The sequence below is a fragment of the Chionomys nivalis genome, chromosome X, assembly GCF_950005125.1.
Source record: "Chionomys nivalis chromosome X, mChiNiv1.1, whole genome shotgun sequence".
Lineage (NCBI taxonomy): Eukaryota > Metazoa > Chordata > Mammalia > Rodentia > Cricetidae > Chionomys > Chionomys nivalis.
Window position 1 is genome coordinate 99,002,244 of NC_080112.1, and position 144,179 is coordinate 99,146,422.

A 144,179-nucleotide genomic window follows, 5' to 3' on the forward strand; every position below is an offset into this window, starting at 1 on the left:
TATCTACCACTCATTTTCCAATCATAGTGGACCTGTCTGTGCTATGCATTCTAGAGACACAGAATCCAACAGTTGTGTAGCCTTTTGTGTCTGGCTTTCTCCCTTAACATAATACTGACAAGACCAGGTGGTTGTGATGCATGCTTTTAATTCCAGCACTCAGGAGGCAGAGGCAGGCAGATCTCTGTGAGTTCAAGGCCAGCCTGGTCTACAAGAGCTAGTTCCAGGACAACTAGAACTGTTACACAGATACACTTTGTCTTGAAAAACAAACAAAAATACTGACAAAGTTTATCCATGGTAGAATCTTGTAACAGATTACAAGTAACGGATTGTAGAGCTGTGACATGCTTTATTTACTGGTTTTTGAGTTAAATGATGTTTGGGTGATTAATGTTTTTTGGTTATTATAAGAAATGGTAGGACGATTGGGCAGAAATTTTGCTTGAACACATGTTTTTAGTTCTCTTTTTATCTTCAGTTCATAGGGTAGCTGGGTGGTGGTGGTGCATGCCTTTAATCTCAGCACTCGGGAGGCAGAGGCAGGTGGATCTCTGTGAGTTAGTTTTGAGGCCAGTCTGGTCTACAAAGCAAGTTCCAGCACTGGCTCCATGGCTACTGAGAAACCCTGTTTCAAAAAACCAAAAAAAAAAAAAAAGTATTCATAGAGTACTGTGTTTTTGGAAGGGCCTTCTATAGCAACTATACGATCACACGTTCTCACCAGCAAAGTATGATGGTTGCCCAACTCCACGTTCTCATTCACAGTTATTAGTGCTTGTTGTAGTTTTATTTAATTTTGAGCCTCTGGTTTACCACGTAGTTCAGGAAGGCCTCCTCCATCTCACAGACAGTTCTGCTCTGTCTCCTGGAAACTGTGGTTACAGGCTTGCATCTTGGCAGCACACTTGCCTAATTACTCTTTGCTTGTTTGACTTTTCCAAAGCTATTGCTCATCTTGTTTGATTGCACCAAACTCTGTCATTCACTTGGAAATGGTTAGGTCAATGCTCCAGGGTGCTTCATGTTTCATATTGTTAATCAAACGAAAAGAGGTATCCTCAGTAATTGTGTCCCCATGCTTTTCAAATGCAATTCCTAGCTCCTGATAATCTTCTCACACTTCCCTTGGTAACGGAGCTGAGCAAGCCATTCTCATGAAGCCATACTCATCTAATAATGATTATTATGGGAACTTTTTAAAAAGAGGAAAAAAATGTATGAAAACCTCATAGAGATTTCAGGGGCCATTCTTTGACCTTGAGTACTGTAAAAACAAGACGTTTACCTTTGAGTTTTATATATACAAAACACTATTTGGAGAGTATATGAATGATTATGTCAAATTAGGTTCGAACTACCTAATGAATTCCAACAATGTATTAGGCTACAATGCTAAACTGGAAACATCAAAAATTAGTAACAGCCTTTAATCCCAGCACTTGAGAGGAACAAACAGGTGGATCTTTATGAGTCTGTGTGAGCTCCAGTGCAGCCAGAGCTACATAGTGAGACCCTGTCCAAAAAAGAAAGAAATGCTATATATTTTTATCACTGATCTGTACTTCAAAACAATCCCAGAAAAATTTTTGTAAATTCCTAACTATAAAATTTATATGAAAATTTAAGAAACCTAAAGTTCCAAGAAATTTTAATACCAAAGAACAAAGTAACAAGCTCTTTCCTACCCAATCTTCAGTGTGACGGTAAGGCTACAACAATTAAGATAGGAAATATAGAGAGAGGTCTCCACACATAAACACTGGGCTTTAGACAACTGTGTGCACTCAGTGAAAACAGACAAGTCTTTTCAACAAACAGTGCCCTATCAATTGGATAGTCACATGTCACAAAATGAATAACAGACTTTACAACAGGTCATACGCAAAAACAAACTTGAAATAGCTCATACACCGAAATGACGCCTAAGAGTATAAAATAATTAGAAGAACATAATTATAGAGGAAAAAAAGAAACCAGACGAAAAGAGTTTTGTAAATGTTCTTTTAAGTACTGAACAAACCACATTTTGAATCCAAACACTGATTCTTTTTTTTTTCTTCCAAAATCTCTGCACTCATCCCTGTCCTTTTCACCACCCTAATGAAGGGGCTTCTGTTTTCCTTCCCTGATGTAATCATGTTCTGATTAGTCCCACATTCCTAACTTTAAAAAAAGAACAGGTTAAGTGGGGGTGATACAGGATTGCTGATTGGTGAGACAGGCTCAAGTGCTGGTTTTCAAAAGCACTAAAGGAACATTAACGAACTTCAATCTGCAAGCCTTTGTTAATTGCCCATAGCTTATCACTGTGCATTTTCTGGCCAGGCTATCATCTCTTTCCTCTAGGCAAATGAGAGCTCCAAAACGATGTAGGCAGGGAGGTAAACATGTTTTGAGTCATAAAGTAGCAAGTTTGATGACTAAATAGTATGAACAACAAGCACTGATTGTGTACAAGTGTGCATGATCATTCATTCACACCTATTGACAATCAGCAAATGCTGTAAAAACTTTTCAAAAATTGCTCTTGTGTAGCCACTGGAGTGAGAAGACAAGCAAAGCCCCCTTGCTTGGGAATTGGTAAGACGAAGGCTGTGGACACAGCTCTTCCACAAACTGGCTGTGCGGCCATAGGTAATTCGTATTCCTGTCTAGTTTCCTTATCTGTGACATCAAAGTTTGAACTAATTAAACGTCTTTGAAAGACCTAAAGCACAGAGAAACCACTTGAAGATTCCAGGCAAAGGCTCTCTAAAGAGGACATCAACAATTTAGTAATACGAATGGGACTGCATTGAATTAGTTTCTGTGCTGTAAAAGAAACAACAGAGGCCAGAGAAAACCAAGTAGCAAGTATAATTAGTGTCCAGAACATACAAAGAGCTAAACACAAAAGTTGCTGGACTTGGCAGCAGAGTCCTGTAACACCCAGTACTTCTGAGGCTGAAGTAGGAGGATCCTAAGTTCAAGCCTTATTTGGGCTACAGAGTGAATTCAATGCCACCCTGGGAAGCTTAGTGATAACCTGTCTCAAAATTAAAAATAGAATGAGGTCTGGAGATCTAGTTCGCCAGTAAAGCACTTGAACAGCATGCACAAGACCCTAGGCTCCGTTTTCTTTGTGTCTCTCTCTTTCTCCTCTCCCCTCTCTCACGCTAACAATAAAAAAGAAACAAGAAAGTAGAAGGGTTATTTGGGATGAAGAAAGGAACAGTATGAAGTGGGAAGGGATGAGAGATAAGTATGTGTGATATACATGTATGAAACCCATTACTTGTAAAATAAATATACACTAATAAAAATAAACCCTTCTGTGCTCTAGTTTGAATTCTTTGAAGTGCTGGGGAGTGAAGTCAAGGACTCATGCATGCTAGAAAGTGCTATACTACTAAGCTATATTCTCAGCCCTTAGAAATACACTTTAAGGGGCTGGGAAAAATGGGTCAGTAGTTAAAGAGTACTTGCAGCTTTTGCAGAAGACCTGGGTTCAATTCCCAGCACCCACATGTGGCCCACAACCATTCGAAACTTCAGTACCCTCACAAGCACCAGGCACATACCCAGTGCACATCCGTATGTGCAGGCAAGAAACTCACACATATATTTAAGAAAACTTCTAAAAATTTCAAAAGAGCCAGGCGGTGGTGGCACGTGCCTTTAATTCCAGCACTTGAGAAGCAAAGGCAGGCGGATCTTTGTGAGCTCGAGGCCAGCCTGGTCTACCAGGTGGACTTAGCCTGGGACATTTGTATGGCACCCTCTCGTTGAGACACATATTTTTTTTTTTAGTTTTTTGAGACAGGGTTTCTCTGTAGTTTTGGAGCCTGTCCTGGAACTAGCTCTTGTAGACCAGGCTGGCCTCAAACTCAGAGATTCCAGTGAGTGTTCCAAGACAGGATCCAAAGCTAGAGAAACCTTCTCTCCAAAATAAATAAATTAAAAGAAACACATTTCAAGGGTCTTTTTCTGTAGAAAAAACTGTTCGTCCAAACAATTATTTACACTAATGGGAGATAGTCTTCAGTTTTTGATGTTGGAAGGTAACCCCAGCCAGGGCTTTACACACCAGGTAGGAGTGCTCTACAACTAAATAAAACTTCAAACATCCAGACTCCGATTTTAACGGCTACCCCACCCCCAGACAGGGTTCCTCTGTGTAGCCTTGGCTGTCCTGGAACTGACTCTGTAGACAAGGCTGGCCACCACCACCTGGCTTTAACTGCTTTTTTATGATGTATAAACTTTTTTCATGAGCCAAAATGGGTGGTAATTCTTATTTTAAATAGTAATAGACTGAAGGGCCTAAGATTTTATTAAAAACTTTAAAATATTAGAGTATCTCCCTCCTTCCTGCCTTCTCTCCAACCCTTCCACCCAGACCACTCCTTCCCAAATTGATAGCCTCTTTTTTGATTATTATAGTAATAAATTTTATGTCCCAGTGTTCTACTAAAGTGTTTGTTGGAGATATCAGAGATACGTAGCTTCAGCTTTAATTCTTTGAATTTCCTCAGCTTGTGTCAATTACAAATTAAATATTCTGCATCTCAGGTGGGCAATGGTGGTGCACACCTTTAATCCCAGCACTCAGGAGGCAGAGGCAGGCATGGATCTCTGTGAGTTCAAGGCCAGCCTGGTCTACAAGAGCTAGTTCCAGGACAGTCTCCAAAGCTACAGAGAAACCCTGTCTCAAAAAACTAAAAAACTTAAAAAAAAAAAATTATGTGTCTCAAAGAGAGGGTGCCATACAAATGTCCCAGCTAAGTCCACCTGGTAAGATCCACAACATAGGGGCAGCTTGAGGAGCCGGCTTCTTGCAGCTCCATGGCTATCATGTATAAACAGGATTATCCGACTGTACAGGTTGTAGTAAGGAGAAAAGTGAGGTCTGAGATGTTGTAAAGTGGTGATAGGGTGAAGAACTAGAGGTCACTCAAGATGGAGATTTTCTTTAGCCATACTTGGGCTCACAGTGACCACCCCAGTTTGTCATAATCTCTACTGGGTTTTTTTTTTTTCAAGACAGGGTTTCTCTGTAGCTTTGGAGCCTGTCCTTGAACTCACAGAGATCTCCCAGCGTCTGTCTCCTGAGTGTTGGGATTAAAGGCATGTGCCACTACTGCCCAGCAAAAACAACCAGCCAAAAAACAAAACAAAACAAAAACCAAAAATAAAACAAAACGAACCCTCTTCCCAAGGTATTTCCATAATGATACTAGGCACACACTCTTTGAAAACAACAAATACATTGCTGGAGGTACGGCTTTTCCTTACTGGTTAATTGGAAACATGATAAAAAATAATAATAAAAAGAAAAGAATTGCCAGTGACAATAGATTTAAGTCCAAGTAGCTGGCAGAGTTAAGACACTATGAAGGAGCCGGGCGGTGGTGGTGCACGCCTTTAATCCCAGCACTCGGGAGGCAGAGGCAGGCGGATCTCTGTGAGTTCGAGGCCAGCCTGGTCTACAAGAGCTACTTCCAGGACAGGCCCCAAAAGCTACGGAGAAACCCTGTCTCAAAAAAATCCAAAAAAAAAAAAAAAAAGACACTGTGAAGGAAATTTAATGACCAGGGTAAAAGAATACGACTCAGCATACACTGCCTTTTAAATTGCTTTATTAGTTTCAATTCATGAAAAAAGATTTCCTTTTAAACCGCATTAAATTGTCATGCTGATAGGAATGTTTAGAATTAGATGCAACAATAAAGCATGTTTACGTAGATAGAAACAGTTGGGTGGAAACAGCGAAAGTTTACAGAAAAAGTACCTCACTAAATACCAGCTTGTAAAACAGAGGCCAATTTAATAGCTCGGTGAAAAACTGCGATTTTAAGGTATGAGGCAAAAGTCATAGTGATTGTCAGGTTCCGGTGTTTGGAAACGCCCGTAAGGCCTCATCTGTTGCTCCCTAGTCTTTTTCTTGATTTCCATCACCTGTCCTACAAACTTTCCAGCATCCTCTCCCCCTTCATTGTGCTCAACACGTCTATTTGGTATGGCCCATCGAAAATTAGGCACAAGTCGCCTGACTAGTCCCATTCTGACATTTCCCCCGGACTTCTTGTTTTTAACCTCTTCCAAGAGCTGCAATTCTTCTTCTTCACGTTGCTTGGAGGCCTTCCTTCCTGCGTGGTCTCTTTCATCGTTCTGCACAGCGAGATCTTTTAAGACCTGTTGCTCTTTGGACGCCATGATTCCTAGGAAACAAGACATAGATAGGACTGCTTTCTCCGCAGACTGATCAGCTCATAGAACACAGGCTCAGGCGTGGGTCTGAACCCCCCACCCCCACCCCAGAAGTCCATCATTTCCCCTGCGAACCCATTTCCAAGGCTCTGGCACTTACAAAAATAGAGGACGGGAATGAAAGAAGAGGATAAAAAGTAGAGGGAAAAGTTGGGCTCTGGGATGTGGGACTCAGCTTTGCCCAGGTCCCCTTTCCCCGCTCTCAGGCCTCCAGGCCTGTCCCAGCACCCACCTGGGCCTATCTTTGCCTTCTCCTGGGGGGCGATGCTCACCACCAGGTGCGCTGCGAAGCTGGACTCCTGGGACCTGCGAACAAACCAGGCAGGAGGGGGGTCGGTGATGGGATGGGGGAACGGAGGGAGGGGAGAAGGAAGGACCCGCGGCGCCTCCCTGGGTACCCCCGCCCCAGCCCAGGTTCTGCCCGCCGCCACGGCCGCCCCCGCCCCGCCCCGCCCCGCCCCGCCGACCAGCCCTGGGCACCGGAGCTGCAGGGGAGCCGGCCAGGGGGGCTGGGGAAGCTGTCGCGGGGCGCAGGCTCCAGCTCCCCGAGGTCTCGGCCCGGGCCCGTCCCCGTCAGACCAGCCGCGCCGCTGCGCGCACAGGAACGGCCACCTGCTGCCTTGGCCTGAGCTGCGACAGCGGGGCCGGGGGTCGCCGCGCCCCGACGACGGGCTCCGCAGGCCCGGGCCGCCGCCTCCCTCACCTGCTCCTCCTGCTCCTGCTGTCCGCGCTGTCCGGACCCGCGCTCTGCGCCAGCAGCTGCGAGACCGGGAACAGGTGCCTGGCCGGGATGGCGGGCTGGAGGGAGTGAGCAGGGGCAGGTCCAGAGACCCGGAGAGGGGCGTGAGCCTGCGTGGGCCGGTCACGTGATCCGCGTCACAGGCCAAGCTCCGCCCCGCCCCCGCCCCTCCGCCTGCCCCGAGGGTCTTGCCAGGCAAAGTCCTGGCCCATTCCTCACCTGCTGGTCACTCTGACCTCTTCAGCCTGGACCCCATCACTCTGAGCCCTGGGGCATTTCTTTGTCTGATAGAGATAGGCAGTGTGTGCTCCAAGGGCTGTTAGCCATTCCCAGGTCTCTGGGGGATTGATTTTCCCTCTTGTCTGTTTTCAGGATGCCCCTCTGGGGTGCCCTCTCTGTTCCCAAACCTGGATTCTTGTCTCAGAATTCAAATGAAGGTAAGGGCTGGTGAGATCGCTCAGTGGTTAAAGTGCATATTGGGCAAGCGTGAGCATCCCCAGAACTCGAGTAAATACAAAACACGTGTAAACGTCTTCTGGAAAGCTGGTAATTCCAACTTCAGAAGGTGGAGAGGGATCCCGAGAGCAAGCTTGCTAGCTAGAGTTTTGGGAGCTCTGGCTTTGACAGAAACACCCTACCTCAATGAATAATGTTGAAGAGCAATGGGAAAAGATTTTCACAGGTGCATGGCAAACACACCATACACATGAAAAGTGGAGGAAAAAATAATTTAAATGGAGGAAAAACAATAGTAAAAATTCATGCAATATTCAAAAGAAAAATAAAATTGTCACGAAAGTATTTATGATGCGCAAGATGTCAAAAACTTAAACACATACAACATCTGCTCCGCCTACTCCACTTCAAATTGTAGTTTCTGCATTCGCAGAAATGCTGGAAACAATGAGAAAATGAAATAAGGGTGGATTTTTCCTTAATTTTTCCTCTTTTTTTTTCTTTCTTTCTTTTTTCCCAAGCCCTAATTTTTCTTAATACTTTATGTGTCTTGCTCGTTTTCTGAAATGAAGTTTACTTAGGTTTTTGTGTTGGTTTTTGTTTTTTGAGATAGGGTTTCTCTGTGTAGCAGCCCTAGCTGTCCTAGGAACTCAACTCAATAGACCAGGCTGGCCTCAAACTCACCGAAATCCACTTGCCTCTGCTTCCCAAGTGCTGGGATCAAAAGCGTGTGCCATCACCACTGCACAATAAAGTTTATTTTTACATTAACTTTATCTTGATTTACTACTATGGCAAATTTCCAACTTATTAAAATTACAGAATAATACTATAGAAAGAAGTACTTAACTCCTAGGTTCCAGTGTCTTCTTTATTCCTAGCTACTTCATGGACTTAGACATACTTCAAAGTCAGGGGCATATTTCTAAGATAAAGACTCTCCACCTGTAGTCACTGTTCCTTTAAACACACACATGCTCATGCACAGACACATTTATTTATAAATATATCAAATTCCTAGTTGTTTTATGTTTTTAAGGCTTTGGTTTAGAAGCTAAATAAGACCTGCATATTTTAGCCGGGGAGTTTGATTAATTGCTCTATGTCCTAATTTTTAAAAAATCTATATATTCATACATTTCAATTTCATCTTCAATTCAACCTTCAATGAGACAGTCATTTGTAGGACATATCTTCACAACCTGTGTCTTGCAGTTACCATCACAACATTTTGTTTGTTCGTTTTACTATCAAATGAAAGCTTATTGGAGAACAGATTACATTTATGTCTACTTTCTACTCAGGTTCTTTCAGGGGAGCATCTTTGACTCTCCATTTGTTGTTTGACAAAATAAATATCATTTATTACTTTTTTCTGTTTTCCCCTTATGATTTTAGCTGGAGTACTGGTATAGAGATTTCCTGTTTGAGGGTTGTCTCCCTACAGAGAGAGCCTTGTGAATCGAGTTTATCAAGATGACATTCACGTGTCAAAGTGGAAAGGAAAAAGAACGGCGAGAAAAGGGGCAGCCTTAGAGTTTTTCACAGCTAAGATCCATGGGTGGGCCAGGCTTCATGAGTGTGTAACACAGTGCTCTGATCAGAAGTCTTTCTACTTGCCTTAATGATCTGGTGCCGTGTTAAAATTCTTAAGGGCTTTTACTTCTTTTTATTTTTTTTATATTTTGAGGTTTTTTTGAGACATGGTTTCTTTGTGTAGCCTTGGGTGTACTAACTCTATAGACCAGGCTGGCCTTGAACTCACAGAGATCCTTTTGCTTCTGCCTCCCGAGTGCTGGGATTAAGGGTGTGCAGTTCTGTCTGTCTGTCTGTCTGTCTGTCTGTCTCTCTCTCTCTCTCTCTCTCTCTCTCTCTCTCTCTCTCTGTCTCCTTCCCTCCCTCCCTCCCTCCCTCCCTCCCTCCCTCCCTCCCTCTTTTCCTCTCTCCCTCCCTCCCTCCTTTCCTTCCTTTTTTTGAATATTCCTCTAATGCTGCTTGGGCCCCAATATCAAACCGACTATTTTTATTTATTTATTTATTTTGGTTTTTCAAGACAGGGTTTCTCTATGTAACAACCCTTGCTGTCCTAGAACTCCCTCTGTAGACCAGACTGGCCTCAAACTCACAGATTCACCTGCCTGTCTCCCCAGTGCTGGGATTAAAGACATGCACCACCACTGCCCGGCTGGGTTGAGGATTTAATAGTGATTTATAATTACCAGACTCCTTCCCGGTTGAGGAATATAATTTGACTCCTAATCTGGAGAAGCGCTGAAATTCTTGCTTGAACCATATTTAGATAGACTAGAGAGGAATAATTAGCTCCAGCTGGCACATGCCTCCTCAACACCTGCTAAGGCAAGGATTTCCTGAAACACTACAAGTTCTCTTTTTCAAAAATTTTTAAGTGGGGTGGGGGTAGAGCAGAGGCTGGGTCTTTCATAGGCTAGGCTGACCAAAACTCACTTTACGACCAAGACTGATCTTGAACTGCTGCTCCTTCAGCCTCTATCCCTTAAGGGCTGGATTTTCAGGTAGTCACCACCATGCCTGGCTCATGAATTCTCAAATTTTGGTGAAAGACTCATTAGTCTTGATTTTTTTTAACATGCTACAAAACATTTGGAGAAGTTATGACTTAAAATTCCAATGTAAAAGATTTTGTCCATAATCCAATGACCAATATAAATTTGTTTTTTCAGGTTTTATAGAAATAAAGCCATATATATATATATATATATGGCTTTATGTATATATAAATATATATAAGCTTATATATACATATAGTATAACTTTATTATTTATTTTTCCATGATATTAATTGAGCTCTCCATTTTCCTCTGCTCCCCTCCCTGCCTCTCCCCTCCCCCTTTAACCCTCTCCCAAGGTCCCCATGCTCCCAATTTACTCAGGAGATCTTGTCTTTTTCTACTTTCTACTTCCCATGTAGATTAGATCTATGTAAGTCTCTCTTAGTGTCCTCATTGTTATCTAAGTTCTCTGGAATTGTGGTTTGTAGGCTGGCTTTCTTTGCTTTATGTTTAAAAACCACTTATGAGTGAATACATGTGATAATTGTCTTTCTGTGTCTGGGTTACCTCACTCAAAATAATGCTTTCTAGCTCCATCCATTTTCCTGCAGATTTCAAGCTGTCGTTATGTTTTTCTGCTGTGTAGTACTCCATTGTGTAAATGTACCACATTTTTTTTTTTTTTTTATCCATTCTTCCATCGAGGGGCATTTAGGTTGTTTCCAGGTTCTGGCTATGACACACAATGTTGCTATGAACATAGTTGAGCACATGTCCTTGTGGCATGATTGAGCATCCTTTGGATGTATACCCCAAAGTGATATTACTGGGTCTTGAGGAAGGTTGTTTCCTAATTTTCTGAGAAATCACCACACTGACATCCAAAGGGGTTGTACCAGCTTGCATTCCCACCGGCAATGCAGAAGTGTTCCCTTTTTCCCACAACCTCTCCAGCATAAGTTGTCATCAGTATTTTTGATCTTGGCCATTCTTACAGGTGTAAAATGGAATCTCAGAGTTGTTTTTATTTGCACTTCTCTGATGACTAAGGATGTTGAACATTTCCTTATGTGTCTATCAGCCATTTTAGATTCCTCTGTTGAGAGTTCTCTTTTTAGGTCTGTACTCCATTTTTTATTGGATTATGTGATCTTTTGATGACCAATTTCTCGAGTTCTTTGTATATTTTGGAGATCAGACCTCTGTCTGATGTGGGGTAGGTGAAGATCTTTTCCCATTCAGTAGGCTGTCGTTTTGTCTTGTTGATCATGTCCTTTGCTTTACAGAAGCTTTTCATTTCAGGATGTCCTATGTATTAATTGTTTCTCTCAGTGTCTGTGCTGCTGGGGTTCTATTTAGGAAGTGGTTCCCTGTGCCAACGCGTTCAAATGTACTTCCCATTTTCTCTTCTATAAGGTTCAGGGTGGCTGGATTTATGTTGAGGTCTTTGATCCATTTGGGCTGGAGTTTTGTGCATGGTGATAGATATGGGTCTATTTTCATTTTTCTACATGTTGATATCCAGTTATGCCAGCACCACTTGTTAAATATGCTTTCTTTTTTCCATTTGATATTTTTTGCTTCTTTATCAAATATCAGGTGTTCGAAGATGTCTGGATTGATATCTGGGTCTTCTATTCGGTTCCATTGGTCCTCCTGTCTGTTCTTATGCCAGTACCAGGCTGTTTTCAGTACTGTAGCTCTGTAGTAGAGTTTGAAGTCAGGGATTGTGATGCCTCCAGAAATTTTTATTACCTTTTTTGGTTTTTTGAGACAGGGTTTTTCTGTAGCTTTGGAGCCTGTTCTGGAACTAGCTTTTGTAGAACAGGCTGATCTCGAACTCACAGAGATCCACTTGTCTTTGCCTCCCAAGTGCTGGAATTAAAGGTGTGTGCCACCTCCACACAGTGACAATTCCAGTTTAATACATACCAAATTTTCATTATCAATTCATCTGTTGGTGGACAACTAAGTTTGCTATCATGAATGAATCAGCAATAAACATTGGGGTGCAACTAACTATTTCTGTGTTAGGGTGTGTAGTTCTTTGGATATATGCCCAGCAGTAAAGTAACTGGGCCATATGGTAGTTTTACTTTTAGCTTTTTTGACAAGTCTCCAAAGTGATTTCCACTGTATTAATTTACACCCCCACCAACAGTGAATGAAAGTTCATTTCTCTCACATCTGCTCCAACATTTGCTATCAGATTTGTTGATGATAGCCATTCAGCCTGGGGTTTGGTAGTATGTCAAAGTAGTTTTCATTGGCATTTCCCTGATATCTAAAACATGGGACACCTAAAAAATAGTCATCAGGCATTTGTGTTTCTTTTCTTTTCTTTTCTTTTCTTTTCTTTTCTTTTGAAAATTACCAGTTCAGTTCATTTACCCACTTGAAGTTTTATCCTGTTGGTATTTACTTTCTGCAATTCTTTTTAAATTCTGGATATTGGGTCCCTGTCTGCAGTGTTGCTTCACTCCTGATGTTCTGCCGTCTACATAATCTATTCTGACAAAGAAACTGTCTTCTGAGCTTCCCATTTGACTTATTGAACTTTTTAATTCCCAGTATTATTTCAGTTTGACTTTTCTTAAGTATTTCTATTTTCTTTTCTTTTCTTTCCTTCCTTCCTTCCTTCCTTCCTTCCTTCCTTCCTTCCTTCCTTCCTTCCTTCCTTCCTTCCTTTCTTTTGGTTTTTCGAGACAGGGTTTCTCTGTAGCTTTGGAGCCTGTCCTGGAACTAGCTCCTGTAGACCAGGCTGGCCTCGAACTCACAGAGATCCACCTGCCTCTGCCTCCCGAGTGCTGGGATTAAAGGCATGCGCCACCATCACCAGGCTTCCTGTGAGATATTTATCTTGAATTACATCTAAGGTGGTGTCATAATGTATTGTTATTCTGAGACTGGTAATTTTTGGAGGACACATAGTGTCTTGGGTTTTCAAGTCATTTATGATTTGTGTTAGAACTTACACATCTAGAAAAGTTTGTTGACTGGGTTTTTAAAAATTCTTTCTTCAGCAAATGTGTCTGTAATACTTAAGGACTAAGTTGTAGTACAGTTGTGGTTTCCTTTTCCAATAGACTGAAATAAAGCATAAATCTAATTAATCTGTCTCCTTTCTGCCTCCAAAAACATTGAGATCCTGTCTACATCCCCCTGTATTACTTCCTATCTCCACCTCCCAAGTGCTGGGATTAAAGGCATGAGCCACCATTGCCCAGTTTCTATGGCTAACTGGTGCCTAACTCCTCCCCCTGATCTCCAGGCAAACTTTTTTTTTGTCAGAACACAAACAAAATATCACACAACACGGATGCATCAGTGACTCTTCTATTGCTGTTATAGAATGCCATGACAAAGGCAATTTATAGACGGAAGGATTTAGGTCGGGCAATGGTGGCACACACCTTTAACCCCAGCACTTGGGAGGGGAGGCAGAGGCAGGTGAATCTCTGTGAGTTCGAGGTCAGCCTGGTCTACAGAGTGAGTTCCAGGACAGCCAAGGCCACACTGAGAAATCCTGTCTCAACACACACAAAAGAAGGGAAGGATTTATTTGGAATTATGGCTCCTAATCCCAAAGTGGAAAGAGTCCATTACTATTATGGCAGCAGGCAGGCATCTTTTCATGAACAGCAAACTGAGAGCAGCCGCAAGAGAAATGTACCTACTATACCACCTTAACCAAGTGAGGAAGATTAAAGTTATATGTGATATTTTGTACTCCCAGATTTGGTGTGTTGAGTATAATACGTCACATCTCAGATATTGCCTCTCAAAACCCCATGACCCAGGTCTAATAAGAAGATAAACAACAATGCCCATGCTCCTCAAGGTTGCTGGGGATATGAAATATGTGGACACATACCTGTAACATGGCATTCTGGGATACCAACTCAGAAGGATTGGCAATTAGTATGTATTTGAACTCATTCTGCTCCAACATTTGCTATCAGATTTGTTGATGATAGCCATTCAGCCTGGGCTTTGGTAGTATGTCAAAGTAGTTTTCTTTTTTTTTTTTAATTAAAATTTCCACCTGCTCCAAAGTAGTTTTCATTTGCATTTCCCTGATAGCTAAAACATGAGACACCTAAAAAATAGTCATCAGACACTTTTCTGGGAGACCAACGCAGAAGGATTGGCAAGTCTAGTTTGCATAGTATGACTCAAGAAGGAAGAGAAAAAGAAAGGGGGAGGAAGAGGAGGAGCACTATTGGCAGTTAGGATCTTAGTCTTGCATGTCTTGAAACAATTTAGCAGGGAGTGCCCACAACTCTCCCCAATTATACTATGTAGAGATCTGTCCTAGCTTGCTTTCTGGTGCTGTATGAAAATATTCTCACCAAAATGCCTTTGGGGAAAGAAGGGTTAATTTCAGTTTGCATTTCCAGGTAATGATCCTTTACTGAGGGGAGTCAGGGAAGGAACTCAAAGCAGGGATCTGGAGAAGAAACCATGAAGGAAAACTGCTTACTGGCTTGCCACCTGGCTCATGTCTATCGATGGTGCCACCCACAGTGTGCTTGGTCATAGCAATCAGTTAAGACAATCTCCCAAAATCTTGGCCTCAGGCCAAAACTGATATGGGCAATTCTTTACTTGGGGTATCCTCTTCCAGGATTACATGAATTGGCAGTAAAAAAACAACTGGGACAATACCCAAAATAAACAAAAAGATGCATCCATGTAAAAAATTGTGCACATATATCTGTTCCTTCATCATTCATAACACTAGAAACAACCCATGTGTTTACCATTGAATGCATGACTAAATAAGACAAATACTTTTCACAACTTATGGGATGAAGTACTGAGTTTTTTTTTTTTCAAGACAGAGTTTCTCTGTGGCTTTGGAGCCTGGCCTGGAACTAGTTCTTATAGACCAGGCTGGCCTCCAACTCACAGAGATTGTCTTCCTGCATCTGCTTCCCGAGTGCTGGGATTAAAGACATGCACATTTTAAACTAATTTTCCAAAAAGTCAATGAAATGATTCCTAATGATATTCTACTATACTTATAGATCGGTGCCTAGTCCATTTGTTGTACAGATCTGTCCCAGCTTACTTTCTTTTTTTTTTTTTTTTTTTTTTTCCGGGAATCTGATGTCCTCTTGTGGCCTCTGTGGGCCCCACACAAGCAAGCAGTACACAGACATATATGAAAACAAAACACGCATACACATAAAATGCTCCTTTAATTTTTTAAATAGGCACAAAATTTGAACAGACATTACCCCCAATGAAGATACCGGCAGTTACAAGCATAAAATATCCATTGACTGGACAGAAATGTAAAACAAAATTACAATAGAATCCATTTCACACCGACTATAATTCCTATGGACAAAAAGATGGATCATTGCCACCCAGCGTCAGAGTCCGAGCTGATAAAATGAAACACTGCAGAATAAGTAGCCCAGGAGCAATTCCATCTCCTTCTGTCGCCTCGCATGGCAGAAGGGGCCATGGGATCTCTTTTACAAGATGGGAAATCCAACCGTGAGGGGTTTTCCCTCCTGACGTAATTTTGAAGAAACCCACCTCTTAACACCACCACCCATATCAAACACTGACGCTGTGTGACCAGCAGTGCCGTCCCCAGGTGTATACCCAAAAGAATCGAAAACAAAAAACTCACGTCTATACAAGAATGTGCACATGTGTTTTTATGTTTTTTTATCTTAAATTAATTTATTTAATTATTAAAGATTTCTGCCTCTTCCCCGCCACCACCTCCCATTCCCTCCCCCTCCCCCAATCAAGTCTTCCTTCCTCCTCAGCCCAAAGAGCAAGCAGGTTTCTCTGCCCTGTGGGAGGTCCAAGGACCACCCACCTCCATCCAGGTCTATTAAGGTGAGCATCCAAACTACCTGGGCTCCCACAAAGCCATTACCTGCAATAGGATCAAGAACCCATTGCCATTGTTCTTCAGTTCTCAGTAGTCCTCATTGTCCATTATGTTCAGCGAGACCGGTTTTGTCCCATGCTTTTTCAGTCCCCGGCCAGCTGGCCTTGGTGAGTTCCCGATAGAACATCCCCATTGCCTCAGTGTGTGGGTGCACCCCTCGCAGTCCTGAGTTCCTTGCTCGTGCTCACTCTCTTTCTGCTCCTTCTTTGGATTGTGAGACTTCAGTCCAGTGCTCCAATGTTGGTCTCTGTCTCTGTCTTCTTTCATCGCCTGATGAAGGTTAATATTCAGGGGGATGCTTATATGTTTTTCTTTGGGTTCACCTTCTTATTTAGCTTCTCTAGAATCACGAATTATAGTCTCAATGTCCTTTATTTATGGCTAGAAACCAAATATGAGTGAGTACATCCCATGTTCTTCTTTTTGGGTCTGGCTTACCTCACTCAGGATAGTGTTTTCTATTTCCGTCCATTTGTATGCAAAATTCAAGAAGTCATTGTTTTTTACTGCTGAGTAGTACTCTAATATGTATATATTCCATACTTTCTTCATCCATTCTTCCATTGAAGGACATCTAGGTTGTTTCCAGGTTCTGGCTATTACAAACAATGCTGCTATGAACATAGTTGAACATATACTTTTGTTGTATGTTTGGGCATCTCTTGGGTATATTCCCAATAGTGGTATTGCTGGGTCGAGAGGTAGGTTGAACCCGACTTTCCTGAGAAACCGCCACACTGCTTTCCAAAGTGGTTGCACAAGTTTGCATTCCCACCAGCAATGGATGAGAGTGCCCCTTTCTCCACAACCTCTCCAGCAGAGGCTATCATTGGTGTTTTTGATTTTAGCCATTCTGACCGGTGTAAGATGGTATCTTAATGTTGTCTTGATTTGCATTTCCCTGATTGCTAAGGAAGTTGAACACGATCTTAAGTGTCTTTTGGCCATTTGAACTTCTTCTGTTGAAAAGTCTCTGTTCAGCTCAGTGCCCCATTTTATAATTGGATTGATTAACCTTTTACGGTCTAATTTCTTGAGTTCTTTGTATATTTTGGATATCAGACCTTTGTCAGTTGCGGGGTTGGTGAAGATCTCCTCCCAGTCAGTGGGTTGCCTTTCTGTCTTAGTGACAGTGTTCTTTGCTTTACAGAAGCTTCTCAGTCTCAGGAGGTCCCATTTATTCAATGATGTCCTTAGTGTTTGTGCTGCTGGGGTTATACGTAGGAAGTGTTCTCCTGTGCCCATGTGTTGTAGAGTACTTCCCACTTTCTCTTCTATCAGGTTCAGTGTGTTTGGACTGATATTGAGGTCTTTAATCCATTTGGACTTGAGTTTTGTGCATGGTGATATATATGGATCTATTTTCATTCTTCTACAGATTGACTTCCAGTTTTGCCAGCACAATTTGTTGAAGATGCTCTCTTTTTTCCATTGTATACTTTTAGCTCCTTTATCGAAAATCAGGTGTTCATAGGTTTGTGGGCTAAAGTCAGGGTCTTCTATTCGATTCCATTGGTCGACTTCTCTGTTTTTATGCCAGTACCAAGCCGTTTTCAGTACTGTAGCTCTGTAATAGAGTTTGAAGTCAGGGATGGTAATGCCTCCAGACAATCCTTTATTGTATAAGATTGTTTTGGCTATCCTGGGTTTTTTGTTTTTCCATATAAAGTTGATTATTGTCTTCTCCAGATCTGTGAAGAATTTTGATGGGATTTTGATGGGGATTGCGTTGAATCTATAGATTGCTTTTGGTAGAATTGCCATTTTTACTATGTTGATCCTCCCAATCCAAGAGCAAGGGAGGTCCTTCCATTTTCTGGTGTCCTCTTCAATTTCTTTCTTCAAAGACTTAAAGTTCTTGCCAAATAGATCTTTCACTTCCTTGGTCAGAGTTACCCCAAGGTATTTTATGCTATTTGTGGCTATCGTGAAAGGTGATGCTTCTCTGATTTCCCTCTCTGCTTCCTTACCCTTAGTGTATAGGAAGGCAACTGATTTTTTGGAGTTGATTTTGTATCCTGCCACATTACCAAAGGTGTTTATCAGCTGTAGGAGTTCTTTGGTAGAGTTTTTGGGGTCGCTTATGTATACTATCATATCATCTGCAAATAATGAAAGCTTAACTTCTTCCTTTCCAATACGGATCCCCTTGATCCCTTTATGTTGTCTTATTGCTATTGCTAGAACTTCAAGCACTATATTGAAGAGGTATGGAGAGAGTGGACATCCTTGTCGTGTTCCTGATTTTAGTGGGATGGCTTTGAGTTTTTCTCCATTTAATTTAATGTTAGCTGTCGGCTTGCTGTAAATAGCTTTTATTATATTTAGGTATGCCCCTTGTATCCCTAATCTCTCCAAGACCTTTATCATAAAGGAGTGTTGAATTTTGTCGAATGCTTTTTCAGCATCTAATGAAATGATCATATGGTTTTTTTCTTTCAGTTTATTTATATGGTTGATTACATTGATAGATTTGCGTATGTTGAACCAGCCCTGCATCTCTGGAATGAAGCCTACTTGATCATAATGGATAACTTTTCTAATGTGTTCTTGGATTCGGTTTGCCAGTATTTTATTGAGAATTTTTGCGTCGATGTTCATGAGTGAGATAGGCCTGTAATTCTCTTTCTTGGTTGGGTCTTTGTGTGGTTTTGGTATCAGGGTAACTGTAGCTTCATAAAAGGAATTTGGCAATGACTCTTCTGTTTCTATATTGTGAAATACATTAAGAAGTATAGGTATTAGCTCTTCTTGGAAGTTCTGGTAGAATTCTGCATTGAAACCATCTGGCCCTGGGCTTTTTTTGGAAGGGAGATTTTTGATAACTGTTTCTAATTCTTCGCGACTAACAGGTCTATTTAGATCGTTCACCTGGTCTTGGTTTAGGTTTGGTATATGGTACTTATCTAAAAAAGTGTCCATTTCTTTTGCATTTTCCAGTTTTGTGGCATACAGGCTTTTGTAGTAAGATCTAATGATTCTCTGAATTTCTTCTGTGTCTGTGGTTATGTCCCCCTTTTCATTTCTGATCTTATTTATTTGCGTGTTCTCTCTCTGTCGTTTAATTAGTTTGGATAGGGGTTTGTCAATCTTGTTGATTTTCTCCAAGAACCAACTTTTTGTTTCATTGATTCTTTGGACTGTTTTCTGTGTTTCTATTTTGTTGATTTCTGCCCTCAGTTTGATTATTTCCAGTCTTCTACTCCTCCTGGGCGTGTCTGCTTCTTTTTTTTTCTAGAGCTTTCAGGTGTGCTGTTAAGTCCCCAATGTATGCTTTCTCCGTTTTCTTTAAGTGGGCACTTAGTGCTATGAACTTTCCTCTTAGCACTGCTTTCATCGTGTCCCATAGGTTTGAGTATGTTGTCTCTTTGTTTTCATTAAATTCAAGGAAGACTTTAATTTCTTTCTTAATTTCTTCCTTGACCCAGGAGTGGTTCAGTAGTTGACTATTCAGTTTCCATGAGTTTGTCAGCTTTCTGGGGGTAGCATTGTTGGTGGCTTCTAACTTTAATCCGTGGTGATCTGATAAGACACAGGTGGACACTGATATTTTTTTGTATCTGTGGAGGTTTCCTTTGTTTCCAAGTATGTGGTCAATTTTCGAGAAGGTTCCATGAGCTGCAGAGAAGAAGGTGTATTCTTTCCTATTTGGGTGGAGTGTTCTATAGATGTCTGTTAAGTCCATTTGATTCATTACCTCCAACAATTCTCTTAATTCTCTATTAGTTTTCTGTCTGATTGACCTGTCCATTGGTGAGAGAGGTGTGTTGAAGTCTCCTACTACTAGTGTGTGTGATTTGATGTCTGCCTTGAGTTTTAGCAATATTTCTTTTACATAAGTGGGTGCTTTTATATTAGGGGCATAGATATTCAGGATTGAGACTTCATCCTGCTGAATTGTTCCTGTTATGAGTATAAAGTGTCCCTGTCGATCTCTTCTGATTGATTTTAGTTTGAAGTCAGTTTTGTTAGAAATTAGTATGGCCACACCTGCTTTTTTCTTAGGACCATTTGCTTGAAAAACCTTTTCCCAACCCTTTACTCTGAGTAGATGCCTGTCTTTGTGGTTGAGATGAGTTTCTTGCAAACAGCAGACTGTTGGATCCTGTTTTCGTATCCAATCTCTTAGCCTGTGCCTTTTTATTGGTGAATTGAGACCATTAATATTAAGTGATATTAATGACCAGTGGTTGTTAACTCCAGTTATTCTTACTGCTTTTGGTAGAAGAGTTTGTGTGTCTCCCTTCTTTGAGTTGTGCTGTTGAAGGGTCGCTAGATGCCTGGGTTATTGTAGGCAGTGTTGGCAATGTTGGATTCCTTGGGTTGTGATTTTCCTTCTATTACTTTCTGTAGGGCTGGATTTGTGGCAACGTATTGTTTAAATTTGTTCTTATCCTGGAATGTCTTGTTTTCTCCATTGATAGTGAACGATAGCTTGGCTGGGTATAGTAGTTTGGGTTTGCATCCATGGTCTCTTAGTTTCTGTAGTACCTCTATCCAGGACCTTCTGGCTTTCATGGTTTCCATAGAGAAGTCAGGTGTAAGTCTGATCGGTTTACCTTTATAAGTTACTTGGCCTTTTTCCTTTGCAGCTCTTAATATTCTTTCTTTAATCTGTATATTTTGTGTTTTGATTATTATATGGCGAGGGGACGTTTTTTTTTTTGATCCAGTCTGTTTGGTGTTCTGTATGCTTCTTGAATATTCAAAGGAATATCTTTCTTTATGTTGGGGAAGTTTTCTTCCATAATTTTGTTAAAAATGTTTTCTGGACCTTTGAGCTGTGCCTCTTCTCCTTCTTCTATCCCTATTATTCTTAGGTTTGGTCTTTTTATTGTGTCCCATATTTCCTGAATGTTTTGTGATGAGAATTTGTTGGTTTTGGTGTTTTCTTTGATCAGTCTGTTTATTTTCTCTATGTTGTCTTCAGAATCTGAGATTCTTTCTTCTATCTCTTGTATTCTATTGATTATGCTTGTTTCTGTAGTCTCTGCTCGTTGACCTATATTTGCCATATCCAGCTGGTCCTCAGTTTGTGTTTTCTTCCTTGCTTCCATTTCAGTTTTCAATTGTTGGACTGTTTCCATTACCTGTTTGATCGTTTTTTCTTGGCTTCCCAGGGTATCATTTACGTATTTACTCATTTCTTCAAACTTTTTGTTATACTTCTCATCCATTTCTACGAGGGCGTTTTTTACATGTTGTTTAAGGGACTCTATTGCTTTCAAAAAGTCAGTTTTTTCCTCTTCTCCTGTGTTAGGGTGTTCAAGTCCTTGTGTTGTAAGATCATTGGGTTCTGGTGTTTTCATGTTGTTTTTCAGATTGTTGGGTGAATTCTTGCCTTGGCGTCTGCCCATCTCCTCTTACCGATGCTATCTATTGGGTTTGATTTAATTGTAGCGGGGCAATCTGCTCTCAGTGCAGGCTTCACTGTTTCTTGCCCGCACTATCCTGCATCCAGTGCCTCCGCCGCCCGGGCCTGCCTGCCGGTGCCTCCGCCGCCCGGAACTGACTGTGCGCCGGTGCTTCCGCCGCCTAGGCCTGCCTGCCGGGCCTGACTGCCGGTGCCTCCGCCACCCGGGCTTGCCTGCAAGCCGGTGCCTCTGCCGCCCGGACTTGCCTGCGTGCTGGTGCCTCCGCCGCCCGGGCCTGCCTGCGCGCCGGTGCTTCCGCCGCCCAGGCCTGCCTGCCGGTGCCTCCGCCACCTGGGCGTGTCTGCGCGCCGGTGCTTCCGCCGCCTAGGCCTGCCTGCCGGGCCTGACTGCCGGTGCCTCCGCCACCCGGGCTTGCCTGCAAGCCGGTGCCTCTGCCGCCCGGACTTGCCTGCGTGCTGGTGCCTCTGCCGCCCGGGCCTGCCTGCGCGCCGGTGCTTCTGCCGCCTAGGCCTGCCTGCCGGTCCCCAGCTTACTTTCTCGTCTGTAGTGAGATCTGGTGCCCTCTTCTGGTCTGCAGACATACATTCAGACAGAACACTGTATATATAATAAATAAATCTTTAAAAAAAAGAAAAGAAACCCACAACAACCCCCCGAAAGTGTGGTAGTGGTGCACACCTTTAATCTCAGCACCCATGAGGCAGAGGCAGGTAATGTTGGACCCTAGAGTCCAATCACTAAGGAGGAGTCTCCCCAAGAGACCATCTCTCACACCACAGCTGATGTAAAAGCATGAGTATTTTATTAATTCTGTCATGATAGAGTCTTTCAGCATTAGAGAGGCCAGAAATACCCCGAATAACTGGTACTAGGCTACTTTTAAAGGAAAAAGCCACAGTAGCAAGAGGGGTGCTGGGGGTTGTTCTTTAACTATTATGATTGGCTTTTTCAAAAGGGCTATTACCAATAATTGGCTGGAGAGTGGTTGCCAGATCAGATGAGGTAAGAGGTCACTTTGACCCCTGTGACAACGTAAATGAATGCAGACAGATAATAAAAATATATACAGCTTTAATGGGGAAATAGACTTACAGGACCACAGGTTCCCGCAGAGAACAGGAAAAGCAGAGAAAAAGGGCTGCTGGGATCACGCCCGGCAGATTTATCACTAAACATTAGCCCGAGGCGAACACGCCCCCAATGGGTGGGGCTATATCCCTACATCTCCCCCTTTTGTCTAAATAAGATAGAACTAAACCAAATACAACTATATACAATAATAACAAATAATAAATATAACAAACAATATTGAGAACAAAAGTTTTGCTAAACATTCTATCTCAAGGAGTCTAAATAACATAGAGAGTAACTACAATTATATAATCTTCAACTTCGTCAAAGATCTGAGAAGGGAATAAATATTACTTAACAAACGAGAGATATCCAAAATGTGCAACAATTGACAGAGACAACTGACTACCTGGGCAATCACCCAAAGTCTCGTTTGCAATGTTGAGTCAACCAACTTTGGCTAAGGCCTAACATAACTGACATACCATTTTTAGAACTATCCTACCCTGTCTTGGCAAGATAAGATAATCCTGTTTCATCCACTTAGAGATATTCTGTATCTTTGTCAGAAGTCGAGGTATGGGCTTTTCTTAACCCAAAGGCCAGTTCTGCCAAGAAGACAAGCTCCCAGTGGAGTGTCTTTGGTGCTCAACGTTCTCTCGGGAGTAGAGTGGCGTTGCCAAGAGTAATTGTGTCTCGTTGGCACAGAAATTTTAGGTTAGATTAAAGGCCATTTTCTACAGCTCTTCGAAGAGGCTGAAGATCATACTATCTATAATAAATATAATCTCTATGTAACTAAAAGACCTGATTAACCTAAAAATAAATATGACAAACATATAATTCTCAATACCTATCTAACTTGAAGACTAAAAGAATAAACAACTGTGCAATATATGAAGACAATGATCTTCAACTGTAAACAATGTCATAGTATCAGAGGTAGAAATGTACAATGTAATATGGTAGATGTATCAATACAATATAGACAAAGTTATAAGCATACTCATACAAAAATAGAGGTAGGAACACTCACATTCAATATTCAATATATCAATATACAAGAAACAGTACCAATACAATTTTCTATAAACAGTAATTCACAAATACCAATCATCCCATAAAACCAGTTAATCCCCCTTCTTCTTCTTCTTTTTTTTTTTAAAAATACCCCTAAGTCCATAAAAATATCACCCCATCCCTCGTTCCCCACGTTGGGCGCGAAATGTGACGATGTAAATGAATGCAGACAGATAATAAAAATATATACAGCTTTAATGGGGAAATAGACTTACAGGACCACAGGTTCCCACGGAGAACAGGAAAAGCAGAGAAAAAGGGCTGCTGGGATCACGCCCAGCAGATTTATCAGTAAACATTAGCCCGAGGTGAACACGCCCCCAATGGGTGGGGCTTATCCCTACAGACCCCTTTTCTCACCAGCTGAATCAAAACATAAGTGTGTGGGTAATTGTTCAGGAACTGAGTCAACATATGAAAGGTTATCTTGCCCCAGTTTGTGGAGAACATTCACAAAGACTTAGGGAAAAGGAAAGTTCCCAACATTTCAGTAGTGTGTGGGTAATTGTTAATTCCTGGTTCCCAGGGGGAGGGAGGGCACTACTGCTGAGAGGCCTCAGAGTTGTCAGAAATGGCTTTAGAGTTATTTTAGAGTTCTACAGCGGATCTCTGTGAGTTCCAAGGCCAGCCTGGTCTACAAGAGCTACTTCCAGGATAGCTTCCAAAGCTACAAAGAAACCTTGTCTTAAAAAACAACAACAACAACAAAAACCCAAAACAACCATAACATATATGCAGAGGACCTAGCTCAGACACATACAGGGTCAGTTTCTGTGAGTCCCTATGAGCCCTGCTTAGTTGGTACTGTGGGCCATGTTCTTATGGTGTCCTCTAGCCCTCTGGCTTCTATAATTCCTACAATTCTTCCTTCCCCTCTCCTGTGGGGTTTCCTGGCTCCACCTAATGTTTGGTGTCTCTGTGTCTGCCTGTTCTGATGGCAACTAGACTAGGCACCGATCTATAAGTATAGTAGAATGTCATTAGGAATCATTTCATTGACTTTTTGGAAAATTAATTTAAAATGTTATAGAAAGTATTGCTCTAGACAGGTACAGTGGTGTGTCCATGTAAATTCCAGGGTTCAGGAGACACTGAGACAGGGGATTCAGTGCAACTTACACTGCAAAATAATTCCAAACCAATGTAGGCTGTGCAGGAAGACTCTGCCAGGAAAGGGAAGGGGAAGGGAGAAAAGCAGATAGGAGGAGGAAGAAGGGAGGGGTGGAATTGAAAGAGAGAGGGGCAGGGTGGGAGGAGAATGTGGAATTGAGAAATCAGAAAGAGAAAGGAGAGGCAAGGGAAAACAGCAAGACAGTATTTATCCAGAAATTTCGTATTTCAATAAACTTTCTCTTCATGATTGCTTCTCTGCTCCAATCCACTATGGGAGTTTCCCAGCAGAGATGTCGGTTGCTTCTCTGCTCCACTGTGGTTAAAGAAGGTCTCACCCAAACCTCATTCAAGAGATTTGTTGGGAGGGAAGAATTCAGGAGGGTGGCTGCCTCTGCCAGGGTGGAAAAAGGCAGCAGTCAACTGAACAGGCACAGGGCTTATATAGGGCTTCGTAGGGTCACAATTTTCCCATGTTGGAGATTTTCAGGGTGGGAAATGGTCAGATGTTAATCTCTGAGCTTGGACAAACTCAGAGATTGGCTAGTTTCAGGCTCAGGGACTGACTGGTTGGTTTTTGTACTGAGTTGCTTAGGGGCAGATTGTGTTTCATTGACTCTGGTTTCAGGACCAAAGTGTCTCTCTCTCTCTCTCTCTCTCTCTCTCTCTCTCTCTCTCTCTCTCTCTCTCTCTTTCTCTCTCTTTCTCTCTCGTTTTTTAAGACAGGGTTTCTCTGTAGCTTTAGAGCCTGTCCTGGAACTAGCTCTTGTAGACCAGGCTGCTGGCCTCAAACTCAGAGAGATCCGCCTGCCTCTGCCTCCCGAGTGCTGGGATTAAAGGCAGGCGCCACCACCGCCCGGCTCAAGCTCAAGTGTGGTTCTTTCACTGGCCCTTTTTTAACCCTTTGACTCTGGTTTCAGTGCCAGGGTATGCTTCTTTCACTGACTCTGGTTTCAGGATCAGGGTGTTTCTTTGTCTGGCCCTTTTGCCCTACAATCCAATCTTTCTCTCTCTCTCTCTCTCTCTCTCTCTCTCTCTCTCTCTCTCTCTCTCTCTCTCTCTCTCTCTCTCTCTCTTTCTCTCTCTCGTTTACTTCTGTTTTTTTTGTTTTGTTTTGTCATGACAGCGTTTCTCCGTGTAGCCTTGGCTATCCTGTGAAACTAGACAGGGTTTCTCAGTGTAACCTTGGCTGCCCTAGAACTCTGTAGACCAGGCTGGCCTTGAACGCACAGAGATCCGTCACCTGCCTTTTCCTCCCTAGTGCTGTGATTAAACGTGTGTGCCACCAGTGCCAGGCCAGCTACTCCTTTCTACATTCCTGCTCAGAGGTGTTCAAGCTGCAGGTCAGAATTCTATCACAAGATGGCGCAAGCTCACCCCCATGACCAAAGGAATCTTACAAGGAAGCTTTCATATTGAGTTGGAGAATAGTTCTCCCTATCTTTAAAACTAGCTTATACGAAATGATTCTAATTCTGTCTGAAATATACAAGCTGAGTGATGGTGGTGCAAGCACTCAGGAGGCAAAGGCAGGCGGATCTCTGTGAGTTCGAGGCAAGCTTCGTCTTCAGAGTGAGTTCCAGGACAAGCGCCAACAGTTACAGAGAAAGCCTGTCTCGAAAAACAAAAAAACAACAACAATAACAACAAAAAAAAAGCTGCGAAACACACACACACACTACACGAAACACCAGCTAGCTCTTATGCAACTTAACAACCAGTCATAAGCAGACACAGGGCAGCTCAGTAATCCTGACTGACAGAGTGGGGTCTGGATTGCTGTTTCATAGCATCCTGAAGAGGAGGTGGCATATGACAGGGTGGGGAAAAGTCTAGAAAATCCTGCACAAGGGTGTAGCAATGGAAGATGAACACCCTGTTCTTTAGAGTATGCTCATCTTAATTTACACAGAATACAGAAGAGATGGATCAGAGATTGCCAGGTAGATTTGAGGTCGATAGTAAACGGAGTAGTTTTAACACGCATATGACATTTCCAAATAAGGCTATATTAGCACAATAAACCCTGTCACGGCATCTATTTCTTGTCAAAATATCCACCCTTTCAATTAAAATGTATAGCTGGTACCGCTTGGTGCCATCTCCTGGTCAAAGTGAGGACTGCAGTTGTATTTGGTCACCCAGCCACCACTGCAGGGCAAGAGAGGAACTTAATCTACTGAGGTTAATAGGATCAAACCTTTTGGGCGTTGGAACTTTTACACTTTTGTTTCTGCCATTTTCTGGGATATAAGCGATCACATTTTATGACATTTCTAAGTGTGAGATTGGAAGTTAGTTGGGGTCTGAACCGAAGATAGAGTTGCAACTGGGAGCTATTTTTGAGGTGCTGGAGGCTAGGCACAGTGGCTCAAAGCATGTAATAGTAGTACTTACGAGACTAAGACCTGCTTGATTCAAGTTTAAGGCCTATGTAGGCTACATATTGAGTTCCAAGACAGTCTGGACTAGAGAGTAAGACCCTACCTCAAAAACAAACTAGCAAGGAACAAAAACTGGGTTGGTGGAATTAGTAATATACAGGCTCACATACACACAGAGTCCATTCTATTTTTCCATTTCCTTTATTTCCCCCCCCCCCATGAAACCGAATAAATATAATAGTTTAAGTTCATGGAAGACACATAATCTTTTGTCAGTTTTGGCAGACAAATTTCCAGTTTTATATTTTTTATAACTTATTTAACTTATATTATGTACATTGGTGTGAGGGTATCAGATCTCCAGAAACTGGAGTCGCAGACAGGTGTTAGCTGTCATGTGGGTGCTGAGAATTGAACCCGGGTCCTCTGGAAGAACAGCTGGTGCTCTTAACCACTGAGCCATCTCTCCAGCCCCCTGTTTTATATTTTACAAATGTGTTTTTATCCCGATACAAATTCCAACATATTTATTATTTGAACTAAAAATGCATTTCTTGAGCACGGTGTCTGTGCCTGTAGGTGAGCTATGCACACCTCCAAACAAACCTCCAAAAAGCCGAGTCACAGTAAGCTTTGTAACATGCACCTTGCATTTCCTCGTTCTCAGAAAATGGGAACGAAACAAGTAAATTTGCAATCATTAATTCCTATGACTGGCGAATTTCAGCACCACAGTCAACGGTTATATGGTTAGACTGGCCATTGTGAAGCTATGCGTCTTTACTTAGTGTTCATATTTTCACTATTAATTATAAATTTGTGATTACTATTTTTTGTTGTTTTTTTTTTGTTTTTTGTTTTTTTTTGGTTTTTCAAGACAGAGTTTCACCGTGTAGTGTAGCCCTGGCTGTCCCAGATTTCACTCTGTAGACCAGGCTGGCCTTGAATTCACAGAGTTTTCCTGCCTCTGCCTTCTGAGTGCTGGGGTTAAAGGTGTGCACCATCACTGCCCGGCTATGATTACACGTTTACTATGACAGAGTTAAACTATAAAAAATTTAGCTTTGTATCTTCTCATAACTCATGTGTCCTTTTGTCTGCATTCTGTCATTCCTTGTCACTTAATATTTCCCTCGTTTTGTCTCTTTCCTAAACGTTATACTATAACCACATTTATACCGTTTACATATATACCTGTATAGATTATAAGTCATTCTGCATAGGAGGGAGAAAATGATTTTTTTCTTTCTTAGAGTGACTCATAAGGCTTAATATTATACTTTACAACTCCACTCATTTCCTGTAAATTTCATTTCTCTTTACAGCTGAATAATAGTCCATCTTGTATGTTGTCTGTTCATCTCTCGATGGACATACAGGATGTTTCCATTGCCTTGCTCTTGTAAGTAGAGCAGTGATATAAATATGGTTGTGCAAATATCTCTGTGTGGGGTATGAAGTTCTTTGGGTATATATATATATATTCATCCAGGGGTGGGATAAATGGATCATATGATAGGTAAATTTTTGAGGAACTTTCAAACTGCTTCCAATACGGCTGCATTAATTTGCACGACCACCATAAGCGAATAAGGGTTTTTCATTCCAAATCCTCTGCGAGTTTTATTTTCAGATTTTTTTCTTTTGGTTTTTCGAGACAGGGTTTCTCTGTAGCTTTGGAGCTTATCCTGGAAATAGCTCTTTTTTTTAAAAAATTATTTATTTATTTATTTATTAAAGATTTCTGCCTTCTCCCCGCCACCACCTCCCATTTCCCTCCCCCTCCCCCATCAAGTTCCCCTCCCTCATCATCCCTAAGAGTAATCCGGGTTCCCTGCCCTGTGGGAAGTCCAAGGACCACCCACCTCCATCCAGGACTAGTAAGGTGAGCATCCAAACTGCCTAGGCTCCCACAAAGCCAGTACGTGCAGTAGGATCAAAAACCCATTGCCATTGTTCTTGAGTTCTCAGTAATCCTCATTGTCTGCTATGTTCAGCAAGTCCAGTTTTGTCCCATGCTTTTTCAGACCCAGGCCAGCTGGCGTTGGTGAGTTCCTGATAGAACATCCCCATTGTCTCAGTGTGTGGGTGCACCCCTCGCGGTCCTGAGTTCCTTGCTCATGCTCTGTCTCCTGCTCTTGATTTGGACCTTGAGATTTCAGTCCGGTGCTCCAATGTGGGTCTTTGTCTCTGTCTCCTTTCCACTTGTGCAACCACTTTGGAAAACAGTATGGCAGTTTCTCAGGAGTTTCGGGATCCACCTACCCCTGGACCCAGCAATACCACTCTTGGGAATATACCCAAGAAATGCCCTATCATACAACAAAAGTATATGCGCAACTATGTTCATAGCAGCATTGTTTGTAATAGCCAGAACCTGGAAACAACCTAGATGCCCTTCAATGGAGGAATGGATGAAGAAAGTATGGAATATATACATATTAGAGTATTACTCAGCAGTAAAAAATGATGACTTCCTGAATTTTGCAGGCAAATGGACAGAAATAGAAAACACTATACTGAGTGAGGTGAGCCAGACCCAAAAAGAGGAACATGGGATGTACTCACTCATATTTGGTTTCTAGCCATGAATAGGGGACATTGAGCCTATTATGCGTGATCCTAGAGAAGCTAATTAAGAAGGTGAACCCTAAGAAAACATTTAGGCGATGAATGGAACTAGCTCTTGTAGACCAGGCTGGCCTTGAATTCACAGAGATCCACTTCCGCCTGCCTCTGCCTCCCGAGTGCTGGGATTAAAGGCGTGCACCACCACCACCTGGCTGTTTTCAGACTTCTTGATGATGGCTGTTCTGACAGGGGTGAGGTGGGATCTCAAAGGTTTTGTTGTTGTTGTTGCTGTTGTTTTGTATGTTTGTGTGTGTGTGTGTGTGTGTGTGTGTGTGTATGTTTTCGAGACAGAGTTTCTCTGTGTAACCTTGACTGTCCTGGAACTTGCTCTGTAAACCAGGCTGGCCTTGAACTCAGAGCTCCTCTTGCTTCTGTCTCCCAAGTGCTAGGATTAAAGGTGTGTACCACCACTTTACCGCTTAAAGCATTTTTTTTTTATTGTCTTTATTTTTTGAGACAGGGACTTACTTTGTAGCTCTGGTTGGCTTAGAAATCACTATGTAGACTAGCCTAACATCAAAGTCATAGAAATCTCCTGCTTTTGCCTTTGGAGTGCTGGAAATAAAGGTATGCACCACCATGCCTGATGCAAAGTAGTTTTAATTTGCATTGTTCTGATGACTAGAGATGTCAAACTAGCCATTTATGTTTAAAATACTTAACAGTCATTTATATTTCTTCTTTCGAAAAGTGGCTGTTCATCCTGTTAGCCCAGTTGTCTTTTGGCAGCTTTATTTATTTGGTGTTTAACTTCTGTAGTTCTTTGTTGAATTCTGGATGTTAGCCCCCATTAGAAAGACAGCTGGTGAAGATATTCTCATTTTGTGGACTGCCTGTTTGCTGCGCTGATAATTTCCTTTGTTGCACAGAAACTGTTTCAATTCATGTATTTCCCATCTCGCGGTACTTGGGATGAGTTCTGTTTAGAAATTTTTTGCCCATCCCAGCATCTTGACAAAGTAGTCTCTGTTTTCCTCTAAAATTTTCAACATTTCAGGTTTTAAATTAATGTTTTTGATCAATTTCAGACTAGTTTTTGTACAAGGCGAAGGATAAGGGAATGCTATTTTTCTGTTCATGGGTTTCCAGTTTCTTCCCCAATGCATGTTTTGCCGAAGCTGTAGGTTCGTTGGTTTATTTTCAGGTCTTTTATTATATCCCATTGGTTGAACCTGTTTTTTTATGCCATAACAAAGCTGTCTTTATCACTAAAGCTCTATTGTATAAGTTCAGGTCAGATATTGTGATATCTTTAACTGTGTTCTTAGATTTCCTTTGGTTATTTGTGATATTTTGTTGTTCCATATTATTTTGTATTGCTTTTCTACATTGATGGAATATGACATTGGGGTTTGTGGGTATTTCCTTGAATTTGTAGATTAATTTTGGCAGTAGAGTCATTTTTACAATATTCTATCAATCTAGAAGCCTAGGGGTCTTTTCATTGTCCAGTATCTTCTCTGATTCCCTTTTAAAATGTCTCTAACTTTTAATTTTAAAGATCTTTCTCTTCTTATGTTAGGTATATTCCTAGATACTTTATTTTTCAAAGTTATTATGAGTAAGAGTTTATTCTATTTTCTTTCTCTAAGACTTATATGAAAGTACTTTGAGAATAAACACTCTAAAGCCAGACAGTGGTGGTGCACACCTTCAATCCCAGCACTTGGGAGGCAGAGACAGGCAGATCTCTGAGTTTAAGAACAGCCTGGTCTACAGAGCAAGTTCCAGGGAAGCCAGAACTATACAGAGAAACCCTGTCTAACTCCTCCCAAATCCCCAACCCTCCAAACAAATAAAACCAAAAAAAAAAAAAAACCCAAAAAGGTTGGAAAGGCTAGAAGAAATTGGTGAATTTCTAATCAAAAGTAAAGCTAGAGAGACTTAAACTAATTCATCTCAGGCAGCAAGTAAAAAATGTAACCTAAAGTCTCCCTGAAAAGAAAGCTCAGCACAGGATGGACTTACTGTTGACTTTTACCAAACTTTCAAGCAAGATTTCCTGTTAATTCTTTGGCATTTGTTCCACAACATAGAAAACCAAAGGAACACTACTAAATTCATTCTACTAAGCCAGGATCATCTTGACACTAAAATCTAGTGAAGACAAAACAAAACAAAAAAATCTCAGATGAACACAAATACAAACAATATGGCAGAAAAGCTCTTGCAAACTGAATTCCAGAACACATAGGAAGGGTCATACATCAGGACCAGTGGGCTTCATCCCAGAGATGGATGGTTGATTCAACACGCATAGATCAATAATATAACACACCATAGAAATAAACCCAAGAAGAGAGGCCACATAATCATCTCAATTGATGCCAAAAAGGCATTTGACAAACTTAAAGGGCCTTGATGACAAAGGACCTGGAGATGTTTGGAGTATTAATCATACCTCAAAGTCATTAAGGTTATATATAATAAACTTAAAGGTATTGTACTAAATGAAAACAAACAGATAATTTCTTGTAAAATCAGGAATGAGACAAGGATGTCCATTATCCCCTCTGTTATTCAGTATAGTACTCAAAGTATTAATGATGGCAATTAGACAAGAGCTGCTGCTTGAGTTCACTCACCACTCAGGGTTCAAACCCTGCATGTGGCCTGATGCACAGGTATTTTGCATAAAGGAAAAATTTCTGTCCTCTTCCAACCTCATTGAGAAAGTCTGTTGCTAAGGACATAAGCAATAGCAGAAGACTAGAGAATGTCTAGGTCTTTGAGTCCTAGAAGCCCATTTTCCAGAGTGGAGGCTGCTGAGTGTTCTTTATGGAGAGTTAAGGATGGGACATTGCATTGCTGAGTTAACCAACACTTATTCTAAAGTCACTTGTTAAATACTGGCCACTATTCGGGTGTTTGCTGAGGGATGGGTCACCGTCATTGAGAATTTGCAGAAAGGGGCTGACACATGGTGATCACTTGGCTGCAGAAGAGCACACAGATATGTAAGTTATTCTTCAATTATATATTTAAATTCCCCATTTTCACTGGACTCACGCTGGTTATGAGAAATACCTTGTGACAGAAGGAAACCTGTTGTACTTTTCCCCGAGGGAATTTTATATTTTTGATTAGCCATAACCTTAACTAATCCATAAAACAGCCATTTAGGTTTTAGGGTTGAAATCTGGGCACCTTCTTCCTAATTTAGCTCTGCCTTTGCAATGTAGTTCCCCCAATATTAGGGCAGCTTCCATATGTCCTAATTAAGTAGCCAAAGCTTAGCTTTTGTGGATTGATTATATAATACAGACAGTAATGGCTCATAATGACTTAGAGAAAACTGTCTAGAGAATCTTGCCAAATCTAAAATTGCCTTTCATTTTTTAATATCCCCAACTGTTCTTGCACTGTTGGTGATAGTCAATGTACTTGAACTTGGGTCGAACCTTATATGCAACCCTGCTGAAAAGGTGATATATGTGTATCTGATTTTATAAGCCTCATGTAGATGCAGCCAAAACACACATGCTCCAGGTCCTTCTATTTGTACTCTTGCCATTTCCTTAGAATTTGTCAATAAGGAACCAGTAAACGCTTTTGCTGCTCCCTTTGTATTTAAGAGAAGAATTCATTACCCAGCCTTTTGCCTCTTTGGACTACGATTTATGCTATTAGGCTTAAAGCCACCTTGCCAGCAGGGACTACAGAAGGGGCACATGACCAAAATTCTATTTACTAGTCCTGCCAGTTGATGTTGCTAAGCTAAAGCAAATGCTCTGATAGGAAATTGAAATATTTTCCCATTCTGGCCAATTGTAGAATTTGCATTCAAGTTGGTAGCGTTATTGAACCCGAAGTTTCCTGAATGTTAGGCATGTTCTATACCACCGAGTTATTTCTCTGGCCCAAGACATTTCTCCAAGGAGGATGTACAAATGGCTAACAAGCATATAAAAATGTGCAACACCGTTAAGCATTAGGTAAATTAAAATAAAACCCATATACCACCTTATATCTGCTATGATAGTTATTATCAAGTAATAGGGTTGGAGAGTGGTTAAGAGCACTGCCTGCCCTTCCGAAGGTCCTGAGTTCAGTTCCCAGCAACCACATGGTGGCTCACAACCATCTGTAATGAGATCTGGTGTCCTCTTCTGGCCAGCAGGCATGCATGTAGACAGAATACCGATAATACTGTATATATAATAAATAAATAGATTTAAAAAAAGATATAAAAGAGGTTGGGCCGGAGAGATGGCTTAGTGGCTAAGAACACTGACTTGCTCTTCCAGAGGATCCAGGTTCAATTTCCAGCACCCACATGGCAGCTTACAACTGTCTGTAACTCCAGTTCCAGGGGACTGGATACATACGGCAAAACACCAATGCACATAATTTTTTTTTTTTTGAGACAGGGTTTCTCTGTGGTTTTGGAGCCTGTCCTGGAACTAGCTCTTGTAGACCAGGCTGGCCTCAGATTCACAGAGATCCACCTGTCTCTGCCTCCCAAGTACTGGGATTAAAGACATGCACCACCACTGCCTGGCTACATAATTTTTTTTAAAAAAAAGATATTAGGTTTTTGCAAGGATGTGGGAAAAACAGAACCCTATATACTGTTGGTGGAAATAGAGATTGATACAGACATTATAAAGGACAGTATAATAGTTCCTCAAATATTTAAATAGAACTATCTTGTGACCCAGCAATCCAGTTCTTCTTTTGGACACAAACTAAAAGGATATAACTACAGCAATGTTTATCAAAACACTATTCATGAGCCAGGTGTGGTAGTGCAGGCTTTAATCCCAGTACTTAGGAGACAGAGGCAGGCAGATCTCCGTGAGTTCAAGGCGAGCCTGGTATACAGAGCAAGTTCCAGGACAGTCAGGGCTGTTACATAGAGAAACTGTCTTGAAAACAAAACAATAACAAAACTCAGAACAAACAGACAGTTTCCCCCACTATTTACAACAGCTAATATGTGAACAATCTAATGTCCGGCGGCATACAAATGGATGGATTATTGGCTATTTTCAATGAAATATTCAAACACAAAGGAAATTTTACTATTTGTGATAACATGGATGAACCTGGAGGACATTGTGATGAGATAAGGCACATAAAGTCAAATAATTTATGTTTTTATGTATATGTGAACTTAAATTCAGAAGTAAATTTGTACAAAATATATTTCAGTTAGAAAGAAAAAAAGGTAAGATGTTCATCAAAGAGTACAAAATTTCAGCTATCAAAGATAAATCAACATAGAGTTATAATGTATATAGCATGTCTATAGCTAATAATGCAATATTCATTGGAAATTTGGTCAAGTGCCTTCACAGAATTTCAGATTTATTTAAGGATATCAATTTCTTACTTTGTTTCAATAAGCATTCTTGCCCATCCTTATGTGTGTGTGTGTGTGTGTGTGTGTGTGTGTGTGTGTGTGTGTGTGTACTTAGGAGACTAAAGGAGTAGGTTCACAAGTTTGAGGCCAGTCTTTGCTACAGCGTGAGACTTTGTCTGAAAACAAAAACAAACCAAGATTCATGTATACATAGATTGACAAAAGATGCTACATACCCTTGCTATTTTGCAATATGTACAAATCATATTTTTCATGGGGGATGTAGTGAGAAGGCCACCTGGTCATTCCCAGCTGCTTAGCCCCGAAATAATCACACAGAAACTGTATTAATTAAAACACTGCTTGACCCATTAGATCTAGCTTCTTATTGGCTAACTGGCCAATTATTAATTTAATCAATTTATATTAATCTGTGTATCACCATGTGGCTGTGACTTACCGGCTAAAGTTCCTGTATCTGTTTCCAGCAGGGCTACATGGCTTCTCTCTGACTCTGGGTTCCTTCTACCTTGCTATAGGCCCAGTCCGTTTCTTTATTCATTAACCAATAAAAGGAGCACATAGTCAGAAGGACCTCCCACACCAGGTGGAAATAAGTAGAATAAATGTTTAAGGCTAGGGGTATAAGTCAGTGGTGGAACACTTTGTTTCACCATCCAATCACAGAGAAATAACAACTGTTTAGACACAGAAGATATATGTGTCTTTATATATGTGTATGTATCACTATGGCTAAAACATAATATTGAATGTATCATGGTTTCTACATCTCAAATGTTATCACTCTATATACAAATACGTAAGAATTTCAGTTTATCTACATCTTAGGAGTTGGGCTTACTGTCTTTGCATTTCAAGATCCCCAAAAGGATGTATATACAAAGATTGCTGCTAGTGAGTAGAAAATTCCAGAAACTACCATTGAAAATATTAAGCCACATTGGCTATCTCCTTTCACCACCTGAAACTTATCCAGGTGTGATTATCATATTTCTTCTCCTTTCCTAACAATTAAGCTTCCAGCCTGGGCAGTGGTGGTGGTAGCACATTCCTTTAATCCCAGCATTCAGGAGGCAGAGGCTGGCAGATCTCTGTGAGTTCAAGGTCAGACTGGTCAATAGAGTGACTTCCAGGATGACAGGGCTGTGAGAGAGAAACCTTGTCTTGAAAAACAAAAGCAAAGCAAAACAAGCAAACGAAAAGCTTAATTGTTTTTCCCCCCCAAGACCGAGTTTTTCTGTGTAGCCCTGACTGTACTGGGACTCGCTCTGTAGACCAGGCTGGCCTCAAACTCAGAGATCCACCTGCCTAAAAGCACCACAGTCACTCCACTAAGGTTCTTATTTGTTAAATGAGGAAGTGTGTAATAATTCTTTTTAGAGCAATTCATAAAATAGTATGAACAATAGAGCCAATCTTGGCTTAAAATATTCTTTGCACATTAAAAAAGTAAACATAAGATTCATCTGGTGCCGGGCAGTGGTGGCACACGCCTTTAATCCCAGCACTCGAGAGACAGAGGCAGGCGAAACTCTGTGAGTTCAAGGACAGCCTGGTCTACAGAGCTAGTTCCAGGAAAGACTCCAAAGCTACAAAGAAACTCTGTCTTGAAAAACTAAAACAAAACAAAACAAAAGATTCATTTGGTATTGACATCATGTATTGTGTTCATTGGCCATTTGCTTTCCCTGCTCGGTTCCCTTCTTCACACTATTACATGATATGATTCCACCGCAGACATGAGCTCTCATAGAAAGCGTTCCACAATCCCCACCCCTACCTGTCAAGCCTGAGCACATTTCCCTGCTCCTGTATCCCACCAAGCAACCCCCACTGCTGCTGCAGGACACAGCTGCACAGGTCATTTCCCCTGACTCATGCTTTGAACTCAGAAGCAAACTGTTTCATAGCAACAGAAGCTGAGAACCAAAAATCATTCGTGGAAGGAAAAGTGGACCCAGGTAATGCCAAGGCTATTGGAAAAGTGGATGAAATCTCCAAACCACCATCTCCTCTTTCTGCTAAGGTCCTCCGTCCTGTGCACTTAACCCTATGTGCTCAGCACTATCGTGGATAAACTTGACAACTCGCTGATTCCTCCATTTTGTGAGCAACCCAAGATCTCATTCACAGAAAGGGCTTGCTTTCGCAAAGTGTCTGTGAGCCACACAGAATGCGTTTCATCTTCAGGATCACCCTGGAAAACAATGGATAACAATGGATTCTATCCGACTTTCCTCACTGAACAAGAAACGTATTCCAAGATGGTGAGAAGCAAGCCTACCTTTCTGGCAGGTATAGGTGCAGTAATTCAGAAGGGCACAGAGATGAGATTCCACAGGCCTGGGTTCTAGTTCCAGCTTCTGAAAATACCCAAAAGTGTTCCCAGTCCAGTATCTCAGCCAGTGAGTTGACTGTCCAGGTATTCATTTATCACGGTGTGGCTCTTGTTTTAAAAGCTGTCTGCTTCCCTCCTTTCTGTCTCCCCTCTCCTCCTCTAAGCTTTAGGAGACTGTTCTGTTGTCTGTCAGGGGAGTCTTAAAAATAGACCACATGTAGCATTCAAAGGCGTCAACTCTCCCCCATCACCACCCCCAACTTGCCTGTGTGAGGAAAGCAGCCTTGCTGTCCATGTTCACAATATCAGGAACCAGGATCCTAAGCACACAGACATAACTGTACCACCCTGATTGGGATTGCAGATAGCTCTGATGAGGGAAAACAGCTCATTTTTATTGCTGGTCACCTCTGTTATAATTGCCTCATCTGGGTTTGAACCACAGTGTTCACTTATTGTTTACATCAAAGTCCTTTTCATCTCAGAGTTTTCCCATAAGCCAAGAGTCTCCTAGTACCCCTGCTGACAGCTAATTCTCAGAAAGCACACACATTCGGAATCACACATTTGCAAATCTGTTTTCAAAGTTTCTTTGCATCTGAAAGAATAAACATAAGTTTCATTTGGCATTGACATCATATACTTTATTCATTCACCTGCTCTGTTCCCTCCCTTACAGAGTTAGATAATATGACCACACTGCAGACATGAGCTCTTCCACAATGTATTCCATAAAGACACCAAGACCTCCCTCTATTTCCCTCCTCTACAGCCATGCCCTCAGAGAAAAGCCCTGAGCAGAGGTTGGCATTGATATAAGAAAGAAATGAACACCGTGATTCTACGTCAGATGAGGCAGTTATATAAATTGTGAGCAGGGACAGCATTGTAGCTATCCGCATGTGGGACGGTTGAGGGTGCTCATGGGAAAGGATTGGGTACGTTCTCGTTTTTGTTTTTGTTTTTGTTTTTTGGAGGGGAGGGTTTTGAGACAGGGTTTCTCTGTAGCTTTGGAGCCTGTCCTGGAATTCACTCTGTAGGCAAGGATGGCCTCAGACTCACGTAGATCTGCCTGCCTCTGTCTCTCCCCAGTGCTGGGACTAAAGGCGTGCACCTCACCCACTGGGCACGATTGAGCCCTTTCAAAATCACAGCTGGTCTCTTTTTAAGAATCCACTGACAGAGGACAGAGTGGTCTTCTATAGCTGAGGAGAGAAAAGCTAAGTGAGTGACAGCTTGCTTTTAAAACAAGAAAAATGAAATTGGTGAACAAGGACCCAGACCATCAACTCACTTGGTGAAACACTGGCCTGGGACATTTAGAGCCCTTTACATGTCGTTGCAGAACACATATTAGTCCACAAAATCAGTGCTAGGAGCCACTGTGTGAGGAAAGCAGTCTTGCTGTCCATGTTCACAATATCAGGAACCAGGATCCTAAGCACACAGACATGACTGTACCACCCTGATTGGGATTGCAGATCCCAATGTGCAAAAGTTGGAGCCCCAACTGGATCCAGTGGATAGTGTCCTGTTAAAAACTGGGCATCCCTGGTGTGGTAGCGCAGCTCTGTATTCCCACAGCTCAGGAACCACGGGGAACAGGATCAATACCAGCCTTCAGCAAAAAAAAATCAACTAAAATAAAATAACAGAAAATATGCCAACACCAGTTATAACAACGCACATCTGTGATCCTACTGACAAGGGAGAGTGAGGCAATATGACCACAAATTTGAGGTCAGCCTGGGAAACTAATAAAATTCTGTCTTGGGCCAGGCAGTGGTGGTGCACGCATTTAATCCCAGCACTCGGGAGGTAGAGGCAGGTGGATCTCTGTGAGCCTGAGGTCAGCCTGGTCTATGAGAGCTAGTTCCAGGACAGGCTCCAAAGCTAAAGAGAAACCTTGTCTCAAAATAAAATAAAATAAAATTCTGTCTCAAAATATACAAGAGGAGGCATGGGGGAATCATAGCCCAGTGGTAGAACACTTACCTAGCAAGTGCAAGGCCCGAGTTCAATTCCCAGTATCACATTAAAAAAGACACCTTCCTAGACCTGGATGGAGGGGGGAGAACCTTGGACTTTCCACAGGGCAGGGAACCCTGACTGCTCTTGGGACTGGAGAGGGAGGAGAAGAGGAGTGGGGGGAGGGGGAGAGGGGCGGGAGGAGGGGGAGGGAAATGGGAGGCGGGGAGGAGGCAGAAAATTTTTTTTCAATAAAAAAAAGAATCAGTTATTTTTGCCATTCATAAAACTTGGTGGCAGAAATAAATACTAGGAGCCTAATTCCATTCACTAAGATATTTTGTATCCTTTTTTTTTTAAATAAAACCTTTATGTTAGCTATGCTGTGGCAGGAGAATAGAGATTTGAAGAAAGCTGCCTCAAGATTAGCACACAAAGAAAGCCTTTTGAAAGAGAAAGCCCTTCTTCTGAGCTTCATTTAACAAACGGATCATATCTGAAAAGGTCAGTGTCAGATAAGAGAGGAGGATGCAATGTAAGTATGCCACACAGGGTCACATGGCCTCATGGTCCAGCGCTTTGGGGGCTTTGCCTGAAGCTTACTAGCTCATCCTCATTCTTGTGTTTTCCTTAATAGATAATCTCCATTTCTACTTCTAACTTTATGTCCCTTGTCAAATTCATCACCCTCGGAACAAGAACCTGTGTTTCAGCAGGTGCCCCTGGACTCAGATCCACTACTATTACAACAGAAATCTGTTTTCCTTTTGAGTTCTTAAAATATAACAGAGGAATCAGACTTGTAGATCTGCAAGGCTAATGACCATCAGAGAGAACACTTTCAATGTGGCAGCTGAGGGAAAATGTTATTGAGAGAAATGAGGGGTTAAAAACAAGACCTTATTGTTCCTCTGTCAGTCGTTATTATAATCTATTTTTTATTGGCCATACTCTCTTAGGTGAGAACACAAGGCTGTCAATTCCAAAAAAAATGTAATTCTTACTAAAAATGCACTGCTTTGTGCTATATAATGTTTCTTTTCACTAGCACACTTGCAGTAGGTACTGTTAATATGCCCATTCTTCAGGAGCAGAAGCCAGGGAATCATAATCTTACTTATTTACTTATTTATATACAAAATACATGGTCAGAACAAGGGTGAGTGGAGATTCCAACCCAGAAATTACGTCTTCATAAATTACTTGTGTGTCAAGCATGAGTTAGGCAGAAAATACGGAACAGAAAGAGTTACAAACTCAAGGCAAATGCAACAGAAATGACACACTGAGGGCGGGAATTAGTCCAGTAGCTTAAATGGGTAACGAAAAACTATTCACACAAGAAAGTGAATTCCCACTTCAGAGATTGATAACCTTGTGAGTCAACCTCAAACAAACGAGAAAGGGCAGATCAGGCATTTTATGTGTTTTAGCATAATAGAAGCCGGACTTCAAGAATGAATCGGCCCATGGGGCTGGAGAGATGGCTCAGAGGTTAAGAGCACTGGCTGCTCTTCCAGAGGTCCTGAGTTCAGTTTCCAGCAACCACGTGGTGGCCTACAACCATCTGTAATGAGATCTGGCGCCCTCTTCTGGCATGTGGGCATACATGCATGGAGGCAGAACGTTGTATACATAATAAATAAACAAACTCTTAAAAAAAAAAGCTAGGGCTTAGGATTACTAAATTCTCTCAAAATCACACATCAAGAGGGCAAACCTTTACTGTAGGATTTTTTTTTTTTTTTAAAAAAAAAGAATGAATCGGCCCGCCAATGCCTTACGACTCCTAGGTCAAACCCTGGTGGGAGGTTGGAGCCAGCTAGGGATGCGTGCGGTATGCTACTGTGTCCGGTGTAGTCCCGGAAAGATGCTGCGAGATTCTCTGTTGTTGGGACCGTCGCAGAGGCGTACGGGACTGAACTGATGAAGCTATTGCCATCGCCGCCGTTCCCGGAGGCCGGAGAGGAGAGGGTTAGCGGGGAAATCACAGTGCGTTTTCCCGGTTCAAAACAAGAAAAAAAAAAGTGGGGGGGTGGAAAGCTACTAATAGCACGGAGAAAGAACTGCAATGAGTCGGAGGGAGTAAGAATAGGCCTGAACTGCGGGCGACCACTGGTGACGTTCAGGGGCAGGGGCTTGTCCCTGTTTCCGGTGTGCTGAGAGTACTGGATTGGTGGTCTTTTGTTTATTTGTGGTGGGCGAAGCACGGGATTAAGGAGAGGGAAAGATGCCAGCAAAAAAAAAAGTGTTGCCACGCCGCCCCCCCCCCCAACATGCGTGTGCGTGTCTCTGGATTTTCTTAGTTCCTAGTTTCAGATTTGGTTCCTGGGGCGATGACTTGTTGGCATTGAAGATAACTACCACTCCTGCTGTGTTCTAGAGATTTCATTAGAGGTACACAAGTAGGAAATGAATTACAGTTTATAAATTGTACCCTTTACATCCCTCCTGTTGCCATCAATCCCGCAAACAGAGGTTTCGACAGCACAAGGGCAGAGTGCTACTACCCCGAAAAAGAGTCAGCGACCAGCGTTCCCTGCCTGATGTGTGAGATTCTAACAAAAAATTTAATTTAATTGACAGAAAATATTAAATTTTGGGAACATGTCCCTGTAGGTAGAGCTATGGAATCACATTAACCCAACTGGGAAGAAGCTTTTCCAGTGTCAGGTTCTGTTGGGGTGATCCATTTTCATTCCTGACATGACATTTCCCGAAGGAATTCTAATTCCCAGGACTCTTTACTAAATTAGGAAATTGGTAAGGAAGTCTAGGACCACTCACAAATGCATTCTCTTTACATATGATACAGATAACATTTTATTCAGTTTTATCTGTATTTTTCTTGTGTATTGACAAATTGTCTATGATTATAGGCTACAATGATATTATATGTACAAATGTCATGTGGAAGAATTAAGTCAAACTAATTAGCATATGGATCACCCCTAGTGAGAAGCTTGCCTTTGCCCAGCTCGCAGTGTTGTCCTTTTAATACATGTTACAGTTGTCCTTGTCTCTGCTAGGTCACTAAGAATTTCTGCCTCTCTGGCCTGAGTAGAAATGGTTTAGGATCATTTAGTGCTCACCAGGGGTGATGGGAGGAAAACATTCAGGGCAAATTACCTGGAAGTGTTCTGGCTGGGGCTGTGCCTCAGCAGCCAGAGTGGAAAAGTTGAGTCATAGAGTCTCATCAAGGCGTCCCAAACTGCCAGCTGCTAGCATAAGGCTAAGCAGGGTGGTTGTTTTGATCAATTGTCTTTCAGCTCAGGCACGGCAGCAAGGAAGAGTCCAGCAGCTGCCAGTTAGGGAATCAAGTTGCTTCATGTGCAAAGGACTTCATGGAGGTAGAGGAAAATGAAGATCAGAGTGCAGGGACCCCGGGCGTCTGCTTACAGTCCCAGCATCCAAGAGACTGAAACATCCTGGGAAGTGCAAGTCCACAGTTCTCCCTCCCTCCCTACCCTGAGATCTTCCCGCCACCTGAAAATGGCCAGGACACATCTTTAGAAGTTTTAAAATTATTTACACTCCTGTCATGTTGCTTCCAAATTATCTCCCCAGGAAAGTCACACAACAAAACAAATGAAACCCTAGACCAAATAAACAGACACATTTCCCAGAGCAACAAGGATAACCTACATGCGTATGCATCTTCCCAGAGGGCCAGCAAGATACTAGACTACTGACAATTTCCCAGGAATAAAGAACCTGACAGGAAACACCAGGCTAGCAGGGAAGAGTCCGCCCAAAAGAGCCTCTGTGCACAGTTGTTGGGAACAGAGGGTCAGATGGGACAATGCACATTTAAATGACATGAAACAGACAAGAATATCAGACACGGGTCAGCTAAAATATGATGTTATGCGACAGAGCACAAAATGGCTGGCACCAGATGTCTGGGAACCCCCCAAAGTAAACAGTGATTAATGAAGGGAAATCAGGGCAGGCAGTCAATGCAGGATCCTGGAAGCAGGAACTAAAGCAGAACCATGGAGATATATTGTTTACTGGCTTCCTTTCCGTGGCTCCCTTAGCATGCTTTCTTATACAAACCAGGACCAGCTTCCCAGCAATGTTACCAACCACAGTGGCCTGGGTCCTCCCACATGGATCATGAATCAATAAAATGTTTTACACACTTGCCTACAGGCAATCTGGAGAAGGCATTTTCTCAGCCGAGTATTTCTCTTCCCAAAAGACTCTAGCTTATACCCATCTGACATCCCTTAACAGCCCCTCCAAAACCCCAGAGGAGTAAGAGTTCACCACAATTATGACAGAGAGGCTTAGCAGCAAGTGGCAGACATGGTGGCTGGGGCAGAAAAACTGAGAGCTCACATCTTGAGAAGCAATATAAAGCACACACACACACACAGAGAAAGAGAGAGAGAGAGAGAGAGAGAGAGAGAGAGAGAGCGAGCAAGGGAGAATATGAGAATATTAGTAATTATGCAAAGAAACCTTAAAGGCCACCCAAAATATAGTTCCTCCAAAAAGGCCACATCTAGTATTCTCGAAAAAAAAAAAAAAAACCTGCCATCAATTGTTAAAATACATAAGCCTATAGGGGACATTCTCACTAAACCACCACATTTCACTCGCTGCCCCCCCCCATAGCCTTATGGGAGTATCACAATGCAAAATTCACTTAGTACAGCTTCAAAGTCTCCATATTCTTTCTCAGTCTTAATAGTCCCAAGTTCACAAAGTATCTCCTGAGACTCAAGGCCCCGTCTTAAATGTATAAATAATAATAATAATGATAGCATATTGCATATTTCTAACATATCATGGCATAGAATATAGATTACCATTCTGAAAGGGAGGGATACCTACAGGGAGGAATTCTGGAGCAAGGCAGACCACAACCCAGCAGGGCAAACACCAAATTCTCTAGCCCTATGTTCTGTGCAAAAGGGCTTAGATGGCTCCCCACAGCATACATCTATCTTGCTCTTGAACGGTTCCCCAACATGTTTGTAACTCTTGTTAGCAGATGTTTTATGGTTCTGGCATCTCCAACATCTTATGTTCTCCAAGGTAACCCAGACTTCAAGTAATGGCCTCTCCGAGGTTTTGTTGTTGTTGTTGTTGCCATTTTTTTGTTGATTTTATTGAGCTCTACATTTTTCTCTGCTCCCTCCCTGCCTCTCCCCTCCCCCTTCCATCCTCCCCCAAGGTCCCCATGCTCCCAATTTACTCAGGAGATCTTGTCTTTTTCTACTTCCTATGTAGATTATATCTATGTAAGCCTCTCTTTTAGTGTCCGCATTGTTTTCCATTTCAGGGCCTTCATGCAGGGACTCCTCTGCCGTATGCTGCCTGGTCTCGGTGACTCTTTGAAACCTTAAAGGAAGAATCCATGACACTACACTTTCACAGCTTGCATGCTTTTAAAGCCAGGGCAAAGCCAGGTTTGGCAGTCATCTTGAGATGAACCTTGCCCCCTTGAATCACATTATCGGAAGAGCTTTTGTTAAGTTGCTTTGTGGTAGTTGAATATGCCTTACCCTCTTTTTCACAAGTTGGAAGCTTGACTGGGTGAGGTCTTGCCAAGAAGTCTTGCCTTCCATTTATTCCAGTATCCAGCAGGAGGCCTCTCCTTAATGGCACCAATCTCCTCTCTTTCAGCACAAATCTTAATGACAACATTAAGTTTCCTAATTGCTTTTTTATTGTCTTCAAACTTTGTAGTTTTTATTTCTTTCTGACCAGTTCACTTGCTTTTTCTCACTGTAGACCTGCATTGTCAATATCTTTGAGCACTGAACTGTGAAGACTGTGAAGGACTATGTAGGCTTTTGAAGTTGGACTAAATTCATTTTGCATTATGATATTATAATCATATTAGTAAGGCAGCTTATATTAGTAATGCAATCATTAATAATAACCATGCCATAGATCCAATGTTATGTTGCCTTGAAATTGCCTCCACCAATGAAATTAGTCCATTACTTTTCTACTTTGGTGCCTACAAAGCAACTGAACAAAAGTTCTGCGCTAATGTGATTCAAGGGGGTCAGGCTCCATCTCAAGTTCTTAGAACAAGGGCATAAAACAGATTAATTTCCAGAATCTCATACGAATGGCCCCTAGCCCGTTCTCTGTTAATGGTTCCCTTTGAAACCTCAGGGTATTCTGATCTTTAGGGGACTCAACTTCCCAGATACATCAGTAGTTTTCTTTTTATCCAATTCCTTTTTGATACCGCTCAAGGTTTCTTGATTGCTCTCATATATGAGACTTTTGCCTAGGGTTATTATAATGTGTTATGTAGCATTTGATTGGTATCCCTGGGAGACCTCTTTCTGAAGGAGGACTGAGGAGGAGGGCATCTAGGGGAAGAAGGGAGGGGTCTGGGCACATGGGAAAACTGTTGTCCAGATATAATGTATGAAAGAAGAAATAATAATAATAAAAACATTGTATCGGGCTTAGAAACACTGATATTTAAAATTCAGACTTGATTGTGAAAGCTGGAGCCAGGATTTTACAATAACTTGTCAGGCTGTAGAACATGAAGAAGGATTTTATACCATATAGGACCTCTTCTCTCAGTTCCATTGTTCATGTCTGCCTTTTAGTTACCAATAGCAGTTTATTCTTACAAAAAGTCCAACAACTCAAAGATCTTGCCACAGTGGAGTCAGTAGAAGAAACTGTGGCACAACCATCCACATACATAATGGAACAGTATTCGTAAGTGAGTGAACCAGGGTCAGAGTAAGTAAGTGTTTAAGTATGCACCAATGACATACAGCAAAGAAGAATAAACATAAAGACACAGCTGTGCGGTGGTGGCGCACGCCTTTAATCCCAGCACTTGGGAGGCAGAGGCAGGAGGATCTCAGTGAATTTGGGGCCAGCCTGCTCTACAGAGTAAGTTCCAAGACAGCCAAGAATGTTACACAGAGAAACTCTGTCTTGAATATATACACATATATTACATATATATTGAACACATATTCATATATGCACATATAATATATACATATATTGAATATATAAAAATAACATATGCATACATAATATACATATATATACATAAATGAAAGAAGCTAAATAAAAAACCGAAAATGAACCAAAAAAAGTCACCCCACCCCAATAATCCTGCTTATATTTCTGGAAAATGAATTCTGTAATAACAGAAGCTTTATACTTGTCTAAAGACAGGGCATTGAGAGAGTCATGACGATGGGCACTACAGAACTGGAAATGTTATGTCCTGGGAAATAATAACATTGAAGCTTTTTTGGTTTTAGGGGAACATTGCTGGGCTTCACTGTCATAGAGAAAAATTATATGAAAATAGCTTTGAGATGAGCAAATTTTGTACCTGACATTTTTAGATACTACTTGGTAAATCCCGGACTTTGCCTCAAATAATTGTTACCAAATGAATAGAAAGTGACAACACAGAGCAAGGGCAATGCATATTAGAACATCATGTTTTTAGAAAGAACAGCTAATCAACTGTTTGCTTAATTTTTTTTTTCTGAGATAAATGCCAGGTGGTGGTGGCTTCAACCCCAGCACTTGGGAGGCAGTGGCAGGCAGAGTTCTGTGAGTTCAAGGCCAGCCTGGTCTACAGAGCGACTGCCCATACAGCTGGGGCTACACAGAAAAACCTTGCTTCGAAAAAAAAAAAATCTGAGCTATAGATGGAAATCAGTGAGGACTGTTAAGTAGGAGATATCACTGAAGGTTTTGGAGATCCCATGGGTGAGCACTTTCATCCCCACTTCACAGAGGACTAGCTGAACTTAGAAAGAGCCATTCCCTGTCATCATCCCATGGACACCCAGTTTATACAAAGAGACTAGGTTCAGAATCCTTTGGAGCAGGATAGCACATAGTCCCAAGAGATACCTCGGGATCTATCTTGGCCTAAAGCAGGGATCAACTGACTTGGCTCTAGAATCTCCAAATGTCTTTACTCCCTAGGAGGGTTCAGCTCCCACCACTGAACATCCTCATCCTCAAATGAGCCCAAACTGTTGTATGAACGGTGGGGCTGCGTCCCGACACCAGGCTAATTTTACCAGAAATAATTACACGGAAACTGTATCTTTTAATCACTGCCTGGCCCATTAATTTTAGCCTCTTATTGGCTAATTTTCACATCTTGATTAGCCCATTTTTAATAATCTGTGTAGCACCACGAGCTGGTGGCTTACCAGGGAGATTCTTAACCTGCGTCTGTCTGGAGTGGGAGAATCATGGCGACTCACTGACTTGGCTTCTTTCTCCCAGCATTCTGTTCTGTCTACTCCACCTACCTAATTTTCTGTCCTATTAAAGGGCCAAGGCAGTCTCTTTATTTAACCAATGAAATTAACACAAAACAGAAGGCTCTCTCCCATTACCAAACACTTGAATACAGGACTTCGTTTTTCTCACTAGCTTACAATATCCTCCTTCCAAATGTCGTCATGAAAGCTATTATGAAATCAGTTTCTACGAGAACCAGGATGCACAGACTGTTTTCCAAACCTGAAATATCTCCACACAACCCTTGCCTTTTCCCAAAAGCAGAACAAATTCAACCTTCAGGCCCTGCGAGAAAGCATACTTACTAGGGAAACCTGTCTGGGATGCAGGCAATCGATAGACTTTTGCTCAGCCCATGGGAACAGAGCACATTTGTGTTGTTAGCAATGTTGCTTTCTATAAATGTGACTTTAGGGGAGTATTATTTACACGGATAGTCATGAGTGTCTCCCAGGACTCTATGAACTAAGCTAGTCCTTTGAGGGGGAGACATAGGAGACAATACACACTCTCCTATGGAGTTAGTCGTTTGTGGAAGAAAACTAAGATTGTCCTCAATCACAAAGGGTACAAAAATGCCCTTTTGAGGAATCTCACAGTTATTTCATGGATGTAGGCCTAGAATAATATGATCTTGTAGAAGGCAGACTACTGCTTGACTCAAACATACATGATTTATCCTCAGAAATGTGTACATAGAGATAGGCATACTACATACAGCCTCAGTCAAGCTCGCTTCACTTACTCATTTCAGAAGGAAAAACAGAAGTGACAAAGTTCAGACTCTTTTTCCCATCAAAACTTGGCGACAAGCCACCTTTTAGGGATGCTGTATTTTTCTTTACTCCACAGAGAAGGATCTTAGAATGGGTCCATTCATCGTATGTGTGTGCGTGCCCGCACATGTGCACACACACACCTGCTTTTATAACTTCAATCCTCTCGGCTTTTACTTCACTATGTTTAGGACTTTGAAGGCACCCGAAGGTGCCCTCTTGTTTCTAATATAATAGAAATTGTATACTAACTGAAACTGTGAGTAAATAATAAAAGTGCTATGCTGACATTATTCCTTATAAACACGACTGAAGAGTATAAATTGAAATTCCAGCCAAGTGGGATTCTTGGAAATAGTTCCCAGAACCGGACAGACTTATCCACATCAGTGGGGTGGGTACAAGATCTTAGGCTTCAGTATATATATATATATATGGTGTATATTTTCTGTATGTGCCATAGAAAGTGATTTTTTTTTTGTTTTTTTTTTTTGTTTTTTTTTTTTTTGGTTTTTCGAGACAGGGTTTCTCTGTAGCTTTGGAGCCTGTCCTGGAACTAGCTCTTGTAGACCAGGCTGGCCTCGAACTCATAGACATCCGCCTGCCTCTGCATCCCAAGTGCTGGGTGTGTGCCATCACCCCCCAGTGACTTTTTGTTTTTCAGTCTGGGCCAATGAGCAAGTTTCAAGGCAAGTTCTTTGAGAAACATTTGTCAAAGTGAATAAATATTACCCATTTCTGATTGTGCAATCACAAGACAACTTAGGAAAGACCTTTTGTTGCTTGGGAAAGCAGTTTGTAATGGTCTCTCACTGCCTTAGGTCCAGCAATTGCAATGAAGGTGTCCCTTTAGAGGACATTGGAAATTGTTAAAATTTTAAGAGTTTGTGAATGACACCATCTGAAGAAGCCGTGTTTACAGAGAGTGATTGACTGGTTAAGAGTTCAGTTCTGTAGAGAGATTGAAGTGGTGCAGGTCCAGAGGCTACTTGTTTTATCTCTGGCTAGTTCTAGCCGCAACACCCATTCTCTGTCCTCCTTAGTGTCAGAACTAACATCCTGTGACTAATAGGTAGAAACTGTTCAGGATCTATTAGCTAACCAGACTACTAGCTTCCAGACCCAAGAGCTAACCAGGACTGTCATCAGATAGCATCTTGGGCCCATAGGAATGCTTCCCCCATTTTTCTGTAATTATGTCTCTGATGGACCCACCAACATCTTTTAAAACTTGCCTTGATTTCTGACTTTCTATGTTCTATAAAACTATAAAGTTTCATGAAACTTCTTCCACTTTGGAACATGGAATTTGGGGTAAACTAAATCTGCATTCCCTGATCATGGCCACTCAAAATGACTCCAGAATCAACTATCTTTTTCCTTTTAAGGTGAGAATTATATATGAATGTGTTTCTGAACTCGACCTCAATTTCTTAGGAGATTTTCCATACATAAGTCAAATACACATTACTGATAACATGTGTGATTCCTGATTAGGCTTATTTGAAGGTTCATTGAGGTCATTCTGACCTGCACCATGGTTAAGGAGCAGGACAGAGGGCCATAGTCATAACCCTCCAGGAAGGAAAGAAGGCAGCCCCTTTTTTTGGAGCATATTGCTTAAGAGGATCCCAGCTCCAGGTTCTTCAGTGTCTGCATTTGATCTTTTTTTTCCTTTTTTCTTTCTTTTTTTTTTTAATGGTTTTTCGAGACAGGGTTTCTCTGTAGCTTTGGAGCCTGTCCTGGAACTAGCTCTTGTAGACCAGGCTGGCCTCGAATTCACAGATCTGCCTGCCTCTGCCTCCCAAGTGCTGGGTTTAAAGGTGTGTTCCACCATCGCCCGCTGTCTGCATTTGATCTTATCACACCCTTCAAAATGAGGCACTGATCTCCTCTCATCATAGACATGTATGACTGCAAAGAACCTACCTTCTCTTAGGCATAGATCTGGATGGTGAATAAGATGCTCCTGTCAGGGGTTGGGAGATTGCCTGAGAGTCTGGGTACCTGGAATGGCTGGTGGGAGGGTTATGTCGCAAATGTGCACACAGACACATCCTGCTGTCAGGGTTGGTCTCTGCTCTCCGTATGTTTATCTCAAGTTTTTAGGGAGCAAGGCTTGGGGCCACTTTCACTTGTACCAGAGGGGGTTTATATTAGGTCTGGAGGTAGAAACTCTAGGGAGTCTAGTTTTTTCTATACTTTATGAACATTTAAATTTGTGGAGGCTGTTAGGTTGTGTGTGCTTAGCAAATAGGGCTTGACCCTGAGGACAGAGAAGGAAAATATCTAGGCAGAAACGCGGGAAAAAGATGTTTACACGTGCCTCTAGGAACAGAGGCCTGAGCAGTGCTCCGTTTCACTGCCAGCAGGGGCTCCTCCATGTCAGCTGGGCCTGGGTGCCTAGTGGCCAGGCAGACTCTCTGAAGCTGGGCCCAGGGTCTTGAAGACCCAAGGTCTGCTCTGGCCAGCACCAACCCAACCTTAAGCAATTAGGACATAATGACCAATGAATAAAGGGTCTCCCCTGGGGTTATAGCATAAATTCCTACAGGGGAGTCTTTGAAAAAAAGTATTTTTGAACATTTATAACATTTCCTATCCAGTTATAATCTTTTTAGTAGTATTTATCCCTGTCAACTCTAAGGTGAGGTCACCTGTTTCTTCAAATATGTGCAATAATGTGTTTTCTTAATGTTATCAAATAACAGCGAAGGACAGACTTTTGCCTACAAGTTTTGTAACAATTTCTTTGGTTTCCAGGGTGAATAAAATCAGATATTTTTATACAGTAAATGTAAAACCATAAATGAACAATTTCAATGTTATATTAATATAAAATATTACATTATTCAAGTGTTTCAGAAATTTAGAGAATTAATAAAGGAATGCGAATATATCTGCTTATATATAAATAGGATCTTACATAAACTACTCCTTATTATATAAACTATGGTCAGGGAATTAGATGTTCACCAATGCAGTGCTATTCATACAGCGAAACACCTAGACTACACAAAAATGAAGATTTGGTATAAATTTTGTATATTTGCTACATGTAAACCAGGCCACAAAGGTGAAGATTCCGTATTTGCTAATGTAAGTCTCTATTTATTCAGAAATCTAAAAATGTTTTTTAAAATGTTGAAATATTGTTCTCACATAAACATTTTAAAGCATAGAAACAGGCTGACAATTGTGTAATAATACCTAGTGCACCCTGATGCCCTCTTATACCCTTTGTTTTCTAGAAAGTTCTTTTTTTTAAAAAGATTTTTTTAAGATTTATTTATTTATTATATATACAGTATTCTCAGTATTCTGTCAGCATGTATGTCTGCAGGTCAGAAGAGGGCACCAGGTCTCATTCTAGATGGTTGTGAGCCACCATGTGGTTGCTGGGAATTGAACTCAGGACCTTTGGAAGAGCAGGCAGTACTCTTAACCACTGAGCCATCTCTCCAGACCTAGAAAGTTCTTTAAGGTGGAATTTAACCACACCTCCTACCGCTTTATGGACTGCTGTGTTCAAGCTGCAGTTCAGAATTCTGACACGAGGCGGCGACAACGCATCTCGATCACAAACTCCATAACCAAGCTACAAGGTCTATAAGGAGAAAAACAGACAAATCAATAGTGTCTTAAAACACTTAAAACAAACAAAAGGCATCTAAAAAAGATGACTGTAAAATAATATTACCATGGTAGCAGTGGCAGGGCAGTAGTGGGTTTCTGAGGATGGGAACTGTGGAGCAGAACATCCCCAAACCCAAACTAAGGCCTGTGCAACATCTACAGACTGGAACTAACACAAGGACAGGAAAGAAAAAAAGGAACATAGTTTCTCAGCATCAAAGCTCACAGTGATTGTCGATCGTCTTCTAAAACGTATGGTTGAGCACATGCTTTATTGATAACAATTTATTGACATTCCCTCAGGCTCTGCTTCATACTAATCCTCAGGGTCCCGTTCCCCAAATCTGAAAAACTCATTTTGGCCCACAGGTATTCATCTACAACGTGGGGACTAACAGCAGGCTCTCCCTTATGAAGGTTTGTGAGTAGACATCACACAATGAGTTGAAAAATCATGTGATACTTAAGGAATTGTGGTCAGCTTTTGAGTTACGCATGCAGATTGGCTCATGCCTGGAGTTTCAGCTGCTAAGGAGGAGAAATCAGGAGTATCATAGCTTTGAGGCCAGCCTGGGGCCACAGGCAAAACTCCTGACTCAGATAAACTTTAAAGGAACCTGGGTGTGTTAGCTGATGTTTGCAATCCCAGCATGCAGGAGGCTGAAACTTGATGGTTGCTGTGAATTTAAATGCAGCCTGGGTTACGGAGTGAATTAAAGTATGACCCTGGACTATGTTATAAGACCTCTTGTTGATGACCCAAGGCTTAGGGATATAGATCAGTGGTACAGTAACTCCATAGTCTGAACAAGGACCTAGGTTTCATCTCTAGACCTGCAAAGATAAGTCTGGGGGTGTAGTTCAATGGGAGAGAGAAAAAAGCGGGGTTAAGACTTTGGGAGGAGTAGAGTAGGGGAGGAGGAGGAAGAAAGGAAGGAAGAAGGAAAAGGAGGAGGAGAAGGAGAAAGAGAAGGAGGAGAAGGAGAAGGAGGAGAAGGAGAAGGAGAAGAAGAAGAAAAGAAGAAGAAGAAGAAGAAGAAGAAGAAGAAGAAGAAGAAGAAGAAGAAGAAGAAGAAGAAGAAGAAGAAGAAGAAGAAGAAAAGAAAGAGAAACAGAGAGGAGAGCTCAAATATAAGCAGAGCATATTTGAAAGTAATCTAATTTAAGGTATATTTAGTAACTATCAATTTCATACATATTCCCTTTTCATCTGCTATAAAACTATTCTGGTTTGGGCAATGAAAAGGGTAAGAAAACAAAACCTCACTACCATTCCCATTGAAAAATGGCTCAGTGGCAGAATGGAGAGTACCTTGAAAGCAATGGAACTCGGTGAAAAGATGGGGGTGGCTCTGAAGCTGCTTCCAGGCCAGGCGTGGGTGGCTTAGGGAAATCAGTTACCTAGAAGAAGGGCAGCCGCATCTCTAGAATGGACCACACATTTAGCAATTAGAGCCTGTCTCCACTTTCTAGAGTTCAGTAAAGGCCACAGCTGAAAGGAATTTCCTGGCACACTTCTCCCTGCACTCCTAAACAAAGTCTACTGGATGCACAGCAGGCTTCTCTGTTTACTCACATAGTTAACCCAGTCATGAGTTCACATAAGTAAAAATGAGAAGGGACTGTGTAGAAAGACCCCATGTCCCGCTCTATAGCTTCCAGATGGGAGAGACGCTATTACAGCAGGATTCATGGTAAAAAGGAAACAGAAAGCGGAGTCAAGGCCTCATTTAGAACAGCATTTTAAGATCCATCAGCACATAGGAATCAAAACACCTCTGCAGGATTTTCCTTGTGCATCTAAAATTAACAGAGAAAGGAAAATGTGCACATGCCAATTCTGTAGAACTTCAAAAGCAGACCACATTCTAAACAGGCTTTATCTCTTAAACAAGCAAGAGGCTTGGAGAGCAGTTGGGACACAGTGGACAAGTAGCTTCGTCAACCACTGTTTTTTTCTACCAGGATGGTCAAGGTTCTAGATGCATAGAGCAGGCTTAGATGAATATAACGGCTATGAAAGACAGACTGGGACCTGGAGAACTGGGAAGTGTTTCATGTTCAATATGCTAAGATATTGTTTAAGGCTATCTGAATTTGAACTCACCAGGGGTGGTGGCAGTGGTGATTTTTCCAGCATACTAGGTTGTAAGTAGCAAGGATCCATGTAATTTACGGATTAAATAAAAAATAAAATTCCAAGTGAGTGATTAATGATTTGGAAAGTAGATTCTATAGACTCTGCTAGTGGTCTACACAATGGGAAAATCTGGAAGATATAAAAAGGTGGGTTAGAGGCCGGGCGGTGGTGGCGCACGCCTTTAATCCCAGCACTCGGGAAGCAAAGGCAGGCGGATCTCTGTGAGTTCAAGGCCAGCCTGGTCTACAGAGTGAGTTCCAGGACAGGCTCCAAAGCTACAGTGAAACCCTGTCTCAAAAAAAAAAAAAAAAAAAAAAAACAAACCAAACCAAAACCCAAAAAGGTAGGCGAGGAAGTACACGGATAGAACAAACTGTGATGTTGCCGTGTCCTGGAATACTGTACTGCAATAAAAAGAGTGATCTGGGTGGCAGGTACAGGGTAACGACACAGCATGTGCCTAAAGAGATGCAAATGAAATCAAATCAGTAAATGAGATTATATCATTGTTATATGAAATAGATAGATAAATATAAAATATTGTAAATACCATAAAAGAATTTCCATGAAACTACTCAAATAAATTCCTAGTATGTGAATGTTATATAGCAGCAGAAGTGCTGTGCTTATGTAGGTAGAGGTCATCAGGAAGGTCAGGGAGGCTCGAAACTACAGAACAGGAACCCTTATGTACTGGGAGCTAATGACAATAGTGTGGAGGTCTATCTAGCTTTTTAGAGGACATAGTTGACTAATACTGTAACTGACCAATATGAATGGTTTTACTATTTTTAAAACTGCTTAATTTTGTTATCTGACATTTTGGAAACTTTAGCTAATACTTGATAAATCCCATAACTTCATGGCAATCATTACAAAATAATTTTTTTTTTAAATGGGAGGCTGGTGAGGTGGCTCATTCAGTAAATGCCCTTGCTGTCAAGCCTGACTAGTAAGGTCAATCCCAGGTACCTGCTTCCCACACAAATAAATGTAATAAAAATATTTTAAGAGATGGTATCATGAAATAACACACATTACAATCTCAAATATACTAACAACGCCATAGCTCAATAGCCATCTGGGATGCACAAGAGAATCACTGACTGCTGCTCAAGTAGGGGTTGTGACGAATGGTCCAATAGGTGTCCTGCATCCGCTGAGTAAGTGTGCTGATACCCAGCTGGAGATGCTGGGCTGCCAACAGAGCTATTTCCTGTCTCGTCTTCCTGTGTACCACCTACCTGGAAATGGAAAATGGGCCCAGGACAACATGGAGTATGACAGTGAATTATTCGGGGACCCAAGAGGACCCCACTTCTCTCAGGACCAAGTCCCAGAGTGGAAAACGGTTGACTTGGTTCTGAAGTCCTGGGGCCTCAGGACCAAGTCCTCTTTAGGGAGGTTCAGCCACCACCATGGGGCCTTTAGCTGAGCCCAAACATCTGCTTTTCTTACCCCATTACATAGGTCTCAATCAAAATATTGTGTTGGTGGCTATACTGACGTCAGGTTTCTATGACAACGGTGATTCACAGGATGTTCTAGAAACTGTAAGTGCCTCTTTGTAGCCCTCCCTCTGTGGCCCTGTATTTCTCAAAACAAAAGAAAACAAAACAAAATGAAATGAAAGCCACTGCTTCCATTCAGCCCACCTGAAAAAGCAAATTCATTAGAGATGTTGGGATGGGAAGCCGATAATCAGCTGAAGAAGTCTGCCTGGTTGACAAAGTATGTTCCCGTAAGCTGGACCCTGCACTTCCCGTCAAATCACCTTGGTCCCCATTAAATGTTCTGGTTGTCATGGTTTCCTTGCTTTGGCCGTTACTGTGATAACAGCATTCTCACACAACTCTCCCCTCGTCCCTTTCCCGACCCCCGCTCCCCTTTTTGAAAGCAGAATCTCTTTGCTCCGTTGACAACTGTGTGAGAGGCATAATCGGAACATCTAGGCGAAGCAGGCAACTGACAGAATGCCCCTTTTATGAGGAATTTCGTTTGCAATAAAAGTGACCTTAACAAGTCCTATCTGTACACGTTCGCTCAGAAACATTCCCTAGGGCTTTTGGAGATGAGGTAGGCCTTTGGGGGAGTGCAAATAAGGCAATGCAGTCTGAATTGTGCAGTTTGATGTGTGTGACTGAACACTGAGACTGGTTTCAATCTTTGAACCAGAAATATTTTTTTAAATGTGAGATTTATTTCAAACAAGGTTGGGACAATATATTTAATTCATATGAAGATATTTAGTTATTCAAGTGAATCATATTGGATTATCCTGGGAGATTTCTCTGTTCCCCTTATCTTCCCTTTAGCAATACACACACCCTTAAACTGCCAACCAAAGGGTCTATTATAGGCATTTTCAAACATTTCACATCATCTGGAATTGTAAAAACCAAATGATACATCCATGGCAAGGAATTGTGGGAGACAGTGCATGCAATCATACGCGATCAGAATGGCAATTGTTCACATTAATTCTTTTTCTAATTAATTATTTTTTCATTTTTTTTCACATCCCGATTGTAGTCTCCCCTCCTACTCTCCTCTTGCTCTTCCCATCTCTCCTCTGTCCCCCATCCACTCCTCTACTGTTTCTGTTCAGAAGAAAGGGGCAGGCCTCCCATGGGTGTCAACAAAGCAAAGCATATCAAGTTGAAGTAGAACTAAGATCCTCACTTTATATTAAGGCTGGACAAGGCAATCCAATGGGGAATAGGTTCCCCAAAACCAGTTCAAGTGCTAGGGACAGGCTCTAATCCCACTGCCAGGAGTCCCAGGTTATGCAATTGTCACACATATGCAGAGGGCCTAGGTCGGTCTCATGTCAGCTCCCTAGCTGTTGGTCCAGAGTCTGTGAGTCTTATGAGTCCTGGTTAGTTGTTTCTGTGGGTTCCCTTGTGATGGATGACCTTGGCCCTCCTGGCTTGTACAATCCTTCCTTCCTCTCCTCGGCTGGACTCCTGGAGCTCAGCCCAGTGCTTGACTATGGATCTCTGAGTTTGTTCCATGTAACTGGATGAAAGTTCTTTGACGACAATTAGGGTAGTGACCATTCTGATTATAGTAGATGGCCAGTTCAGGCACCCTGCCCACTATTGCTAGGAGTCTTAGCTAGGGTTGTCTTTGTGGATTCCTGGGAGTTTCCCTGGCCCCACATCAAGACATCTCTTTTATTACTCTTTTCTTACATCCTGTCCCCAACCCACCCTACCTCATCTGTCCTGTTCCCACCTCACCCCCTAGTTTATTCCGGAGATGTCTTCGATTTTCCCTTCCCAGTGAAGTCCATGTGTCCCTCTTTGGACCCTCCTTGTTACCTAGCCTCTCTGGGGCTGCGGACTGTAACATGATTATCCTTTATTTTACAGCTAATATCCACTTATGAGTGAGTACATACTATGTTTGTCTTTCTGAGTCTGGGTTACCTCACTCAGGATGATTTTTTCTAGTCCCATCCATTTGCCTGCAAATTTCATGATGTCTTTTTTTAACCACTGAATAATACTTCATTGTGCAAATATACCACTTTTTAAAATCCATTCTTCATTTGAGGGACATCTAGGTTGTTTCCACATTCTGGCTACAGCGAATAATGCTGCTATGAGCAGAGTTGAGGAAATGTTGTTGTGGTATGAGTGTGCATCTTTTGCGTATGCCCAAGAGTGGTATAGCTGGGTCTTGAGGTATATCAATTCCCAATTTTCTGAGAAACCACCATACTGATTTCCAAAATGGCCGTACAGGTTTGCATTCCCACCAGCAATGGAGGGGTGTTCCCCTCACTCTGCATCCTCTCCAACATAAGCTGTCACTGGTGTTTTTCATCTTAGCCATTCTGACAGTTGTAAGATGGTATTGCAGAGGCATTTTGATTTGCCTTTCCCTGATGGGTAAGGATGTTGAACAATTATTTAAGTGTATCTTGGCCATTTGAGATTCTTCTGTTGAGAATTCTGTTTAAATCAGTACCCCATCTTTTACTTGGATTATTTGACACTTGGATGTGTAGTTTCTTGAGTTCTTTATATATTTTGGAGATCAGCCCTCAGTTCACATTATTTCTAATGCATGGAGAAACAGACACTTTCAAATAACATTGTTAGCAGCACCCAGTACTGTTAGTACTCTGGATGTGTTGTACCAATGTATAATAGTATATTTTATGGTTTAAAAGAATGTTTCTGAATAAGTATTGTAAGGCAATTATATTTGTACATATATGGGAGGTTGTGTTAAACTTCAGTTCACAATCTAAGCATGGACAATATTTTTAAGTTTATTTTAGAGCTTTATGCATCTAGGTGTTTTTCGCTTGCACTGAGTATGTGCTTGCATATACATTTTGCTCGCATGTATGAATGTGCAGCACATGTGTACCTGGTATCCTCGGAGGTTCCAAGCATGTGTTGGATTCCTTGTAACTAGAGTGATGGACGGTTGTGAACGGCTATGTGGGTGCAAAGAACAAATCCTGGGTGCTCTTCAAGAGAAATAAGTACTTTGAATCACTGAGTCATCATTCCAGCCCCAGGAACTAAAAACTTATTACGGTGCATTAAAAGAGGAGTAAGAGGAGAGGCAGAGGAGAAGGAGGAAGGGAACTGGGATGCTGACTCATCAATAAAGTGCTTGTAGGGCAAGCATAAGGACCTGAAATCAAATCCATAAAACTGAAAACCTGGGCATGTCAGCAGTGTGTGCCTATAATCCTGGAGCTGGTGAGAAGACGGGTGGATCTCTGATGATCCATGGCAGACTGGTCTAGCCAAATAAGTGAGCTCCAGGTTCAGTGAGAGACCTCGTCTCAAAAGATGTGATGGAGAGTAACAGAAGGATAAAATCAACATCAATCTTTGATGTTCACACACCTAGACACGCAGCATAACACACATGAATACGTACACACACACATACCACATACACAAGCAGAGACTGATACAGAAAGACATGCGATATTAAGTTCTGGTGTCCACATGCCCCTGCACACACATTATTTATACACATACACAGTCTGATAGTCACACAAAAACACAAGAGAAAAAGAAGCTAGGAATGCTAGTAGCTGCTGCAATTTTAGCCCTTTGGATGTGGAGGCAGGAGAATATCAACATCAAAGTTAACTTAGGATATACATAGTGAGACCTTGTTCCAAACCCCAAACAAAACAGAATGAAAAGGAACTATAAAGAACAATAGAAGACCAGAGAGTGGTGACACATACTTTTAATCCCAGCACTTGGGATGCAGAGGCAGGAGGATCTCTGTGAGTTAGAGGCCAGCCTGATTCACAGAGTCAGTTCCAGGACAGTTGGAGCTACACAAACGAACTCTGACACATAAAAACCACCAACAACTGCAAAACAAACAAACAAGAACAGTGGTGATGCACATCACTTGGGGGTCTGGAGGAAGGTTTGCAACTCGGAGTGTCTCCTATCAGGGCACAGAGAAGAAGGAAGGTATAGGCTTAGAGTTTTCTGCAATTGCTGAACTACTGGGAGGAATCCTACTGAAACTATCACAGGAACATCTGAAACCGAGATCGCCTCCTCCGTCTCACACGTCCTGAGTAAGAGAGCGCCGGGATGAGCTCAGGCTCCCCCCGGGGGTTAAGGGATGGACTCCATCCAGCCCTGCCGGACATCTGGAGATGAGCCTGAGCTTGTTCACCTGTGAAAAAGGCCAGGGCAGGCTTTTCCTACAGAGATGGCCCCAGGGTAACTGAGAAAATGTTCCCAGGGTGCATGCACGTCGTCACAGAGTAGGATGTTGATGGCTTTTATCTATTGGGACGCAGCAGCAGGATCCAGCTGAGCTTTAGATCAAAGGCAGGCACCGTAAAAATGATCCATCTGTTCCTTGCCGAACGAGAACACAGACGTCCACAGTAATGAAGAAAGACCTCTCTGGCATCCTTTGTGTCCCCAGCTTTAGAGTCAGGAAGTGCTTTCTCTCCTTGGGTCTTCATAATTTGACAAGAGATGTCTTCACTCACGTCTCCAAGCAAACCCAAATTAGGCCCCGGCCCTGGGAAGACAGGGCTCATCTATGCTCCATCTGAGGTGCTCACTGGTGCTGGGTGGGCCTAGTGGCTGCCCCAGAATTGTAGGCTTGTTAGTTACTAGCTATGTAGGAAATGCTGGACCTGTCCCACTATCACTGGTCTTTGGATCGATCCAGACACTCACACCACTCGAGAATTTCACTCAAGTCCTGACTGTGCTGGGACAAAAATCCAAGACTAACAGCATTTATTTGACATACAATAATCTGTTTTTTTTTCATTTCCCAGCAACTAAGTATTCCTTGAGCACAAGACCTACACTATTCTATTAGAGGTGCTCCATTAATTCTCTGGTGGATACAAGACAAGAGGGATTAATGTGTGGGCTTTCCGTCTGAGATGGGCTCTCTCTCTCTCTCTCTCTCTCTCTCTCTCTCTCTCTCTCTCTCTCCTGCAGTACATATTCTCTCTCCAAGGTCAGAAATTTTCTTTTTAACACTAGGTACTGTCAATTGTTTATATAAATATGTGAACATATTAAATACTACTATTTTAACGGCATTCTGACATATGCTCAATTGTACCGACCATTTCTCTCCCTTAATTGTCTTTGACAGTTCCTTAGGCGCTGGAGTACAATGTTCTGGCTGTAAATGCAAGCTTCCTGCTCTGTAACTCTGCAGCCTTGAGCACCATCCTTATCCTCACTGCCCCTCAGTGTTTCGTCAATTCTGAACAATGAAGATCAGCAATGTTGTCCATCTTGGAAGTGAGCTCTATACAATCTAATGCTCTAAAAGGATGTGGATTTGCAGTGGAGTTAAAATGGAAATATACTAAGCGACCCCAAAAACTCTACCAAAGAACTCCTACAGCTGATAAACAACTTTGGGAATGTGGCAGGGTACAAGATCAACTCCAAAAAATCAGTTGCCTTCCTATACACTAAGGATAAGATGCAGAGAGGGAATTCAGAGAAGCATCACCTTTCACGATAGCCACAAATAGCATAAAATATCTTGGGGTAACTCTGACCAAGGAAGTGAAAGATCTATTTGACAAGAACTTTAAGTCTTTGAAGAAAGAAATTGAAGAGGACACCAGAAAATGGAAGGATCTCCCTTGCTCTTGGATTGGGAGGATCAACATAGTAAAAATGGCAATTCTACCAAAAGCAATCTAAGATTCAATGCAATCCCCATCAATATCCCATCAAAATTCTTCACAGATCTGGAAAAGACAATAACCAACTTTATATGGAAAAACAAAAAACCCAGGATAGTCAAAACAATCTTATACAATAAAGGACTGTCTGGAGACATTACCCTCCCTGACTTCAAACTCTATTACAGAGCTACAGTATTGAAAACAGCTTGGTACTGGCATAAAAACAGAAAAGTCGACCAATGAAGTCAAATAGAAGATCCTGACTTTACCCCACAAACCTATGAACACCTGATTTTTGATAAAGGAGCTAAAAGTATACAATGGAAAAAGAGGAGCATTTTCAACAAATTGTGTTGGCAAAACTGGATATCAATCTGTAGAAGAATGAAAATAGATCCATATCTATCACCATGCACAAAAATCAAGTCCAAATGGATTGAAGACCTCAATATCAGTCCGAACACACTGAGCCTGATCGAAGAGAAAGTGGGAAGTACTCTACAACACATGGGCACAGGAGACCACTTCCTATGTATAACCACAGCAGCACAGACACTAAGGGCGTCATTGAATAAATGGGACCTCCTGAGACTGAGAAGCTTCTGTAAAGCAAAGAACACTGTCAATAAGACAGAAAGGTAACCCACTGACTGGGAGAAGATCTTCACCAACCCCGCAACTGACAAAGGTCTGATCTCCAAAAATATATAAAGAACTCAAGAAACTAGACCGTAAAAGACTAATCAACCCAATTATAAAATGGGGCACTGAGCTGAACAGAAAATTCTCAAAAGAAGAAGTTCAAATGGCCAAAAGACATTATCATCATGTCTCAACTTCCTTAGCGATCACGGAAATGCAAATCAAGACAACTTTAAGATACCATCTTACACCTGTCAGAATGGCTAAAATAAAAAACACCAATGATAGCCTTTGCTGGAGAGGTTGTGGAGAAAGGGGTACACTCATCCATTGCTGGTGGGAATGCAAACTTGTGCAACCACTTTGGAAAGCAGTGTGGCGGTTTCTCAGGAAATTCGGGATCAACCTACCCCAGGACCCAGCAATACCACTCTTGGGAATATACCCAAGAGATGCCCTATCGTACAACAAAAGTATATGCTCAACTATGTTCATAGCAGCATTGTTTGTAATAACCAGAACCTGGAAACAACCTAGATGCCCTTCAATGGAAGAATGGATGAAGAAAGTATGGAGTATATATATATATATATATATATTAGAGTCCTACTCAGCAGTAAAAAACAATGACTTATGAATTTTGCATACAAATGGACGGAAATAGAAAACACTATCCTGAGTGAGGTAAGCCAGACCCAAAAAGAGGATGTACTCACTCATATTTGGTTTCTAGCCATAAATAAAGGACATTGAGCCTTTAATTCATGATCCTAGAGAAGCTAAATAAGAAGGTGGACCAAAGAAAAACATATAAGCATCCTCCTGAATATTAACCTTCATCAGGCGATGAAAGGAGACAGAGACCCACATTGGAGCACCGGACTGAAATCTCAAGGTCCAAATGAGGAACAGAAGGAGAGAGAGCACGAGCAAGGAACTCAGGACCGCGAGGGGTGCACCCACAAACTGAGACAATGGGGATGTTCTATCGGGAACTCACCAAGGCCAGCTGGCCCGGGTCTGAAAAAGCATGGGATAAAACCGGACTCGCTGAACATAGCGGACAATGAGGACTACTGAGAACTCAAGAACAATGGCAATGGTTTTTGATCCTACTGCACGTACTGGCTTTGTGGGAGCCTCTGCAGTTTAGATGCTCACCTTACTAGACCTGGAAGGAGGTGGGTGGTCTTTGGTCTTCGCACAAGGCAAGGAACCCTGATTGATCTTTGGGCTGACGAGGGAGGGGGACTTTATCGGTGGAGGGGGAGGGAAATGGGAGGCAGTGGTGGGGAGGAGGCAGAAATCTTTAATAAATAAATAAATAAATAAATAAATAAAAATGGAAATGTACTTAGTGTCTGCAAAGCCCAGACTTCAATCTCCATTGCTAATTAACAATAATGATATGGTGGATAAGGAATTTTCCAAGTTTTATTTTTCACATTTATTTATTTATTTATATTTATTTATTTATTTGTGTGTGTGTATGTGTGTGTCTGTCTCTATGTGTGCGTGTGTACATGCTGGGTGTACACGTGGAGATCAAAGGCCAGCTTTCCCGGAGTCTGTTCTCTCTTTCCGGTGTGGTTCCCCAGAGTTGAAAGTAGATTTTAGGTGTTCTCATCCACAGACCCACCTCACTAGCCCTTTGCTAGTTTTAAGTTTGTTTTCCATGTGGTGGGTGTTGCTCTCCTTTGTGTAACAATAAACGTGGCTACAGGCTGATATTTGTTCACAGTCAATGTCATCTGAGATGTGTTCTTAGCAGGCCCATTCGTTTCCTTTTCTTTCCTAGCTTTTGGCTTTGTGGCACCATCACTCCAAATTGCCTTCTTAACATGACCTCCTTCTGCGCAATTTGTTACAAGAATGAGAACTTTTGATTTTTTAAAGATTTTATATATATGTATATTTTATGTATATGTATATAGTGTTCCGTCTGCATGTATGTCTGCGGGGCAGAAGAAGGCACCAGACTTCATAACAGAGGGTTGTGAGCCATCATGTGGTTGCTGGGAATTGAACTCAGGACCTCTGGGAGAGCAGTCACTGCTCTTAGCCACTGATCCACCTCTCCAGCCCGAGAACCATTGATTTAAAGCTAACCCTAAATCCACCTTCTCATGTCAAGACCTTAAATCACCCCCAGACTCCATTTTCAGAGAGGTTACATTCACAGATACTGGAGATCCAATGCTCGGCGAGTATTCTGCCATTGAAGGGTCCTCTCAGTCCAAGCTTTAACATTTTTGTCATTATTACCACGTGTTACTTGGCCCTTACCATTTTTGCTACAATTTTATTATTATGTGAACTTTATGGTTAGCATGGATAAACATTAAAGATGTGGTTATTGTCATAAAAAGAAGTTTGTAAGGCTGGAAGTGGAGAATTTGCTCATTTGTACTCCTTTGGTTGAGCTTTCATGTTTCAGACAGGGTCTCATGTAGCACATGCTGGCCTCAAACTCACTATATAGCCAACATTTGCCTTGAAGTCCTGGTCTTCCTGCATTCTGGAATTATAAGAGCAAACCTTCACACCTGACTAATTTCTACTCTTATATAACTATGTTTACAAAGTAAAACATTCTGTCCAAATACCTGCAGGAAGAACCCTGCTCTACTTACCTGGCCATGGCCTTTTAAAAAGTCATTAAAGTCACCACAATGACATCATGTTTCTATGGGAACTGTGATGTCCAGGAAGTCCTACAGACTGGAAAAGTCTCTGTAGACTTCTCCTTTCTATGTCTTTGCTGGTCCCCGAAAGAACACTTCACCGTCCAGGTAACTTTGGAGAAGCTGTGTAGAGAAGCAGATGGTTGGCAGAACTCTGTCCCCCCCCCACCACCCCTTTGATATCACAGTAAGCCCTCGACACAAAAAATTGTGTTGGATTTTACAGCAAAGGAGAATGAGTATTGCCAATATTCAGAAACACAGGGAAATATCCTGGGACTCTTGCACAAATGCTAGCTTACTGACAGCCTGTGCTACCAGTGGTTCCCCTAGGAGTCCACTGTGCTTAGCTAGTTCTTTTCTTGTGTCTTTAAGACACATAGCCAGTTGTGCTGCTGTCTGAAAGCTTGTTCCACCCATTATAAAATTTCCCATGGTGGGGCTGGAGAGATGGCTAAGTGGTTAAGAGCACTGACTGCTCTACCAGAGGTCCTGAGTTCGATTCCTAGAAACCACACGGTGCCTCACGGCTATCTGTGATGGGATCTGGCGCCCTCTTCTGGCATGCGGGCATACATAGAGGCAGAATGTTGTGTATATAATAAATAAATAAATCTAAAGAAAAAAAATTTCCCATGGGCATTTTTCCTAATGATTTCTGTACTCCCTGATGATTTTGCGGCCAGGAGGCGCACCTTTAATCCCAGCACTCGGGAGGCAGAGGCAGGGGGATCTCTGTGAGTTCGAGGCCAGCCTGGTCTACAAGAGCTAGTTCCAGGACAGGCTCCAAAGCTACAGAGAAACCCTGTCTCGAAAAACAACAACAACAAAAAATTGCGTTTTGCTAAGATCCACAAGATTCAACAATTTTGTCTTTGTTGATTAGGTGGAATTCCTATGTAAAAGAAATATTCTTGCTCAATTATTAGATTACATTGGCAATGATTTGAACAGAGGAGTACATGGAATGATTAGCCATTTTTCAGTATTGCCGCTTTTCAGAGTAAAGAGTTCTCTCACTGAAAGAATTTAGCTCCAGAAATTGCACAGTGACTTTCTTTGGCGTTTCTTTGGAATTCCTTTAAGTGCTTACAGATATTTATACACATCATATGTCTTAGTTAAACACGATCATTACGTTAGTTGGTGCTCACATTGTTTTGTTTGGCCACTGGGAGCTGCTTATGCATTGTACATGATTTTGAAGACTTTATTATTTTTCTTTGAAAAATTTGATGGTGATACATAAACATATGGTACATACTAATGGGGTTTCATCATTTTTCACGTTTCCTGCTGTGACAGTTTAGCGTTGACATGTCCCTAACAACTAACTAACCATTTGACATCTTTTTGTCCAAGGAAGTTTTTTTTTTTTTTTAAAGTAGGAAAGGATTTTAGAGGAATAATTCTGTGTATTAGGGTTTAGCATTGCTGTTGGTTTGATAATTGTTTCTTGCCATTAGAATGTACAGAATTGTTACTAACAAACAAGTATTTTACTTTTAATGTAACCTTTTATTAATTCTTCGAGAACTTCTTACAACATACTTGGATCATATTGACTTCCAGTCCTCACCCAACTCCTCTCAGATCACCTTGAACACCCCATCCCTCAATTTTATAACCTCTGTTTGTTTTTAGAAATCAGAGAGTTCAATTTTTGTTGTCCATTTACTTCTGGGTGAGGGACCATCCACTGGAGTATGTTCAAAGAACTAGTAGCCTCATCTTCAAAGAAAACCGACCCTCCTTGCCCCAGATAACTCTCTGTTCTTTCTCAGTCAGGACTGGACGATTTTGACTCTCTACCTCTCCTATGCTGAACTGACTTGCTCGTTTGCAGGTCTTGTTCAGGCAACCCTAGCGGTGGCAAGTTCACAAGTATGTCAGTTTTCCCACGCCCAGAATAACTATCTCTGCTTCTTCGAAATCTTTCAGCCCCATCTTCCATGATTTATTCATAGCCTTGGTGGGGAGCTGAGATCTGGAGACTCCTGTACTCAAGACAGGGATGGGCCTAGATGGTACCAATAAATGTACTAGCATACTTAGTAGTTCAGATATATTTATAGGAAACTTCTTGACCTGAGTTTAATTTTACAGATGACCATGCCCAGGTTCAGAAGAACCTAAATTATCCATCTAGATAAGTGGCAGAATTGGAACAGGTTTTGGCATCTCATTACTAGGGAAAAACAGTCTCCATGCTAGCAGATAGGCTTCCGGGCCCAAGGCATAGTCAGATGGTACTAACCCTACTAATGTGGCTGCAGAAGTCCTCATCTTCATACCCTTTTGGTGACAAGCACGGTACAGGAGAGGAAATCCACCCTTTGTGTCAGAAGGCTTGAATATAGGACCCCAGGAGGTGGCTGATGCTTGGGACAAGTGAGAGGAATGTAAATACTGAATCACTTTGGGTCAATGCACTTTATGTCGCCTGCTTTATTCTTAACATCCATGCAGGTTATGGATTGTGATGAAAATGGTTCATATTCTAGTACTGACTTTAGGTGAGTTTATTTAAGTCAGGTGAAAACTTTGGTGTTTCCTGATCAACAAATAACCTTAGAATTATTAAAAAAGTCTTTCAACTTTGTCTTTGCTTATGCTGTTTGTCATCATTATTTGTTGTTTTGGTTTTTGAGACAGGGTTTCTCTGTAGTTATTGGAGCCTGTCCTGGAACTCAGTTGGTAGACCAGGCTGGCCTTGAACTCACGGAAATCCACCTGTCTCTGCCTCCCGAGTGCTGGGACTAAAGGCATGCACCACCACCACCCAGCTATTATTATTATTTAATATTATGGCATACACAGTTTAGGAGCCACAATATTAATAAATATATTGGAATTGAAAGCAAAAGTACTGGGGGTTTGAGAGATTGATCAGTGGTTAAGAGCATACTGGCTGCTTTTACAGAGGACCTGGGTTCAGTTCACAGCACCCACACTGTTGTAAGGAGGCCACTTCTTCCTTTCCCGGCCACTCAGACTCCAGAAATAATGACACACAAACCACATTATTTAAATCACTGCTTGGCCCATTAGTTCTAGCTTCTTATTTGCTAATGCTTACAACTTAATTTAACCTATCTCCATTAATCTGTGTATCACCACAAGGTCGTGGCCTACCAGCAAAGTTCCAGTGACAGCTCCATGACTTCTCCCAGCATTCAGGTTAGCTTTTCCTGCCTACACCTCTTCCGCTCTGTGCAGGCCCAAGACAGTTTCTTTTTCTTTATTGATTTTTATTGAGCTCTACATTTTTTAATTTATTTATTTATTTATTAAAGATTTCTGCCTCCTCCCCAACACCGCCTCCCATTTCCCTCCCCGTTCCCCAATCAAGTCCCCTTCTCTCATCAGCCCTAAGAGCATTCAGGGTTCCCTGCCCTGTGGGAAGTCCAAGGACCACCCACCTCCATCCAGGTCTAGTAAGGTGAGCATCCAAACTGCCTAGTTTCCCACAAAGTCAGTATGTGCAGTAGGATCAAAAACCCATTGCCATTGTTCTTGAGTTCTCAGTAGTCCTCATTGTCTGCTATGTTCAGTGAGTCTGGTTTTATCCCATGCTTTTTCAGACCCAGGCCAGCTGGCCTTGGTGAGTTCCCAATAGAACATCCCCATTGTCTCAGTGTGTGGGTGCACCCCTCGCGGTCCTGAGTTCCTTGCTCGTGCTCTCTCTCCTTCTGCTCCTGATTTGGACCTTGAGATTTCAGTCTGGTGCTGCAATGTGGGTCTCTGTCTCTGTCTCCTTTCATCGCCTGATGAAGGTTAATATTCAGGAGGATGCCTATATGTTTTTCTTTATGTTTACCTTCTTATTTATGAGCTCTACATTTTTCTCTGCTCCCCTCCCTGCCTCTCCCCTCCCACTTCAATCCTCCCCCAAGGTCCCCATGCTCCCAATTTACTCAGGAGATCTTGTCTTTATTTTCTACTTCCCATGTAGATTAGATCTACGTAAGTCTCTCTTAGTGTCCTCATTGTTGTCTAGGTTCTCTAGGATTGTGCTTTGTAGGCTGGCTTTCTTTGCTTTATGTTTAAAATCCACCTATGAGTGAGTACATGCGATAAGTGTCTTTCTGTGTCTGGGTTACCTCACTCAAAATAATGCTTTCTAGCTCCATCCATTTTCTTGCAAAATTCAAGATGTCATTATTTTGTTCTGCTGTGTAATACTCCATTGTGTAAATGTACCACATTTTCCTTTCTTATCCATTCTTTGATCAAGGGGCATTTAGGTTGTTTTCATGTTCTGGCTATGACAAACAATGCTGCTATGAACATAGTTGAGCACATGAATCTCACTCATGAACATTGATGCAAAAATACTAAATAAATCAAATCCAAGACAGTTTCTTTATTAGCCAATGATATTCACAGCATACAGAGGGGAATCACACATCACCACACAGTGCCTCACAGCTGCCTGTAACTCCTGTTACAGAGGATCTAATTCCTGCTTCTGACCTCCATGGAGATCAGATACACATGTGGCAAGCAGACATTCATGAAGGCAAAACATTCATACAATAAAAAAAAGATATAAAATTAAAAAAGAAAGCAAGAGTACTGACATTGAGAATTGTGTAACAACCAGAGGAAACTATTTTATTTTACTTTTTTAAAGATTTATTTATTATTATAAACACAGCGTTCTGTCTGCATGTGTGCCTGCAGGCCAGAAGAGGCTACCAGATCTTATTACAGATGGTTGTGAGCCACCATGTGGTTGCTAGAAATTGAACTCAGGACCTCTAGAAGAACAGTAGTGCTCTTAACCACTGAGTCATCTCTCCAGCCTAGGGAAAAACATTTTAAAACTGTACCTTATGTATTGAATTATTATTGATTGTTTGTTAACAATAAGCAATTTCTACAGAGAATTAAAATAAAAATATTTTTAAAATTATGAAATTATAATAATTTATGTTAACACATCCAAAGTGTTATGCACACATTTCTTCACATATGTGATAGTGTATGCAGTTGCTAATATGATAAACAATACTGTACAAGTGTTATTATTAAATTTTTTTCTGGACTAAATGTGCTAACAAAACTAAAGAACTGTTAAGTCCCACGCCTATCTGTACAATACAGTGAACTGTAGGCCAACATAGTTACACAGAAAGACCCTTATCTCCAACACGAACAATAGAAAATTCCAAATAAAACAAGACAAAATCCAAAACTCAAATAAATATTCTTCCGTTGTCTTCTAGAATTCACCCTGTGGCTATGAGAAATTAATTTCACAAGCCCTTGTTGTTACTTAGTGTTCTGATATTGTTATTGTCTGTACAGTATGTACAGGGCCTTTTCCAATTCTGTATACAGTTATAAGGTGCAGGTCATGATTAGAGCTAATGTGATTGTAAGAGGAGCTGAGTACATACTCTTTGAGAACACTAAAACCCGGAAAGTTCTAGTATAATGGTAGCAAAACATGCCTTGTATAGATAGGTGTGTGTGTGTGTGTGTGTGACTTCACCGTTTTGTTTTCCATTTGGTCTCCTTCCTAAAGTCAAACTGTTAAAGGAAAGGAAGGAATTCTGAAAATGGAAATCTTTATAATCAGAGCCATGTACACATCATTCAGTATATCCTGAAGATAACTTTGGTGTAGGAAAGCCGTTGGTAAGAAGTACTGTCATAATGAAATCCACAAGCTTTAGATCCCCAAATGGAGTCTGATGAGAAGGTCTGGAGAGTCGTGAAGAGAGTAATGACCCTGAAATCATATTACACAAGGAAGTTTCTGTACCCTCTTGTGGATCCATGCTTGCACCACTCCCATAGTCACAAAAATATGGATATGAACAGAAACATATACAAGTTTGCACATGAGAGAGATCTGAGGTTCCATGTGAGATATGGAAGGAAGCCAGTAGTTTAGAGGAGCACAGACTATACAGTCTTGGTAGAGCCCAAAGAGCAGTCAGGGTTCCCTGCCTTGTGGGAAGTCCAAGGATCTCCCACCTCCTTCCAGGTCTAGTAAAGTGAGCATCCAAACAGCCTAGGCTCCCACAAAGCCAGTACATGCAGTAGCATCAAAACCCAGTGCCATTGTTCTTGACTTCTCAGCAGCCCTCATTGTCCGCTATGTTCAGTGAGTCCGGTTTTATCCCATGCTTTTTTTTCAGACCCAGTCCAGCTGGCCTTGGTGAGTTCCCGATAGAACATCCCCATTGTCTCAGTGTGTGGGTGCACCCCTCGCGGTCCTGAGTTCCTTGCTCGTGCTCTCTCTCCTTCTACTCCTCATTTGGGCCTTGGGATTTCAGTCCGGTGCTCCAGTGTGGGTCTCTGTCTCTGTCTCCTTTCATCCTTTGCTGGAGAGGATGTGGAGTAAGGCGTACACTCATCCATTGCTGGTGGGAATGCAAACTTGTGCAACCACTATGGAAAGCAGTGTGGTGGTTTCTCAGGAAATTTGGGATCAACCTACCCCAGGACCCAGCAATACCACTCTTGGGAATATACCCAAGAGATGCCCTATCATACAACAAAAGTATATGCTCAACTATGTTCATAGCAGCATTGTTTGTAATAGCCAGAACCTGGAAACAACCTAGATGCCCTTCAATGGAAGAATGGATGAAGAAAGTATGGAATATATACATATTAGAGTACTACTCAGCAGTAAAAAACAATGACTTCTTGAATTTTGCATGCAAATGGACAGAAAGAGAAAACACTATCCTGAGTGAGGTAAGCCAGACCCAAAAAGAGGAACATGGGATGTACTCACTCATAATGGGTTTCTAGCCATAAATAAAGGACATTGAACCTATAATTCGTGATCCTAGAGAAGCTAAATAAGAAGGTGAACCCAAAGAAAAACATATAGTTATCCTCCTGGATATTAACCTTCTATAGTTCTTGAAAATAGTTAATCTTGCACTTATACCTGGCTTTGAACAGCTACTGATTTGTTTTTGATCTCTATGACTTACTTGGTCTCAACATTTCATATAAATGGGAGAATGGGGTGTTTCTATCTTGTGACAACTATAAATAATGCTACTACAAACTTTTTATGTACATTTTTTTAAAGTTCTGGGACCTCAACTTAGGTCCTCATGTGTGCTGGGCCCGTGATCTTTTGCATGACACTCTAGCCTTTATGTGCAAGATTTTAAATGAAAAAATATCTTTGGTATTTTTTAGTGTAAAATTAGGATTGGGAATACTGAGTCATGTGGCAATTCAAAGTTCATAATGTCATAATTTCAAATAGTTATCTATATTCTGTACCTGGAAATCACTCGAAGAAAAGAAACAGAATAAACATAGAGATTAGAGAGGTTAGTGAATCGTTGCTATTTTTTTCTATCACAATGCTAGAAATTTACTTTCAAGCTTATCATCAGTGAAGTCAAAGTGTGACAATTACATATGAGGAAATTTTTGTTTATTGGAAAGTACAGTGTTTATAGAATCCTCATGAATCCCCAAGATTCATGAGCCTCAGGCTCCTGAGTCCTAGGATTACAGGCATGTGGTTTGGGGAGTGTGCACTTTCTGGGACTTACTTAGCTATAGGGAGGCATACTAGCAGACTCTTATAGGTATCCTAGCAGATACTTATAGGGAAGTCCTGATAAGAGGTGGCTTTGATATAAGAGATAAAAGAAGAATGTGGTCCTTAACCAGATAAGTCAGTTATGACCTATGATAACCAGTAACGAAGATGGTAATCTCATCTCCTTGGAACCATCTGGAATTCCAGTCAGAGGATGAAACAGCCATGTGTGTGTGCCTTGGAAACTGGTTCTTGACATTGTGTGAAGGGACAGCATTGTTGTTGTCTTCATATGGAGACGTTGAAGGTGGTCATGTGAGGGTTGACCCTTAAAGGGCACAGGAAGGCAGGGCTACTTTCAAGACTCCATTGAGTCAGGAAAAAACCTCTTGTTCCAACTTGGTGGAAAACAGGTGGCTCTTAAACCAATATCTCTCAATTTTAAATAAGAACCTGGACCATCAATCATCTAATTAAGAGGTTGGTCTAGGAGCTACTTTTCCACTTGCTTCTGTAAAGTAGAAACAGAAGGCAGATCTTCAGAATCACAGCCCTGTGCTAGCTTCACTAATTATTCTTGAGGAAAGGCAAACCTGGTTCTTGCCATCATAAAGACACAGTTCGATGATCCATAAAAAAGAATGGGATTAAGACCACTCCTTTACAGAGTGGCACCGAAGGTGGAATACCACTATGCTCATACTGAATACAAATTCTATTCAAATGTAACCCTTTCTGTGAGTGACATTCTGAGGTTTTTGCAAAGTGGAGGGCTCAAAAAAAAATGGTACACGTCACCAAGAACAGAAATTGCTAGGCATACTGCGTTAGGAACATGGAGTGAGGAGCTTTGGTAGGAAGAGGGTGTGGGCTGCTTTTGAGGCTTTGAAGGTATGCTTTGTACACTTTGCTAATAGCACTGATGTTACCTGGGGCCACTTTTCCTTCTAGGGTCTATATTTGACTCTGAGCCTCTGTTGCTATGCAACAGCCTGCCTCTGAGCTCAGAGAATGATGCAGGGAAACTGGTCTGGGCAGCTTTGTCTAGAGTGTCCTGGAGACCGGATATTAAGAGGGGGTGGGGAGAATGAGTGGGTAACATTGACAAGGATGTGATTTTGTATGTTAATGGATTTCTTTCTAGAAGGGACCAACTCTGCAATGTGGCCATATTAGCTAACATTATGAGGAACAGCAGGAAAGCAGAAGGGCAGTGAATAAAACATATGATGCCATTAGCAACAGGAGCTAATATTCAGGCTTTTAATACACATGGGAATTTTAGAAGCAGAACTGGCTGTATATACTCCCCTAAGTATTTTGTGAGTCAGTTTAAGGATTATTGTGAATCCTAATTTCAAAAACCAGGAGTTTTAATTTTTAATAAAGAAAACCAAATATATTATATATACACACACACATATATATATGTGTGTGTGTGTGTGTATAATATGTATTTGACCTTTTGTTGGTCACGTCCAGAGTGTCTCATTTGGACACTCTGTAGGAGTGAGAGGGAAGAGATAAGGACTCTGGTGTGGTTCTATGGAACTTTCCACCCAGGAGAAACAATCCTATTCCCATCATATTTTTACGTCTCTAACCTCCAAGCCTGAGTTCTGACTAAGAGACAGAAAACCACACCCATGAAAGTATGTCTAGGGAGACACAGTTGAGATCCAAGAACGCATGGATCATATATATTTTGCTATATATATTTCAGCCATAGAAGCACACATGTATGTACATACAAGTACTAGATCAAAGACAATTGTTTTAACCTTCTTTACTCAAACTCTGTACTTCGTTATCTATTTAAAAATCAGCAGGTATATATTTGTGACAAAAATTATCTCCCTAACCAAATTTTCACCAGTTCTTCTGAACCTTCTTTTCTTTTACTATATATTATCTTTGTGTCCTATCGTTGGCCTTCCAGAGTAAGTTTCAGCACAGAACTGGGTGTGAGGGGGGCTGTGGACACCCAGACCCTGAATTTCCGGTAAACAACTTGTTTCCAATGTTTGCAGCTGCTCTGAGCAAAACAACTTGTTTTCCTGTGTTTGCAGCTGCTCTGAACAAGAGACCCTCAGGAGTTCCTAATGGCCTGGGAGTGGTTTCTGGTGGGTTTGGCTGGGGCGTGGCTAGCAGTTAAGGATCCCTATATAAGCTGCCCTAGAGCACAATAAAGGGGACATTCTTGGAAATTCAAGGATGACCTGTGTCCCCGTGTCTTTGTCTTTCTCTCTCTGTCTGTCTGTCTATCACTGTCTGTCTCTGTCTGTCTCTGTCTCTGTCTCTATCTGTCTCTGTCTCTCTGTCTCTGTGTGTGTGTGTGTGTGTGTGTGTGTGTGTGTGTGTGTGTGTGTGTGTGTGTGTGTTTCAATCTCCAGTCCCTTGCCTGGGACTCGTGAACTGTTACCTAGTACAGGTGTGTACCATACCATAGCACATAGCGAACAGCGGGAAGAGCAGACGTGGCATTGTGCTTGACACAGAATTTTGCTCATTCCAACTCCCCACAATCTGGTCGTTTTTAATGTATGATTCATTTCATCTATCCTCACCCTTGTTTTTCCATCATATTGTCTCAATTTTATCAGAAACCCCGTTAAGTCAGTTTAACAAGAATCCCTCTACCCTCCAACTCTACTCTTTGTCCAAAATCCATACTTATTCTCACATTTAAAAATTGAGCTTGGCCGGGCGGTGGTGGCGCACGCCTTTAATCCCAGCACGCGGGAGGCAGAGGCAGGTGGATCTCTGTGAGTTCGAGACCAGCCTGGTCTACAAGAGCTAGTTCCAGGACAGGCTCCAAAGCCACAGAGAAACCCTGTCTCGAAAAACCAAAAATAAAATAAAATAAAATAAAATAAAAATTGAGCTTGGTTATGTATTCGTCTGTGTCCTATTACAAGAGTAGCAAGTAAAATGTCCTAGCTGCTTTAAACTAGTGTCTAGCTACTCATGAACGTTTACTTGTGTCAGTCCAATAGTAAGTTCTCTCCAAATTATCTCGATAGTTTCCCAAATACAGTACATTGTAAAGAGTAAGAGGATATTGCAAGAAGCAAACATCTGTTGGTTACTCAAGATACAGAGCTAACAATAGGCCAAAGTAATGACCCATCCATCTTGGAAAATTAACATGTTTTTTGGACGTGTTATATATCTATAGAGCAGGGATAAACATTACTTTAAGGTGTATGGGTGACCCCAGAACAATTCGCACCACCATAAAGGCCTATCCAAATGCAGATGACAACCTCAGGGAAGCTGCATCATGGCATCTGTCCTTTAGTTAACCTTTTGTGTCCTATATACTCGAGCAGATCTTGATCTCTTGCAGCAGGGGGATGGTGGAAGTCGGGAATAGCTGGAATCCCAGGTGAGAGTCCCATGACCCTCCCCTCCTCCTACTACTAGTGTCAATCACCATTGCCACTTGGCAACTTCAAGATGGTGATGGGGTGACTATAATATACACAGGGGGAAAAAGGCCATGCTATAACAAATGACAGGGACACAATGAAAAGGACACTGTGAATTCTATATTATAAAAACACATTTGTATTTGTTCTATAGGAAGGAATCCACACGCACACTGAAAATGGTTTGTTTGCTCTGAGTTAATCTTCAACCTGAATGTCATCCAAACAGCTGGCTCAGGAGGGATGCTCAGTGACTGTGGTGTTTGTGAACCCCCCACTCCCTACCTCCCTCACTTCTACCCCCATTACAGAGAACAGAGGAGGAGGAGAAAAACACCAACACCATGTCCTATTATATCAGAGATCAGACTGACCTTCTGATCAGAGTGGCAAGTCTGAGCTTTGGAATTATTGACTGGCTCTTCTCCTTTCTGTATAGTCTGCTGGCTGAAGATAAGATTGAGGGCAGATCTTTAGGTGGCTTCTCAGATGGCTGACTTTATGAAACAATCCCAAATTAAGGATTTCGTTCCTGGATTTTGCCCATGTCAAGAGTAGCAGGGACTCTTATACATATCTATAAAGTGAAATTATTTTGTATTACTTCCCCTGCTGATGTTCATCTGAAATGTGGCCTCTGAGTAGATTGGTACATAGTACTCAAATCGATTAATTCTTGGGTGGAAATTTAACTTGTATCTGTATGTTTACATATTTATATCCACATACACATATTCAAATTTATAGACACATTATGCATACTCTTATCTTTGTGTTGCCTTTTTGTTTCATATGATTTATCTCAATTATTATTTATACCTCACTACTTCTTGTGCATTTAATATCATTAAGATTTCTTTTTGGTTTGTGCATAACTTTAAGTGAATTCTCTTTTGTCCATCTTTTTGTTAATAAATGTGTTTTATATTTGAAACACATCATCTTACTATTTTAACTGTAATTCCCAAACAACATAGGCAGACTTTTCACACTACTATTGACCTTGCATTTGTTATGAATTGAAGCTATTATCCTTGTGTCTTTTTGTAAACAGAGTCTCATCAAGTAGGCTATGCTGACCTAGAATTTGCCATCTTCTTCCCTTAGCCAACTGTGCGTGGGAATTTCAGAAAATGACACCACACTCAGTTGAGAATGTGTTTTAAACTGCTGTAATCGTTTTATTTAAATATATGGTTCATCATAATGGGAATTGGGCAATACTCCACGGAAATGCCTGGAGACCAGAGCAATATGAGTTGCGGAGCCCTCGGGGCACTGTGGGACAAGTTTTAGAATAATTCCCAATTTAATTACTTGGAAAGCATTTTCAAGGCTGTTATTTTGAGGGCATTTACTTGTAATGTTTAGCTACTGGGTTGAAGATATAAAATATAGCCTAGATTTTATTTATAGTAACTCTAATATTATTTATGAGTTTATGTGTAAGAAAGCAATAACCACACTCTCTGGATTATGCTCAGTGCCTCAGAAGTCAGTTATGCATGTAGTATCCATGTGATGGCCTTTCCGCCCCAAAGGTGGGATTTTGTCTTGGTACTTAGTGAAATTTCAAATATGTTTTTGTATATCTCTTCTTTTTATTGTTTCTAAAATTCATAGATTACTTTAAAGTCATAAAGATCATGTCAGTATTGTTTGTTAAGGCTAAAATGTTACAAAAAAAATCAAAGCTATAGCAAATACTGCAGTAGCTACGAGCATGGATTATGACAAATTATTTCAACCACCACAGAATCCTTAAGTCTACCCTCTTTTCTTTGCCCTTTCCCTTCTTCCAGAAGTAAAAATTCTGCTGGAATTCTTAGTTATGACTTATACTTTGTGTGTATGTGTGTACATATTGGCATACTTGGGGGATGCAAATATTTGTGGGTGGATATGTGCACACATGGGTCTGTGTAGGTGTGCAGGAAAAAGGCGAACCTCAAGTCCCCAGCTGCTGTGTAATTGGAGAACTGCTCCATTCATTGAGTGTCTGAAGATATACTCCATTCTCCATCATTGTATATGATACTCTTGAGTGAATGGATTCTAATAGCTTTTAAAAGGTAATTTACCAGCAATCATCTTCCTGCATATTTAATAAAACAAATAGTGCGGTACTGAATGTTATTTCTGTTTTTTAGACTGAGTACCAATAGTGTAATTGTAGAGCCATTATATTAGCTTCTTTGCCAGATGTTTTCTAGGTGTTGTTACATTGGTCTCCAGAGCAGCTGTACACTCACCAGTGTTACATGTCATTTTTCCTTGCTCCAGTCAGGTTTCGGAAAGGGGAATGTTTTTTCTTGTATCCAAGTCTAGGCCATAGAGTTAAAGAAACAAATATCTGATAATGATAGTCTCTCTTTACTCCTTTGATGTGGTAAAATGAAATCCTAGCTCTACTTCAAGGAGGATTTTTAAGGGTTTATGGTGAGATATTCATAGGCACAAACACAATATTCAGTCCATCATCAAAAATCTGACTTGCTTCCTTCTCAGCTCTACGATTTGACATTTGATAGGGATGATACTTATTTTATTTGTTTGTTTGTTTATTTATTTTTTTTTTTGAGACAGGGTTTCTCTGTGTAGCCCTGGCTGTCCTGAAACTCACTCTGTAGGTCAGACTGTCCTTGAGCCCACAGAGATCCACCTGCCTCTGCCTCCCAAGTCCTGGGATTAAAGGTGTGTGCCATCCCCACCCAGTGAGATATATTGCTTCTTAACTTCAATAACACCACTGTACTTTGGGTGAGTATTTGGAAATGTAAGGATTAACTGACAAACACACCGATCTCTATAAATGAAATTGTGTTATCTCTGCAATATACAGTATAATTGTTTGGGCTGTGGAGAAATCATCACCACTTCCACTTCTTCATTCCTGTGCTTTATTGGAGCCTTTTGTGATCACATCAGGGGTGTATATGATCTGGGTCTTATTGGAGCTCTACAGGAAGGGATAGTTGAGTTTAAGAAGGAGATTTCTCTGAGCCCCAGAGTCTGAACTCCTGCAGGATGAGCTTTTCTGTCTTAAATTGGTTGCCACATAGGTGTTCACTGAGCGTCTTTCCCACTTTGCACCTCCACTAGTCAATGGGGTGAAAAATTGACCAGAGACATCTTGTTTGGTCCCTGAGGAAGTTGTAATAATCTTTGCAAGTCACTTTAATACATAAAAGAAGGAAGGTGATATTGAAATTATCAGGGCTTCTTAAAAGAGGAGCTGGGCTCAGGACTGATGGGCGTGGCTGGGAAGTGGGGATGGGGACAGGCAGTTCAACCCGACTAGAGTGAAGAATTGGGGCCTTGCAAGGAAGTAGTCCTGAAATAACCAAATGATTTTCTTTAATTTGGGCCAAAAATGTAAGTAAATTCTTTTTATTTATTTATTTTTGTTTATTTATTTATTATGTATAAAATATTCTGTCTGTGTGTATGTCTGCAGGCCAAAAGAGGGCACCAGACCTCATTACCAATGGTTGTGAGCCACCATGTGGTTGCCGGAAATTGAACTCAGGACCTTTGGAAGAGCAGGCAATGCTCTTAACCACTGAGCCATCTCTCCAGCCCCAGTAAATTCATTTTATATGTTAATGTCTTTTGTTATTTTCTCTTAAGGTAGGTGAATTTGGATTCATGACCAAGCTTTATATCTCAGAGGCTGTGGTACCAGAGAGATGGATCCTTTCACCATGGCAATTGTTTGCTGTCTTTTCTTAATCATTCCTTTCACCTCACACTCCATACTATATCATAGAGAATCTACCTGAAATTTCATGCAACTTTCTGTAACAGTCTCTGTCACTTAAGGATTTTTGATAAGCATGGGGTCCAGGTCTTGTGAAAGCAAAGAAAAAAATAGACTTAGGAAAGCCTGTGTGGCCACCCAAGGGTGGCCAACCAATTCAGAACAAAGTCTCCAGACACATAATCAAGAACACACCTGCAGTCAAGAAAGTTGAGACCTTACTCATTGTAAGAGGAAAAATGCACACCATAGAGAATAACAGAATGTCTCAGTAGGATGGTATTGGGGTGTCTTAGAGGGCATGGATTTGTGCCAGGTGGTTTTGGGGTGACTTTGAAAAAGGTAGAAAGATTGCATCTGACAGAGGCTGTCAGTAAGTACCGTTCATCCTCTGATTTGCTGCTCTCTTATTAAATTTTTCCTAGGAGAGATGAATGCAGCAAGTCCAAAGCCGTCATTAATAAACAATAAGTCACTTTGAATCTTTAGTGTGTGCAACCTAAAGTAACCATAGAAACCTGAAAAGTACAACAAAATCATGGAGAGGGAGGAGAAGGAGTCCCAGAAAGGGGTTCAGGCACAAACACTATGCAGGGGTAAATAGGAAAATGGGAGAATTTTAACTGGGGAGGAGACTGGAAAGTAATACAGAGTCTGAGGAAGGAAGGAGAAATAAATAACAATAAAAATGTTTGAAAAAGCCACAGGGACACATCACATGCACACATGTGTGTGTGCGTGCATGCATGCGCGCGTATACACGCACACACACACCCAGCACACGTACACCCAACATAACAAACACACACATGTTTGGGACTGTGAACCTCCCCAGGTCCTGAATTTCCTGTGACCCCCTGTCTGCCAGAGTAAACAACTTGTTTTCCTATGCTTGCAGCTGCTCTGAGCAAACAACTTGTTTTGCAGCTGCTCTGAGCATGAGACCTACAGGATTTCTGATGGCAGGGGAGTGGTTTCTAGTGGGCTTGCAGCTGAGAATTAGTGCATGGCCATTAGTCAAGGAGACCCTATATAAGCTGCCCTGGAACACAATAAAGGGGCATTCTTGGAGCATACTTGCTGTTACCCGTGTCTCTGTCTGTGTGCCTGTGTGTGTTTCAATCTCCAGCCTGTTGCCTGACTCGCAAACCATACCTTATATGGTGCATTGGGCAGACGTTGTGCTACACACACACACACACACACACACACACACACAAACATGGTGTTACACCACATGGGTGATAGTGCTTGCCCAAGAACCATAGACTATCTAACAAAAACCCTACTACCAGGCAAGCGAAACCTTCCTTCTAGTTTTTGACCAGAGAAGTCTAAGAGATTCTCCAAACAATGTAGGCCATTGCCATTGCCCTTGGTCTTCTTCAATAACCTGAAGGTGACCCATTGCTGAAGAAACCACACAGTTTAGACACAGGACTTGAAGTAATTGAGCTGGAACTAACCTTTCCGGAAGACTCCTTCCTGAGGACTAGTAGCTCTCAGAGTATCTGAACATGCTTTGCAAGGAAGAAAAGCGATCAATAACCCAGACGTAAAACCTATAAACCACAACGACCAGCCAAGAAACATACTCCTGATGGTTCAATAGTGGCATTACTATACTGGAAATAACCAACAGTTGTCTAATTGGACAGAATGCCTTCACAACAGGAGAGAGTCCATGCATGTTATTGTAAAGCTAGCAAAGAATCCATGGCTGGAACGTTGTAGACCCTAGAGGAGAAGTCACTATTGACACTTTACTAAACTAGAACAATTTCTAACTACATTCTAAATACTTATTTTCATATCCACAAATAAGTATAGTTCCTCATCAAAGAGGCTTCATTTATTTTTGTGGTGGCTAGAGAGACAACTAGAGATTCACCACTGGCCAAAATACAAAGAACAAACAATCATGAGATTCCAGACCCCAATTGATAATATCTATGACACAGTCTCCCATATCTAGGGCTCAGGGGAAAATTGCAGAAAGATTTTGAGAGTGAGAGAACCAGGATGCTCGTTGGTAGATAACATTTTCTAGACATGACAACGATGCAGTATCAATGATGGGATTTTTTTTTAGATTTATTTATTATGTATACAGTGTTTTGTCTCTATGCCAGAAGAGAGCGCCAGATCTTATTACAGATGGTTGTGAGCCACCATGTAATTTCTGGGAATTGAACTCAGTACCTCTGGAAGAGCAGTCAGTGCTCTTAACCACTGAGCCACCTCTCCAGCCATTTGAGCCATCTCTCCAGCTACTGTATCAATAAAATCTCAATAATATTGACTAAACAAGACCTGCATAATGACAACACTAGTTGACATCTCAACCTGGATGGGGGAAATGTCACAAGGCCGCACTAATTAAATTAATTAAATTAAATTAATTAAATTGCTACAGGCAATTTAATGGTTGCTGAGAGGGGAAGAATAGATTTTCTACAGGAATAAGCCCCCTATAGGTTATATAATCCCAAGTAGTCAGCCCTAAGTACATATATATGTGAACAATAGCAAAAAAATTCTGTAAGTTGTGTACATATGTATGTATTATGTATGTATTTGTGTGTGTATGTATGTATTTGTGTGTGTTTGTGTGTAACAATAATAATTAAAAGAGAAGTCAGCCAGATGTGATGGCACATGCACTTGGGAGGCAGAAGCAGGCGGCTCTTGGTTAGTTTAAGGCCATTCTGCTCTACAAAGAGAGTTTCAGGATAGCTAAAATTGTAATACAGAGAAATTTTATCTCAAAAAACAAAACAAAAATAAACAAAAGAGGCCCTGAACTTGAGGAGGAATGGAATGTACAAGTTAAAAGGGGAAGAGGGTGAGGTAGAAATGATGTAAATGCAGTACTCATGTATGTATTTCTTAAAAAATGAAAAATTAATCATTCAGATTACCCAGGATAAGAATGGTTATTTCTGATTTTCATTGTCTTGGCTTCATTTTGTTAATTTCATCACAATTACAGAATTACTGATGTTGATATTGTTTGGGAATGTTTATGTTCAGCAGGACACAAGCTAACTGTCAATGCAGACTATAAGTATTCTCAGTAGACCAGTGATGAAGCCAGGTAAATATGTAGTTAATAAAAATGATGAGATTAATAATATTGATAAAAAATATTGATAAAAGTCTTGCATATTTTTGCTTACCCGAGTGTAATTTTGGACGACTTTCTATTTACTGCTATCATAGAGAGAGAGATCAAATCTTTTTTTTTGTATTGAAAAAATTTCTGCCTCCTCCCCGCCTCCCATTTCCCTCCCCCTACTCCTTTCCCCCTCCCCCCACTCCTTTCCACCTCCGTCTCCAGTCCCAAGAGCAGTCAGGGTTCCCTGCCCTGTGGGAAGTCCAAGGTCTTCCCCCCTCCATCCAGGTCTAGGAAGGTGAGCATCCAAACAGGCTAGGCTCCCACAAAGCCAGTTCATGCAGTAGGATCAAAACCCAGTGCCATTGTCCTTGGCTTCTCATCAGCCCTCTTTGTCCGCCATGTTTAGGTTTTATCCCATGCTTTTTCAATCCCAGTCCAGCTGGCCTTGGTGAACTCCCAATATATCAGCCCCACTGTCTCATTGGGTGGGTGCACCTCGTGGTCCTGACTTCCTTGCTCATGTTCTCCCTCCTTCTGCTCCTCATTTGGACCTTGGGAGCTCAGTCCAGTGCTCCAATGTGGGTCTCTGTCTCTATCTCCATCCATCGCTGATGAAGGTTCTCTCTGGGTGAGTAGCCTTAGTGCAGGAGCAGGAAACTGTTCCTGAGCCAAAGACCTTGCAGACAACTGAGAGATCAAATCTTAATCTACCTTACTGAACATGCTCCTAAACACTGAGATTTGGTGGCATCCTCCTTTACTGGTGAGTCCAGCACAGGGGGAGGTATCCCACTTCATTGCACACAGCTTTTGATGGAAGAAAGTAAAACAACATGAGGATTTTAGATTGTGGCAGCCAGTTAAGGCTGAGGACTTCAAAGGTGGAGTTAGTGAAGTGTGGTTGCCTATGCTCATAAGAATACTGCTGCATACTCCCCATGGGAGGCCTTACCCTTTCTGAAGAGTGCATGGGAGTGGATGGAGGTGGAGGAGCGTGGAAGGAGGGAAGGGAGGAGGAACTGTGGTTGCTATGTAAAATGAATAAAACAGAGATAAAAAAATCAATGAAAATCGCATAAGAAATAACTTCATTCTGCCTAAGATGAGATGCTGCTTTCTCATCTCTAATGAAATATTTTATGAAAATTTTGGGGCTGGAGAGATTATTCAGTAGTTAGGAATGCATACTGTTCTTTCAGAGGACCTGAGTTCAGTTCCCAGTGTTCAGTTTACAACCATCTGTTAATCCTTCTCCAGACTGATCCAGTACCTCTGGCTTCCACAGATCCTCTGCACACATGCATGCACCCAGATATGCACAATTAAAATAAAATAAAGGAAAAATTTAAATATATGTTATAATGTAGACTATAAAATAAACTATTGTGATATTGTATATAAAGTCAGCGATAATTTAAAGAATAGTAATTCCTTGGCTAAGATACAAAACACTGATGATAGCTTATTCTGAAGACGATGTGGAGTAAGGGGAATACACCTCCATTGCTGATGGGAATGCAAACTTGTACAACCACTTTGGAAATAAGTATGGCGGTTTCTCAGAAAATTGGGAATCAATGTACCTCAGGACCCATCAATACCACTCTTGGGAATGTACCCAAAGAATGTTCAATCATACCACAAGGACACTCACTGTTCAACTATATTCATAGCAGCATTATTCGTAGTAGCCAGAACCTGGAAACAACCTAGATGTCCCTCAACCGAAGAAGGGATAAAGAAAAGATGGTACATTTACACAATGGAGTATTTCTCAGTGGCAAAAAGAACAATGACATCTTGAAATTTGCATGCTAATTGATGGAATTAGAAAAAACATCCTGAGTGAGGTAACCCAGACCCAGAAAAAAATATAATATGTACTTACTTGTAAGCAGATATTAGATGTAAAACAAAGGATAACAAGACTATAGTCTACAACACCAGAGATGCTAGGTAACAAGGAAAACCCTAAGACAGACATACATGGATCCCCTTGGGAAGAGGAAATAGACAAGATCTCCTAAGAAAATGGGGACTTGTGGCAGGGGGAGAAGGGAGGACAGAGGGGAGGAAAAGGGGAGAAGGGGACTGGGGAGGAGAGTTTGAGGGAACAGGATGGTAGAGATAGGGGAGGACAGAGAGGGAGAGAAAGGAAAGAGATATCTTGATTGAGGGAGCCATTACAGGGCTAGAGAAAAAACTGGTACTAGGGAAATTCCCAGGAATCCACAAGGATGATCGCAGCCAAGACCCTAAGCTATAGTGGAAAGGATACCTGAACTGCCCTTCCCCTGTAATCAGATTGCTGATTACCTTAACTATCACCATAGAAATTTCATTCAGCAACTGATGGAAGCAGTTGCAGAGATCCACACCTAGCACTGGACTTAGCTCCCAGAGTCCAGTCAAAGAGAGGGAGGAGTGATAATATGAGCAAAATGGTCAAGATCAAGATGGGGAAACCCACAGAAACAGTTGACCTGAGCTAGTGAGAGAGCTCATTGACTCTGAACTGACAGCAGGGAAGATGCATAGGACCAAACTAGGTCCTCTAAATGTGGGTGACAGTTGTGTGGCTGGGGCAGTCTGTTGGGCCACTATCAGTTGGACCAAGCTTTATCCTTAGTGCTTGAACTAGCTTTTTGGAGCCCATTCTCTTTGGAGAGATACCTTGCTCAGCCTAGATATAGGGGAGAGGACCTTGGTCTTGTCTCAAAGTGATGTTCCAGACTTTGTTGACTCCCCATGGGAAGCCTTACCCTCTCTGAGGAGTGGATGGGGCATGGGGTGGGTGGAAGGCAGGGAGTGGGAGGAGGAGAGGGAGAGGAAACTGAGATTGGTAAGTAAAATGAGAAAATATTGTCTTAAAAATAAATAAAAAAGAAAAATAATTCCTAATCAAGGTTAATTCTTCATTGCTTCTTTAATTTGTCCTCTTTTTCAAAAATAAAATTGATACTTCACAGAGATGGCTCAGTGGTAATGACCATACGCTGCTCTTCCAGAAGACCTGAGTTTAGCTCCCTAACCTATGTGTGGTGTCTCATATCCACCTATAAATACAGCTCCAACTCCAGGGAATTCAATATCCTCATCTGATCTCTGAGGGTACCTGTACACACACACACACACACACACACACACACACACACACACAAATGAATAAAATAAATCTTTAGAAAACTTAAATATTTTGGAAATGTGTTTTAGAAGTTATTCCATGAACTAAGCTGTTTGAAACTTTCAAACTTGCATTCTACCTGTAGAGACTTTGTAATACCAAACTGTGTTCACTGTGAAGAAGAGATTTTTCATTTCAATCTCCAAGAATCATTTAAAGCAGAAAGCAATAAAATATTGTGCTACCATATTGAAATATTTGCACAATAGACACAAGGAGTAAAGGGTTCTTTTGGCTCAGAAGTTTGAAGGTGAGCTCCATGATGGGGCAGATTAATTGCTTTGGGCCTCTGGTGTAAGTACTGGATGGCAATGGTAGGAAGTGTAGATGAAAGTTTCTGTCCTGTCTGGTCCTGCAGCTGTTCTGTCCCAAAGAAACACACAGAGGCTTATATTAATTATAAACTGTTTGGCCTATTAGCTCAGGCTTATTATTAACTAGTTCTTACAATTTAAATTAACCCATAATTCTTATCTATGTTTAGCCACATGGTTTTGTACCTTTTCTCAATGAGGCATTCTTATCTTTCTTCCTCTTCATCTGGGTGGCGATTGACTATCTCTGCCTTTCCTCTTCCCAGAATTCTCCTAGTCTGGTCACCCTGCCTGTACTTCCTTCCTGGTTACTGGCCAATCAGCATTTTATTAAACCAAAACAAGTGACAAATCTTTACAGGGTGCAATAGTATGATCCCCAGCAAGGAAGCCTATGTTGGATCAATGTGTTCATCTCATCAGTCAGGAAACAAATGGAGAGAAGATCCTAGAATCCTAAAACCCCTTGGAGAGTTTATTCCCAAGCATGCAAGAACCACTCACTAAGTCCCATTTCCTAAAGGTTGTACCACCTACCAATAGTGTTTTCCTGTATTAAGGAAAACAATAAGGCTTTACCACATGAACCTTTGGGGTTCATTTAATCTTACTTCATTTAGACTATACATTGTAGTATACTATAGTAGACTATACATAGCAATTTGCACCCATTTAGAATACCACAGTAAGTAAACAACTGGGAAATGTTATTGACACTATTTTATAGGTTGTGCAGATTTTGTAGATTAAAGGTGTGGAATAATTTCACTCTTTCTCTTATTTTTTTCTTTTGAAGGAAATACTTGAATATAATAAAATTGACAAAAACTTTACACATTTGATGTAAAGAGAAGGTTTTGATGGGGGATGGTAACTCCACTTATCTGTGGATCTAAGGATAATATTTAGAATGTAGTTAAGAATTATACTAGTCTAGCAAAATGGTGGTGATAGAGTCTCTTCTAAAACATATGATCTCGCTAGCTGTTGAAGTTGACTAGGTGTCTAGTACCAAGCATGATTTTCCTCCCCTTGAGTTGGTCTTAAGTTTAATTAGACACCTGTTGGCTACCACTAAGATATGAATGCCACTTCCTGGACCTTTATGGGTACCCTATCATTCTGGTCATTGTTATGAGTTATAGATTCCATGCTTGATAAGTCTATTAACTGATTTTTTCCCTTGGCAGCTTGCAAAGTATTTTCTGATACCATTGAAGCTGGATCACAGGAAGGAGGCTCTCAGGTTAGATTCAGTTCAAATAATCTGAGTCCTGTTTCATAAATGTATGTATGTTCAGCAATTGGGGCCCACCCTCAACCTCTGAGATGCAGATGAGGGTAGTTGGCATAGTCTGTATTGTTTTGGGGTTCATCATTTCTGATGAATGATTTGAAAGGAGATTTCTTATACCTGGTACTGGAGTTTTTGTTAGTCTATAGTTATTGTGGGGAGCCTTGTCAGCCTTGTGGTTTAACTTCCTTTAGTGTGTGTGTGTGTGTGTGTAAATATGCACTTACATGTATTGTGTATGATTTAGGGGAACATAAAATAATGTTTCCTGAGGCTTTATCCAACAATCTTGGTGTTATTTTCCCCTCCTCCCTCCTTCTCCTGTATTGGCCACCCACTCAGTCCTAAGTTGGAGAGCCTTTCCTATTTTTCTATTTCCTGTTTCATATAATCTATATCCTGGTATTTCCCCATCATGGTCTCTAATGGTCCCTTTATACTTCTTTATTTCTGTGGTTTCTCCATGTTATATACTCACATTTGAAGATACAGAGCTAGGAGCCATAGATGAGAGAGGATATGAGGCGTTTGTGAGTTCATATTTCTTTGTAGCTGAACAGAATTCCTTGTGTATATGTAGTGTGTGTGTGTGTGTGTGTGTGTGTGTGTGTGTTTGTGCCAAGCATGAATCCTTTATTTAAGCCAGTGACTGACAGCAGGCGCCTGCCACAAACAACTCTCTGCTCAAAGAAAGGTAGAGTAAGGTTTTTTAAAATGTGCCAGCACATTTTCATTACCCATTCATCTACTGAAGTACTTTTAGGTTTTGTTTGCATTTCTTAACTCTTGCGAAGAAATGAATTTGGGTGTTGTTCATACTGGATTCTAGAGTGGCTGCACAAATTTGCCTCCCCACCAACAGTGAATGAAGATTGCCCTTTCCCCACAACCTCAATTTTTTTTTGTCAGTTGGTTTGTTGCTCTTAGCCATTCCGGCTGGGTTAAAATGAAATCTCAACTTTTTAAAAAAATTCCATTTCCCCAAATGCTAAGAATGGTGAACATATTTGAGATATTGATTAGCCATTTTTTATTTTCTCTAGTGAACCCTTTGTTTAAATCCCTAGTCCGTTTTTCAATTGGGTCTTTTGTTTCCTTGACTCTTCGAGTTCTGTATATATTTTGAATATTAATTCTCTGAAAGATGTAGAGCTGGCAAAGATTCTTTTCCAATCTGTGGTTTTCTTCTTCACTTAATTGATTGTTTCCATAGGTGTTCAGAAGTTTTTTAGCTTTATGAGGTTCCATTTGTCAATTGCTGACCTTAATTCTGTGACTACTGGAGTACCATTCAGAAAGTCCTTTTCTACACCTATACCTTGTAGGCACTGCCTATGCTTTCTTTTCTAGCAGCATTATGTATGCAATTCAGTGTTTCATATTTCAAGATAAGGTCTTTGGTCCACTTATATCTACTTTTTGTACAAGGTGATAGACATAAGTCTAATTTCATTCTTTTGTATGTGGACAACCTGCTTTCTTAGCAGCATTTGTTGAAGATGCTGTCTTTTCTCCAAGTGTATGTTTTATTGCCTCTGACAAACATCAGATAACACTAGTTATGAGTTTGGGTCTTCTAGTTTCTTCCATTGATCTACATGTCTGTTTTTGTGCCAGGACCATATTAATTTTGTCACTATAATTCTGCAACATCCCTTGAAGTCTGGACTAGTAACCCCTGCAATATGATTTTTGCTGAGGATTGCTTTGGCAATCCAGTTTTTTTTCTGGTTCCATATAAATTTTAGAATGAGACCATGACAGAATACTACAACTGAACACAATGTAGTAGAAATGAGCATATCATGGTGAGCTCAGCCCCATTGGATACATGTACATTACAGCTTCTGCACTTATGACCCAGGAAACACTGATGAAGAGAGGGCTGAAAGTCTGTGTTACAGGTCATGAAAGAAAGCTACAAACCACAATGGATATAAGACCAAGTATGAGTCCTTTATTTAGGCTGGTGACCAAGAGCAGATTCATGCTACAAAGAAGTCTCTGCCCAACGAAAGACAGGGAAGGATTTTTAAAACCTCAAGCCACAACTGTATCTTACCAGAGGCAATGGTGAGGGGTTTCAAAAGCTTCAAAAGTTTCTACTAAGCTTATTAAAACAATTTATTTTAAGTTGCAAAACAGTGGACCTCAGAAAGCTGTAGGTGCTTAGCGGATGTGCTCAACAGGGGACTAGGAACAGTTGGGTGAAGTTAGCCAAATCTAGGGCAAAAAGGAGTTACTTTGGGCAGTTTAATTGTAAGAGCCAGGGTAGAAGGAAGTCTCCTATGAGACTGCCTCTTTTAGAAATGGCTGTGTAAGTAAGATCTGAAGAATGGCATTCTCAATGAGCATACTAATGCAGAAGGGGGCACATCTCATGGACGCACACCCTGGACAGGAAACCGTAGGTGACTGATGGCTGCTAAGAGAAGGAGAGTCATCCTCTCCATGGAGGAGCCCACTAATTGCTTGTCACGCACCAAGTGGTCAGTCCTGAAGCCATGAATACAACAGCAGCAGCCACAGCAGGTTCTATTTATATATTTGTAAACACACACACACAGAGACAGACAGACAGACAGACAGAGACAAAGGCAGGGGATTTGTTCAGTGGCTGGACTTCATTTCTCAGAGCATACAGACCTGGGATGGGCTGTCAAAAAGTTTGAGGCGAAGAGTTTCAAGAAAGTTCTGTAGATGCACTTGAGTCCAGACCCCCTTTCCTTTCCCCTTCTTGTACAGAGGCTTGACATGCTTGGAACGACATTTCTGTCTCTAATCAGTGAGACAATTATCCCCTTTGACTACCGTCACTCCACCCTTGTCGAGATAGTGCATCACAATGATCCAATAAACTTCGCTTGTTCCTTTATCTCCCTCCCCTCTCTCCTCTCTTTGCGCCTATCCCTTCTCCCTTTTTCCTTTGCCCCTCTCTCTGAGTGTGTGTGTTCTACCTCTGGAGTGAGCTGAAGGTAAATTCCAACTACATGATGGTTTTCAGAACATTTTGTTACTTTGTTTTAGCTTAAGGAAATAAACGGTGTCTCATGGAAGGTGCACCCTATGCAGTAGATCTTAGCTCTACTGTTTCCCAACGTAATAGCTGAATGTCTCCAGACAAGACTTGTACCCCATTAAGCCTCCACAACTTCAGAGGCTGGTGATTCTGAGATGAGATAATTTCTTGAGGAGTGGAGGAGGGGAGAGCATATCAGCATATCTGATGTTACAAGTACAGAAGTACCTGTCTGGTTCACAGGGGGCACTCGGAGCTCTCAAAAACTAAAGAACACAGTACAATGTAACCAGTACAGAGCTGGGTATGCCAAGTTCTTTGCATTTGTAGCAACAAGTACCAAAGGCCCAAGCTGTCACACTCTAGTTGGCCTCTGGGTTGTGGTGGCTCAAGTTGAAGCACTCTCAGAGTGTTTGATTGGTCAAACCTTTAGGAGGCAGTAAGAACAGGACATTGGTCTACTCTGCCCAACCCCAGGGACCTCCTCTCTATGCCCTACTGAATAAAACTTCCTGTAAGGACTTCCATCTTGCAGCTGACGTTTGGAGCCTGCTTTTCTCTCTCAGCAGCTTTCCTCAGTTTTTCAGCTCTAGACCACACAGAGTGTCCTGAGAAGAACACAGTGAGGACTTTTGTGACAAGGTACTTCAGGACCTACCATGGGTGAGTTGAACAGCATGGGGTGTTTGCCCAGGTTTTCTTAGGGCAGGGGTGATACTGCACTTTCCTCTTCGCTTATGGCCCTTAGATGACCTCTTTAGGAACAGAGTGGGGGTGGGGTCGAGGGACCCACAAGTTGTTTAGTTTCCACTCTCCAGAAGACAAGGATCAAATGAGTACCGAGGTGATTGTCATGTTTCTTCATAGAAAGCCTCCTGTGGAGGTGAAGTGCAGTCCCCTGCTTACCACTCCCTCACCCCCAAACCCATTGAGAAGAAAAAATCTGAGCTTTGCTTCATCTCCAGTCTAGGATTTGAGAAATAGAAAATATGACCTAGAGAAGGGTTTGGTGGAAATTAATATTCTTCATATTCATACTAGTGTTAATAAAGGAACAAGGAAGCAACCGTGGATTGAATCTACTTCAGTCATTCTGAACATTGCATTATCCTTATAGAAGTTTCTAGATACTTGCTTTATGTTGTGTGAACAGTTCTGAAACGTCTTACATGTGTGTAGGGTTCCATGTCAATTAAGTACATTTGTTATCTATGTATATATAATATATAAAATCATGTTTTACCTTTGTACATAAATGCCATTTCAGGCTGTCCTTGAACTCTTGGGCTAAAGTGATCCTTTTGCTTTTGCTTTTTGCCTACTTTGTTTCTTGAAATTGTTTAAATCTTCCTTATGCACATGAACTATTGTCTGATAGATTTATCTGTTATTAAATGTTGAAAATTTCCCCAAATTTTGTATTTGTCCACTTATTTTTCCCTCCAGTCAATTTTATTTCTTTATATTAAGATATTCATGCAAGTGTAGACTTTAATACCATCTTCTTGTTTTATTTTTAAGACTATTTATTTATTAAGTATACATAAGTATACAGTGTTCCTCCTGCATGTATGCCTTCAAGCCAGAAGAGAGCACCATATCCCATTATAGATGGTTTTAAGCCACCATGTGGTTGCTGGGAATTGAACTCAGGACCTCTGGAAGAGCAGACAGTGTTCTTTTTTTTTTTTTTTTTTTTTGGATTTTTCGAGACAGGGTTTCTCCGTAGCTTTACTAGCTCTTGTAGTCCAGGCTGACCTCGAACTCACAGAGATCCGCCTACCTCTGCCTCCTGAGTGCTGGGATTAAAGGCGTGTGCCACCACCGCCTGGCGAGCAGCCAGTGTTCTTAACCTCTGAGCTATCTCTCCAGCCCCATCTTCTTGTTTGATTGAAACTTTTTAAAATACTTTTTGAAAATTGAAACTTTATCACTATGAAATGTTCTTTCTTACTATTTCATTCCTCCCCCTTTCTCTCATGCTTGATACGGTGTCTCACACAGTCTCCGCTGATCTTGAAGTTTTTATGTAGGCATGGATGACCTTGAACTTCTGACACTTCTGTCTCCTACTCTTGAATGCTACAAGAGAGTGCTGTTACCCTTACCCCTAGTCTATGCCATGTTGGCCAAGGAATCTACAGTCTTATTCATGTGAGGAAGGCAATCTATCAACTGAACTATATCCCTGTCCCATAGAATTTCTCTCTCTCTCTCTCTCTCTCTCTCTCTCTCTTTCTCTCTCTTTGTTTCCTTCCTTCCCTCTCCCTCCCTTCCTCCCTCTTTCTCTCTCTTTCTTTCACTTTTTTCAAGACAGGGTTTCTATATGTAACAGTCCTGGCTGTCCTGGAACTCACTATGCAGACAAGGCTGGCCTCAAACTCACTGAGATCCACCTGCCTCTGCCTCCCAAGTGCTGGGATTAAAGTGTATGCCACTACCACCCAACCCAAATATCATTCTGTAAAATTTACTTTTTCTATTTCCAATATAAACCTGCAGTTGGATAGTACAAAATTATATTTGTTTTGTTATTTTAAAATGTTATATATATATATACATATATGTACATACACACACACAGTAAGACTAAGCACAAACCTTTGTATTAAGACTGAAAGAGGCAACCTAGCAGGAGGAAAGGGGTCCCAAAAGCAGGCAAAAGAGTCAGAAACAGCCCCTGCTCCAACTGTTAAGAGTCCCACAAGAACACCAAGCTACTCAGTTATAACATATGCAGAGGGCCTAGGTAGTTTTGTGTAGACTCCATGATTGTCAGTTAAGTCTCTGTGAGCCCCTAGGAGCCCAGATTAGTTGAGTCTGCACATACACAAACTGGAGAAAAGAATATTAGGACTTATTCCTCCCACTGTAATGGGAATCCCACCTTGTCCACACGAGCTATTCTTCCACAGTTTCTAACCTCTGCTTCTAGGAGTTCCACCTTTTAAGCTTCCACAAATAAGTGAGAATGTTTGCCTTTTTTATTTAAAACTTTTATATAGAATTAAATTTTATGTGTTTGAAAGTACATTTGACAGAATCTTTCCTTTCATTTGTTCTCAGACAGGGTCTCATTATGTAGGCAAGTTTGGCCTTGTACTCCCTAAGTAGCTAAAGCTGGGCTTGCATTCCTGATTCTACTGTCTCTACATTCCAAGTGGTGACTTTCAAACATGTTCCACCATACCTGGCAGATGGAATTCTTTTTTTTACATAGTCAGACTCTGTCTGCCCTTCAATTTGGAATATTTAACTTACTTTTAATTTGGTACAGATATGTTATTTTATACATTTATCTTTATTTACTTTTATTCTTTTATTATTATATGTTGAGTTAGCACCACTAGCCGGCAGACCCTTATTTTTACCTGTCCTCAGACAATACATGATCCTTGCACCATTATGACTCTTTACCCTCACCTGATTTGTCATGTGCTTTCACTATATGTGAGGTAGGAATACAACATCTTCTTTATTATTTTCCCTTTTCTTTTTCTAGTCTTTTTTCATAATAGTTATCTGAGATATGCATATGCATCCCAGAAGAAGTATTGTATTATATACTAAATACTCAGTTTTGCCTACAAATTTATCAATGTCACTGACTTTTCTTTATTGCATGGGAGTCTGTTTGAAGACAAGCTTGACCTTGAACTTATGACAGTCTTCTTTTCTCTGCCTCCTAGGGGCTGGTATTATAAGTGTGTGCTTCCAGACCCCAAAGGGATGTTTCTGATTTTTAAAACATTCATTCATTCATTCATTCATTCATTCAGTGTAGTGCATGGGTACATGTTTGGAGGCCTCAGAACAACAGGAAACTTGAGGAAATCAGTGCTCTTCATGTACAATTTGGGTCTAGGGAACTGAACTCCAGTGCTCAGGCTAGGTGGCAAGCCCTTTACCTGCTGAGCCATCTCACAGACTACTTCTGTTTTAGTTTAACTTTTTAAGGTTTATTTATTTAATGTAAGAGTGTTCTGTTTGCATTTATGCCTGTGCACCATATATGTGCCTGGTACTTGAGGAGATCAGAGGAACACATCAGATTCCCTGGAACTGGAGTTACAGATGGCTGTGAGCCACCATGTGGGTGCTGGGAACTGAACTCCCATTCACCACAAGAACAACAAGTTCTTGAAATTGATGAGATATTTTTTTCTCAGTGTACACAGTCCTTCTATTCTATTGCTGTTTTTATTTGAACTTGAAGTCTCTTTTAATTGAAACTTCTCAACTAATGTGTTAGCTATGCTTGCCATATTTTCTTTAACTTCTTTCCTTCTCTTTTCCTGGTCTTCATGATAATATTTGAGCAAGACACAACCCGGATATTTTGTTCTGCTTTATTTATCATTTGTCTAGCTCTTCTTTCAGGCAGGGAGTTTGTCTGTGATCCTTGAACCATAAAAACCCTTCCAAGATAATTTTTGTTATTCTTCAAACAGAAGAGAGAGTCAAGATTGAGGAATGAAGCATAATTTGTCTCAGATCACTCTGCCCGAGAAGGGCAGGACAGTTAGGAACATCACAGAGCAATTGCTGAGCCCAGACCTTGACCGCTGTGTTTGTTTTCTCTTTAGTTCCCTGCCTCTCATCTCCCAGGAGGTAGAAGCTCAGTGAAGGCTTTCAGTATTTTTTACACTGATTACAGATATTTGGGGGTGGGATATCATAACAGCTAATAACCTTGATTTGCCATTGTATTTCCCCAGTACCTTTTGGGGGGTTATTATACATTAATGTCTTGATTTTAATTTAAGGGCACAGTTCTGAAACTAACTCTTATCAAAGAAGGATGAGATGTCGGGGAATTTTCCGAAGGATATTTCTCAACTCTACTGAACACATCAGTGCTACAGTGCGTACTTCATTCTCTCAACAGCAAGGTGGAGAGCCAGCAATGAGTGATCCTCCCATATATACTAGAAGAAGATAGTAAGTGACCAGTCAGTATGATTGGAATATACCAGGCTAGTGAAATGCATAACACTGTAGTTAAATGTCATTTATATCTCCAAGTGGTTGAGCAATCTTTCTGTAGCCTTGATACAAGTAGGGCAAATGGTCTATTGGAGAATTTCTAAGTATATGTGGACTACTTTTACTTCATTTTCCGACAGCACTCCCTATGGTATTCCACCCCGTCATCAGAGAATCAACTTACATAAACGAAACCAAATGTATATTAACAGGGAGGGATGGCCAATACCTCCAGAGAGAAAAATGGAGGACAAGCAAGATGACACCTCAAAGAACTGGTTCAAGGTCATAGTAAGTACCCCAGAAAATGGATCTAATACTCAAAAGAAGGCAATCAAGAGGAGTTGTGTTGAAATTGAGTAGAGTTATTGGGTGGTTGTTTGGATACAGTGGAGTTGACAGAGGAGTCCACATGCTGAATCAATTAAGGGACAAATCAGACAGGCAATGAACACAGACCAGGGTGACTGTAGGGAAAAGTCAGGGAGTCGTGTGTAAGCAAAGGAAGAAATCCATGTGAGAAGATATAACAGCTCTACACTAGATGCCCCAGTTTTACTAAAATTCTATGTGTGTATTGAAGAGGTGGTTGACAATGTATCTTTGGGGTCCCTATTAAAGAAGAAGGCTAGTTCTGCCATAGGTAAGATCTCTTATTATGGCTTTATAAATGAAATCATATCATAATCTCAAAAATCAGAGAAATAATTAAAAGTAAATTAGCTGTTTAAATTTAAAAAGTTGATTTTCATATCTGGAGTTTTTATTGAAGGAAATCACCTGAATGAAAGGAAAGTAGATTCAGGAAATCCACCGGTGATATAAAGGAAATAATAAAATTTGTACCATCTTTAGAAATTGCCTTAAAGCTTAAAAGCAAACATATTTGAGTCCTTCCATTTTACGGCTTTCTTTAAGTAAAATTAACAAATAATAAATCACATGCATTTAAAGTATATAGCTTAACACTACTTGGCTGCACATCTGTGAAACCATTTTCCCAGTCAACATGTCCATCAAACACATCAAGCATCCTTGCTTCCCTTTATAATTGTTCTCTTCCATTCTTTCCCCATATCATTTTTTTTCAATCAACTCTTGGTTAGTTTTCTACCACAATAGATTTGTCCGTATTTTCTAGATTTTTATGTAAACAAACTCATGTGGTATGTTATGGGCTGAACTCCTTTGTTCGATTAACTCTGACTTTAAATTCCAATATGCCACATACATGTAATCCCAGCTGCTCAGGAGACTAAGGCCAGAGGATTACTCGTTTGAGACCAGCTTGAACAATGCCACAAGACCCTATATTAATGTAAAATAAGGAACAGTGAAATAAAAAAATATAAAAGTTTAGAGCCAAAACCGAATACTTGATGCAAACGGGAGGTTTTATTTTCTTTCTCTTTACAAAGAGCACTTTCCATAGGCCAGAGAATGTAGCAAGGATAAGTATTTAAGTTTATAGATGTTTATCATGAATTAGTTAGATTATTTAAATTCTGGCCAGTCTGTTTTCATCCTTTTCACAGTATTTCCTCCGTACATATATAAAATGAGACTTCTATGCCTGTATCATATTGGTGTCTATAATGTATATTCAGATAATGATATTTTGTTACAGCGTCTTTATTATCTCAAAAGAGTTCTGAAAGTAAGTACTCGAAACATAGAGTTTTAAGACATTAATTATTATACTGAAACACCTGGTAGAAGCATTAGTGTTTAAATCTAGTTTATTTGTTCCAATAACTGTACTTTTGCCACATCAATATGTTTGCTCATTAAAGAGTATATTGTGTAATTACCTTTCATGCATGAAATAAATAAATAAATAAATTTCAATGTGCCAATCTTTTTTCCTATCTTTTTCTTAATGTTTGATTCTAGATTCCCTTTGGCATAAAATATGATAAGAAGTGGCTGTTGAATTTGATTCAGAGCCAGTGCAGTATCCCTTTCACTCCAGTAGAGGTAAGAGGAATCAGGACGAATGATGGGCTCTATGAACCATGACATTTGCCCATATTCTATTTCTCTCACCCTTATTCATGCAGTTTCACTATGAGAAATCGCACGCCCAGTTTTTTGTTGATGATCCCTACATTGCCTTTGAACTAAAAAATATCAGTGACAAGATTTGGGATGAGTCTAATAATAAGGTATGTGTCAAGAGTGTGACTGTGACCAATTGCAAGCCAGGGTCAATATCTTGTATGATTCCGGGGCGTCTCAGTTCTCAGTGTCAACACAAACTCTCATTTGTTCTCCGCAGATAACAATCTTCATCAGCCCCTGTGATGAACTCCACTTGGTGACAGAGCTGAAGTCAGAGAAGATGGACCGAATGAAGGTAATGTAGGATTAAGACATTTTATATACCCACAGCTGGACCTGTGCTTTTCCCCCATCTCTTGTCCCTTATATCACTTCTGCTTCAGAGTCATGGAACTCCATCTGTGATTCTGAAGCTGGCTATGAACCAACAGGGTGCTACTTCTCAGCAATTTCTTAATATGCCGAGACTCCCATTTGTGCAAGGCATGACTGACAGCAGTAAGTCTAGAGGTAATAAGGGAAGAAGGGGCTGGCTGGTGTGGAAATTTAGGAATTGTAAATTAAGAAGAGGTTGGTGCTGGCAACTCCTCTGTATCAGCTCTGTGTCAGCCGACTGCCTCTTCGCCTTCTGATTCTCTGTTCTTGATTCCTGAAGACTTGTTGACCCATCCTACTGACTTGTCACTGAATCTTAGAAGGTGCATGGCTCCATCCCTGGATTTTTATGAAGAGGACACGACGCAGGTAAGACCTTACACTTGATGCTGTTTGGAGAGTAAGTTTGGTAGAGATTAGCTAGTACTTAGTTTGATCTCAAATATTCACTGTTGTTTCATTTCACTATTTTTTTCTATTACCTTAGATGCTGCCCTTGAACCAGAGTTACAGTAAACCGTATCAGATGTTTGGCTTCCCTGATACTAAGGCAGCGGCCCCTACTGTTGACAGCCTGGATGAATCTGGAAATGAGGTGAGACATAATACTGAGATATTATAAGAAAGGAGAAGTGGTCATTGGAGTATTGACAAGAGGCAGGGAAGTGGATTTACAGGTAAGGGATCAAGGGAAAGAGCTGAGGGTTCAAGAATCCTTTGCTTCTCTTCTCTTGATCCATGTATTTATTCCCATAGTTGCAGATGAAGTCTGCAGGGACGGTAGTCAAGGGGCAAGACCTGGATCCAGAAGAGATACGTGCAGACCAAAGCTCTCTGAGTACTACCATCCCGGATAAATCCAGTAACATAAAGTCAGTTGTATCTTCAAGAGGAGCAGCTCTGGTCTTTTGGGAGGACCACAGACCTCACCCTCCACTCTGTCTATATCCTCAGCTGTCCCCACACTACTCCTCCTCCGCTCACGTAATCTGGGGTGTGATTCTTATGTCTGAGCACTTAGTCTCCTCCAGCATGCATTCCGGTGCTTTAGAAAGATGACACTGGGCTCCTCCCCTATCCTAACTGGAGCTCCCTTTTCCTTACTCTTATAAAGTCCCTTCATCTGTTCCAGGCTGCCCTGAAGGCTGTTACTACAGGATGAGGTCAGGGGTTTTGAATGATGATAACATTACCTACTTTGGACCACTGTTGGGATGGCTTAGTCCTCTTGGAAAGAAACATGGGTTCCCTGAACTAAAGATCTAGAAGTGGGCCAATGTCAGAGAGCAGAGGGCTTCCCTGGGTCAAGAGGAACCTGTGGAGAACCAAAGAGGCCTCCATCTCTTCTGTCTTCCTTATCTACCTACCTACCTTGCTCATCATCCTACCTAATATGTTAAAGAGGATCCCTGCATAGCCTGACATAAGCAAGTTGATTCCCTAGGTTAGACCCATACTCAGACACATACAAGTAGAGAGGACCTCCAGGAGAGAACATAGTGACTATAAGAGTCAGCTGCTACTGGGGAATGTCCCTTTCCCACAAAGAGGCTCATTGCTCCCAGAATGAGCCCTGCATAGGAGAAAATACGAGCCTGCATTCAACAGTACCTAATACTGTGAAGTCTTCGCTTTCATTCTTGCTTTGGGTCCCGGGCACAGTCTGGAGAAGATGAGGTAAAGGACTGCTGCAGAGGAGCCCTTTTCCCCTCTATTACCAGTGACCCCTGACCTTTAGTACCAGGCCAAACAGAGCATCCTCCATTCCGTTTGTGTGGCTTCCTTTTTCTCCTTTGCCTCTACTCTCTGTGTCTCCCCCACAACTACCTCACCTACTTTCACTCCCTTTCTGTTACTATCCCCATGCCTTCCTCTTACTGAGTCCTGAGCCATGCCTTCCTCACCTCCCTGCCCCAGACTCCCTAGGGCACGAACAAAGTGACAGAGTCCTGGGATCTCATCCCATGCCTTGCTCCCTGCAGAGCTTCCCATGGAGACTGTGAGGAGGGGAAATGAGTCCTTGGAGCTCTGCTTCTCCAATGTGGCTTCTTGTGAACCTGAAGAAAGGGATTAGAGCAGGGAGTGTAGGAGCTACCCAATAAGAAGAAGAGAGAGGAGAGCAGCAGGGAAAGACAATGTTCTTTCTTCTAGGTCATTGCCACAAGGACTGCCTTTTCACTTTCAATTATTTTTAAATGGTTATATCTGTGTTCCTATATTTATATGTCAGAAGATGGGTGAATACATTACAAGTTAATGTATTAATCAGACATGCTATCTAACACATATTAATGGGATGCCATGCAATGATTGTACATACATGTACAATACATAGTTCTTAACCAGGTTGCATTTTTTTTTGGTAGTTCAGTTCTGGAATTGTTCCCCAAGTTATTAAGCCTGGTAAGTGTATTCCTTGATTATCGATTTCTCTAACTGGGCCTGGCACTGCATCCAAAATGCTCTGAAAGGGACTACTGAGATGTCAAGAACAATGGCGATGGGTTTTTGATCCTACTGCACGTACTGGCTTTGTGGGAGCCTAGGCAGTTTGGATGCTCACCTTACTAGACCTGGATGGAGGTGGGTGGTCCTTGGACTTCCCACAGGGCAGGGAACCCGGATTACTCTTAGGGATGATGAGGGAGGGAGACTTGATGGGGGAGGGGGAGGGGGAGGGAAATGGGAGGTGGTGGCGGGGAGAAGGCAGAAATCTTTAATAAATAAATAAACAATAAAAAGGAAAAAAAGTGAAAAAAAATGCTCTGAAAGCTAATAGGTCTTGCTTAAGTTAAACTTTTTGAACCTGTCCCTTCAAAGCGATATGGAGAAGTGATTTAGATTGATGGGAGAACTTGCCAACGGCAAGTCATGATCCCAGCCTGATGTCTATCAGTGACATTTCCAGGATCCTCTTCACACCTGACTTCCCCATCTGCAAACACATCCCTTTCCCTCACCATCCAGCATCGTCTGCCAGCTCTGCATTGAGTTTTCTTGCCTCCCACAGGAAGGACAGGAATCTCCTAAACCAGCTCTCTGTGGCCTCCAGGACCACAAGAGTTTACCACCTTGCAAGGTGAGGAGAGAGGTTTGAATTTGTGTATAAAATGGGTCAGAACCTACATCCTGTTTGCTTTTATTTCAGGGGATTTTTTTTGGATCTGAGGCTGTAAAGACTCTGGTCCTACAGTTCCTGCAGCAGTAAGTACCTCCGGGAACCTGACAAAAGGGAGTCATGTGGGAAGTGAGGCTACAAAATTATAGCTCTACTTGATAAAACTTGGAACTCTCATTTGAGACCCAAACTGATGTGATTAGCCTATCCTATGACCCCGCCCCCATTAGGTATTACTTCATCTATGACAATGGAGATCGGCAGGAACTCCTTAATGCCTACCATGCTGAGGCTTGCTTCTCTTTGACCGTCCTCTTCAGTTCCATGGACTCATCCTCGTAAGTAACACAATCAGCTCAAGCTATGGCCTAGAGCACTGCACCCCACCCTCCAGCAGATACAGGCAGTCCCTTGGAATCCTTACATTTGCTGGACCACCAGTTTGTTTCCCCCTTTTCTCCTAGGAGCAACTTGTGCGGGTACTTCAAGCACAGCAGAGATATGAAGGTTCTCAAAGATCCTTGTACGTGTGTGACAGGGAAGACTGGACAGCGTAAAGGGGGCTAGAGGGCACAATCACAGATGCCAGAGGCTAAGGTTCCTGTTGTTGTCCTCCCCATTTCTGACACTCTCTCCTGATTCCAAACCAACAGCTGCTTATTCCTAGACCCCTTAGGCCATGACTCTGACTGGGAAATGGCGTGTGAGTGTCCAAAAAGCATGTGCGACTCCAAGGACATTTTTTTCTCTTCTTTTTACAGATATGCAGCAGCAGCTGCTGAAGCATAAAAAATATGAGATTATTTGCTTTCTTCATACATTGCCCAAAACTCGGCATGACCTCACCTCCTTTGTGGTGGACATATGCTTCCAGACAGTAAGCACCCGCTCCTTCCGTGGGCCACAGCCCATACTCAGAAAACTGAGGATGGGTAGAAAGTTATGCAGGACGCTGAGCTCATGCATTTCCCTTCCAGGAGACCATGCTCTGCTTCTCTGTTAGTGGATTGTTCAAAGAAGGCGAGTGTCTGCAGAATCCGCTCTCCAGACCCTATCCCGCTTCCTGCCCTGGATGTGGACCCCTGAGAACTCCCCCAGGTCCCCTCATTGTGTGCCTTTCCTCCCTTGTGCTCTCCTGCCCACAGCACCCTGCCCGTAGACCATCCCCGTCTGCCCCTGACCGAGGGCTGTGCCTGTCTACCCCACAGCTCCTGGGTTAGGGAGGGTACGGGAGCTGTGGGGTTGGTGGCTCTCATTCCAGATCCTTACTCTAACTTTGGGCCAGTTGCTTAACCTCTGCATTTCCATGTTTGCAAATGTTGTTTATTAAACTGCCCCCTCCACTCCCCACCCCCGTAAGGGAGATGCGAAGCAGAGACCAAGTGAACACCGAAAGTGATGTCCACATGGTCCAGCATCTGGTAGGGGTCCCATCAACGGGAGTGGTTCATTTCCATTGCTGCCAGCCCTCTCCATTCTTGTAAGGCATTCCTGACTCCAAGCCAAATATTGAGTGGTTCTTGGCTTCTCTTTGTGTAAGACCCTGACTGGAGAATGCCCTGTGAGGGTCTAAAGCATTGACAACTCTAAAGGCACATTATTCTTTCTTGTCCTTGAAGCAGAGGGCAGCTCTCAGGGTTGTGTTCATGCCTTCACTCGGACCTTCATTGCTACCTATGGCAACAGTTCTGAGTAAGTGCTGTGTTGTGGATCGGCACTCTCACCCGAGCCTCGGGCTGTGCGACAATGTGGTGGTGGAGTCCTCGGGGTATGACCAATATGTGGAAGGGCAATGGGGAGAGTCAAGGAGTAGTCTAGTGTAGTGGCTGAAAGTGTAGACTCTGGGGTCAGACTACCGGGATCATTCTTGCTGTATCACTCATTCTGGTCAGGTCACATTTCCCATTTGTAACTCTGTCTTCTAAAAATGTTGATTATACTGTCCACCTTTTTTTTTTTGCTGATAAAACCATTGTTGGATTAAAGTTGAATCTCCTGTTCTATTGATATAGACAGTCTGCAACAGTGTGGTCCCTCTCTGGGAGTATTGTCGATAAGCAGGGAAGAAAAGCAGGGCAAAGCAGGAATATGGGAACGGCCCGATTGTGGCTCGGTGAGAGCGTGGCAATTGTTGAGAAGTTTATTTTGTCTGTTTTCCCATCCATCTCAGGGAATGTTTTACCTCCAGCCTTTGTATCATCAACGACAAGCTGTTTGTGAGGGATGTCCAAGGGCTTCCCAGTGCCTCCATTCCCGTGGCCACATCTTCTTCCAGCTGTTTGCCTGCCCTCTTTCAGGATCAACAGAAGATGGAGCAGACATTCTCTACACAGGCTGGGATGAATGTTGAGTGCTCTCAGACGTGAGTGTTGGTGTAGACAATGAAGTCGTGTGAGGTAGGGGTAGGATAATGAGTTATGGAAACATACAAGCTTCGCTTCTTTATTTCGTTCACTATCTTACGGATCAGTTTCTTCTCAGTTAAACAGTGGGCTAACTAGCCATTTTAAATAGCTATTTGATAATTCCCTGAAATCCGTGGACCCTGTTCATGAATGAGACACATTTGGATTTTCAGGAATTTGCTTATATTATGACACAAGTGTCATCTTGCCGAATATCTTGAGGTATATGTAGAGGCGTGTTTCTGTCGCATAGATCAGGACATGCCTTTGTGTTGTCAGTGTATCTATTCTGTGTCTTGATGCATACTGTCTGGTCATACTCTATCACAGGTGCCTTGATGATGAGCAGTGGAATCCCAGCAAAGCTAGTCAAAGCCTTGCCTGGCTCCAGGTGAGGTGTGGGAATTCAGGCCAAGAGAGAAAAGGCCAGGTGGCCTGGAAATGATGCTGGTATTCTTGCGTCTGCTGGTCTCCCAATCGCATCCTTCGTTTCCTACAGGTAAAGGATGCGAGCCCCGAGCATACCTTCATGCAGACAGGTCCAGGATTCTAAGAACAACACACCAAGAAGAAGTTCCTAGGTGTCACTATCTTATCTCTTCAAATCTTTGTTGTGATTTTGTTCTAGCATGGTAATTTCCATGTAAATGAATTGGGACATCTGGGATCTAAGGTACCTGGGAGCTAAGGTGGAGCTTGTAAAGCTAACTCTCATGTATCTAAATGACCTGTTGTTTGTGTATTTGCCATGTATTTCCGGATCATTGTTTCTTATTTTTTCTTTCATTATAAATGTTATTAAATTTCTTGAGCATTTCATGTTTCTGTAATATAGTCTGTTTTACTCTCACTTGCATACTGTCCTTTCTCCTTCTTACCCTTCCACCTTTCCTGTAAGTCCTTGTCTCACACTCATGGTTTTTGTCCTCTAGAATCCATCAGTAGCTGATAGTTTGGCAGAGAGGGATAGGCCCCGATTCTGTGACTGACCAATGAGAGGTCTGGTCTTGTATAGGCCCAGTGGAGGCAATCCTAGTTGCTAAAAGATTGTGATAATTGTGTCATACTCAGAAGATACTATTGATGTTGCTAGTTAAATCCCTTCAAGTTCACTGGAGGCAGACCATATTACAAGAATGAGGACCTCGAAGGAAGAACTGTTGTAGAGACTGAAGTCCCAGTCTCCATCTTCGTCTGTACGGTTCTGCTTCTGGAGACGATAGAGCTTCCTCTGTTGAACATACTCTCTAACCCTGTTAAAATTGGGTGCTTGCCGGGCGGTGGTGGCGCACACCTTTAATCCCAGCACTCGGGAGGGAGAGGCAGGCGGATCTCTGGGAGTTCGAGGCCAGCCTGGTCTACAAGAGCTAGCTCTGGGACGGGCACCAAAGCTACAGGGAAACCCTGTCTCGAAAAACCAAAAAAAACCAAAAAACAAAAAAAAACAAACAAAAAAACTGGGTACTGATGTTCTATGTGCCTAAAGTACTAATCAAGTATTTCATGCAGATAACAATATTCTTTTATTAACAATACAAATTTATTCAAAATTAAAAACAACATAATTGGTAGGATATAATATTAAAAGACACATAAAAGCCTGTGAAGAAAAATGATTCCCATACATGTAACTGTCATACTACAAAAATCCTTGGTATAAAAAGAGGTAAGAGTAAGGAAATTATTAGTTTTGTATTTTTATTAAAAACAGTCATATCCAGAAAACCTATAAAAATATATTCAACCACTTAAAGTACAAAAATAGCCACAAACACTGAGATAATTTAGAAAAGGAAAATAAAGATTAATATTTTAAGAAAAAATAATGTCCTTTGTCTACCTGGTCCTAATAGAACCAGGCAGGCCCTTGGTTTCTCTTTCCCTTACAGGACAGGTGACCCCAGGTGGCATGTAGGAAGAGAAACTGCGGGTCTGCCCTGCTCCATTAGGACCAGGCAGGTAAAGGACACCTACCTGCGTGCCTGGGGCTGGTCTACAAGAGCTAGTTCCGGGACGGGCACCAAAGCTACAGAGAAACCCTGTCTCGAAAAACCAAAAAAAAAAAAAACAAAAACAAAAAACAAACAAACAAACAAACAAAAAACTGGGTACTGATGCCTGCCCTGGGCCGGGAAGAGAAACTGCAGTTGACCATAAATATATGGTGGGGTATGGGAGAGACAGAGAGACAGAATGGTTCATGTACTGTGGAGAGAGGCAGATGTGAAGAGGGAAAGATGGTGAAGAATGGGCTGATGTGGGAAGCTTGCTTGTCACTTGTGGCCACGGTGACATCCAGGCTTGTGCTGCTGCCAAGGGCCATGTCTGGGTGTGTGGCCCTGTAGCAGCTGAGATTTGTATTGATGTCTGTGGCACCTGTTGCTCCAAAGGTCATGCATGAGGATGCTCAGGATCTGGGCCGACATCTGAGGTCATGCTGGTATCTGAGGGTCATGCCGCTACGGGGCTGTCCTGATCTAGCTGGCTTGCACTGCCTCCCAGGGCCATGGAGACATCCAGTGAGGGCCATGCTGGGCCCGTGGCTGCACCACAGCAAGGGTGTGTGTTGATGTCTGTGGCTCCTGTTACGACCAAAGGCCATGCAAATGCCTAAAGTCTATTGGTATCCAAGCATCATGCTGCCGCCCGAGGCCATGGTGATGTCAGCACCCATGTCTGGGTCCGTGGTGGGGTTTGTGTTGATGTTCATGGCCCATATTGCTCCCATGTTGCTACCAAAGGCCACATGGATGCCTGGGTTCTAGGTCATGTGGGAATCTAAGAGACATGCCACTGCCAGGACCATGCCTGTTCTACCACTCAGGGTCATGGTGTCATCTGGGCCCTGGTTGTGGCTGAGGGGCCATGTCTGGGTCTGTGGCTCCACGATCTGTGTTAATGTTCATGGCTCCTGTTACCACTGAAGATCATGCCCTTATCTAGGGTTTGGCCAACTAGGGCTATGTTGAAGTCTGGTGATCGTGCTGGACTCATGCCAATCTGAGAGGCCCGTGTTGCCACCCAGAGTCCATGGTGACATCTGGGCCCAAGCTGCTGCTGATAGCCTTGTCTGGGTCCTTGGTCGTATGATAGCTGGGATCTGCATTGATGTCCATTTCCCGTGTTAAGACAGGGACACATGCGAACCTTGTGTTGAACCATGTATTGAAGTACAAAGACCTTGAGGAATTAGCTCCATCCTCACTGGCCCAGTGAGAGTCAAGCCCCCATTACCCAAGAGCTGTCCCCACCCCTCACCACAGGCATGGGAGAGCTTGCTCTGGTCCTAGCCTGAAGCGGGTGGCTCCTTAGGCTGGGACCGACTATCTTGGCTACCACCCAGGCCCACCTCCAGGGCTTTGAATGGGCATTCCCGAACACATACCCCATATATGACCTGCTGGTATACATGAAGAGACTGGTCCCATGAACCACATTGGCAGGATCTCCATGATGTGGGATAACAGCTGGCTATCTGGGAAGAATTTTGGTGAGGGTCCAGTATTGATGGTGTACCAGAGGCCAGAGATCTTGAACCAGACCAACAACACATTACGTAATGAAAATTTGCAAGCAAAGCTGTTTGGACAAAAGGGAATATTGCATGAGACACAGCTCTCAATGGCACTGAGACAAATGAAGAGGTGATGGAGAGGCGGGAAAGATGAAAGAGCAAAGTGGGTTTTGTTGTTAGCTTTTCTGTTTGTTTATATTTGTTTGTTTTAAATTAATATTCTTATTTGGATTATTTATTATTTATTTTTAACTTTCCCTTTGTGGGAGAATTCTACAAGGGTGAAAAACAGATATGGAGGGACTGGGAAATGAATGAAAATGGGGTACACGAAGCCAGGCAGTGGTGGCACATGCCTTTAATCCCAGCACTCGGGAGGCAGAGGCAGGTGGATCTCTGTGAGCTCGAGACCAGCCTGGTCTACAAGAGCTAGTTCCAGGACAGGAACCAAAAAGCTATGGAGAAACCCTGTCTCGAAAAAAGAAAGAAAGAAAGAAAGAAAGAAAGGAAGGAAGGAAGGAAGGAAGGAAGGAAGGAAGGAAGAAAATGGGGTACGCGATGTGAAAGCCCCAAAGGAGCAATAAAAAACTATGCTAAAAAAAGAAAAGGACCATTTGTGTATGTATGTAGGTGTACACACATGTGCACCTTTATTTGGGTGCCTTTAGTTGTCTAAAGCTTTAAAAATATCTACTGCACACTGGGTAGTTAAATTTACAGAAATTCATTTTCTCATAATCTGAAGGACACAAATCCCAAGCTAAAGTGTTAAAAAGACCTTGTAAGATTTTCTTTTTAAATGTCTTAATTACCATAAAGCTATACAGTCTCCTTACAGCAATTTCAAACATGGGGGTTTAGTAGACACTCCTCTCCCTCCTTCTCACTCCCCCACCATCTTGGACCTTTCTACCCCTAGCAATCTCATTTTTGTTTTCACATCACAAGTGTTCTATCATGACCCACCTCTTCCTTAATACCCTTTTCCCCTTTCATGGCCCCATTTCCAGTTTGATGGTACACACACACACACACGAACATCAAAAGGGACAACCCACATATGGAAGAGAACCTATAGCATCAATCTCTTCGAGTGTGTCTTGTTTCACTTAACATATGATTTCCAGTTGCATTCATTTCAGTATAATTGTGAGACTCTTAACTATACAATTATGTTATATATCTGTAGCTTGGGATAATCTGACTTCTTCCTTTCTTTTTTAACCCCTTTATATCTTTCTCTTGCCTTATTCTTCTAGGTAAGATTTCAAGAAATATATTGAATTAAGAGTAGAGAGAGCAGGCACCCTGTATTCTTCCAAATTTTAGAGGAAATGCTCTCTTTTGCCCTATTTAATAAAATGTTGGCTAAAGGTTTACCATAAATAGCCTTTATTGTTTTAATTTGTGTTTTGCCTATTCCAACTTATTTTAGGACATTTTTGTAACTTGAAGCCATTCAGTGTACAGTATTTTACTAGAACAGTTTTAGTAGACTAATACATTACTATAGAAATATAAGACTACACATACACATGTACAAATCATCTTTTTTTCTGAAAATAGCACTCTTTACTTTTCATTTCTAAATTAATATTGTAATATACTCCCATCTTTGTGTTCTCTTTTAAACATTTAGTAGCTCACTAACTCTAATCTGTGTTGGACATATCCTCTCATTATGGAGGCATCACCGGAGTGTGGTTGTCCTACCAGAAATCACACTGTTAAAAAACTGATCATCTCTCCCCCAGAAGCTGTCAACTGTCCATTGTTCCTTAGTTAGGAGTGGGAGCTCATGAACCTTTTCATCAGAATGCATTCAATCCTATTGGTTGAGAAAATTTGTTTCTGTGTTCATCTGGGACATTGGCTTGTAGCTTTCTTTTTCTGTTATGTCTTTATTGAGATTTGATGTCGGTATAATAACTGGCTTCACAGAGTTTGTTTTGATGTGTTCCTTCCATTTCTATTTTGTAGAATAGCTTAAGGAGTGTTGGTAGTAGACCTTCCTTTAATATTTGATAGAATTCAACAGTCAGTCTTTCAAGTTCTGGGATTTGCTTTGTGGAGGGACTTTTAATTACTGCGTCAATTTTGTTGCTTTTTGTGTACCTTTTTAATTTGGTTATATCACCTGGTTTTAATTTCAACAGAGCATAGGAGTTTAGAAATTTATTCATTGTTTTGAGGTTTTTCATCTTTTTAGGCTAAAACTCTTCAAAGTTTCCCATAATCTGGACTTCACTGAATTCTGTTTTACTAACTCCCCTCTCATCTCTGATTTTATTTACTTTAGTTTTCCCTTTCTTTTATTAGTTTGGCTAAGATGTTGTGAGTATTGTTAATCTTGAAGAACCAACCCTTTGGCTGTATGTATTGCTTCTTTAGTTTCTATTTCATTAATTTTTGCCTTAATTTTATTATCTCTAACCATTTTAAGTTTTTTTTTTTTTTTTTTTTTTTTTGGACAGTATCCCACTATATAGCTCCAGCTGGCCTGGAACTTGCTGTGTTTACCAGTCTGGCCTCAGACTCACAGAGATCTTCCTGCTCAGTGGTCTGGTCTGGAAGGGAAGCAGTTATGATAAGGATTCCAGGATCCCACACCTCCAATGCCCCGGAAGAGTTGACAACCAGAGCACAGAGTGGATTCTACCCAAGCTGGGTGCAAACAAAAGCAGCAGTCTTGGGATCACCCTTTCCCCTCACTCAACAGACACTCATGTACTTTAGATGAAGTCTACAATAGTTTAGGATACCTTTGTGGTTTCCAGTATGGGCACAGACCTCTAATCTATGCTAGAAGATAACTCACTGGGGATGGACTTGTGGAAGAGTTGGAGACAAGAATTCAAAGGGGAATTCTCTGTGTGGCTTGGAAATATACAGTGGGAACCTGAACATAGAAAACTGGAGGCTCTGGAACTTGTTGCTAGGGAAACCAACACCCTTCTAGCCTCTTTGCAAAGCAGAGATGATCTACCTTCTATCCCTCAGCCTGCCTTGGTACTCTCACAGCTTCTCCCCTTCGACTAGGTCCCTAAAGCCATCCATAGTAATAGTCATATTTTTCAGTTGCTAGTAAAAACCTTTCTACAGTTAAAAATGATGGTGAATATAGGATAGAACAGAACAGAACTGGTTCCAGAAGGGGAAAAGATGGCTGACATAAAATTGCTATGCTCTAACAACCGGACTTGTTTCTTTTTTATTTATTTATTTATTTATTTATTTATTTATTTATTATGTATTCAGTGTTCTGCCTGCATGTATGCCTGTAGGCCATTACAGATGGTTGTGAGCTACCATGTGGTTGCTGGGAATTGAACTCAGGACCTTTGGAAGAGCAGGCAAAGTTCTTAACCACTGAGCCATCTCTCCAGCCACCTGGACTTGTTTCTTAAGATTCACTTAACTGATTCTAGAAACACAGATTGTGTACAGGGAGATTCACTATTTTTAAATTTTTTTCCAGAGAAAAATTTAAGCAAACTAAAATGTTCTAAAAATAGTTTGTGGCAATCAGAATAAATATATTTTGTGCAGCACAGGTGGACATAATGTTTTGTTTATATTTGTTTGTTTGTTACTGTGTCAGTTTCAAACGTTTGGTTCAAAAATAAAGTTTATTGCTTTTCAAAATAGAGGTATGAACATATCTTGTTTTGAGAAAGGTTCTCATTCTGTGGCCCAAACTGACTTGAAATTCACTATGTAGTCTACAGTGATCTCAACACTGGTCCCAATTCATGTTGAATCTCCTAGTTCAGTGTCCCTAGTGCCAGGATTTCAAGACTGAGGCACCAGTTGTGGCTGATACTCATTAATATTTAAAAAAATAAAGAGTAATTAATAGAAAGGATCTATACAGATGTAAAGTAGGGAGAAAGCAGATTGCCAGATTGTGGGTGTGGTGGAAGGTGCAGACTCTCCCTGGAAACAGGGAAGGGAGAAGTCCAACCTCCAGACGGTGATGCCACTTGTGGGTCCTCAGATTGGCGAGAATCTGGATGAGTGACGGCTGAGGCGTGACTTGCATGCTCACAGAGGGAAGCTGGGCGGAGCCTCCCGTCGCACTGGCTGCCAGGGCTGGGGAGCGAGCTTGGCTGTGACGCGGGGTCCTCACGTGACCCGGGGCTGCAGAAAGACGCAGCCTTGGGTGCAGTCGTCACTCCCGTCTGGCCACCAGCTCCGTGCTTCCCTGCGCACGTCGGGCTGGCATCGGGCCCTGGGCGAGCGGAGCAGGTAAGGGGCCCGCATGCAGTGGCCCTGAGGGCGACAGCCTCCGGATGCAACGGAGCACACCAGAGGACCGTGCAGCGGCACCGCGGCTTTCTGCACCTCAAAGAGAACCGTGGCTGAGCCCGGGAAGGGGCGCCCCTGGGCGGTCGGGTGGGCCTGTGGAGGAGAGCGCTGAACCTAGCCCTAGAGAGTGGAGAAGGAGACTGGCTGATGGTTGCTGAGGGAGGCGGGGTAAAGGGGATGGGCAGTGGGGATGCAAGCGGAGGGGTGCAGAGTGCGGAACTGAGTTCCACGCTGAGTTGCTCCCATCCCACCCTGTCTGCAGGTCTGCTAGCCGAGAGTCGCGGCGGAGCATCTGGCAGCGACAATTGAGAGGAGGTCTACGCGGCAAGGGATAGGCCCAGGTCGGTTCAGGGGCTGTGTGTGTTCTGGGTGGGGAGGGGGGGTGCTGGAGGAGCGTGCGGGAAGCCCTGTCTGGAATGTCAGATACCCCATCTATTCCTTCCCACTTTCCATCCCATCTCCCACATTATATGTCCCATCTCCCCCACCACCCACCACCCCCATCCACTAACTTCATCCTCCATTTTGATGCCTGCAAAAACCTTGGAGATAGATCTACAGGGAAAATGGTGGGTTGTGGAGAGGGAGGGGATGGGACTGGGGGCCCCCTAGAGGGCGTGTTGGGCCTTTCAGGTAGGAAAATAAAATTTGAAAAACAAAGTAAACATATGGACGTTCAAGATAGTGAATGTTGAAAATGGGCCTCTGTCCTCGGTGCTGAACCTTTGAACAAGTCCCTTGTCTTCCAGGAGAAATGGAATCCAAAGAGGAACAAGGAGGAAAAAATCTCAACATGGAAAATGACCATCAGGGAAAGGAGGAAAAGGAAGAAAAGCCACAGGGTGCTAAGAAAAGGGAGCAGCCTGTGGTCCTGCCTCTTGAAGCTGAATACTCTGCGCCACGAGGAAATCGCAGGCGCTTCCGCATTAGGCAGCCCATCGTGCACTATAGATGGGACCTGATGCATAGGGTCGGAGAGCCCCAGGCAAGGATGAGAGAGGAGAACAGGGAAAGGTTTGGGGAGGATGTGAGACAGCTCATGGAGAAGTTGAGGGAAAGGCAGCTGAGCCATACTCAGCGGGCAGTTAGCACTGACCCCCCTCACCATGACCATCATGATGAGTTTTGCCTTATGCCCTGAATCCTGGTTTTCTCTGAAGATAATACGGGGACCCCTGCTTCAAAAACTTAATGTTTGTGATGTACGGTTGTAAAATTTTTGATGTTACTTGTTCCTCATGGGTCTCCACGTACTGCCAGCTTCTAATTGAAACTTGTGTTTTTGATTCAGTCTTAATTTTTTGTTGTTAGCAGAATTTATCTAATGCATGGAAAGAATCTCAGTATATATTGTGGAGCTAATAAAGCAGATTTAAAAGGCAATCTTAGTATTTATTATTTAAAGGTTACTTATATATGCCACACTCAAAGGGAAAGTGGTGGAATTAAATTGTAAAAGGTTTAATACTGGGACTCATTTCAGTGAAAGTGAGGCAGACAAACAGGAGACATTTTAGTACCCTGGGGCCCCCATTTGTTTTTGGTTATACCCAGCTTTCCATGGTCTAACAATACACTTTGCAACCTATTCCTTTCGCCTGTGTGCATACACATATCCCTCTCCACACAATGCAGCCAACAATGGCAGAACCCCTTCAGCCCCTCACCTGCAGCATGTTACACATACTCCCATCCATCTCTCAATAAATAATAGTGTGTTACACCCAGGTAACAATCACACTTTGATTGTTTCCATTCAAGTGACTTCTCAAGGTATCTGGGTGTGGAGAACAGAAGGGCTGATCCTTCTGGCCTAGACTGGTTTGGGATATATGTACTTTAAGGCAAAAGTATATCCTGCAGTAACTTTTTAAGGATAATTCCTTATTTAGCATTGTAGGCCTATGAATAACTGGGCGTGCATATTAAAATCAGATGCACTGTGAGAAGGGACATATGTATTAGGGAAAATGAATGTATGACTTGATCAATCAAAGTAAGAGAATCACCTAAACTATGTCTCATAGTAACCCTCTTTTAAATCCCATGAAAGGAAGCCCTGAACTATAATGGGGACCTTGAGTGTCTTCACTCATGTGGCTTACTGTCAATATTGACAATGTATCCCTCTGTAACCTACACTATTGCTTTGATCAAAATTCACCTTACTTCTTTAGCAAATTTGGGAGCTTCCCCCCCCCACCCAATTATTAGGTTAAGAGACCTGGGACCTGGAAACACTTTGCCCAGATCCTGACCAGTAACAAAAAAGGTTTGATCTTATAATTTTCACCCATGTTATTAAGTACCCGGTATGAACAACTCAAAGGGAGAAAGGATTTATTTTGGTTCCTGGTTGCAAATAGTTTCTCCTATTATTGTGGGGAGGATGTTGTGCAGCAGAGTACCTCACAGCACTGTGGCCGGGAGTGGGAGAAAGGGAGTGAGAGTGAACACCACTGTTTCTGCCTTCATTCCATCCCTGACACATCCCATTAGGATTGTGCTGCCCTCCTTATGGGCAAGTCTTTTTTGTTGTTTTTCTCACCTTCATAGAAACAGATGTTTATCTTAGTAATTCTCTGGGCACTTCTCAATTCAGTCAATTTGTTGTGAGAAATACAGGCTGATATAGCCTGGGTGGTTTATTTTTCTCTGTACTTGGGGGAAGAAATACAATACTTTAAATCACTTTATAAAAAAAGCAAGGCCGAGACCAGCCTGGTCTACAGAGCTAGTTCCAGGACAGGCTCCAAAGCCACAGAGAAACCCTGTCTCGAAAAACCAAAAAAAAAAAAAAAAAAAAAAAGTAAGGCCACTTAATATTCATTTCATTAGCAAAAACTAAGGCTAGTAGCCACACAGATAAGCCAAAGAATATTTTTTACAAATCGAGAATGACATTATTTTCACGCAAGTGAAGCAAGGTCACAAGGGTATGGTTTACCTAGTTTTCAGCCGTCCTCACCTACTAGACAAGAGCCCTACCTGCAAATTCTTCCCTTTAGGTACTAAGCAGGGTCCAAGAGCAGGTGGCAGTAGTCCTGCATACTTTCTATTTTCAGATCAAGGATGTAATCTCTGCTGATCATGCTATGATTTCTGCCTGGCGAGGAGCAGGCATGTTCAAAAGGAGAAAAATAATGATTGAGTCTGGAGCTCTTTTTTGTCTGAGTACAGTTCCTAGCTACAGAAGTAACTCTGAATGTATAACTTCCTTTACTAGAAGAGATTGTTTGCAATTTCTAAAATGACTGGACTTATTTATAAATGACTAAATGTTCCTGACAGTATGCTAATCTATTAGTGGTACAAAAATCACTTGGAGTATATTAAATTATGAGTTTATACATGAATGTAAGTGAACTCCTAGGTTCACTAAATAGGAGTCTAGAACTTTCATTTTTGACAAACATCTTCGGTGATTTTGCTGCTCATTGATGTCTAAAACGTTACTGATAAGTATATGCTTATTATCGCCATTCTTAAAGAGGAACTATATAATTAACTTCAAGTGCTTTTCAGTGCATCATACAGTGGTTAAAAATAATATTCTTATTACAAAACCCTTTGTTTTTGCCTACAAGCCTACTTTTCTTAGCCATTATTGCTCCAGCAATATCTGAATAGATGTTGACACAATCTTTCCACTGTAAATCTGTATTTGTGAAAATACTGCCTTAGGATTTCTACTGCTATAATAGAACACCATGACCAAACATAACTTGGGGGTGGCAGATTTTATTTCAACTTATAATTTATAAGTCCATTCCTGGGGGAAGTCAGAGCAGGAACTCAGGGCAGAAACCTGGAGGCAGAATCTGATGCACAGGCCATGGATGATAGCTGTTTACTGGCTTTTTCCCTATGGTTTACTCATATGGCTCTCTTATATACCCCAGGACCACCTGACTGGAGGTGGAACTTCCCACAGTGAGCTGTAAAATGCTAGGCCCGGTCTACATCTTGATTACAACTTTGTAAAAGACCTTGAGGCAGAGGACTCAGATGAATCACCCTGGGCTCATGACTTCAGATCTTTGGGATCATAAAGTCAGATTGTTTTACAAGCTATGTTTGGAATTAGATACAGAACAAGAAATAAAACATTATGGTTTTCTTTTTATGTATGTGTAAGTGTGGGAGTTGTGCATGTCTATGTGTGTGTGCAGGTGTGTGAAGATGTATGTATGCATGCCTGTGGAAGCCAGAGGACAATCTTAAGTGTTGTTCTTCATATAATGTTCACTTTTTATTTTTAATTTTACTTATTTTATGTGTATGGGTGTTTTGCCTGCAGATATACCTGTTCACTATGTTTGTGCCTGGTATCTGAGGAGGCCAGAAGAGGGCATTGGGTCCCTTGGAACTGTAATTATAGACAGTTGTAAGCTGCTTGTGGGTGCTGGGAATTGAGCTCAAGTCATCCAGAAGAGCAGTCAGTATTCTTAACTTTTTATTTTATTTTTAGGACAGGATCTCTCTGATGTGGGATGTCCCTTCATATGCTGTGTATATGTTTTATTACTATTGGTTAGTAAAGAAGCAGCTTTGACCTATAGCAGGGCAAAATATAGCTAGGGAGAAAAAGCCAAAATGAATATGGGGAGAAAGAAGGCAGAGTCAAGGGAGATGCCAGCAGCCTCCGGAGATTGATCTCTACCTTCCCAGTGCTAGGTTTATAAGCACTTGACGCCATGTCAAACTTCCATATTTTATAAAACATTGGCTCTGAGGATAAAATGCAGGTCCCCATTACTGCAAGGCAATCTCTCCAGCCATAAGAGGATGTTGTTTATTAGAATAAAATAAAACAGATAAAATATTTTTGCATATTAAAATTAACAACGTACAATCTGTACTCAAGTTCTCAGTAGTCTCATAAAATTTAACCCCAAATTATATAAATTGATATAAATTATGGGAGACTAAGGAATATTTTTTGCCTTATCAGGTTGTAAAATGTCAGGAGCAACCTATGTAAATATTTCTACTAATTCATAACTTTTTTTAAAAAGTAACTTAAAAAAGCTGTTTCCAATTTAATATAAACCTGGAGCTATAGGCTCAGAAAGTCTAGCAAATGCTAGAAGAAAAGCCAATCTCTTATATGCAATGAAAATTAATTATATACTGAGGGTCAGTGGGGGCTTTCACATAAATAACAGAATAATAAAAAAAAAAAAACATTCTTTTGACCCAGTATTGGTGGCACATGCCTTTAATCCAAGCACTTGGAAGGCAGAGGTACACAGATCTCTGAGTTTGAAGCCAGTCTGGTCTAGAGTGAGTACCAGGACAGCTAGGGTTACACAGAAACTCTTTCTCTAAAAACCAAAAATCAAACCACACAAACAAAAAATTCATTTATTTTTACAATATCATCTTATTTTGTCAATGTTTGATAAAAACTTACATTTAACAAGATTTCTTAAAATAACCTGTTTATCCCTTAAAGAAGAAAAATGCTAGAAGACACAGAAGGCTGAATTAAGAAATATTCAGGTATCTGTTGTGAGACTACCTGCCACACTTGTGGTAAACATCTGTAATGAAAAGTTATATTTCATTCTATGCTAGAGTGAAACCATAGGATGAAAAAACGAAAGAGCAGGAATTTGAAGCCCTTTAATCATCTGATTTGATTGAGTAAGCAATGGCATCTTAGCAAAAAGACCTTTGGGGTTTTTCTCAAGAAGCTCAGATTTTGGATATTAATATGAATAAATGGAGGCTATAATCTGTGGGTCTAGGGAATCTCTGTTCTTAGAAATGGGAATGCCCTCTTAGGACTATAAATTGGTGAATCTGACAACATACATTATTTTCCATTTCTGCTGATAAATAACTTATCAGTAAAATCTCTGTTAGCTCAAATCTGAAAAATTTGGGAAAATTAAATATTTAATCGATGTCATCTCTATTGCCTTGTAGGCATAGTTATAGAAGGGTTTCAGAGAAAAAAATTGATGACAATGATGATGGCAACAACAGCAGGCTTCTTGTAGCTATTTTAAGTGACTTGAGGTTGAAACAGGTAAAAGCTGAATGGCAAACATTAGATGTTAGTGAGGAAATTGTAAAATGGATGCCAGAAATGTAGAGCAAAAGATAGCAAAGAGAAGAGAAGATGGAAACACAGAGCAGGAAAACAAAACAAATCCTGGTTTTGGACCATAATATCCAGCTAGCCTGAGAAGCAAAACGCATTAAGAAAAAACATTAATTAGTGAATATTCAAGGTACTAAAGTACACGTTTAAATAGAACTAAGAGTTACAGTCAGTGAGAAATTTACAGTAAGATGTTCCAATAGAACTGGAGAATAAAATTGACTTGAGTTTCAGAGGAATAAAATGTACCACACATACTTAGAAGCGTTGTAATTAACTGAAGAAGTCTATGTAAAAGTGTTGGCTACAGTGGCAGTGGGAGGATTGCAGCACTTGGGAGGCAGAGGCGGGAGGCGGGGGAAGTCTGTGAGTTCAAGGCCAGCCTGTTCTACCGAGTGAGTTTCAGGACAGCCAGGAGTACATAGAGAAACCCTGTCTAAAAAAAAAAAGCTTGAATAAAAATGTAATATTTATGCCACCATAAGAACAAGCATATAGGCATACAGAAAGATGTGTTTTTAAATATATTATACCCATCTTTAGTCGTGAAAAAAAATCCAAGAGATGCAAAAGCAGTAAGTAATGATAAAAGTTTAAGGACGGATCTTTGAGCAAACCATTTGTAGTGTTAACTTATCTCCACTATGTAAATACTGTGCCAGCTGACTTCATGCTAGCAATATGGTGTCCTTTAATGTAGAACTGAGAAGAAATGCACACAGTTATCTAGCAGGAATGCACCATCATTTTAGCAGCCTTCCACATAAAGGTGATGAAAACAGGCACAATGCCATGTTAGAAAAATGAAAGAAGAAGGTAAGAAACTGAAACATCATTTGTAAAGGAGATCTAGAATAGGCATAAAAGAGAATCTAAGGGGAAACTAGATCAAGGCAGACTGGAGGACACCAGATGTTTGCTGCAATCATGGAGAAATGACCGCAAGAAACAGCACATGGTACATGAACGAAGTGTGTGTATGGGGCAGGGCAAGGCGGGGGGAGATTACATAGATAGAACAATCCTTTGAAGAAATGTTTGAACAAGCGTAGACTTTGGAGTGAGGAGGCAAACCGTAGCTCAAATATTGAACAAAGTTGCATAACCCTCCTTTCATGGCATTTACTTAGCTGTAAACCAGAGAATGGTCATTGCGATGCATAACATATACCAAGTTCTAGTAAAAGTTAGTTTGTAGTGCTGTAAAACATGCAAAATGAAAACAAAAGTATTTCATTCACTAAAAAGAATGCTTAATGTTTGAAAGTTAAGAAAGTTTATGGGATTTAAAAAGTATTTATTGATCCCAAGTGTAATAATTTGTATCACAGAGTGATGTATATTATTTGAATAATTAATGAACTTCTTAGGAAAATTGAGATTTTTAGGTCTAGGTAATATCAACTGTAATTCCAAAGTAAGGTAACAAATGATTGAGACTGTTTAAGTATTCAAGATATTTACCCCTCAAGTCTACAATGACCATAAGCCACGTGTGACTAGTGAGAATTCAAACTGTGTGTAATGTAATTCAAGATGTGCCAAAAGTGTAAAATGCACACAAAACTTCAAAAGTCACTAATATCTTGTTGATCATTAAATACTTGTTAAATAACATGCCATTTTGAAAATTTTGTCAGAAGTTTTCTTGATTCTTCTCTCATATAGTACATCACAACTGTAGATTCCCTGCCTCCCCTCCTCCCAGTCTCTTCCCCCACCTCTCCTCTTCCCCAGATTTACTGCTCCTCTGTTTCCCTTCAGAAAAGAGCAGGCCTCCTAGGAACATCAACCAAATATGGCATAGCAAAATACAATAAGATTAGGCACAAAACCCTCATATCAAGGCTAGCTAAGACAACCCAGTAGGAGAGGAAACGGTTCCACGAGCAGGCAACAGTCAGAGGCAGCCCCTGCTCCCAGTGTTAGGAGTCCCACAAGCATAACATATGCAGAGGACCTAGCTCAGATGCATACAGGGTCAGTGATTGCCCCTTCAGTCTCTGTGAGCCCCTATGGGTCTTGCTTAGTTAATTCTGTAGGCTGTGCTCTCCTCTCTCCAGGTGTCCTTGACCCCTCTGGTTTCTACAGTCCTACCTCTGCCTTTGGGTTTCCCTGGCTTTGTCTAGTATTGGGCTGTGAGTCTCTGCATCTTCTCCTATCAGTTGCTGGAGGAAGCCTCTCTGATGACGACTGGGCTAGGCACCGGTGGATCTATTAATATAGCAGAATATCATAGGAATCATTTCATTGACATTTTTGGCAGTTGTGTTTGGTTCCAACCTAGGTCTCTAGGCCACCCAGCTTCTGGTTATTATTAAAATTAATTTCATTTGAATACTTATTCCTTTAAAAGACTGTTTATACCACAAAACTAAAAATTGGACATGTGGCTCAAAATATATTTCTATTGAGTAACCACCAGCCTCAATCATTTTTAAATATGTTATATTTCGTATTTAAATTATTTTTAAAATTTGTCACAATATGAGTGATATATATTCATTTTAAAACATAAAACTACATTAAAGATAAAATATTAAAATGTTAGTAGTAAAATCCTAAATTTGCTAAATATACAAGTTTCTTCTGTGGCAAATATAATTTTATTGCTGAATAACTTCTATGTTTTGTTATTTTATTATGTACTTCTTTCTTGAGATTATCTTTACATTTTTCATTTAAATGGTTTATTTTTTTCAGAATATCATCTATGAGTAGTATTTTTCTATCCTTCTTCCTGTTAACCTCCCATTCCCTCATATAATTGACTGCCCTTTTTCAAAAAAAAAAAAAAATATATATATATATATATATATATATATATATATATATATATTTACACAGAGTCAATTTAGTTTTGCTCATATGCATTTAAGGCTGACTACTTGGTATTACATAGCTATCAGTACTCTCACCTCTAGGAAAAACAGATTTTCTTTGTCTCATAGCTTATAGCTCTTCATTTATGCATGGGGGGCTATGGTATTTTTCCCATTTACAATGATGTAGTCAATATTCAGGCCTTATTTAGGTGAACATATTGTTGAGATTTCATGGGTCCAGTTTCCTTGTCATATATAGAAGACACTATCTAGCTGCAGAAACCCTAGTCCTCTGATTCTTGAAATGTTTCCCTTTCTTCTTCTGTGATGCTTCCTTTACCTTAGGTATAGGGTTGTGTTATAGATGTATCAACAGGGGCTTGGCTCCCCACAGTCATTTATTTTCTGCATTTTTACCATTTATGGATCTCCATCTTCTGTAAAAATGAGGATTCTTTGATAGGAGTAAGACACATTTATTTGTGGGCAAAAAATAACATGTTTAGAATGCAGGTAAAACTTATATTGGTTTAGGAAACTGTTCATAGTAGAATACTCTCTAGGGTCCAAGATCTCACTCACCATCCACTGCCACATAATTGGCTAGGTTTACAATGTCAGAGAAGAGTCCCTTCCTGTTTTACAAGTCTTAAGTCAAATTAAACAGCTGTTGATCACTACCAAGTTCTAAGTGACAATATTACACCATTGGGGGAATCTTGCCATACAGTTCATTTTGTGGTTTATTGGCTTTACCCCTGGGTATGACTGCTGAATGTTTTTCTCTTTGGCAACTTGTAACATGAGGACTGGCTTGTTTGTTGAGGTTTTTGTCCCGCCCAGTACCCCACAACTGTTTAGCCTCAAAGAAAAATCACACATACGCCTCCATAAATTATAAGCTGTTTGGCCCATTAGCTCTAGCCTCTCACTGACTAACTCTCACATCTTGATTAACCCATTTTTCTGATCTATGTTAGCCATGTGGCTCAGTACCTTTTTTCAGTGGGGCAGATCACATCCTGCTGCTTCGGTGATCTGGGTAGGAGTGGGAGGAATCAACTTCCTCCTTCCCAGAATTCTCCTGTTCTCATTACATCATTTCTACTTCCTGTCTTGTTTTCTTGCCTATATTTCCTGCCTGACCAATCAGCGTTTATTTATAACATGATTGACAGAATACAGACAATTCTCCTGCACCAGCAGCTCAGATAGTACATTTGATACTATGAGATCCAGTCTTCAGGAAGGGGGATTACAGGTCAGTTTTAGTTAGACTCCTTCAAGTCCCGTTTCTAAAGTATGTAGTGCCTTCAGCAATAGGTTTTACCTTCAAGCTTTGGGAACTTGAACAGAAAACAGCAATGGTAATAATCTATATTGTTATAGGAGTCTCTTGGACTCCTGGAGGCAACAACTAAAGGAAGGTTTCCCATGTTTGGCACAAGGTTTTTTTTTTTAAATAGTCTATGGCTCTGAAAATCACATTTTTGTATCTATCATCTATGTATGTATGTATGTATGTATGTATGTATGTATTCATTTTACATCCTGACTACAGTTCTCCTCCCTCCTTTACTCCCAGTTCCTCCCCCAACCCCCATCCTTTTCTCACCCCAAATCCACTCCTCTGTTTCTGTCCAGGAAAGGGAGGTCTCCCATGGATATCAACAAAACATGGCATATCAAGTTGTAGTAAGACTAAACACCTCCCCTTGTACTAAAATTGGGCAAGGTGACCCAGTATGAGGAGTAGGGTCCCAAAAGTCATTAAAAGAGTCAGAGACAGCCCCGTTTCCACTGTTAGAAATCCCACAATATGACCAAGTTACACAACTGTCCCATATAGGCAGAGTGCCTAGGTCAGTCTCATGCAGGCTCCCTGATTTTGTGGGTTTTCTTGGGGTGTTCTTGACCCCTCTGGCTCCTACAATTCTTTCTCTCTCAGCCCCCTTCTTCAGGATTCACAAAGGTCTGCCTAATGTTTGGATGTGGGTCTGTATTTTGATCAGTTGCTGGATGAAACCTCTCTGATTACAAATGGACTAGGTACCAATCTATGAGTATAGCAGAATATCATTTGCAATCATTACAATGACATTGTTTTTTTTTCGTTCAGTCGTGTTTGGTTTGATAAAGTCAGCCTGATCCTAACCTCTGTGCATCCTCTCATGCCCCCAAGTACCATATTCAGTGTCCTGGCCTATTATGGCCACTGCTCCCTTCACGATCCCTAACTTCTAGGCTTCTGCTTGGACCCTATCTGTCTGCCACCCAGCTACATGCCCCTACCATTTTGCATCAAACCTCTTTGCCCAGTCAGACCTTGCACAAACCTTAGCAGAGTCTGGACAGGTCAATCAGTATGATTCTGCCTTTGACACACCTTCCCCAGCCCCCAAACTACTCCTCCAGACTTAAACCAGGATGAAGATCATGCGTACCAGAGCAGCCTCCAGTGTCCACCTGACTTCATTCCAAATAAGCCACATCCATCCTGCAGCCCTAACCCAGGCCACACATCAGGGATTTTGCCCCAGTCTGCTCTATAAATATCAGACAAAAAACTAACAAAAGAAGTCCACATGCCCAAATCACATAGAAAAATGCAAACAATACAAAAGATCAAGGCAGTATCTCGTGTTCTCAAACCGTAAGTCATATAGACATGTTTATCAATGAGATTTCCTTAATGAACTCTAGGACACAGAATTTAAAAGGATGATCATACATGTCATAAAAGAATTCAAGGAATTTAAAGAAGACACAACAATTAAATGAAATTAAGGAGAAAGAATTTAAGGAGAATAAACACCTGTTTCCACAAATGACCCTGGTCTGAATCCGTTCCTGCTCTCATGGAGTTCACTGTCTGAGGCCTGTTTTGGCCCAGGTCTCTGGCTCAGTCCTGCTCTTTTGGAAATTGCTATCTCAGACCCCAAGAATAAACACCTGAGCAATGCTCAAACATAAGGCTGGTGGAAATGGTGAAAAGAAAGCAGGATTTGAAAATAGAACTCAATACAGAAATAAGAACACTGAAGATGACTCAAGCTGAAATGAGGATGCAATTGTAAAACCTAGTGAAACAATTAGAAAACTAAAGACAATACCTTACAAGTTCAATGGATCAACTAGAAGACAAAATAGTCATCTCACCCCCTAAAAGCAGGTGACAGTGGGAGGCTTAGACAGTTTGTGGGACCACTGGCAGTGGGTTCAAGAACTATCCCTAATGAATGGTCTGGCTTTTTGGAGCCCATTTTCTATAAATAGAAACTTGTTCAGCATAGACACAAGTGGAAGGGCCTTGGTCTTGCCTCAACTTGGTGATGTGACAGAATTAATGGACTCTACATGAGAGTAGATGGGGTGGGAGAAGGGGGAGGTGGAGGAGAAGTAGGGGAGGGAGGGGAAATGGTATTAGTATGTAAAAAATAAGATAAAATAAAATATAAAGAAGATGAAATATTAGGAATAAAAGATAAACTAGAAGATCTATACAAAATATTCAATGAATATTAACAATAGTTTTTAAAATACAGGAAAGGAGCAAACAGTAAATATGGGACACAAGAAAAGGTACTAAACTTTCAGATTATAGGAATAATAAGGGCGAAGACTCCCAGGTTAACAACATAGACCTTATTTTCTTTTTTTCTTTTCCTTTTTTTTGTACCCCACCCCTCGACCTTATTTTCAAAAAGATGAATAAGGAAAAGAAAATTTCTTCAAACCAAGGAAAGGTACACCCATGCAAATACAAGAGGCATACAGAACAAAAAGTAAACAAGACTCAAATAGAAAATCCCCATTGTATGCATAACAAAGAAAGTGCACTGAAAACCTTAAGAAAAAAAGCATAGATCATATATAAAGAAAAACTTATCATAATAGCAGCTGATTTCAGGAAACTTGAAAGCCAGAAGAGCCAGAAACCATACAAGTCCTAAATGAACATGATGACCAACCTAGATTGATATTCCCAGGAAATCTGTCTGTCAGAGTTTGAAGAGAAAGCAAATATTACCTTGATATAAACAGCCTAAACATTATATCTAACAGATAATGCTAAAGCAAATATGGGAAGCAATATTTCAAGTTAGAGAGAGAACAAACAAAGCCAAGGAAGAGACTGTAGAAATAAAATCAAAGCCATACTAACATAAAGTACCACTGAGAATACAAACACTACCAAATTTCAGCAACACAACGACTCTAATCAATATACACCTTTTAATATAACTTTAAATGTTGAAGGCTTCACTTCTCAAATGAAAAGAAACAGACTGACTGAATGGATAGAGAAACAAAATCTGCCTATCTTCCACTTATAAGAAATGCATCTTAGTTTTAAAGATAGGTACAACCTTAGAGTAAAATGATGGACAAAAGTACTCCAATAAAACAGGACCAGAAAGCAATGAGGCATCGATATCCTAATATCTGATAAAAACAGACTTCATATTGAATCCAATCAGATGGGGTAAATAGGGATACTTTATTCTAATTGGGGGGGATTAGTCAAAAAAGCATTACTTTCCTAAACATGCATGCACCAAATTCTGGTACACCCAGTTTCACAAAAAAAAAAAAAAAAAATGTAGTACTGGAGTTAAGTACACAGATTAACACCAACCTATTAATAGTATGCCTTTCTTCAATAGACAGGTCATCTGGACAAAAAAAGTAAACAGAGAAACATCAGAATTCATTGATGTTATACATCATCTGAATTTAACAGATATCTACAGAATATTCCACCCAAACATTAAAGAAAATAGACAATCTACTCAGAAGCTCATAGAAGTTTCTTTAAATCTTGGGAGACTAAGCAAATCTTAAGTTTAGAAAGTTTAAAATCATTCTTTGTATATTATATGACCATAATGTAATAAAACAAAAGCAACAGCAAACAAATCTCTAGTATACACACAAACTCATGTAGATTAAACAACTCATCGCTGAATTATGAATTGGTCTATAATAATCAAGAAATAAATCAAGAATTTCTGAAAACTAGATGAAAATGAAAATACAACAATCCAAAGCCTCTGGGACACAGTAGAGTTTTATAGTTTTCCTTAGATATAATAAAAGATAAAGTAGATATAAATACAATTCTTCCTTGATACCTGTCTTGTTATGTGTATTTTTACTATGTTAAAGTTCAAATCTTCCTTTTTATTTAAACAGAAAAGGGGAGGTGATGTGAGATTCCCCCTCTGTATTCAGTGAATACCATTTGTTAATAAACTGTCTTAGGCCTGAGCAGGGCAGAACATAGGTAGGCAGGGAAAACTAAACTGAATGCTGGGAGATAGAAGGAAGAGTCAGCAAGATGCCATATAGCTCCGCGAAAGATAGATGCTGGAACTTTACCTGGTAAGCCACAGCCAAGTGACCATACACAGATCAATGGAGATGGACTAGTTTAGTATATAAGAGTAAGCCAAAAATATGCTTAAGCTATTGGCCAAACAGTATTGCAAATAATATGGTTTCTGTGTGATTATTTTGGGGTGAGCAGCCGGGAACTAACAAGCAGCCTATTAAAACAAAATAAAAGTCAATTTCAGGCTTGACTCAGGCTGCAATCCCATAGATTGGGTCATTAATGTAACAGAAATTTCCTATTAAAGTAACAGAAATTTCTTATGGCTCTAGATGCTGAGGGTTAAGCGTGGTGCCAACATGGCACCTGCCAGTTCAGGTGAAAGATTTCTTCCTTGTTTCTGTTCACTGGCTCCGTTCTTGCCCTACATTTACAGGCAGAGAAAGCCATTTCCTGTTTTCTTCTAATTTTTACAGACTTAGTAATCACATCATGAAAGTCTCATGCTCATGACCTGATCTAACCCTGGTTACTTTCTAAAGACCTATTGGCTGTTAATATCATCCTAAGGGGAAGTGGGGCTTTAAGTAAGGAAGTTTGGATGGATGCTATCATTCGATCATTCACTCCATATAAATCAATAATCTAGAAAATGCAAATGAGAATAAGAACATTATCAAGTATCTAATTTGAAAAAAAATGTTAACAGCTCATGTTTTTTCTTTCTCCCTTTTTGTTTTCTTTCTACACAATGTCACTCCTTAGGATAAGCTGACCTTGAACTTACTACCTAGAACACACTGGTCTCTAACTCATGTTGATCTTCCTGCCCCAGCCTCTTGAGTGCTGGGATTCCACGTGTGACCTACATGAGCCAGTTAGAATAGCTAACATTGTCTTACCATTTATATTGGAAGTGCTTTATGTTGCTCAGGTTCCTTCATCACGTATCTTGTGACTTATGCATATACAGATATTAAATTACATCAGAAGTTACAGCCTGGACAGAGATAGTGTTACTCCTCATGCTGTTATTGAGCAACTACTAAAGTTTATGATTCTAAAAGAAAAAAAAAGATCACTTTCCAGTACAATGGTAAGTGAGAATTCATGTAGCTTTTCAGGAAGATAGTTTGGGAATGTGTATTAAAAACCTTATAATGAAGCTGGGCAGTGGTGTCAGACGTCTTTAAACCCAGCACTCAGGAGGCAGAGGTGGGCAGGTCTCTGTGAGTTTGAGGTCATGCTGGTTTACAGAGTGAGTTCCATGACAGCTAGGGCTGTTACACAGAGAAAGCCTGTCTCAAAACAAAATAAAACAAAAAGCTTTACAATTCATAAATATATAACTATATCCGGGAGAGGCCATTAATTTGAGAGGGTGGGGAGACAGGAGAGAGATAGGAGGAAGGGGGCATGAACAGAGTTGGAGGGAGGAAAGTGATAGGAAAAAGTGCTATAATTAGATTTTAATGAAAATTTTAAAAATTGTAAATATATTCATACTGGAAATTCTTTGATTATTACTGTATCCCACATGACAGTCACAAAAGACACCTGTGTAGAGGCTGTGGTTATAGCAGAAGGCAGCTTTAGCTGTATTGAAGAGTAATCGATTGAAAAAGTATTGAACTTTAGGGAAGTTTATGATGTTACATAGTTGCTTATCAGGATTGATAGATTTAGGAAATAAAGGATGCCACTAAACACACAAGTTCTCTATAGCTTAGTCAAATTTTGCCATGCTAGGCATGAGCTTCATCCTAAGGCTGAGTAATTATCTCTCATGTAACATGATGCCTTAAGATTATGGTAATTGTGGCTACATTTATTTTTATTTCTATCCCTCTGGAGATGAGGAAAAACCTTTCTTGCCAATTATAAGATTAAAAAGCTATCTCTTCCTTGTGATTGATCCATTAGAGGATGGTCAGTTGTTTACAACCAATAATGGTCTCCAAGTAAATTTTATGTCCTGGCTCATCCAGAATAATTAAGCGCTGTCTCTTTAAATGAATAGTGAGGCAGGATGGTGAGAGATATATCTGGATGGCTGCAATTCTGTTGAGGAAGAATGGAAAAACTGACTTTGAATAAGTGTATATATACTACATTAGAAGCCTCAAAACTGGGAATGGCTCAGTATAGTTTGGACCCCCAAAGAGATCTCTGGGCAAGAAATAAATGACAGCAAGAAGGCAGACCAAAAGAACTTTTGGAATGATAGAACTTCATATACAACTGAAGTAGTTCAGACAGTCAGGGAGAGGAATCAGAAAAAGAGAGGGGGAGGAGAACACATGAACTTCTTTTTTTGTTTGTTTTGTTTTTCGAGACAGGGTTTCTCTGTGGCTTTGGAGCCTGTCCTGGAACTAGCTCTGTAGACTAGACTGGTCTCGAACTCACAGAGATCCACCTGCCTCTGCCTCCCGAGTGCTGGGATTAAAGTCGTGTGCGCCAACCATCGCCCGGTTTCACATGAACTATTCTAACATAAGATCTTTATATGATAGAAATCTGAGGGATTCTTAGGACCCTGGAATTAAAACCAAAAAAAGGGCTCATGAAGTTCATTCAAGTACATTAAAGTCCATTCAAGGTACAATAAGTCTTCTCATTCAGGGTAAATGGAATTCATGTGTCTGCGCCCACAGAATACCTACAAAAATATTGAGCTGGACCAAATAAAGGGAACGGCAAGGAGAAAGCCTTCTCATTTGCCACTGTTGTCACATACACAAAATCTTTTTTTCTTAGAATGTTGTCCAACTTGAAGGACCAGTACCAGATGCGACAGGCTCATCTTTTTCTCCAGAAGTGGGTGGAAAGTTGGCATGGAATGCCATTGCACAAGATCCCTGGAAAGTGAGCCATTTGGTTGTCTTAGCTTCAAGTCTTGCCAGGGATTGCAAAGGCTTTCATGGGGCATTGTTTGTTCATTTAGTAGGCTCATAGCATACTTGCTGCCTTAGGGTTTCTATTGCTGTGAAGAGATACCATGACAAAGGCAACTCTTATAAAGGAAAACTTTTCATTGAGGTGGCAGTTTACATTTTCAGAGGCTCATTCCATTATCATAATGGGGAGTATGGTGATGTGCAGACAGGCATGGTGCTGCCTACATTTTGGTTTGCTGACCACATGAAGTGGTCTGTCACATTGGGTGATATCTTGAGCATATATGAGACATCAAAACCTGCCTCCACAGTGACACACATCCTCCAACAAGATTCACCTACTTAAACAAGGCCATACCTCCTAATAGTGCCACTACTGTAGTGATATTTTGTTTGTGTTCTAACAAATAAAGCTTTCCTGAAGACAAGAGTGTAGAGCTAAGACACTAGAGGCCAAACAGTGGTGGCACACACCTTTAATCTCAGGACTCTGGAGACACTGACAGATGGATCTCTGTTAGTTCAAGGCCACGCTGGGGTACACAAAATTGATCCAGTTTCACAAAATTGATCCAGTTTCAAGGTGCCAGGTGGTGTTGGCGCACACCCTTAATCCCAGTACACAGAAGTCATATGGGCCTTTAATCCCAGCACTAAGGAGGTGGAGACAGGAAGGGATATGGCTGGGGAAGAGAGGAATATAAGGCAGGAGGGGCAGGAGCTCAGTGCAGCCTGAGGTTTGGTGAAGTCAGGGAAGTCTGAGGTTTGGGGGAGACAGATGGAGTCTGGAGATACAGTCTGAATACAGGATCACCCCTTCAGTGAATCTTCAGCATTAACCCCTATATCTGAGTTATTATTATTATTATTATTTTGGTTTTTCGAGACAGGGTTTCTCTGTGGTTTTTTGGAGCCTGTCCTGGAACTAGCTCTTGTAGACCAGGCTGGTCTCTAACTCACAAAGATCCACCTGCCTCTGCCTCCGGAGTGCTGGGATTAAAGGCGTGTGCCACCACCGCCCGGCCTGAGTTTTTATTATTAAGACCAACTAGAATTTGTGCTACGCACACCCTTTGGGGGCCATTTTCTTTCAAGGCACCATGCCCACCACATGTAAGCTACTCTCCTTCCTTCAGTCTACATTTCTAGGGCTTCTCCCTGCAGAAGATATCCAGTACTACTCACCTATCAAGGTCTCCCTCATGACAACATTACAGTGTCTACAGATTTCCCCCTTCTTTGACTCCTATTTACCTGACAGTACCTTTTAGTTTTAAATTATTTTTTCTAGACATTGTTATACCCACCCAGGTGTCATGTGTTTCTTACTTTCACTCTTACCCCATGAGTAAGATCATACGATAATCTTTTGTAATTGTTTTCTATCTTTTATAGACCTTAGGCCATTGAGTGATCTCTGAATTGGTTTCTCTGTTTCTCTGCTTGTCCTTTCTTAATCCAGCCTCCACAAGAAAATAGAGAATTCTCTCCCCTTTTATATCCACTAAATGTCTCCATTGCACTCAAATTCTTACTGCAGACTAAATATTTACCATACCCTTCAGGTCCTGTAAAACCTGAACCATGGCCACCTTGCCAAAACAGCCACTTCACCCCTCCATTTCTAATCTCCAGTTACACGAGTTTTCTTTGGTTCTTAAATGGCCAAGTGCTTCACTGCTATTGAGCCTGCGTATAGGTTGTATATGTTTCTGTTAGGCTGACTACCTACCTGCATCTTCTACTTATTATTTAGAATAGTGCCGGTTTAAAGCCCTCCTCTTATTTTCTTGTCTAAATTGCTATGCTGTCATCACTACAAATTCTCAGAGTGGAGTTAAGGATGCAGTTTTGGGGTAGAATGCTTGCCTAGCATGCAAGACACTCTGGGTTCAATCCCCATCCCTATATAGTGTGGTGGTGCACACAAGTAATCTTAGCACCTTGGAGGTGAAAGCAGGAGGATCAATGACTCAAGGTAATCAACTGCACAGCAACTTTGAGGCCTATTTGGTATACTGCATCCCTGGAAAGAGAGCACAGGTGGAAACCCTGGAGCTGAGTGTGGTAGCAAGTAATCTTTGAATATCAGAGTTGGAATCAGGAAGATGACTACTATTTTACAACCTGCCTAGAGCCACAGTCATATGCTGTTTAATTACAAGCCTGCCCTTGGTGCAGGAGAATTGTCAGTATTCTGTCAATCATGTTTTAAATAAACACTGATTGGTCAGGCAGGAAGTATGGGTGAGACAACCAGACAGGAAGTAAAGGTGGGGCAATGAGAAGAAGAGATTTCTGAGAAGGAGGAAGCCCATTCCTCCCCAGTCCTGACCAGACCACAGAAGAAGCAAGATGTGACCTGTCCCGCTGAAAAAGGTATTGAGCCATGTGGCTAACATAGATAAGAATAATGGGTTAATATAAGCTACAAGAGATAATAAGAAGCCTGAGCTAATGGGCCAATCAGTTTATAACTTATGTAGACTCTCTGTATGATTTTCTTTGGGACTTGCCAGCTGTGGGAACTGGACAGGACAGAAACCCCAACAAGCAGGCCCTCATGTTACAAGCAGCCCCTAATGCTACATGCCCTTCTTACTGATCACTTTGTTTACTATATCTCTCCTTCACTGGATTGTATATCCCATGCTTCCAAGGACCACACCTATCTTAGTCACCTGGGAATAGCTAGTATCTAGTCCAGTGCCTGACAGGTGACAGACCCCAAGCAATTGTAGGTTGAAAGATAAGTTGTCATTTTAACATTATAACTGGGCTCATCTCAGGAAGAATAAAGAATGAGCTAGACTAACTGTTGAAGGAAGAGAATTAAAATTAGCCTAAGGAATGGCTCACTTTCCCATTTTATTATCAAATTTATTTTTGCATCTGGAGTAAGCACAAAAATCTGGCTGAGTGGTTGATGTGAGATTTTTACCACTAGAGGGCAACCACATGCTCCTTTAGAGATCTTCCCTGAGGGAATTTCTCCCTGTCTGTGCCTTGAATCCCCAGGTCCCTCCCTGTACCCGTGTCCAGGCTCTAGTCTCTCTCCTGTTCTTTCATTATTCTTGAGTGATTAATTCACTAAGGGAGTGCAGACTTGTGCATGATGTGTCTTCATTCCCCTTATCTGTTAATAAATGTGCGAATGTTCTTTGCCGGGTCATTATGTTATTTAGTTTATTCAGATAGGAGGATGAAAAGAAGAAATCAGTTGGGGTATTGAATGGTGTAGAAACTCATTACTCAAAGTGGTAAGTTATAGCATGACATGGAGAAGCTATAACTGGGGAGAAAAGAGAAAAGGGGATTGGTAGGGCTGACACCATTTGCTCTTCCACTTTCCCTTCACGGTCTTCTGTTACCAAATAAAGGAAGTGATGTAACTTCCATTATTCATCAGCTACAGATTGCAAAAAGAGAAGGGATCACAAAATCTAGCATTAGGAGAAGAAAAAACACTAAACAAAATTAGAAAATGATTATCTCAAATGAAAAGAAATCAAAGATTAGAATAATAACCTTAGTACTCAAAAGACAGAATTTGGGCTCAGGAAAGAGATTTAACACTGAGTTATTGATTTGGCCTTCCAGTGTTTGGTATTTAGTAGGTCCTGCATAAATATCTAGCAAATAAGAGGTTGAATGAGTTGTTGTAGAAAGCAGTAGCCAAAGAAACACATTATACAGAGACCCATCTGGAGAACAAGTCTCCCTAAAGCAAATAGAGGAAAACTCATATGCACTCATAGAGACTGAAGCAGCAAGCACAGCGTATGCATGACGCTGCACCAGGTCCTCTGTGTCTATAATAGCTTCTAGGTTATTCTTATGGGACTCTTGAGTGTGTGAACAAGTGGGTCTCTGATTCTTGTAGTTGTTTTTGGGCTCTTGTTTCCTCCTGTTGGTTTGTCTTGTCTAACCAACTTGGATGTGATGGTTTTTATTTTATATTTTATTTTGCTATGTTTGGTTGTTATCTCTTAGAAGCCTGTTGTTTTCTAGTGAGAGACAGAAAGGGGGTTGATCCAGAAGGGAGGAGAAGTGGGGAGGAACTGGGAGGAGTAAAGGGAAGAGAAACTATATTATTTTTAATAAAGGAGAAAATAAAAATTATTACAGTCTAACTGTCCACGGTCCTTCTCTATTATCTGTGTATACTTATTTCAAACAAATAGGTTCCTTTTGGTACCAAACTCATGTCACTAAAAAGAGAACTTTGGGATGTTACTTGAAGCTGCTGGGTTTTGTTTTCTTTGTCTTTCCCAATTAAGCTATACTTTTCTTTTTTTTTTTTTAATGTAACGTTCTCTTGCTTTACTCTGCTAAAAAATACAGAACTTTGAAGTTTTCACACAATACTTTGAAATCACAAATTATCCATGGTCTCAGTTCAATACTAAATATTACATTATGGTTCCAATTACATAAATGGCCATCATCATGAATGCAATTCAAATACTTTAGAAATTAAAAGGAAGAGCAACTATTTGGTAAATAGCATTTAACAACTATTATCAAATATAAAATAACGTATGAAATAGTTATTCAATGAAAAATGGGGCAGACGTGGCGGAGACGCGGCGCAGACATGGCGCAAGTTATACTTTTCTAATAATGGTTTCTAATCTGGAGGCAAGAACTTAAAGTCTTCATTTTTATTATAAAAAGAATTTAAATCTGATAATAATTAGTTGTTCTTAGGCCATTATAGAATTGAACTCACAAAACGAATCATTCCTCCAAATAAAAGAAAGACAGTTGTGTCCTGAGAATAACAGTTTATTGGATCAGAAGTCTGAAAGTACAAACCACCTTCAGAACCAATGGAAAACTTCAAATCGTTGTTGACAAAGAGAAGGAATTTGTATGTCCTTTTCATTATCTCATTTTCTTCTTCTTCATTATTTCTTTTGTATTGGTGAGTATTTACTGTACAAAGTACTTGCTAGGTTCTTAAATTTCTTTAAAAAATACTGCATATGTGTATTTTGACCATACTTGCCCCTTCCTCTCCTCCTTTTCCCTTTTTGCTTTTATTTGTTTGTTTGTTTTGAGACAGAGTTTCATTGTACAGTCTTGACTGTTTGGGAACTTTGTAGACAAGGCTAGCTTTGAACTCAAAGATCCACCTGCCTCTGCCTCCCAAGTGCTGAGATTAAAGGCATGTGCCACCACCACCTGGATCCTCCTTTCTTTCTCCTTCTTCCCATAATTCTCCTTCTCCTAGTTTCTCTCTGATTTCATGTTATTACACACATACACACACATGCACACATGCATGCATGTACAGGTTTTATATATCTATATGAAATCAAGGTTCTATAAATGGAGAAAAGGTGATATTTGTCTTTCTGAGTCTGACTTCATTTGTTTGATAATTTCCAGTTACATTCATCTCCAGCACATGGAATAATTTTATTCTTCTTTGCCGCTAAATAAGACTCCATTGTGATATTTCATGGGTGCAGTTAATGAAATCTCTAGGAGATGCAAGCTCCTCTGACTCTTACTTCTGACCCCACTTCCACAATAGTTCCTGAGCCTTAGGTGCAGATCATGTTGTAGATATATTCACTGGGACTGGACTCTACAACTCTGCACTTTGATTGATTGTGGCTTTCTGTAATGGTGTCAGAAGGTATCTTAACATCTCACCAACATGGCCTAAACATGACCTGAAAAGGATGACACTAACAGACATGCATATGTGGATGGGGAAGTTTATGAAGCCTCAAACCTAGACAAAGAAAAAATGTGTAATTATACTACAATCATAAAAATAAAAAAACAATTTTGAAACTCCACTGTAATATAACATTTTATTTATCCATTTATCTGCTATTGGATACATAATCTGATTCTGTAATTTGACTTTTGTGACTAGTGGTGCAATAAATATGGATATGAAATTATTTCTGTGGTATAGTGACTTTGTGTTATAACCACATGTGGTATAATTGGGCCATAAGTAGTCATTATTTATTTTTGTGCATGTGTGTTCACATGCATTTGTGTTTATGTGATTTGATTGTGCCATGGCTTCCATTTGGAGGTCAAATGGTTATCTTCTTCCACCATGGATCCAGGGATTGAACTCAGATCATCAGGCATGTGAAGTAAGTACCTCTACCAACTGAACCATCTCACCAACCAGACTTCATATGGTAAAACTGTAGGTTTTGAAAAACTTCCATGATGATATTCATAATGGCTGGGAAAAAATCTATATTCCCATCAGCAGTATGTAAGAACTCTTTCTTAACTATATTCTTGCCATCATTTGCTATTATTTGTTCTCTGAATAAAGTGAGGTGGGATCTCAATTGTGCATTTCCATGATGGCTAAAGATGGGGAACACTTTTCCATATTTTTATTGAAACTTTTGCAGAAATGCCTTTAGCAGATATAAAGAAGTCAAATGCAAAACAGCTTGCAATGAGCTATTCCTTTTTTAGTGAAAACTTTTAAAACACAGACAAGTTAACCTGAGATTTGAACAGAACAATAGTGAACTATGCACAGAGATGGCTCACAATAGTAAACTACAATAATGGCAATAATGGCAACATTCATTGTCTGTATAGAGGTTACGATTAAATGTGGGCATTCAGGAAAATCAATGCTGATGCGATAAAGCCCTTAACCTGCAAGCTTCATTTTTTCAGAGATTAAAATTTTCATTAAGGATTTTTACTTTACAGGTCTGTTGGAAGTTTCCTGATGCTAATAATGCACTTTTTTTTTCTTGGCAACTTAGATCTGTGAAGATTTTAGGTAAAATTTGTAAATTGTCTTCCATTCAAGTCTGAAGTCTAAAAGCAGTAGTTCCTCATTTCAGTCCAGAAAATGCAGGCACGACTGTCCAAGCCTAATAGCAGGTTTGGGAAGATCTCAGCTCAGCTCTTGCATTTGTTTCTCTTCCCCATGCTCAGCAGTATAGACTGACAAACAATAAAACCATGGGGATCCTAATGTACAGCTAAGCTTAGCATAAATCAAATTATAGGATGACTCTCTGATTCAAAAGCATAACATCTGAGACTGTCACAGACTTGGCTGCAGCCATGTTTTTTTCTGTGGAGCAATCCTTTTCTCCACTGTAAATATGTCTTACTCTCATTGGTTAATAAGAAGCTGAGAGGCCAGTAGCCGGGCAGGAAGTTCAGCAGGAAAACCAAACTGACCATGATAGGAAGAAAGAGGGCAGAGTCAGGAGAGATGCCAGACAGCCACCAAGCACATAGGACATGTAGAAAATGAGGTAACAAGCCATGAGCCATGTTGCAAAGCATAAATAAATAGAAATAAGGGTTAAGTCTGAGTTAGCTAGTAGTAAGTCTGAGCTATTGGCCAGGCATTTATAAATAATATTAACTTCTTTGGGTAATTTGGGAGTAGCTGCTGGCATAGGGAGCAGGCAATCAGGACAGGAACACTGGCCACAATCTGTCTACCCTTACTCACTGAATCCAAGTGGCCTACATTTCAACAACACCAGATTCTCAGAACCACAAAGCGTACCTGCCCACATATTTCTTCAGGTTCATGGGACAGGGCAGGCATTCCCTTGGAAAAACTTTTCTTCCCTATTTGATCCATATCTACCTTTTCTAAGCTAAAATGACTTTTTTTTCTTGATTCTTTGCTGGAAATTCCCAGTGCTGCTATTTTCATAGACTTTCCTGTGGTCTATTTATGTCTAGAAATTCTTTCCCATATATTGTTTTGAAGCAGATAATAAAAGGATTTCAAGGACAGAATGCTAAATATCTGCCGGAATGCTAAATATTGGTGGGAAATCTGTCTGCTAGGGACTTCAGTGGGTTTAAGAATCTTCTCTGCAATTCTTTGTTTTGTTTTTGCACACTTGTATGTTGTATATAGCACATGAACTGTTGGGGAGAGCATTGAAAAACAGGTACTGTAGTGCATTGCTTACGGCAGTCTTTAATTCTTCAACTTTCATGGAGAGTAAATTACTTCCATGCAGTTGGATGGGTGCGATGTCAATGATTTCTGAAATTTCTTTATCAACACAAAATTTGGGTCTGGGATACCTCACTCAGGATAGTGTTTTCTATTTCCATCCATTTGTATGCAAAATTCACGATGTCATTGTTTTTTACCGCTGAGTAGTACTCTAATGTGTATCTATTCCACACTTTCTTCATCCATTCTTCCATTGAAGGGCATCTAGGTTGTTTCCAGGTTCTGGCTATTACAAACAATGCTGCTAGGAACATAGCTGAACAAATGCTTTTGTCATATGACAGGGCATCTCTTGGGTATGTTCCCAAGAGTGGTATTACTGGATCTTGGGGTAAGTTGATCCCAAATTTCCTGAGAAATCGTCACACTGATTTCCAAAGTGGTTGCACAAGTTTGCATTCCCACCAGCAATGGATGATTGTGCCCCTTCCTCCACAACCTCTCCAGCAAAGGCTATCATTGGTGTTTTTGATTTTAGCCATTCTGACAGGTGTAAGATGGTATCTCAAAGTTGTTTTAATTTGCATTTCCCTTAATGCTAAGGAGGTTGAGCATGACCTTAAGTGTCTTTTGATCATTTGAATTTCTTCTGTTGAGAATTCTCTGTTCAGTTCAGTGCCCCATTTTTTAATTGGGTTAATTAGCATTTTAAAGTCTAGTTTCTTGAGTTTTTTATATATTTTGGAGATCAGACCTTTGTCAGTTGTGGGGTTGGTGAAGATCTTCTCCCAGTCAGTGGGTTGCCTTTTTGTCTTAGTGACAGTGTCCTTTGCTTTACAGAAGCTTCTCAGTTTCAGGAGGTCCCATTTATTCAATGTTGTCCTTAATGTCTGTGCTGCTGGGGATATACGTAGGAAGTGGTCTCCTGTGCCCATATGTTGTAGCAGTGCCTTTCAACAGGAGCAACACTAGAATTTTGGAAGGCTAACTCTTTACTGTGACATAAGACTGTATTAGTTTCCATATCTTTTACGAACTGCTTGATCTTCTCAGTACAATGAGCACATTGGAATACTTTGTACTCTTTAAGATAAATAAGAAACCTCGATATATGCACGTGTCTAATGTCTGTGAAAGTCCGAGAATGGAGGCACAGTCTGCATCGAGTTCAACATTTAGGACAACTATAGCAATCGCATTTTCGTCTGTTTCTGCTGGGAGAAAAATTCTTCCTGACATTTTCAAGTCAATGGATTTCCTAATCGTGGGAAACTGTTTAAGAGAATGATGTCAAGCTTTGAACTGGATAGGCAATGTCAATTGTTACATATTTTAAAGCAGTGATACTTTTTTCACAGTCAGCATTGTCTTAGGATTGCTGTTGCCCTGTGGAAACTGTTTCAAACTGACAAAAATGCCACAAACAATGTAATGGCTATGAAATGAGCAGTGACAGAAGTTTCCACATTAGAAGCATTCCTGTCTATTAGTTGACAGTAATTAGGTGACTGAAGATAGTTATTTATATAAGGAATATTTTGTTCTCGTTTTAAGAGAGAAAAAAAACCATGTGATTTAAAAACATGTCAAATATCCCCGTTGTGTATCTTGGTCCTGTTGCGGGACTCCTAACAGTGGAAACAGGAGCTGTCGCAGACCATTTTTACAAGTTTTTGGGACCCCATTTCTCATACTGGGTCATTTTGCCCACCTTAATACATAGGGAGGTGCTTAGTCTTATTACAATTTGATATGCCATGCTTTGATTTTTTCGTTTAAATAACATTTTTCAATTGTTTTACATGCCAACCGGTTTTCCCTCCCTCCGCTCCTCCCATCTTCTCCCTTTTGCCATCTACCCCCATCCCCATCCACTCCTCCTCCATCTCCATTCGGAAAGGGGCAGGTAGGCCTCCCACGGGTTTGTGCAAAGCGTGGCACAGCAAGTTGAGGTGGAACTGAGCTCCTCCCCTGGCGAGGCCAGGTAATTTAGCATGGGATATAGGTTACCAAAAGCCAGCTAAGCGCCATGTACTCCATTTTTTTGTTGGGTTATTTGTTCTTTTCATGACTAATTTCTTGAGTTCTTTGTATATTTTGGAGATCAGACTTCTGTCAGATGTGGAGTTGGTGAAGATCTTTTCCTGTTCTGTAGGCTGACATTTTGTCTTATAGACCATGTCCTTTACTTTACAGAAGCTTCTCAGTTTCAGGAAATCCCATTTATTAACTGTTTCTCTCAGTGTCTGTGCTACTAGGGTTATATTTAGGAAGTGATCTCCTGTGCCAATGTGTTCAAGTGTACTTCCCACTTTCTTTTGTTTGAGGGTTCGATGTGATTGGGTTTATATTGAGGTCTTTGATTCACTTGGACTTGAGTTGTGCATGGGGATAGATATGGGTCTATTTGCATTCATCTACATGTCGACATCCAGTTATGCCAGCATCATTTGTTGAACATGCCATGCTTTGTTGATAAGCATGGGAGACCTGCCCTTTCCTAAACAGAAATGGAAGAGGGATTGGGGGTTTGAAACTTGGAGGAGAGGAAGGTGGGGAAACTGGATAGGATTAAAATAAATAAATTTTAAAAAGGAAAACTTTAAAATATGTAAAATATCATGTGTATTTGTCATTCACACAGTTATTTTCTTTCCTTTATTAATAATGCTTACAATATTTTAAATTTTAACAATTAATTGATAAAATAACAAAAACTGTGTAGTCAAATAAGAAATAAATATTTGTTAACAAATCAGTAAGTGATAATTTTATAGCTATCTTAAGTTAGTTTCCCTAACTTAATTTTTAGAGAGATGGGGTCTCACTATTTTTCACATCATCATATAATAATCAAATAATCCAGCCTCCTGAATAGCTGGGATGACGGATATATTCAACTGTCCTTGGCTAACTTGTGTGGTCTCATTTCTACTGTTCTTTGTGCAGGGGGTGGATCCTCATCCTCAGGCCTATTAAGTATATGTTCTACCATTGGACTAAATCCCAACTCCTTACAGATTCTAAGATTAACTGAAGTAACATAGACTTCCAGTTTAGTCTACCCTTCTGTGCTGATCTACAGGTAGTTAATGATGGATGGGAAGATACTTTTTATTTGATTGTGTATCAACTGATTAGTTGCCATGCTCATGTAAATAACATCTCATCCATGATCTTGTAAGTAATCCCAATTAAACTTTATTAGTTCACAAAATAAAAAGCAAATAGGGAACTAGTTGGGGAAAGAAGGAGGCAAGAGAGGGTTATAGAGGGTGAATATGATCAAAGTGTGTGCTATATATTATATATATATTAAAGATATATGAAAACACTATAATGAAACACACAACTATATTTAATTTAAATATGCTAAAAAGAATTCTGGTTTGGAGGCTGGGCATGGATTTCAGTGCTAGAATGCTTGCCTAGTATGAGCCAGGCCTTGGTTTTAAACTTCAGCAATTTCAAAAAATAAAAATAATACTGGTTTTTATGCCATACTCCAGACTTACTATGTTAACAACTCAAAAGAGTATAATCTAGAATTTAGCCTATTATTTAGATCGCATTATTAGTGCCTGTTACTACTAATACCTCCCAGAGCCCCAATAAATCTCTCTGAGTAGAAACACATATGTTTATCTGTTTCAAGGCTGGTCTTTATTCCAGTACCCACTGCTCTGTCCTCCAATCATGAGGGTTGATATAGTATTTTAAGGGGAGACTATCTGAAAGGCAGCAATCAGAAATGCCAAATGACACAACAATGAAAAGCAGAGAAACATAATAGATGCATTTCTCCAGCATCCTATATAGGATCTTGGGGCTTGGATAAAAGTGCCATCTAGTGGCACTAGAGGAGGGTTGGTTACTTCACAACTACAGAATAAGTTCCTGGAGAAAAAAGTTTGATTGGGTCATTATGTGGTTATTTGTTTGACTGGATGATGATGATGATGATGATGATGATGATGATGTGTGTGTGTGTGTCTGTGTGTGTGTGTATGTGTAGTACCATTACAATATGTTATAAAGGTTAATAACAATATTGTTATAATTGTCTATAACAATTTCTTTGCTGAAGGAGACCTCTGCTAGTGTTAATCAACTAACATTATACAATGTGTTAGTTTTGCATTGCAATAGCATACCTTAGGGTATCAACTTAAAAGAGGCTTTGTTTACAATTACAGCTTGAAAGTTTCTGTCCATCTCGGTATTCATTGTGCAGTGGATTAAAACAGGCAGTATCATGGTGAAGGATTGAGAAAGAATGAAGGTCTGTGCTAGCAGCTCCTTTATTTTTCTTTTCTTCTATTTGGACCATAACCTATGGCTGGGAACACAGCCTACATTCAGGGCAGGTGACGGAGGAAGGTCATTGGTTAATTAATAAAGAAACTGCTTGGCCTCATAGGTTAGAAAATAGGTGGGTGGAGTAAACAGAACAGAATGCTGGGAGGAAGAGGAAGTGAGCTCAGATGCAGGGCAGCTCCTCTCAGAGCCAGACGCAATGCAGCTCATCGCCAGGTCAGACATGCTGAATCTTTCCCGGTAAGCGCACCTAGTGGTGCTACGCAGATTACTAGAAATGGGCTAAATTAATATGTGAGAATTAGCCTAAAAGAGGCTAGATATAATGGGCCAGGCAGTGTTTAAAAGAATACAATTTGTGTGTTGTTATTTCGGGGCATAAGCTAGCCAGGCGGCCGGGACCTGGGTGGCAGGAACGCAGCCTGAAGCTCCCACAACAGAATGGCGCCCAGACGTGCATGACTGAATCCACAGAAAGCCTGAGAAAGCTTGGGAAAGAATAGAGTAAAGCACGTTTTCTTGGTAGCAGCAATTTCTTGGGTCTGCTCTGCTTGCAAGAGGCAAGCAAGCGCTCTCATCTAAGAGAGGCTTCCTGACTCAGCTTTAGCTGCCAAACCTTGCAGCTCATTAAGAGGTCCTGCCATGAAACACTTAAATGGTGTTGATAAAAGCTGACTGCATGCTTGTTTGTTTTCAGCCGTAGCAGGAAAAAAGTTGTGCTGTTTTAAAATGCTGGCTTTCTGGGCCATCCTGCCAGGGCAAACTCTGACTCAGGCAGGCAGTCTAAATGAGTGTGGCCTGTGAGCAGAGTGTTCCAGCTTGCTTGCTGGCAGGGACTTTGAAACGTCACAGAGTTGTGGCAATAAAAATGGCTACAGCTGTTAGCTCTGCCATGAAGCTGGAAAGCTAAGGAATGGGCTGGATCTAGCCAGCAAAACCACGGTTTTAATCCTACCCATATTGCTCAGTAATTTAAAGGCTCATGTGGTCAGAAAAAGAGAAAAAGATAAAGTAAAGAGAGATTCAAAAACAAACAAAACTTTTAAATGATTTACAGTGTGTTAAAAATATATGCAGGATAAAAGTTAAAGTTCTTAAAATAAAAAACAAAAAAAGGAAGAAAGAGAGTAGTTGGGTGTGGTAGTACACACCTTTAATCCCAACACTTGGGAGGCAGAGGGAGATTGACCTCTGTGACTTCAAGGTGTGGTAGCACACACCTTTAATCCCAATGCCTGGGAGGCAGAGACAGACAGATCTCTGAGAGTTCAAGGACAGCCTGGTGTACAGAGTTATTCCAGGACAAAGATATAGAGAAAACCTGTCTCAAAAAATAAAAGTAAAAATAAACGAAATAGAGGTTAAAATAAAGCCGCACAAAGATGGAAAATATAATGAGAATCTTGATACTATATGCTATTATGCTCTGTTTGAATTGTTTAAATGCGGAAGAAGGAGCAACAGCTGCTAAAAGATATTTGTTTATAAATGCTGCTGAACTAATCCAAGACAGATATATTGAAAATACCTTGACTTCAGAATTTGGATCTAAGGATATGATACTTTGGAAAAGAGTTTCTTCTTTTGTTTTCACAGAGGATGAGACTCTGCGGATTGCTTCTATCCCAATATGGTATGATAGACCACACCCTCCCGAAAGGTTGCTGTGAACACCTTCAAAAAATTACTTCACTCAACTGTCGACTGAGATGAATCTAGCACACAGGTTATACCATGAAAGACCTAATTAACAGCGCCCCTATACAGCAGGAAGCAGTTTGGAGAGAAATAACTATGTCCATATTCCCAAATATTGTTTATAAATGTTCTTTTACATTTAAAGGGGGATATGATATAGATATGAATAATTTGCATTAAAATGAATTTTGCTCTAGTGATTTAAATTTAAGGTCAATTTTGTTATATGTATATGTGTTTCTGATCTTGATTAAGGTGTTGTGATTGTGTAGTTCATTTAAAAATGTAATGTATATAGGTTGTTAATGGATAATCATCTATAATAGTCAAGTTTGTAGTCATGTTAGTTAGATTTTCTAGATGTGCATGGATATATTTCAGATAGGCATTCATCATATCTTTCAAAGGCTAGAGAATATGGCATTTTAAATGTTTTAATAACTTAGGGTTTTTCATGACAATGAGACACGTCTGCTCCTGGCAGCACCAATCTACTTCAAGAAGAAAGAAGATGGGTATCGAAGAGGCACCTTATGGAGTTTGATAGCCATTTGGGCAAGAAACTGCTCTTGCCTGGACTATTGTATAAACTAGACACAGAGAACCCGCAGAGAGAGAGGACTACTGAACTTTACTAAAGGTGAGATGATCTTTCGGGGTTCCTGATTCATGAAGGAGTCTGCGAGACATTCTGCAGGACACAGCAGATAGTGACTGAACTGCCTTTGAAATTTCCTGCTTCATGGAAATGTCTCTGGATACTATGGACCTGTAGGCCGAAGATGGATGCCCCAATGGTACAGAGGAACTTTGGGTGACTGTCCAGGCAGCGAGATGTCTCTGTGATTTCTAGAGTTTTGTAAGTTGCTTACTTCTCATTTACTTAGGTAATATTATATCCTTCTGGAGTCTTCGATGGAGTTGAAGAATAGATAGATAGTTATAGCTGTTTTCCTTTGTTATGATAAAAGATAAAATAGATGTAAATATTGTAACTGTAATTTTTGCTTGATAACTGTTTTGTTATATGTAATTTTGCTATGTTAAAGTGAATGCCTTTCCTTTTTGTTTAAACAGAAAAAGGAGAAATGATGGAGGAAGGTCATTGGTTAATTAATAAAGAAACTGCTTGGCCTCATAGGTTAGAACATAGGTGGGTGGAGTAAACAGAACAGAATGCTGGGAGGAAGAGGAAGTGAGCTCAGATGCAGGGCAGCTCCTCTCAGAGCCAGACGCAATGCAGCCAGCCGCCAGGTCAGACATGCTGAATCTTTCCCAGTAAGCGCACCTAGTGGTGCTACGCAGATTATTAGAAATGGGCTAAATTAATATGTGAGAATTAGCCTAAAAGAGGCTAGATATAATGGGCCAGGCAGTGTTTAAAAGAATACAGTTTGTGTGTTGTTATTTCGGGGCATAAGCTAGCCAGGCAGCCGGGACCTGGGTGGCAGGAACGCAGCCTGCAGCTCCTTCCACAGCTCAGTATCAAGTCCCAAAAAGAAAGAATATGCAAGATATTCATTAGTATGGCTACAGGATCGGGCCATTTCAGGCTCTCTCTCCTCCACTATCCAAGGACCTAGTTGGGTACATCTCTCTGGACCCCTGGGAACTTACAGCAAGCCGACAGCTAACATTAAATTAAATGGAGAAAAACTCAAAGCCATCCCACTAAAATCAGGAACACGACAAGGATGTCCACTCTCTCCATACTTCTTCAATATAGTGCTTGAAGTTCTAGCGATAGCAATAAGACAACATAAGGGGATCAAGGGGATTCGTATTGGAAAGGAAGAAGTTAAGCTTTTGTTATTTGCAGATGATATGATAGTATACATAAGCGACCCCAAAACCTCTACCAAAGAACTCCTACAGCTGATAAACACCTTTAGTAGCATGGCAGGATACAAGATCAACTCCAAAAAATCAGTTGCCCTCCTATACACTAAGGATAAGGATGCAGAGAGGGAATTCAGAGAAGCAGCACCTTTCACGATAGCCACAAATAGCATAAAATATCTTGGGGTAACTCTGACCAAGGAAGTGAAAGATCTATTTGACAAGAACTTTATGTCTTTGAAGAAAGAAATTGAGGAGGATACCAGAAAATGGAAGTATCTCCCTTGCT

At 41.0% G+C, this 144,179-nt stretch overlaps 3 protein-coding genes across 3 annotated transcripts; 2 read left to right on the forward strand and 1 right to left on the reverse strand.

The window, feature by feature from the left end:
* Positions 1–5,664: 5,664 nt before the first annotated feature.
* On the reverse strand, positions 5,665–7,054 carry Bex4 (brain expressed X-linked 4). Its single transcript, XM_057760341.1, has 3 exons — positions 6,956–7,054; positions 6,485–6,558; positions 5,665–6,203 (listed from the first exon to the last, which is right to left on the reverse strand). The coding sequence occupies exon 3, from the start codon at positions 6,196–6,198 to the stop codon at positions 5,836–5,838; it is 363 nt and encodes a 120-aa protein (XP_057616324.1). The 5' UTR covers positions 6,199–6,203; positions 6,485–6,558; positions 6,956–7,054; the 3' UTR covers positions 5,665–5,835.
* Positions 6,517–103,659, forward strand: Nxf3 (nuclear RNA export factor 3). The gene is made up of 20 exons (XM_057760718.1): positions 6,517–7,118; positions 7,364–7,428; positions 94,928–95,102; positions 95,288–95,438; positions 97,041–97,124; positions 97,208–97,318; positions 97,592–97,691; positions 97,864–97,952; positions 98,346–98,455; positions 99,950–99,986; positions 100,594–100,662; positions 100,732–100,787; positions 100,932–101,039; positions 101,166–101,224; positions 101,463–101,578; positions 101,679–101,721; positions 102,321–102,393; positions 102,890–103,063; positions 103,437–103,497; positions 103,606–103,659. The coding sequence occupies exons 1-20, from the start codon at positions 6,517–6,519 to the stop codon at positions 103,657–103,659; spliced, it is 2,337 nt and encodes a 778-aa protein (XP_057616701.1).
* A 7,059-nt stretch (positions 103,660–110,718) lies between these two features.
* Positions 110,719–112,311, forward strand: LOC130867931 (protein BEX2-like). Its single transcript, XM_057760149.1, has 3 exons — positions 110,719–110,868; positions 111,191–111,269; positions 111,678–112,311. Exon 3 carries the CDS (start codon positions 111,683–111,685, stop codon positions 112,067–112,069), a length of 387 nt encoding a protein of 128 aa, XP_057616132.1. The 5' UTR covers positions 110,719–110,868; positions 111,191–111,269; positions 111,678–111,682; the 3' UTR covers positions 112,070–112,311.
* The last annotated feature ends 31,868 nt before the right edge of the window (positions 112,312–144,179 follow it).

What these genes read in the sequence shown, in the direction of transcription:
- Bex4 (XM_057760341.1), bottom strand. Translation starts at nt 6,198, where the DNA reads ATGGCGTCCAAAGAGCAACAGGTCTTAAAAGATCTCGCTGTGCAGAAC.
- Nxf3 (XM_057760718.1), top strand. Translation starts at nt 6,517, where the DNA reads ATGCTCACCACCAGGTGCGCTGCGAAGCTGGACTCCTGGGACCTGCGA. An exon ending in AGAGTTTACCACCTTGCAAG is followed by an intron (nt 100,663 to 100,731) that starts GTGAGGAGAGAG and finishes CTTTTATTTCAG; the next exon opens with GGGATTTTTTTTGGATCTGA. An exon ending in TAGTGGATTGTTCAAAGAAG is followed by an intron (nt 101,722 to 102,320) that starts GCGAGTGTCTGC and finishes TTGTCCTTGAAG; the next exon opens with CAGAGGGCAGCTCTCAGGGT.
- LOC130867931 (XM_057760149.1), top strand. Translation starts at nt 111,683, where the DNA reads ATGGAATCCAAAGAGGAACAAGGAGGAAAAAATCTCAACATGGAAAAT.